Source organism: Melozone crissalis, unplaced genomic scaffold (assembly GCF_028551555.1).
Source record: "Melozone crissalis strain CALT ecotype California unplaced genomic scaffold, PUWL_Pcris_2 ptg000244c_1, whole genome shotgun sequence".
Classification (NCBI taxonomy): Eukaryota; Metazoa; Chordata; class Aves; order Passeriformes; family Passerellidae; genus Melozone; species Melozone crissalis.
This window is the reverse complement of record NW_026536003.1, coordinates 475,983-618,456: the sequence shown is the minus strand read 5'-3', so window position 1 is coordinate 618,456 and position 142,474 is coordinate 475,983. Positions and strand designations below refer to the sequence as shown.

General features: G+C 51.8%; 2 protein-coding genes, 1 long non-coding RNA gene and 1 pseudogene across 3 annotated transcripts; 1 reads left to right on the top strand and 3 right to left on the bottom strand.

Moving 5' to 3' along the window:
- Positions 1 to 31,045: 31,045 nt before the first annotated feature.
- LOC128949488 (zinc finger protein 883-like) lies at positions 31,046 to 130,930 on the top strand (annotated as a pseudogene).
- Positions 52,062 to 64,346, bottom strand: LOC128949502 (uncharacterized). The gene is made up of 3 exons (XR_008484209.1): positions 64,289 to 64,346; positions 52,845 to 52,903; positions 52,062 to 52,123 (listed from the first exon to the last, which is right to left on the bottom strand). It is a non-coding gene; the product is annotated as an uncharacterized LOC128949502 (long non-coding RNA).
- On the bottom strand, positions 98,803 to 100,367 carry LOC128949491 (zinc finger protein OZF-like). The gene has a single exon (XM_054294346.1). It carries the CDS (start codon positions 100,355 to 100,357, stop codon positions 99,194 to 99,196), a length of 1,164 nt encoding a protein of 387 aa, XP_054150321.1. The 5' UTR covers positions 100,358 to 100,367; the 3' UTR covers positions 98,803 to 99,193.
- A 4,588-nt stretch (positions 130,931 to 135,518) lies between the features above and the next one.
- LOC128949496 (class II histocompatibility antigen, B-L beta chain-like) lies at positions 135,519 to 137,675 on the bottom strand (the record flags this gene model as incomplete). Its single annotated transcript, XM_054294350.1, has 4 exons — positions 137,591 to 137,675; positions 136,973 to 137,242; positions 136,225 to 136,509; positions 135,519 to 135,619 (listed from the first exon to the last, which is right to left on the bottom strand). Coding segments are annotated over exons 1-4 (741 nt in total), but the record flags the coding sequence as incomplete, so codon positions are not given.
- Positions 137,676 to 142,474: the final 4,799 nt, after the last annotated feature.

Genomic DNA, 142,474 nt, shown 5'->3' with positions numbered 1-142,474 from the left:
CTCCCCCAGCAGCAGCCACACCCTCGGTGCCCCGTTCCCGCAGCCCTCGCAGCCCTCGCAGCCCGCGGCAGGAGCGGGGATGGAGCCGGGACAGGTCGGGATGGGCAGCGCGGGGCTCTCGGCTGCTCCCAGCCGCTGCGGGCGGGGGGAACCCGGCCCGGGCCAAAGGAGAGGCAAACTGGGCAAACTGGGGGCACATCACAAAGCTAAGGATGCAGCAGAAAATGGAGCTGAAAGACGTAAGTTAATACTAACTCCAAACGAGGAAAAACTGGAAATTACAAAGTTTAGGGAAGCCAAGAAAAAAGAATTAAACAAGATAGGAAGTGAACAAGATACATCAGGGAAATGGAAACTTCCTGATGGGAGACAATTAGCTAACAAAATGTGCTTCTAGGAAAATATTAGAAGACATGCATCAGAAAACCCACTGGGGTACTCAAGTGTTGCGTGATCAGTTTTAAAGAAACTATGGAGGCACTGGGATTTTTGGAGTAGCAAAGCAAGTAACTGAAAGAGGCTTAATTTGCCAAAGGATAAATAAAAAGGTGAAGAGAAAAACAACATTAGGACGTCGTGAGTTAGCCCATCGACAATTTAAAGCATCTAAGCAGAAGTTTAGTTTTGTTAGGTTCCGGATTTATTTGTAAAAAAAACCCCATTTAATCTAGAAGAAAGAGAATGGCATATGTTAGACAGGAGATTTTAGGAGAATAAAAGCCTTTAAAGTATCACAAACAACCGAGACAAGACAAGAAAAGAAAAAGGGGAAATGAAATGGAAGGGAACAAGAGGAAAAATCAGAAAGAGAGTGGGATCCTCTGCAGGTCTTGCCCCCTCCGTTCGCGGCCCAGGCGCCTGTCCCGGGTCCCGGCTCGCTGCCCGCCTCAGCTCCGCCTGCCCCGGTTTCCATCCCAGGTGTGGCCTCACTGCCCAGGGCAGCTCCACCTGCCCCGCCGCTGTCGCTCAATTTGTGTGCCCTGCTCCCACTGCCTGGCCCGCGGCCACTCTGCCGGCCATGCTGGGGAAGATGGGGGTTGCTCTGTCCTGCCGCCTGCTCCGAGGTCACCGCGCCCACCGCACCCAGGGGGGGTCCCAGCCATCCCATCCCCGGCTGCCCTGCCCGTGCCACCTGCGCTGGGCACCGCCGCTGCTGCCGGGCTCTCCCCCCTGCCTTTGCTCTGCCGGCAGCTGCCGGATCAGCCGCCATCAGCCATGTGCGGGCTACCCACGCTCCGGCTCGGGCTCCACGGGAAGATTCCCTATCTGCCGATTCCGGCAGCAGACCCTGCCCACACTCCGACCCAGCCTCGGCGGGATATCCTCCCCTGACCCCGTCCGGCTCTGAGTTACGTCCCCTTGGTAACCACAGCTCCGGCTGTTCAGGGAAACTCTCTCTCTCTACAGGAAGCACCTCACCGAAACACTAGGAGCTCAGTTAAAATGCAGCCCTCTCCAAATTCTTTCCCAAAACACGGGAGAAAGGCTAGAGAAGGTAAAAAAGTGAAAGAGTTAGATGAAGGGATTGCTCTATTTCCGTTCAGAGAGGTTCCCATGGGAGGGATGCGCTGCCCCGCCCCGCGGGAGCCACCAGCGCCCCTGCCGGCCGTGCCCGGAACTGCACCCAAGGGCGAAGCGCCGCAGCCCAAAGGCCGGGACTGGGTCCGGGCTCTGTTTGCTGTCAGTGCCGCAGCTGTTGGTGTTTGTTTGCTTCATTATACACACTAGTAAAGAACTGGTATTCCTATTCCCATATCTTTGCCTGAGAGCCCCTTCATTTCACTACTCTAAAAATTAAGAGGGAGGGGGTTTACATTCTCCTTTCCAAGAGAGGCTTTTTCTGCCTTCCCGAGCAGACACCTCTCTTGTAAAGCAAGACAAGCACCCACAGGCACCGAGGGGGCTGCAGGAGGGGCACAAGAAGGCCCTGCAGCACTTGGGCACAAAGGCACAGCAGGTGAATGCAAGAAGGGAGCAGCAAAAGGCCAAGCTGAAGGCAAAGGCCAGGGCACAGTTCCTACAGCCCCTGAGGGATCAACCCCAGGGCCCAAGGGGGCCCCAGCACCCAGGGCACGGCTCGGCCACAAGCACCTGGCAGAGGCATTGCCCTCCTCGGCAGGGGAGAGCCCACCCAAACAGCCTCTGGCAAGGAACCAGGGCTCCAGCTGCAGGGCACAAGGACACTGCAAGCACAGACAGCAGCACCCTCAGGACCAGCAAGTTCACCCCTTGATGGACATGGATTGGCAGGGCTGTCACAGCTCCCATCACACCAGGGACCCTCCACACTGCAGCCCTTGAGAACATTCAGGGTGGGTCTGCATTGAGAGGAGGCATTTCCTGATGGACACAGGGGCCTCTCAATCCACTCTCAATCTTAGACCTAGGGGGAAAATAGTAAAGGAATATTTAAATTTTTCAGGGAATGAGTGGGAAAGATGAGCAGGTATGATTTCTTCAACCACTATTAGAAGCTGTGGGGGATAGGTCAGAAATAAATGAATTGCTTTTTCTTCCTCCTGTGCTTGTAATTAACTAGGAAGGAATTTGTGAGCTGGGTTTTAATACTGCAAAAGTGATACAGAGGCCAGTTCTGTTCTACCTTTGTGCCAAAATGTGACAAGGCCCATGCTGAAGTGAACCCAGAAGTGTGGGCAGCCCCAGGGAAAGAAGGAAAATTAGATATGGAGCCTCTACAAATTACTTTAAAGCAACCAGAACAAGCAATACCCCGTTCCAAGAGAGGGAAGGAAGGGCTCACAGCCTGGTACTGAGTCCCTGTTAAAGGCAGGGCTTTTGGAGCCAAGGATGTCTCCCTACAACACTCCTATCCTGCCAGTCAACAAACTGGATGGATGGAGAGCAGGAGGAAACACAGAATTTGTAAGTGTTAAAATGAAGATTAACTGAGGCGGCTGGCCTGGGCCTTCCAGACAGGGTAAAATAATTTGAATTAGAGGTGGGTGTTAAACAGGGTCTTGCCTAAGGAATTCTTGTGCTAAAATGTTTAACCCTACATAGGATATCCTATAGTTCAAGTCTGACATCAAGTTAAAGGTCTGACAACCAAAAGAGCCTCTAAATGGATGAGCAGGGCTCGGTTATTACAGTATGAAACTTGTCCAATGGCACAGGAGGATTTAGAACTGAGGACAGGGCAAGGGTTTAACCCAGCCTCCTGTTTGAATAGCCTGGAGAGGGGCTGGAAAGGAACCCAGGACTGCACTCAAGGGACAGAGCTCCAGACCCAGGCTGGGACAGATTGATGATGGGACATTGCCTGACCTGAGGGAGAAAATGTGTTTGTGGATGGCTCTGCAAGGGCAGCAGAAGGGAAAAGAGCTACAAGACAGGCTGTTATTAAGGAAGGGGAATCAGACACAGCGCAGGTCACCGCCCCATGCTCAGCTCAACCCGCCCACCTGTGGGTGCTTGTAAGAGCCTGGCACTGAAATGCCCTGAGCAGGAAGGCTTCAATATCTTCTGCTGACACCATGGCACCTAACAGGGGGGCAAAAGCAATTCTCACTGCTTCAGCAACCACTGGAGCAGATATCAAGGCACATTCTCCCACAGGAAGCTGGGCTGGCACTGAGCCTGCCCTGGCACTTTGCTGCTGCCAACACCCAGCCAGGACATCGGCTCCTGCCTAAGGATTGCCAAGCAGCACCACTGGTGGCCAAGGGGCCCATGCCAAGTGTCCCTGAGGCCACAAACAGCCGCCAGCACAGCTCAACACGGGGGGACCCCTCAGCCTGGCCTCAAGGGCTCTGAAGCCCCGCAGATTTGCACTTCCCGCCCGCAGCAGGAGGATGGGAGGCCGCCCCTGAGCCTGCCCTGAAGGCAACGCAGCAGCAGCCAGGGCTCCACAGCGGGCCAAGCCCCTGCGCCTGCCCACAGATCCTCGCCTGGAATCCTCTGCAATCCTGGCCACCCTCCTCTGCCATCTCCAGCCACTGGGGCCAAGCCTTGCTGCCACTGCTGCAGCTTCAGCGCTGGCTGGGCCTGCACTGCCACAGCTGCTGGGGAACACCACGGCACAATTCCACTCTGGGCCTCACTGACACCCACACTCTGGGCTGCCTGCCACTGCACTGCTGCAAAATGCACCCAGTTTGGTTCTTTTAAACCTTATTTCTCTACTCAGGCTTGGTTTTCTTTGCCTTGGGGAAAGGAATTTTAAGGCTTTTATTTAAAGGGTGTTACACCACTCAATGGAGATGAGTTTAACACCTGAACAGACTGGGAACAGCACAAAAGACACCCACAGAGATAACGACCAGCAACAAAACATCAACATTTCCCAGCAGCAAACAGCAACCAACAGCTACCCCAGACACTGCCCCTGGCAGAGCTGGAGACACCTGGGCTGGAAAAGGCTGAGAAGGAAATCCAGGAGGGTGGAGACCGAATTCACATCAGAGGGGAAGGAATCCGGGTCCAACAGGAAACAAAATACTAAAAACTTACACAACTTGCAAGCAATGAACATAAAAGCAGTGGATTTAAATAGGTTCTACATAAAGTTTAGGAAAAATCGAGTAAAACTCACATGGCATGGAATGATTTTCTCTGCACAGCCAGCCTATTTGTGAAAGAAATTATTTCTGTTGCAGATCCTGGCCGGAACCAAGTAATGCCTTGACTCTCTAAAACTAAAGAGATTATTCCAGAGTTTTTGTTTTCCCTGCAGTTTCAGTGACAAAATTACAACATGAGAAAAATTTTTCATTATATTCCCACTTAATGTTGTCAGGTAGGTTTGGGACAGAAGTGTGAGAATCAAGTTTTGGTCTGGGTTTTTCCATGTTCTCCTTTATGTAGCTTTTGCAAAATTGAAGAGCTTTAACCGTAATATTTTGAACTCGTAAATAGTTAATACTTCTTAAAAAAAAGCAGATTCTGGGGGGCCACATGTGACTCACCAGATGGGTGCCCTGGAATTGAAGCTCCATTCCAGGCAGCCTGCAGAGGAGCTTTAGAAATGCAAATGAACACTGCTGGGCAAAGTGTGGACAATGCACCTGGGTCTCTTGCCTGGGGCAGGAATTGGGCTGATTCCCTCTGCCCCTCACCCCAAGCTCTGCCTGCTGGCACTGATGGAATTTGCACAGCTCAAGGCAGAGCCCAGGGGGAGGATATCTGACCCTGCAACACAAACGGGTGAAGCTGCAAAGGGAAACAGGACATGGAGAACGTTGGGAAAACTTCACTATAAATAAATGGGGGGAATCAGCCCTCTGCCCACTCCAACATGCGCTGTCATTGTCTGTGTTATATAGGGTATATTAGAGCACTGGGGATTTTTTGCTACCAAAAATTCAGGGAAATCAGTTGGGAATCCAAGTATTTAATGATTTAATTAGACAAAAGCAGTCAATTGATGCAGCCCTGGCTGGAGAGAGTGGCCAAAAATGGAAAAAGATGAACGGCCAGCAGAAGAAATCCTACAACACCATGGACCAGCCCCTGGGAACCCGAACCAATTCATATCAGGAGCCACAGAACCCATTTCTCATTTCAATGGCATCATTAGATTACAAGCTGTCCTGGGAATAATAACCAACCAAACAGCTCCAGCTCCTGACCTTCCTGCTGACCAACCCACTGCAATGAGGAACACAACATTTAACCATGGGATGGGATCATATTACGTTTTAGCAGAAAAAAGGGAGTTTGTGGAAAATTAAATGTCTCAAACTGCTGTTGCCAAAGAGCTGACAAAGGAAAAGTGGTGAAACAGATAACAAAGGAAGTAACAAAGCAGCTCATGTTCCAGCTCAAACGTGGAAAGGACAGGAATGGGACACGGTTTTGTGGCTCCCTGGCAGACCATGGGTTAAACGAACGCTGTTTCTCCTCTGATGTGCAACAGCAACTCTCATCTTTTCACCATGCTCCACACCTTGAGAGTGCAGCTCATTCAGCAGCTGAGCGAGGGGCCAGGGACTTGGAGATAAGGAAGCAACGGGCGAAACCACCAGCTTCAATAAATGTAACTAATTAACATGGATTGCTGCTCACAGAAAGTCCCGCTAAATTCCTGAACTTCCAGAAGAACAAAGTCTTTACAGAGCCGTGAATATCAGCTGTTATACAAAAGTGGGGGTGCACATTAACAGGCACTTGCAGTTGGCGGATCGGGAGGTCTGAACCTTCCAAGGACGTCAGCTAGTGGGCAAAGGGAGAGGGAGATGAGGCCGGGAAAATGAGGATACAAAGGAGGCTGCAAACTACAACAAGGGCAGAGAGCGCACGGCAAATGCCCCATGGCCTCTCCCTCTGCTCAGCAATAAAGTCACTTTTACAGGACTCCTCTGTCTCCTCTGCGCACAGAAACCTCCGGCCACGGGAATTTCCCCGCACAGCCCCGGGCACGGGGCAGCCCCCTCTGTCCCAGCCACAGCAACCGGGCCGAGCCAGCGCTGCTCCGGCAGCGGCTCCTGCCGAGGCAGCGGCCGCAAGGAGACCGCGGGCAGCCGCTCCCGCAGCGCCCTCACGCCAGCGGCAACACGGGCCGGACACGGCACAACGGACCCGCCCGAGCCCCCTGCCGCCCCCGAGGCCCGCAGCCAGCCCCGAGCCCCCGCACAACCCAGCGCGGCTCCCACCTGCGCTGCGGCCGCCTCCGAGCTCCGCCGCCGCCTCACCGCTCCGGCCGCTGCCGCCGCTCGCGGGACCGCACACACGCTCCGACAATGACGCCGCTGCCCAGCCACGGCCGCCCTCAGCCCGCCACCGGGGCCCGGCTCCGCCCCGCTCCCACCAATCAGCGCGCCACAACCACGACTGACGGCACCATCGCCCAATCCCAGCCAGGGGCGGGCTCTGCACACGGCACAGCCCCGCCCCGCGCTCTCCGGGCCCCCCGGGCTGCGTGAGGGCAGAGCCGGAGCTGAGGAACAGCCCTGGAACGGGCCCGGGCCCGAGGGGATTGAGCTGAAAACACAAACAAACTTCTCCGCAGCTCCCGCCACGGCTTTCCCCGCACTGCGGCTCCGGTGGCTCTGGCTCAACCGGAAGCCCCGGACCATCACTTCTTCTACCCCTAATTAGGAGCATCAGGGCATCGCTTTGATTTCCCCCAAAAAGGGAAAACCGCCCCAAAGCCCTGTGGATGTATTACTGGACCCTGTGCGGGGTCGCTGCATGGTGAGAGAGACGAGAATCTTGTTTCTTGATCAGAAGGCTGGATTTATTGATATATGATATATAATACATTATTACTATACTAAATAGAATAAAGAGAGAGGTTGCAGATGATAGCTAGCTAAGAATAGAATAGAAAGAATCTAAAACAAAGTTGTGCCCAAGGACTCAGTCCGCTGTCTTGCACTGGTGATTGGCCCTTAATTATAAACATAGAAAATGAGCCAATCAAGAAAACCCCTGTTACATTCCACAGCAGCTGATAACAATTGTCTACATTCATCTTCTGGGGCCCTTTGCTTCCCAGAAGATACAGAAATCTGAAAGAAAGGATTTCTGTGGAAAAATGTCTGCGACATGGATGAGTGGGGGAGGGGAGAGATTTCTGACAGAAAACTCCTAAAACTCAGAGCAGGATAATGAGAAGTAAGTGAAGATCCTTAATTCCAGGTTTTTGCCCACGCCTCTGTTTTGCGGAGAAAAGAAGAAACCTCACAACTTTGTAAAGGCTGTAAAGCCCGGTATGCTTTTATTACGACCGGCGCCGGACGGCGCCGGACGCAAGTCCCCCAAAAAGGCTTGTGTAACTCTGAAGATCTCGGGTCTTCTTTTATCCCCCTTCCAAATGCATATGCATACAGTTTCACAATAAGTTCATACATATTCATTCCGCGTGACATTTAGCACCAGTTCTTCTTTATCAAAGGAATTTCTAAGTCGGGGGCAAATCGACCTTGTGGTCTTTTCTGTTTTTCTTTCTCTGTCTCCTTGCTGTCTCGGCATGCGAGTTTTTCCTTCAGCTTTGGCCTCACAGACTTTTCACCGTTCTTAGACACTTCACCTAATTCAGAATGGATCTTTACTCTGTCTCACCTCCCTCCTCCCAGCTGCACCTCCTACCCCGGCAGTGCCGCAGACAGGGAATGGGGCCGGGCTCAGTTCATGCCCCGGGGCTTCTCCCTCTGCTCAGGGACAGGAGTCGTTCCCCTGCTGCACCCTGGGCTCTCTCCCACCGGAGACTTCTGCAGGAACTTCTCCAAGCTGAGTCCATCCCACGGGGCACAGCCCCCTCCAAGTGCTGCAGCGTGGGTCACTGTGTCCCGGGGTCAGTCCTGCCAGGACAGGCTGCTCCAGCGGGGCCCTCTGGCCGCGGGGTCACAGCCTCCTCTCAGGCATCGCCGTGCTCAGCGTGGCTGCTCCGGGGGCTGCAGGGGGATCTCTGCATCCCCGTAGATCTGCAGGGGGATCTCTGCATCCCCATGGATCTGCAGGGGGATCTCTGCATCCCCTTGGATCTGCTGGGTGATCTCTGTGTCCCCAGGGATCTCTGCATCTGGCACCGCTGTTTTTGGAGGCACCAGGAATAGGCTGAGCTCTGCCTGAAGCTCTTCTCACATTCCCCAAACCCTTCCCAGCACAGGGAGGCTTTTACCTCCTCTCAGCTCCCCAGGCTGCGTTTGCAGCCCCTCCTTGTGAGGGGTCTCTGGGGCTTTTCCTCCCCGGTGGATTCCTGAGCCGTGGAGCCGTTCCAAATGGCCTCTTCCACGAGGTTCTGTGGCAGGGATTTGTTCTCCCTGGTCTCTGTCCACATCTCAGTGCCTGGGGGAGGAAGGACAAGGAGAGGGAGAGACAGGGAGAAGGGAAAAGGAAAAGGCAGAAGGAGAGGAAGGAACAAGAAGGAACAAGGGAGGAAGGAGATGGGAAAGGAACATGGATGGATGAAGGACAGAATAAGGAGAAGAAGGAGGGTGGTCAAGGAGAAGATGGGATTTGCCTCCATGCCAGAGGGAAGGGGAAGGAGATCCCCCCAGTCCATCCCTGGCAGGATGGCGTTGGCAGTGAGGCTGTCCTGCAGCGATGCTGGGCTGGGAGATGGAGCAGCAGAGAGGGGAAAGGGGCAGTGATTCCTCCTGCCCTGCCTGGCTGTCCCAGCCTGGAGCGTCCTGGCGCTGCCGAGGCCCTTGGAGCGTCCGGCACTCCGGAGCCCGAAGCTCACGGCTGCTTTATAAAGCTGACAAAGTCAGCAGGATTGGTCTGGGTATGATCTGCAGCAAACTGGGTTTATTGGTACAGGAACAGGGCACAGAGCTGAGCAGGGCCCAGGGACAGAGACAGGGTGCAAGCTGAGGGCACAGGGGGTTTTTATATGGGCTAGTGAGGGTGGAGCTGAGGGTCAGGGTCCAATGGATATGGGGGAAAATGGGGCAAAGGAGGGGTTAAGGGTCAGGTCAGCTGATATGGGGGAAACAGGGGCAGAGGAATGCAGTAAATTAGGGCCAATGGAGGGACAGAGAGGGAGAACATTCTCGGGACTAACCAGAGATGGGTAATAGGGTTTGAACTGGGGTAATTAGGCCAACGGGCCAATGGGGTAACATAACTTTCCATAAATCAGCATGTGCTTGCAAAGATCTATGGGAGAAGCAAGTTTCTCACCATAACCTTGAAATATGTTCTTCTTATTGGGGACCAGTCCCCCACGGGTGGGAGATTGAGACTCCCATGGGCCTCCACACCAGTGCATCTTCCTTTTCCTCGCAGCCTCCTTCTTCTCCATCCAGACAAAGTTTAGGATTGACAAATCCTGGCTTTGGGGGAGGAACAAGGGGTGAGTGCCTTGGGTTTTGTGAGAAAGGAGCCTCACTCTTTAGAATTTTTGAAAGTTTAATAAGGAATAATAAGGGACAAATCAGTAACAGCGCTGGGTGCCTGGCGATGGCCAGAGGCACACCGGTTAACCACAGCAACTCTTCTTGTCTAATTTTTCCATTGCATTGTTCAAATATATTTTCATAATGGTTATACATATTCAAACATTTCTCTGAACTCGTTTACATGTTCCAGGAATTCTTTAGGTTGGTTTAACTACCACCTCGCCTTTTTAGAGCTCGTGCAGGAATCGTGGATTGCTGTTTTGAGGGTTGTGTGTCACTCCCTCACAAGGGCCCCTGTTCTGTGGTTTCAGCAGGTGACAGTTATTGACAGTGGAAGGGTCAGTGGCAGGGGTCCTCATCACATCCCTTCCTTAAATGTTGTCTGACCATGCAGATGGTTTTAGCTATTTCCACAAGTACTTGAAATGAACATTAGCTATTTCACAAATATCTCTGAATTGTTATTGTCAGTTATTTACAAAAATAAAAGCATTATTTATTATTTCACAACTACAGCTACTTCTGCAAAAGTTAACATTCTAATGCACAACATATGGAAACACTTTAATATTTTGCAAAAGCCAAAACTACAATGTATGTTTTTCACACTGTCCACAAACTAAAATATCATCCATAAATGATGTTCTCAGGATATGAGCTACACAGGGGCCAGGGCATTGGCCACAAAAAGCTGACAAATTATATTATAGCAAAAGCTATAATATAATTAAAAGTGATAATAAAAGCTATAATATAGTTAAAAGTGATTACAAACGGTACTCTATCAAAATCAGTGTGATTAGGAACATTTTGCAGAAGTCAATACATAATAGCAAAAGCCAGCACTACCCAGTTATTTATAACAAACCCAGGGCAGGTTTTTCCCTTGCATGGAGCACTTGGGCCTTCCCCGGGCCCCTTTTGCCCTCGTGCAGAGCTGGTGGCATTTTCCAGCACACCCAGTTTGTAACCAAGAGCCGGGTGCAGCCGAGAAGGCTCCAAGCGCCTCCTTCCAGGCTGACTCTGCAGGTGCCGAGGCTGCTCTGGGCTCGGACAGGGCTCTGCTGGGGCTCAGCTCTGGGCCAGGCTGGGCCCGCTCTCCCCTCACATTGCTCCGGGCAGCTGAGGCACAGCGGGAGAAGGAAGGGATATGGCAAGGGAGTTGAGGTTTAAAAGAGTTTTTATTCAAAAAACTGCCAGAACAAACAGGCTGTCCTAACTACTACAACTAACCACCAGAAGTAACTAGTTGTCCTTACTACTGTAACTGAAAGCTGTCCTCAAGAGCTTCATCTCCTCTGCTGCTCCCTCAGTTGCTTCGCTGCAGTGATCAGAGGGGTCAGGCTGGAGACAGGCTTGGCTGATGATAAAAATGGGTGCTGTCCTAAGGATAAAAAGGGAAGAAATGAACTGTTACTTTCCAGAGTCAAGTTCCTCACAGGCTCTGTTGCAACAGGACAAAGGGAAATGCTTTGAAACTCAGGAGAGGGAAGCAGGCTCAGATAAGGTCTAAGGAAGAGCTTTTTAACCAGGAGAGTGGGGAAACACTGACAGAAGGTACCCAGAGATGTGGGAGGTGCCTCCTCCCTGGAAACATCCAAGCTCAGGTCAGGCAGGGCTCTGGGCTCCCTGAGCTGCTTGAAGATGTCCCTGCTCGCTGTGGGGCACCAGGCCCAGATGAGCTCCAAAGGAGCTGCCAAGCCACAGCAGGCGAGGATTCTGCTTGCTCTGCGTGTGGAACGCAGCCAGACTGGAGACTGTCGGAGGGGGCCCCACAAGAAAACCCCTCCCTGGCGCTGCTGCTTCCCCTGCAGCCCCTGGCCCTCAGCTGCAGCAGCTCCTGGGCAGCCCAGCGCCGCTCCTCGTCCGGCTCCAGGCTGCACTCGAGGCAGTCCCGCAGCAGAGCCGACAGGCGCCGGGGCTCCTGCAGCTGCGGGGTCCCGTTCTGCCGGATCAGAGCGCGAGCCTGCAGGGAAAGCAAACTCAGTGCTCTGCCAGCTCCCTTCACACCCACACGGGCTCACATCCACCCCGGGGCCTCAGCCCCAGCTCCAGGGGCACTTTCCTCCCTGCCACAGATGCTGCTCAGAGCTCATTTTGCTATGCCAGCCAAAAATCCCAAACCCTGGGGCTGCCACAGCCACTGCAACATCCAAATGATCTCGCCTTGAGAGCCAGTTCCATTGGCTGACTCTGTTAGTAGGAACCTCCATCAGAAATAGCACATTTTTGCTTCTCCAAATGTGGACACCAGCTTTACAGGCCATTTTCCAGAGTCAGTGTGGTCTGCCTGTGTTATTTCAGAGGATTCTTATATCAAGTGCATCTCTGCAGTGCCACTGACACTCAAGTAAATGCATTCCTGATGCCCCATCCCAGAAACTGCAAGGCAAGAAACAGGAGGTTTGTGATGCTGAAAGCTCAGGCTTGGTGACACGGAGAAAGCAGCTTGGACTAGGAAAGAAATGTTAGACTATGAGGATGTTAAACAATCATCTTGATGTTCTCAACAAATTTCGCATTGAGAAGAATCATGGTGGAGATCAACTTGCAAAATGTCTTTTAGAAATTCCTGCAGACAGCTTGTTTTTGGGACTGGGAATTGGGGGTGGTTTGGGTTTTTCTTGCAAGGTAACATTAGAGCTACTGCATTCCTTCACATTTTCAGGTCATCCTCACAGCCAGATGAGCTGCAACAACATAAATCCCAAAGAAAATTGTTCCTGGAGACTGAGGAATATTCTCCTGTGTGAAGGCTGGAGTCCTCTGGGAATTCCCTTCCCATGTGCAGAAACCTCCAGTGTGGAGAGTTTAGTTCAAGAAGGGCTTAAAGAAAAAGGCCATGAAGACATACAATTGAGAGAAAAGTAAAAGGAAAAAGTAAAGCAGTTCCTAACAGTTCTCAGCCTTCTGATTTCTATAAACAATTAGACTCTTTTTATCAACAATAAAGTTCTCAGGCTGTCTTCCCATAACAAGCAGAACACCGTCTCTGGGAAAAGCTGGCACCCTGAGAACTGATGAAGAAGTTTTGGGAACACTGGTTCTGTTTTTAATAAACAATTGTAGGTATTCTAAAACAAGAGGAGTGGTTAGAGTTTTCTCTGTTAGCCTATCATGAAATTGGATTACAGAATATGCATGAAGTTCGTTAACACTGCTATTTAAGGTGATTGATTGATCAATAAAATTTGAGTTCAATGCATTAAAGGATGGTCGTTCTCCCCTCATTCTCCAACAAATGGTGACACCCGGACGTCATAACGAACACTTTTGGGGATTGCGAACACCACGGGAGGTGAGGACTTGTCCAGGTTCCGAGAAGCAGCCGCGGAACGGCAATAAGCGTGAATAAACAAAGCGGAGGAAAGCCGCCGAGACGCGCCGTGCCCCAGGCGACCGTATAGACAGGTCCTGGCTGGTACATGCGGTCGACGCCTGAGGAGCTGCAAAGTGCGCACTTATATAGGTATGGAAAGGCAAACCGCATGTGAACTTTTTATTACTTTCTTACAAAAAAGGCAAATTAAGGGAATAAATTGGCAGAAAGAAATAAAAGGACTTTGGACTTACGGCTACGGTAAAGGGGCTTTCCATATCGTTTACGACTTAAGGGGATGGCGTGAATTCGGTGATTTATTGTCAGAGGCTGCTTTAGAGAGTGATAAAACTGCCAAGAAGCTAAGCAAGCCATGGCGAGTGATGTATGGTGCGCTGTGTTATTATCTCTCTGAGTGCAAAACAGCGGCCGTAGCTCGTGGCGCTTGCGGGGCTGTGCTACTCCGAACTCAGCATGGGCGCAGCGGGGAGAGCGGAGCTGCGCCGCGCCGCCCCGGGAGGGGATTGGAGCCGCCGCCGCGGGAGCCGAGCCGCGCCGCCCCGAGAGCGGAGCCGCCGCGGGAGCCACGCCGCGCCGCCCCAGGATCGGAGCCGCCGCCGCAAGAACCGAGCCGCACCGCCCCGGGAGCCGCGCCGGGAGCGACCCAAGAGTGCCGCGGGGGGAGCGACCGCACCACCGCGGGGGGAGCCACGGGTGCAGCGGTGCCTGCAGCGGAGTCAGTCCTGCCAGTGAATAAACAAAGAGCGCAGCGCGGGGGGGAGGTTTCCTCCGCTCCGACACGAGCGCCGCGGGACCGGAGCGCTTTTTGCAGCGGGAGCGTTTCTCCCTCCCCCCACAGCCGGCAAAAGCTACAGTTTAAGACTTAACAGTCGTAATAATTGTGAACTTTTGTCAACAAAAGGGAAAGATCTCTGCTGAAATTGAGAAAGCAGTGATGGTAAACAAGCGAAGTTAAAGGGACTTTGTTCTTCCCGGCACAGACTGTGAAGGACAGATCAGCGTAGTGAATGCGGGAGTCAAATTTCAGCCGAATTGGCTCAGCATCCGTTATGCTGTCTTAAAATCACCAGTATTAACAGAGACTGTAAACATCAGAAGCCCGGATAGCTCAGTCGGTGGAATATCAGACTTTAAAGCTGTGTTTTGAAAAATTTAAAAATGTTAAGATGTGCTAAAGTGATTGTAGAAGTAAGATGTAATGACTGTGTTTTTTGTATTCTTTAAGCTTTGTTTAGATGTGATAGATGTAAAAGCAAGCACTGAATTCAAAAGAATTTTTTCACAAGTATACCTTGAATAAGCTTATGTTTAAGTGTATTTAAGTGTAAAAATGCTGCAGCAAAAACATGAGAAAGGTTATTTTAGCTTAATATTTTAGAATCAGGCCTGTAAGTAAGTTATAGTAAATGCTATATATTATTTCTTTAGTAAGTTTTACCTGTTATTAGGTGGTTTTAGTTGAATTACCTATTAAGTGCTGTTAAATGTTAAATACTATTAAGGTTAAGTACGTTAAGTTTATTTTCGGTTAAGTTCGAGGTCTGCTAAGTTTCAATTATATATAGGTTTAAGTTATGTAGGATTTGAAGCCAGTTAAGTTCCGTTAAGTTTATCTCCTGTTAAGTTTAAGTGTTATTAAGTAAGTTAAGTTAGATTCTGTTAAGTTTGAATTAGATTTAAGTGATTTTACATGTTTTGCAAATAAGTCTGCTATAATTAATCTCGTTAGACTTCCCAGAGGATGAATGAGTATCCGAAATTAACTTTATTTTAATAATTCCGTTTAGTGTATTTATTTTAGGTATAATTTCCTCAAAGCAGCTAATCCTGTAAATTACTTTCATATATTCTAAAATTCTTGGAGCATTAATTTATTGCTGCTTTCTAAGTCTGTATCTTCCAGAATACTGTTTTAAAAGTTATGAGTCTTCAAGTGACATCCTGTCTCCAATTGTAAAGGCTATTAATTCTCTGAGTATGAATCAAATATTATTTCCTACTGCAAGCTGAAAGGTGGAAGCCATACTCATTTGTTAGGAAGATTTGTTAAAGTTTTGCTCCAAGTGTTTCTATTAGATAAAAATAGGTCTTACAATGGTATTTATTGTCTGTGTCACAGAACACACCAGTAAAAAGATAAAAATGGAAAAACCCTAAGCATCTTTTGTTTGCTGGGGTCCTATTTATTTGCAAAAAAGATACTACAGTAAGTCCTACTCCTTACTGGGAAATAGCTTTAGTTTCTCAGATCATGCTTTCACAGAAGTGTGCAAGTTAATTATCTAGTGATCTCTGTTTGTCAGCTTTAAAAATATGAGTCAAGAAAATGACAAATGTTTGCCCTTACTCTAATGAATATACATAGGCATTTTCTAAACCTGCTGACTTGCCTGCCTTTTGGGAAGTCCTAATGGAAGTCTTATTATTATATACTTTCTGAAATACTACCTTTTTCTTTCACAAGATTCTTGTATGCTCTAGAATTACATCTGTGCATTCTTTACTTTGTAAAGAAATCCTTAGACTTAATTATTCAAGATAAGTTGCACCTTATTAGTATGGTCTAACTCTAGTCCTGCTTTCAGTTCAGAATTATTGATGAAAGAGAAAACAAGCAAAGTAATTCTTGGGGCATAAAGTTTAAGCAGGGTCAGTAGAGCATGAGCCTTCATTTTTCAGCAGGATCTAAGCACTGCCTCAGCTTTAGACCTTTATGAATCTCATGAGCAGAAAATCTTGGCTTATTATTGGTGGGAGGTACAGTGTATTTTGAAAAGGGTTAAAGCTCAAAGTGCATCATATATAGCCTCGGTAAGGTGTAGAAAACTGGTGCCTTTAACACAACATTCTGTTGTAGGTCCTATAAGAGGAGATCCCAATCAAGCATTAGATAATTGCATTAGAAGGTTATAAAGGTGTGGTCTTCAGGTATCAGGAACAGTAAGGTTAAAAACTGATAAGAAAAGGAAGGTCAATATAAAAACAGAAAAATGAGGTTCACTTTTGTTATATTGCTTAGTATAGTAGTAGCTGAAAAATTAAAGGTAGCACATTTTAGTCAACCTAGAGATAATGTATGGATAACACTTGCTAGACAGTTTAATCAGTCATCGCTTTGTCTCAGCCTTGGAGGAGTTACAGCTTTGATTACTCTAATTTTCAAAGGATGAGTCAGCATAAACAGACATGGGCTACTCTGGATTCATCTCTAAACCCGGAAATAGTGTCCAAACAACTTTATAACCAGTGTAAAGGCTCTAGTATCATAACACCTAAGAAATTACCCACAGGAATATTTCTAATCTGTGGAGATAGAGCCTGGAATGGAATACCAGCCCAACCGCAGGGTAGACCTTATTATTTAAGCAAATTATCATTATTCCACCCTAACATATCTGTGCTAATGCAACTAAGTCATAAAACTAGCAGGGAAAGGCGCAGCTTACATAACTTAGACTGTAGTCAAATAGGAGATCCGTTGTTTTGGAGTAAATTTAAACAAGTGATGGTTTCAGCTCTCCTACCATGGGGTGCTGCAAGCAAAGCAATGACTTTAGCAAAACAAATAGGGTGCTGGGCTAAGGGTGAATTGAATAAGACATCACAGATATTAGATATGTTAACTGCAGATGTACAAAGTGTTAATCACGCTGTTTTACAAAATAGAGCTGCTATAGATTTTTTACTGCTAGCACAAGGCCATGGGTGTGAAGAGTTTGAAGGGATGTGTTGCATGAACTTATCTGATCATTCTGTATCTATTCATGCTAAGTTAAAAGAGCTACGACTGGGGCTTAACAGCCTTAAGGAAGAAGAAGGATTGGGAATTGATGAATGGCTTAAAACCTTAGGATTGGGTCCATGGTTAAGAAACCTTGTAATATATGCTATAGGGATATTAGGTGTACTTTTATTGCTTTTAAGTATCTTACCTTGCTTCTGCAGTTGTATCCAAAAGATGGTTAGTAGGATGATAGAGAAAACCTGGCAAGCTAACCTCTTTTCTCTCAAAGAAAAAAACGGGGGAAATGTTGGAGAGTTTAGTTCAAGAATGGCTTAAAGAAAAAGGCCATGAGACATACAATTGAGAGAAAAGTAAAAGGGAAAAGTAAAGCAGTTCCTAACAGTTCTCAGCCTTCTGATTTCTATAAACAATTAGACTCTCTTTATAAACAATAAAGTTCTCAGACTGTCTTCCCATAACAAGAAGAACACCATCTCTGGGAAAAGCTGGCATCCTGAGAACAGATGAAGAAGTTTTGGGAACACTGGTTCTGTTTTTAATAAACAATTGTAGGTATTCTAAAACAAGAGGAATGGTTAGAATTTTCTCTCTTAGCCTATCATGAAATTGGATTACAGAATATGCATGAAGTTCATTACCACTGTTATTTAAGGTGATTGATTGATCAATAAAGTGGAGTTCGATGCATTATAGGATGGTCGTTCTCCCCTCATTCTCCAACAAATCCCCACATTCCCAGCCTCACCCCAAGCGAAGATCCCAGGCTCCGGCATTCCGGGATGCTCCACCCTGCACCGGTACTGCTCCCGCTCCTCCAGCAGCGCCTCGATCCTGGCCCAGGTGTGGAAGGTGCCGTCGCTGTTGGGAACGATCCCGCCCCACTCCGTCTCCTGATCCAAGGTTTCACCCCCCTTCATCCAGCTGACTGCGATGGTCTTTTCCAGACACATGGACATCAGGGGGCTCTGGAATGGGATAATGGTGATAGACATCATTGGAATTCCATGGGAGTGGGACTGGGGTGAGTTCTACCTATGGGATTCCCACAGGAACGGCATGAGAGTGAGATCTACCCATGGAATTCTCACTGGAGATGAGATCTATCCATAGAATTCCCACAGGAATTACTGTGTTCCCAAGTCCCCTATCCCCAAATCCCAAATCCCCACAGGAATTCTGCTCCCACCTTTGCGCTCCAGCTCCTTCTGCCCGTATCTGATGTATTTCTGGAGCCATTCGGGGCATTCGTGCTTCAAGTAATTCATCCAATACTCAGCCACGGTCCCATCCTGCTCCCAGCGCCTCCTGATGATCTCACCAACGCTGTCGGCCGCCACAAATCTCCTGGATTCCAGGTCAAAGGAGATTAAATCCCGCCCATCGTAGGCATTCCGGTGGGATCCACGGATGCTCCCATTGGACAGGAGGTCACAACCGGAAACTCGCAACCTCGTGTGGAGACCTGGAGGGATTGTACCCACAGAGACCCATGGAATTGTGTCCCAGCCCCACAGAGCCCCATTCCAGCCCCATGGAGCCCCAGAGTCTGATGGAGACCCACAGAGCCTCATCCCAGCTCCTTGGAGCCCCATGGATGCAAATCCTAACTCCACAGATTCCAACCCCAGCCCACAGGTCCCATTCCAGCTTCACAGATCCCATCCCAGCCCCATGGATCCACATCCCAGCTCCATGGATCACAAGATATCCCATCCCAGCCTAATGGATCCCCATTTCAGCCACTTGGAGCTCTGTGAATCCACATCCGTAACCTATAGATCCGATCCCAGCCCTATGGATGCTCACCCCAGCCCTACAGTTCCCATTTCAACCCTACAGATCCCATCCCAGCCCCATGGATGCACATTCCAGCCCTACAATTCCTATCCTAGCCCCACAGATCCCATCCCAGCCCCATGGGTCCCCATCTCAGCCCTACAGTTTCTATCCCAGCCCCACAGTTCCCATCCCAGCTGCATGGATCCAATCCCAGCCCCACAGATCCCATCCCAGCCCCATGGATCCACATCCCAATCCATGGATCACAAGATATCCAATCCTAGCCTAATGGATCCCCATTTCAACCACTTGAACCCCCTGAATCCACATCCGACACCTATAGATCCCATCCCATCCCCCCAGTCCCATCCCACCCCTCCCACCCCCACAGATCCCCCCACTCACCCCCGCTCTGGTTGTATCACTCCTGCAGTGTCTCCAGGTTCTTGGCATCCATGTGCTGGTTCCTCATACTGTTCCGGGTCTGCCACTCCCAAAATCCTGGCTCGACTCCATCCTTCATCCACTGCGTCAGCGGCTCCAGCCGGCCCTGCTCGCTGTCGTAGCGCACAAAGGGGATCCCATCCATGAACCCCATTTGCATGTACTGGGGGATCCCTGGGCTGGGCTCTGACACCGCCACGTGCAGGTAACGCAGGGAGTGGAGAACTGGGGGGACACGGAGATTTGGGGGGTTGAGGGGATCATGGATCAATGAAAGGGGAACTGGGAGAGCTGGGAAGGGGTTTGGGGATCCTGGGGCCAAGGAAAGGGTGTGCAGGGTGGGAGAGGTGGGATGGACAGGAAAGGGCCTGCAGGGGGTCCTGGTGTCCAGGAATGGGGGCTCAGAAGGGGCAGGGGGTGGTGCAGGGACTGGGAGAGTGGGATGGGGGTTCCAGGGGATCCCTGTGCCCAGGAAAGGGGGTCCAGGGATCCCCAGTCCCAAGGAATGAGGGGTCAAAAGGTGGGAGGACCTGGGAATAGGAGTCTTGGGGATCCTTGATGCAGAGGAAAGGGGAGTTGGGAGCTGAGAAAAGCAGGAATGGGTGTCCAGGGGGTCTCAGGGTCAAGGAAAAGGGGGAACTGGGGAAGGCGGGATGGATGAGAAAGGGGGTGCAGAGGGGGATTGGTACTGGATAAGGGAGTGCAGGGGGGTCCCAGTGCCCAGAAGTGAAAATTCAGGACCCCAAGGAACCCCCCGCCAGCAGGACACACGGGTGAAGAAATGGGGGGACGCAGAGATTGGGGGGTTCTGGGAGCGTCCAAGGGTTGGGAAGCGGAACTGGGAGAGCCGGGAAGGGTCCAAGGTCCAATGAAGGGACTGGGAGAGGCGGGATGGGTGCCCGCCGGTGCCCACCAAAGGGGGTCCAGGGGTCCCCGGTGTTGAGGGCAGTGGGGTCTGGGAGCTGGGAAAGGCATGAATGGGGGTTCAGGGGGTCCCTGGGTCATGGAAAGGGGGATCTGAGGCTGGGAGAGGCGGGCGGATCCCGGGGACGCAGCTCGGGAGACGGAAAAATGAGACGGGGGAAAAGGGGAATTCCAGGGAATTCATCTGGATCCCACTGGATCCTCGCTGAGACCCCCTGGGACCCCTAGAACCCTCTGGGACCCCTGAAACCCCTTCCAGGAAGCGCCGGGAATAGAGAACTGGGAGGACGCAGAGATTCGAGAGATCTGGGGGTGCAAAAGCCGAGGAAAAGGGCGGGTCTGGGGTCTGGGAAGGCCGGGATGGCCGGGAATGGGGGTGCAGGGGGTCCCGGAGCACTGACGGGGGTGCGGGGAGATCCCAGTCCCGGATCAGGGGTGCAGGGGGGTCCTTGCACCTGGGCATGGAGATTCAGGGATGTCTCAGTGCCCAGGAATGGGGGTTCAAGGGGGTTCCCCGTCGTTATTCGGGGTTCAAAGGGATCCTGATCCAAAGGAATGGGAGATGCAGTGGGTCCCTGGGCAGATAAGGGGGTGCAGGGGGATTTCCCCGCCCAGGAATGGAAGTTCAGGTGATTCTTTTCCCAGAATTCGGGGTTCAGGTGGGTCTCAGAAAAAGGAGTTTCACGGGGTTCCGGTGCTGGGGAAGGGGGCACAGAGGGGTCCCCGTGCCCAGAAATGGGTGCTCAAGGGGTGCCCGTGCTCAGGAATGGGGGCTCAGTAGATTCTGATGCCCGAGAATGGGGGTTCAGGAGGGTTTCCCTCCCCAGGAATGGGGTTCAGGGCAGTCCCGGTGCCAGATGAGGGGGTACAGGGGGGTCCCGGTTTGGGGGAGGGGATAGAGGACCCAAAATGGGGCTATGGGGGGTTCCCGCGCCCGGTAATAGAAGTTAAGGAGGGTCCCAGTGCCCGGAAATGGAAGTTCAGGGAGTTCCCGGTTTCGGGGTTCCCACTCACCTTCGGTCGCGCCCCCCGGGTCCCCCAGGAGCCCCCAGAGCAGCCCCAGACCCAGCGCTGGAGCCATGGCGCTGCTCGGCTGCGGCCCCGCCCCAGCCATGGCCAGGCTCCCTGAGCCGCATCCGGCCCTGCCATTAGTCCCGCTTTTTACTGCCCGCCAATGGCAGCTCGATCTGTCAGTGACGTCATCGGTCACCGGGCAGATCCCGGTCTCGCAGGTTGGGACGAGGAAGCGAAAGGGACCGAGGAGGGCGGGGCGGGGACGGGGGAATTGCAGAGAATCCCTCTGGATCCCGCTGCGACCGCCCTGGAGCCCTCTGAGAACCACCTGGGAACCCCTGGCACCCCCTTAAGGAAGCGCCTGGAGGGGAGAACTGGGGGGATCCGGAAATTTGGGACATCTGGGGGTGCAAAGGTGAAGGAAAAGGGCGGGTCTGGGGTCTGGGAAGGGCGGGAGGGCCGGGCAGGGGTGTAGGGGGTCCCAGAACACGTGAAGGGGGTCCAGGAGGGGCCCCAGTCCCGGATAAGGGGGTGCAGCGAGGTCCCCCTGCCCAGGAACGGAGGTTCAGGGGGTCCTTGTGCCCAGGAATGGGGGGTGAGGGCAATGGGGGTTCCAGGGGGTCCCTGTGCCCAGGCAAGGGGGTGCAGGGCCCCCGGTGTTGAGGAAGGTGATGGGTGGGGGCTGGGGAAGGCAGGAGGGGGGGGTCCAGGAAAAGGGGGTGCGGGGGGGCATTGGGGCTGGATAAGGGGGTGCAGGGGCATCCCCGGGCTGGATGAGGGGAAGCAGGGGGATCCCGGTGATGGATAAGGGGGTGCAGGGGGGCCCTGTGCTGGATAAGTGTTTCGTTCTTGTTGTTATTCATATTTCTCAAGTCCCATACTGTAGCAAGCTGTTTTCTCTGCAGCACAGTTCTTCCTGTGTCTTCTCAGGGGCTCCTCCTGGGCTCTCAACCCCATCCCTTTTATCCCAGCTATCTTTACGAGCCACAGCTGCTGCCCAACCAAGGACTTCGCAGCTGTGACTCATTTAGAATAGCTAGGATCCACTTATCTAACACATAGGACTCTCACTACATTTCAGTTGTTGTATTCTTATTGCTGTTAATACATATATTCACAGATAAGATATATCCACAGATAAGGGGGTGCAGGGGGGTCCCTGTGCCTGAGAATGGAGGCTTTGGGAGGGTTCCAGTCCCGGATATGGGGGTGAACAGGGGTCCTGGTGTTGAATAAGGGCATGCAGTGGGGTCCTGGTACCCTGGAATGGGGGTTCAGGGGGAGTCCCTTCCTGGGAATCAGGGTTTGGGGGGGTCCCGGTGCTAGATAAGGGCCTGGCTGGGATCCAGTGCAGGGGGTCCTCGTTCACTGGAATGGGGGACTCAGGGGGATCCTGATCCTGTTCAGGGTGTGAAAAACAAAATTCACTGCTTAGAGTTTTTAAAAGTTTAATAATAATAGTAAGAGTAAGAGTAATAGTAATAGTAATACTAATAGTAATAATAATAATAATAGTAATAATAATAATAATAATAATAATAATAATAATAATAATCCAGAAAAGGACGATATTTCCCTCCCCTCCCATGCGCTGGAGTGCTCTTGGCCAACAGCCAAAGAACACAGGGGTGTACACAGACAATGTTATCTTTATACTGTTACATTGCTGAGATATATGCACATTCATGTGTTTCATGCATTATTCAAAAATTCTTGTGAACTTTCTGATGTTTTGGGAAGTTCTTTCTTTGACTTCTTCACACTCCAGCTTATCTACACAACATCCTGTGTGTCAGGTCAATATATTTTATTTATTTTTGTGTCTCCATCCTGCTGTTTCACATCCTCTGATAAGGATTCAGTATGGCCTCCCTAATTTTAACATGGTATTGTCTAATTGTCCTCTGGTGCTCTGCTTTGTGTCACGGTTATCTTATTACTTGGACAGGCTGGTCAGTGGATGGCCTTACACTGTTTTTAGTTACACAAAAGCCTTTTTCACATCTTATGTTTTGCTAAGTCCTATTGAATCATGATTTTAAAGGGTTAGGATTTTAGCTGAGTGTTAGAACCAATTCATATTGAAGTTAGATACACCAATGTTAGGTTAATGATTATTGGATGCTTAAGCTAAAGCTAATTGTTATATTATGAGCTCATTTGTAGAAGGAAGAGGAGCAAGTGAACCATTATAGGAACATATTGAAACCAGCGGAACAATGCCCAGCACCTGGACTCTGTGTCAATCCATCACGAAGCAGGGGGCCTTGGATTGTGCCAGAGGATCACAGGGACCTGATGAAGACCTTCCTGACTTCATCCCTGGGACCACTGACCCAATTTGGGACCACTGACCCAATTCAAGAGAAGAATTGCGCACGCGTGAAGGACTACTAACCTCATTTTAATACAACGCGGGGATGGGAGGTGCTGGGGTTATGTATATGTATTATTTTGGCAAATAAATAGAAGGCAAAAATCCTTGTGTGGTGCGGTCACGCATTTTGAGAATGATTCCCCCGTGCTGCCCACCGGTATAATAAACATACAACTTTCTAACTTTTGACTAGTTACAGAGTCTTTGTCCATGATCTTCAGTTTTAATGATTCAGTTAGCAAGCCAGCCAGGAGGAGGCTCTGCTGGGCTGTGAGACCAGCTCAGGTCATGGACCCCCTTGGTGCACCCTGTGGAGAAATGGCTACATGACAGAGGTCACGTAGACATTCGCTTGTTAGCCGACCAGGAGCTGGGAAAGTACCGAACACAGCTAGTTGGAGTTTTTGCACCTGCAAGATAGCGTGTCCTTGGGCCTAGCTGGGTATGATAACAAGTGGACAGAGAGACGTGGGAAATAGAGAATGTAGGCCCAAAGGAATGAGGAAGAGTTGATGGTATAGTTTAACCAATAGTTCGCTTGGCTTACAGAATATTCATAAGCTTATTACTTGCTGTATAAGTGTCTGATGCTCTCTTCAATAAACGGAACTTGCTGTTGACTCATATTGAGCCCCGAGTTTTCCCTGCACCTGTGTGTGTGAACTTTCTAGTTTTGGGGAGCAGCATTCGCTGTGACACCTGGTGTTTGAGTATAACCAGTCTTTTGTAAGGCTTTGTGTTCAGTGTTAACCAATCCTTTGCCTGTGGGACCTGGGAGGTGAGGATCAAATGCTGTAACACGGTGCCTTTGTGGTCCCTCTCCTTGTGGAGTTTGCAAAGTTGCAACTTTGGATTCATCTGGTGTAGTGTGAGATTTTGCTGACTATTGTGTAAAAGTTATAATTGTAACAAACTGGTAATTTTTGTTGTGTGTCATCTGTGTTAAACTGTGTATTAAGCTTGAGCCTGAGTCAAAAGGGTTAAGCCACCCTTTTAGAAGGGTTTTAACTTAAACTGGTGTTTGTGGGCTGTCAGAGCTGTAATAGAGACAGCTTGTTATAAGTTGATTCCCAAGACTTGAGGTACAGGGAAGTTGTGTGGGTTTTTTCCCCTGCATTGTGGTAATTTGATTCTTGGGACTGTATAGCTCTGTGAGATTTTAAGATTTTGTTTGCAACAAGTGCAGCATTTTATGTGGAAAAACTAGTGTGGTGATTTATGTGCATTAAACCAAATTAAAAGATTTCCAGGAAATCCCCCCCGCCCCCATTTGTGGTGTTTGTGGGCATATCAGATTTTTTGCTGTAACAGGGAGAGCCTTTCTATTTATTTTATTTGTGGTTAGACAGATTAAAGGAATCCCTTTCCCTTGCCAGTGTGAAAAGTGCATATTATATGTCTCTATGCAGATGTAAAATACTATATGTATTTTGTTGTAGTGATTAATAGGGCAGTATCAACATTTTAACAGTATGGTAAATGCAGTTTTCTAGTTAAGGTAGGAACTATGCATGCGGCATACTTTTTTAAGAAATGAATGAGGTACTTGCACCAGATAGCAGCCACAGGACACCTAAATCTTTCAGAGAAAGAGAATTTACTGCTCTGTTATTAGAAGAAAGGAACTTCTTCCCACCTTGCTCAGCCATGAAGACGCCGCTGAGGATTAGGAGGAAGAAGTTGACACTGACCATACAGAATCCTTTGTTTGAATGGAATTTATGCATCATGTACGAAGTGTATGAATATGCAACAGGCTATTGCTTTAAAGGGTTAATCCTCTGTTAACGCGTGTCCTTTTTCGGGCTTATTTTGCCCAGAAAAGGTACCCCGTCCTCCGTAACTTTCTTCTTATTGTCTCGTATTGTCCTAATCTCAATTGTTCAAATTTTTATTACTCTAATTATATAACTATTTTTATGACAATTTTATTACTATTAAACTTTAAATTATTTTTTTAAAGTGATGGGCGTTTTTCACAATGCAGGCATGGGAGGAAAAGTGGATTTAAGGGTCTTCACTTAGTTCTTATTATTCTGGTCTGCGATTTTGGAGTTTTCTGTCAGAAATCGCTCCCTTCCCCCACTCATCCACAGAGATTTGGGCAGGTTTCCTTTTCTTGCGGTAAATTAAAGCGGTGCACTAATGCGCCTAATTATGGGTAGGAAACCTGAGGGCTTTCCTCGGAGCCGGAGCCACCGGAGCCGCAGTGCCGGGAAAGCCGTGGCGGGAGCTGCGGAGAAGTTTGTGTTTTCAGCTCAATCCCCTCGGGCCCGGGCCCGTTCCAGGGCTGTTCCTCAGCTCCGGCTCTGCCCTCACGCAGCCCGGGGGGCCCTGAGAGCGCGGGGCGGGGCTGTGCCGTGTGCAGAGCCCGCCCCTGGCTGGGATTGGGCGATGGTGCCGTCAGTCGTGGTTGTGGCGCGCTGATTGGTGGGAGCGGGGCGGAGCCGGGCCCCGGTGGCGGGCTGAGGGCGGCCGTGGCTGGGCAGCGGCGCCATTGTCGGAGCGTGTGTGCGGTCCCGCGAGCGGTGGCAGCGACCGGAGTGCGGTGAGGCGGCGGCGGAGCTCGGAGGCGGCCGCAGCGCAGGTGGGAGCCGCGCTGGGTTGTGCGGGGGCTCGGGGCTGGCTGCTGGTCTCGGGGGCGGCAGGGGGCTCGGGCGGGTTCGTTGTGCCGTGTCCGGCCCGTGTTGCCGCTGGCGTGAGGGCGCTGCGGGAGCGGCTGCCCGCGGTCTCCTTGCGGCCGCTGCCTCGGCAGGAGCCGCTGGCGGAGCAGCGCTGGCTCGGCCCGGTTGCTGTGGCTGGGACAGAGGGGGCTGCCCCGTGCCCGGGGCTGTGCGGGGAAATTCCCGTGGCCGGAGGTTTCTGTGCCCAGAGGAGACAGAGGAGTCTTGTAAAAGTGACTTTATTGCTGAGCAGAGGGAGAGGCCGTGGGGCATTTGCCGTGCGCTCTCTGCCGTTGTTGTAGTTCGCAGCCCCTTTTTTATTCTCATTTTCCCGGCCTCATCTCCCTCTCCATTTGCCCACTGGCTGAGGTACTTGGAAGGTTCAGACCTCCCGGTCCGCCAACTGCATGTCCTCGTTAATGTGCAACCCCACTTTTGTAGAACAGCCGATATTCACGGCTCTGTTAAGTCTTTGCTCTTCTGGAAGTTCAGGAATTTAGCAGGTCTTTCTGTGAGCAGCAGTCCATGTTAATTAGTAACATTTATTGAAGCTGGTGATTTCGTCCTTTACTTCCTTATCTGCGAGTCCCTGGCCCCTCGCTCAGCTGCTGAATGAGCTGCACTCTCAAGGTGTGGAGCATGGTAAAAAGATGAGAGTTGCTGTAGCACATCAGAGGAGAAACAGCATTCGTTTAACCCATGGTCTGCCAGGGAGCCACAAAACCGTGTCCCATTCCCATCCTTTCCACGTTTGGACCAATACATGAGCTGCTTTTTTGTTTCCGTTGTTGTTTTGTTTTTCACCACGTTTCCTTTGTCATCTCTTTGCCAACAGCAGTTTGAGACATTTAATTTTCCACAAACCCCTATTTTTCTGCTAACAGATGATCTGATCCCATCCCATGGTTAAGTGTTGTGTTCCTCATTTCAGTGGGTTGATCAGCAGGAAGGTCAGGAGCTGGAGCTGTCTGGTTGGTTATTATTGCGAGCAGACCTTGTAATCTAATGATGCCATTGAAATGAGAAATGGGTTCTGTGGCTCCTGATATGAATTGGTTCGGGTTCCCGGGGGCTGGTCCATGGTGTTGTAGGATTCCTTCTGCCGTTCATCTTTTCCCTGTTTTTGGCCGCTCTCTCCAGCCAGGGCTGCGTCAATTGACTGCTTTTGTCTAATTAAATCATCAAATACTTGGATTCCCAACAGATTTTGCTGAATTTTTGGTAGCAAAAAATCCCCAGTGCTCTAATCCACCCTATATAACACAGACAGTGGCAGCACATGTTGGAGTGGGCAGAGGGATGATTCCCCCCCATTTGTTTATAGTGAAGTTTTCCCAACATTCTCCATGTGCTGTTTCCCTTTGCAGCTTCACCCGTTTGTGTTGCAGGGTCAGATATCCTCCCCCTGGGCTCTGCCTTGAGCTGTGCAAATTCCATCAGTGCAAGCGGGCAGAGCTTGGGGTGAGGGGCAGAGGGAATCAGCCCAATTCCTGCCCCGGGCAAGAGACCCAGGTGCATTGTCCACACTTTGCCCAGCAGCGTTCATTTGCATTTCTAAAGCTCCTCTGGAGGCTGCCTGGAATGGAGCTTCTCTTCCAGGGCAGCCATCGGGTGAGTCACATGGGGCCCCCTCAGAATCTGCTGTTTTTAAAAATAGTATGAGCTATTTACGAGTTAAAAGTGTTACGGTTAAAGCTCTTCAATTTTGCAAAATAGAACATAAAGGTGAACATGGAAAAACGCAGACCAAAACTTGATTCTCACACTTCTGTCCCAAACCTACCTGACAATATAAAGTGGGAATATTATGTAAAATTTTTCTCATGTTGTAGTTTTGTCACTGAAACAATCTCTTTAGTGTTAGAGAGCCAAGGCATTTCTTGGTTCTGGCCAGGATGTGCAACAGAAATAATTTCTTTCACAAATAGCCCGGCGGTGCAGAGAAAATCATTCCATACCATGTGAGTTTTTCTGGATTTTTCCTAAACTTTATGTAGTCTGAACCAATCTAAATGCACTACTTTAATGTTCTTTGCTTCCAAGTTGTGTAAGTTTTCCGTGTTTGGTTTCCTGTTGGACCCGGATTTCTTCCCCTCTGATGTGAATTCGGTCTCCACAATCCTGGATTTCCTTCTCAGCCTTTTCCAGCCCAGGTGTCTCCAGCTCTGCCAGGGGCAGTGTCTGGGGTAGCTGTTGGTTGCTGTTTGCTGCTGGGTAATGTTGATGTTTTGTTGCTGGTCGTTATCTCTGTGGGTGTCTTTTGGGCTATTCCCAGTCTGTTGGGATGTTGAACTCATCTCCATTGAGTGGTGTAACACCCCTTAAAGAAAACCTTTAAAATTCCTTTCCCCAAGGCAAAGACAAATCAAGCCTGAGCAGAGAAATAAGATTTAAAAGGAACAAACTCAGTACATTTTGCAGCAGTGCAATGGCAGGCAGCCCAGAGTGTGGGTGTCAGTGAGCCCCAGAGTGGAATTGTGCCGTGGTGTTCCCCAGCAGCTGTGGCAGTGCAGGCCCAGCCAGCGCTGAAGCTGCAGCAGTGGCAGCAAGGCTTGGCCCCAGTGGCTGGAGATGGCAGAGGAGGGTGGCCGGGATTGCAGAGGATTCCAGGCGAGGATCTGTGGGCAGGCGCAGGGGCTTGGCCCGCTGTGGAGCCCTGGCTGCTGCTGCGTTGCCTTCAGGGCAGGCTCAGGGGCGGCCTCCCATCGTCCTGCTGCAGGCGGGAAGTGCAAATCTGCGGGGCTTCAGAGCCCTTGAGGCCAGGCTGAGGGGTTTCCCCATGTTGAGCTGTGCTGGCGGCTGTTTGTAGCCTCAGGGACACTTGGCATGGGCCCCTTGGCCACCAGTGGTGCTGCTTGGCACTCCTTAGGCAGGAGCCGATGTCCTGGCTGGGTGTTGGCAGCAGCAAAGTGCCAGGGCAGGCTCAGTGCCAGCCCAGCTTGCTGTGGGAGAATGTGCCTTGATATCTGCTCCAGTGGTTGCTGAAGCAGTGAGAATTTCTTTTGCCCCCCTGTTAGGTGCCATGGTGTCAGCAGAAGATATTGAAGCCTTCCTGCTCAGGGCATTTCAGTGCCAGGCTCTCACAAGCAGCCACAGCTGGGCGGGTTGAGCTGAGCATGGGGCGGTGACCTGCGCTGTGTCTGATTCCCCTTCCTTCCCTCCCCTGGAACAGGGTGTTGCTCTTAGACACCACTTGTCCTGGTTGGTTCAGAGTGCTTTGGAGAGGCTCCATATCTAATTTTCCCTCTTTCCCTGGGATTGCCCACACTTCTGGGTTCACTTCAGCATAGGCCTGGCCAGACATTTGACGCAGAGGTACAACAGAACTGGCCTCTGTATGCCTTTTTATAATATTAATTTGTGTTACAAGTTTATTGATTAAATCCCTTCCCAGTGAATCGTGATAACAATTAGGAGCAAATAAAAATTCATGCATTAAAAACTCATCTCCTAGATCTACTAATAGTGATTGAATAGAACCATATATGTTTCCCACTTATCTCCTCACTAATCAAACACATTTTTAGCATTTTCCCCCCTTCGGTCTAAGATTCAGAGTGGATTGAGAGGCCCCTGTGTCCATCAGGAAATGCCTGCTCTCAATGCAGACCCACCCTGAATGTTCTCAAGGGCTGCAGTGTGGAGGGTCCCTGGTGTGATGGGAGCTGTGACAGCCCTGCCAATCCATGTCCATCAAGGGGTGGACTTGCTGGTCCTGAGGGTGCTGCTGTCTGTGCTTGCAGTGTCCTTGTGCCCTGCAGCTGGAGCCCTGGTTCCTTGCCAGAGGCTGTTTGGGTGGGCTCTCCCCTGCCGAGGAGGGCAATGCCTCTGCCAGGTGCTTGTGGCCGAGCCGTGCCCTGGGTGCTGGGGCCCCCTTGGGCCCTGGGGTTGATCCCTCAGGGGCTGTAGGAACTGTGCCCTGGCCTTTGCCTTCAGCTTGGCCTTTTGCTGCTCCCTTCTTGCATTCACCTGCTGTGCCTTTGTGCCCGAGTGCTGCAAGGCCTTCTTGTGCCCCTCCTGCAGCTCCCTCAGTGCCTGTGGGTGCTCATCCTCTGAAAGCTGCTGAGCTTTCTGCAAAATCATTTGTATCTCCAGTAACCCTAACAAAAGCCTTAAAAGATGATCTCCATGCTAAAATGCACAATCCGCCTTTCCCAGGTGTTCCTTGCTCCTCCTCCCTGTGCTCAGGGTGCCCTCCCCAGCCCGTATCCCAGAGCCGCTCCCTGTCCTGCCGCAGTGTCCAAAGGCGCCCCCGGCGGGCAGGGCCGGCAGCTCCGCGGGGCCGGGCAGCGGCCGGGGCGTCCCGCAGCCTCCTGGGGGCCGGGGGCCGCTGCCGGCCCTGCCCGGGGCTGGTGGGGTCAGGCAGCGCCCGGCGCTGAGCCCCGGCTGCCCCACAGCCCCGGCCCGGCCCCGTTCTCCCCACAGGCCCCCAGCCCGTGCTCCCGGTGCCGCAGCTCTGCGCCCGGTGCTGCCGCTGCCCCCCACAGAGAAACCCCCTGAAACCCTGACCTCCTTTCTTTCCTGTCCTGGAAACCGGGGATACAAAAGATCTGGATCAGCTGAAAAGTTTTGAGGCTACGACCCTGCTGATAAACATCCCAATCCTCAGTATTTTTCTCTTCCTCCTCTTTTCCATCATCCTTTTCCTTCCCACATAGATTCCTCCTGCAGCTTCTTGCCTTAACCATATTGCTGCACACTCCCCTTCACCCAATCCCTTTGCAGCACACCAACACCATCCATGCCCTGTTGTCCAAATGCGAGGGGAATTTGGGGAGGTGGGAGTGGGGCGGCGCCAAGGCCGGGCCCCCCCACGCTGTCCCGGCGGGAGCGGCTGCAGTGGGGACCGAGTGCGGGCGGGAGCGGCCGAGAGCCCAGCGCTGCCCCAGCCCGACCTGCCCCAGCTCCATTCCTGCCCCTGCCCCTGCCGTGGGATGCTGTGGGTTTGGGGGGGAAGAGGGAGCCGGCAGTGGGTGCTGGGCCTGGGGCAGGAGGAGAAGGGAAGGAGAAGCAGAATTGAGGAACAAAAGGGTCAAACGATGCATGAGGGAGGAGAAGGTGGGATTGTGCAGGAGAAGGAGGAAGAGGAGTGGGAGAAAGAGCAAGGACGCTGGATGTGGAGGAGGAGCAGAAACAGGAGGCACCACAAGGTTCCACTTCTCCCTGTATCTGCAGCTTCCCTGCCAGCCCCAGTAGCATTCCCCCCCTACCATGCAGCAGGTGACCAGGGATTGGGATCCACGATTTTCCCGGGGGTGAATCTTGGTGTTTCTGAGCTTTATTGGGCTAATTGTTGGTGCTTTGTTTTTTTGTGGGGGCTGAATCTTTATATTTGGAAGGTGCTTTTGTTGAATCTTGATGTTTGGGAAGTTTTTGATCTGTGTGTTGATGTTGGGAGGACTTTTGTGCTGAATCTTGGTGTTTTGGAGGTTCTTAGAGACACAAGATGCCCAATGACTTAATGAGATGAACTTGGGAAAGGAGGAGCTCCCAGTCCAAGACACTCTCATTTTGTTCTTTTCCCCAAACCAGGATTTTTCATTCCTAGGGCGTGTGTGAATGGAGCAGGAGGAAAAGCCCTGGAGATTCCGCACGAGGAGGGGCAGCAAACCCAGCCCAGGGAGCTGTGGGGAGGAAAGAGCCCCCCTGAGCAAGGAAGGCGGCCGGAGATCCAGCCAGAGCTCAGAGCTGGTGGAGAAGCCCCATGGCAGAGAGAAGCCCCACAAGTGCTTGGAATGTGGGAAGGGTTTTAGTCAGAGCTTGCACCTGATCCAGCACCAGGTGATCCACACTGGGGAACGGCCCTACAAGTGTGAGGAGTGTGGGAAGAGCTTCAGCTGGAGCTCCAGCCTGACGCGGCACCAGAGGATCCACACTGGGGAAAAGCCCTTTGAGTGCAGGGAATGTGGGATGAGCTTCAGCCAGAAGGGGCACCTGATGCAACACCACAGGATCCACACAGGAGGGAAGCCCTATGAGTGTGTGGAATGTGGGAAGAGCTTCAGCCAGAGCTCTGGCCTGAGGAGACATGAGAGGATCCACACTGGGGAAAAGCCCTATGAGTGTGGGGAGTGTGGGAAGAGCTTCAGCATCAAGTGCCAGCTGACGGAACACCAGAAGATCCACACTGGGGAAAAGCCCTACAAGTGTGGGGAATGTGGGAGGAGCTTCAGAGGAAGCTCGGCCCTGATTCGGCACCGGATGATCCACACGGGGGAACGGCCCTACACCTGCTTGGAATGTGGGAAGAGCTATGGGTGGCACACTGACCTGAGAAAACACCAGCGCATCCACAGCGGGGAGAAGCCCTACAAGTGTCCCCAGTGTGGGAAGAGGTTTCACAGGAGCTGCGATCTCCTCGTACATGAGCGGATTCACACCGATGAGAGGCCCTTCCGCTGCCCCGACTGTGGGAAGGGCTTCAAGCTAAACTCCCACCTCACCCTGCACCGGCGCATCCACACGGGGGAGAGGCCCTACGAGTGTGGGGAGTGTGGGATGAGCTTCTCACAGAGCTCAATCTTGACCAAACACCAACGGAGGCGCCACTAAGGGAAGCCCTGTGAGTGCCCCAAGTGTGGGAAGAGCTTTGTGTGCTGCTCCAGCTCCATCCCCCATGGGAGGATCCACGTTGGATGATCCCCAGTGACCCCTGTTGGGCAGAGCCCTGGTGATCTGTGGTCCTGGTGATCCAAGTTGGAAGGCATCTGGGTTGGGGGCTCCAAATCTTCCTGGTTCCCTGAGGCTACCTAGATAAGCCCAGCGGCAGGAACATCCATCAGGACGCAGACCTATAATGGGAATTCCATGGGGAGAGCAGATTTGTCGACTTTCAACCCCATAAAATCTTTTGCATTCAGTTCTATCTTCCTGGGACATCAAGGAGTATTGAATGGTCTTGGAGGTATATTCTGGGTTGACTATTTGGTGCTTGTATCCCCAGTCTGTTCTGTTAATGCTGAAAAAGAAGTTTTGCACCTTCAAGACTTGCCCTGAGAGTGAAGGGGGAGAGAAGAAGCACAGAGTTTGTTTTCAGACACTGCACTCACTCCACATTCCTGCTCCTGCACTGTGTTGTCTGCGGATGGACAGACAGCGGGACAGAGCTCTCCTTTGCTTTTAGTTAGTTTTAGCTAGCTGAACCAAACAAGTTCTCTGGACTGTGGGGTTTTTCCCCTTTCTTTGGACCTGTTTAAACCTGCTCTGGCCTGAACACCAGAAGAGCACGGGCAGCTCACACCTGTGGCCCACTGGGCTGGGCCTGGCCTGCGACATTTCCAGCATCGGAGGGATTGATAAGAGACTGAGTGAGCTGAGCCTACAGACCATGGAGGGAATTTGTGAGTTTGTCTCTCTTTTAGAGCGGCAAGAGGTTTTATTGTTTCATATTATTTAGGTTTTATTGTTTAATAAACAGTTTTTTCCACTTTTCTCCAAGGAGGTGTTTTATTTTTCCTGAACCAGTTGGGGGAAGGGCCGATTGAATCTGCTGTCTTAAAGGAACCCCTTTGGGAGTTCTCTCCCAAATTTGCCCTGAACCAGGACAAGGTCTTTTCCAACTTCAGAGATTCCACAATTTTGATTTCCTATTGCCCAAGGGTGTCTTCTGTAGCCAAATGGTGAAAAACTGGGGAAAAGACCAAGATTTTGGAGACAGTGGGATAGAAACTCCACCAGAAAAGGTTCTTCCCTTCTACCCAAGCACATGGATCCTCAGCTGGTATGGACAAGGAAATCCTTTTCTTTTGGCCATGATTTTGTTTTAATTTCTCTTTATCCCTTTAAAATATCCCATATTGAGGTAAAAATAGACATTGAACTAGGACTTGGGTGTGGTCAGGGTAGGACGCATGGACACATGGAGAGAGACTTGGGGACACATGGATGTTAACAGGGATGGGGCCATTTGTGGGGACATGGGAGGACACGGGCACGGATGGAGATGTGGGGGACAATGACAGGGATGGAAACATGGTGGGGAGACAGCCATGGGTGAGGACATGGTGGGACATGGGCAGTGACATGTGGGGACATGGCCATGGCTGGTGCCATGGGGGGAACTTGCAGGGGATGTGGGGGATGCTGGGTTTGAGGGGGCTGAGGGTTCCTGGGAGGGACTTGGGGCTTGCTGAGGCCTTTGGGGACCCCAGGCTGAGCAGCTCCAGCTGTGCTGGGAGACCCTGGGGGAGGTTCTGGGGCAGCTGCTCAAGGACCCCCTGACCTGGAGCCCCAGCCAGGCATTGGGCTCCTGGAAGGGGATGAACGTCCTTGTCCCCAGGAGGGAAATCCCAGCACCCCCAGGGTGTCAGGGGCAGCTGAGGGGCCACAGCAGGGAGCAGAGAGCCGGACAGAGCTGTCACACTTATAAGCTACACCCCAAAAGTCCCAAAACTGAGGGATTCCTCCCAGGAAAAAGCAGCCAGGAGCTGCTAGAATTGAGAGAAAGGGGAGATGTGACCCTGCAAACTGAGCAGGAGGGGCCTGCATCCCTCAAAACCAAGCCCAGGGGTGAGGGCTGGGGCTGGGGGCACAATGGGGAAGGGGTGGAAGAGCAGGGGAAAAGAGGATTCAGAGTGCGAGAGGGATGGCACCCCCAAATTGAGTTGGGAGGGGTCTTTGGGTTGGAGGAATGATGGGTATGGGGAGGGAAAGGTGCGGATGGAACAGAAAAAGAGCAGTTCCATGGGGATCCCATTGTGTCCCCATCATTCGATTCCTGGAGTGATTCCCTGGGGCTCTGGGGGGAATGGATCCGCACTGGGTGGGTCCCCAAGCCCCCTGCCCATCCCTGGGGGGCTCATGGGGGGTTCCCTCCACCCAAATGCTGGTGATGCTGCAGCCATGGGGGAGAGGTGGGATCTGGAGTGGATCTGGAAGGGGGAGTAATAGGAAGAGGAGGGAGAGGAGGAGGAGGATGGGGAAAAGGAGGAGCAGGAACAGGAGGAGGAAGAGGAGTCGTCACAGCAGAACCACGCTTTTCCCGCCTGCCCGCTGAGTCTGCAGCCCCCCTGGCCCTGGCAGCATCCATCCCCCAGATCCCACAGGTGAGCAGGGAGGGGGAACTGACCCCAAATCCACTGGGGGGGCCTCTGAGAGGATTTGTTTGCAGGGTAGGGAATGTTTGGATCTTGCAGGTCCCCAAGGGTGAGACGCAGATGCCCCTTTGGAGACTTGTGGAGGGTTCCTGTGGCAAACTGTCTGTACTGGCTGGGGAGGTGGTACCAGTTTGGGGGGAGACATTGGCATCAGAATGGGGAGAGCAGCAAAGGCCAATCCCAGACCTGAGGGATCCCAGCAGCCTGGAGGGGTGGGAGAAGCTGGAGATGAGCAGGGTCTGGGCCTGCCTGACTGTGGACAGGGCTGTTACTTCTGGAGCTATACTTGGGCAGCAGGACCAAGGGCTCACCCACTGTTTTTCCCCCAAGCCAGGATTTGTCAATCCCAAACTTTGTCTGGATGGAGCTGGAGGAGGCTGCAAGGAAAAGTAAAATGACCTGGGACACTGAGGCAGGTGAGGAGGAAGTCACTGCCCCTTTCCCCCTCTCCTCTGCTCCATGTCTCAGCCCAGCATTGCCCCTGGCTGCAGGACAATCCCACTGCTGACACCATCCTGCCAGGGATGAATTGGTGGGATCCCTTCCCTCTAGCACCGAGGCAAATCCCATCCTCTCCTTGTCCACAACTCCTTCCTCTTCTTATTCTGTCCTTCCTTCCTCATTCCTTCCTCTCCTTTTCTTTCCTTACCCCAGGCACTGAGCTGCAGATGGAGACCAGGGAGGACAAATCCCTGTGGTATTCACATTTCTTTGAATAGAGACATAATTCTCTCTCACAGGATTTTTCCTGGGAAGCTGTGGAAAGGCTGAGAAAGCTCAGAAAGGAAGAAAACAATTCTTATCTCACTTGCTGCACCTGTTGTTTGGCACATGTGGAATGTGTTATTGTTTACTGAGAGTGATTTGTTAATTGGACTGTGGTGATGGTTGTTAGGACTGATTGACCACTTAGGTCAAAGCTGGGTCGTGACTGTCTGGAAAGGGTCAGAGGTTTTTTTTTTGTGTGTAATTTAGTATAGATTTAGTATAGCAATAGTGTAATGTAGTATAATATAGTACAGAATAAAGCATCTGTTCAGCCTTTAAAATCATGGAGTCAGAGCACATATTTCCTTGGATGGGTGAGACAAAGTAGAAATTTAACAGGATAGAAATGCATTTTTGGATTTAGGTGAAAAGTGCTGTTCTGAGCCTGTAACTTGTTTATCTGTGCTTAAGATTCCCTGTTCTCACAAGAGAGGAAAAAAATCAAAGAAAAAATCTTGTGCTCGCAGAATGGCCTTGACCAAGAGAAGGAATTCAAACTCCCAAGATAAGCGGAGGCCCCTTTGTCAGGGCCAAAGGCTGAGGCTGACCAGAGAGCTCTCTGCGCAAAGGGCAAGGACTGATGAAAACTAATTGCAGCTTGTAATGTGAAATCAGTAAAATGAATATGAATGAGACAATATGCATATGTATAAGCAAGGGGGAATTCTCAGGGGTGTGCATGTCCTTTAGGGAGAACAACGATTCCCACATGTGTCCAGTTCTAAACATACCGGCTTTACAACTTTTTACAAAGTTGTGCAGTTTCCCCTTTTTTTTCCACTAATCATTTTGGTGAGCCAGCCATGGAATTGTCTGTCCTCACAGGGGCAGAAGGGAGGACGGACTCCTGGGCGCTCCCTGGGATTTTCCTGGAGGAGCTCTGCTCCATCTGGGCTTGCCTTCTGCAGATACAGACAATGACCTGCTGCTGTGCGGATACATGGTATGTCTGTCAAGGGGCCGGGGGGAGATAGGGCTGCTGATAAGTCACTCAGAGACGTCTGAGTGCACAGCCTCGGCCCTGTGCTTGCAGGCAGCCATCGACCAAGAGCACGGTCAGTGGCAGAGGTTCCCGGTTGATAGCGCAACTGGGAACGGGTTCATTGTTCAATGGAGCGGCCGCTAGCGACTCTGGGGTGAGCCGAGTGAACGCGAACTTTGTGTGCTTGTGGTGTCCAGATATTGTATGGCTAATGCGTTGTGTGGTTAATGTTAGCGTGTTTGTAATTGTGTGAGTGTGTGGTGTATAAAACAGACCGAGCGAGTGAGTGAGTGAGTGTACCCATGGTGTGTGGGGGCAGTTCTACCCATGTCTGAAGCAGCCAGGTGAGGCCGGGAGCGCCGGCTGGGGCAGGCTGTGAGGGCAGGGAACACCCCGTGGAGTCGTGGAACAAGTGGAGAAATGTGGGTGAGGACATTTAGTCATTTATTGTGTTTAAAGGTGGTGATGTGTGATTTGTGTAGATTGTGTGCATTTTACCCGTGGCTAGATGAACTCAGGGGATTCTTCTGCCCCCGCAGTTTGGACTTGGTCCCTGGAATTTTACTGTGTGCAGTTATTTTGATTGTGTCCAGAGTGTGTGAGGACCAGAAGACGCTGATAAGCTGATGTGGGTAGATGCTGAAATGTTGTATGTTGGGTTGTGTCAAGGAAAGTGGGCACTCTTAAGAGATACCCCTTTCCCAGTGAGTTTGTGTGGTTCCTCCCCCACATTGTGGTAATTTGATTCTGGGTATTGTAGGCTTGTGTTTGTGGAGATTTTAGGATTTTGTTTGCAACAAGTGTAGCATTTTACGTGGAAAAACTGCAGTATGGTGATTTATGTTTAACTGTGATAAAACAAATTAAAGGAATTCGAGGAATTCCCCTCTCACAGCAACCTAAGCCCTGACTCTTGTGAATTTGAGATGCAGGGTGTGTGTGTCTGTGTCTGTGTTTGTGTTTGTGGGCATATCAGAGTTTTTGCTGTAAGAGGCACAGCTTTTTGCAAGGCAGCAAAGTGAGTGTCAGTAGAAACAATGCTAGAATTAGATTGTGCGGGAAGAGAACTGGGAAAGAATGAGATCTTGTAAAGCAGAGTTTAGGTGGAAGAGACCAAGACAGGCACTTTATAATTTATGTTATTCTAAGGAAACCAAGGCTACTCAGAGAGCTCTAAGGAATTTAGTAGCAACCGGTCACGAGAAGCAAAGAAGTAACAGGATGTCTGAATTATTAGAAAAGAGAGTTTCAAGTAATTTAAGAAACCCAGCAGAAATAATTAAAGCTGAGTGCGTTCAGCTTATTTTATACCCCAAGACTTTGAATTAAGGCAAAAGGCTGGGATGGGGTAGAAAGATGGGAGCTAAGAAAATGGAATTTTTAGTAGACACAGGGGCAGCAAACTCAGTGTTAAATAAAGCCTCGATGCCTGTAACAGATGTTATGGTAAGGGGGCAACTGGCCAATCTGAAAAATCATATTTTGCAAACCATCAAAATAGTCATAGTTTATTGTATATGCCCAACTCTCCAAAGGCCCTGTTGAGTAGGGACTTGTTGGAGCAGCTGGAAGCAAAGATCACATTTAAAGATGGAGAGATTATTTTAGAGGTAAGGGATGAAGAATATGGACATATATTGAGCTTAATTTTAACAATTAGTGAAACTGAAATTGAAAATAAGGATGAAATTAACAAGAAAAGAATGGATCCAATGTTTCCTGGGGTATGGGCCTCTAACATAGCAGGGAGGGCAGAGAATGCACCTTCCCTTAACCAAGTTAAGGAAAACAACGGGCTAGGGTCAGGCAGTACAACTTGTGGCAAACCCATACACCCTACTAACATGTTTGGCACCTCAGCTACCCTAGTTTACTGTTTTAGATCTGAAAGAGGCCTTCTTTTGCCTCCCTATCCATAAAGCCAACCAGAAAATTTTTGCATTCAAATGAGAAAACCCTAAAAGCAGGCGCAACACCCAGCTCACATAGATTGTATTGCCTCAAGGCCTTCAGGGCTTCAAAATTCCCCTGCTCTGTTTGGAGAAGAATTTACAAAAGACCTAGAGCCCCAGGAAGCTCCACAAGAAGAAGGAAGGCTATTACAGTACGTGGATAATCTCTTGATATCCACTCAGACAAGGGAAGCATGTGTGGCCTGGACCATGAGCCTTTTTAATTTCCTAGGGCTCCAAGGATACAGAGTATCAAAGAAAAAAAAAAAAAGAAAAAGGCAGAGGCAGTGAAACAGAAAATAATCTACCTGGGGTATGAGGTCAACGCTGGGCAAAGGACTCTGTAGTCACTAACCTTGTGAACCCAGCTTCTTTTCTCAGTGGGATCAAGGAGAAGCAGCACACCACGATTGCCTGGAGACCATTGAAGCTACTTACTCCAGATGCCCGGACTTGAAGGACACTCCTTTGGATGGTGCAGAGACCTGGTTCACTGATGGGAGTAGCCACATTGCCAGTGGAAAGCGACGTGCTGGATATGCAGTCACTACCTGCAGAGAGGTAACAGAATCTGGACCCTTACCAACAGGCACCTCTGCACAGAAGACCAAAATAATTGCACTGATTCTTTTTCCTTTTGGCTTGGAAATGACAAAAGGAAAGAAAATAAACATCTATACAGACTCGAGGTATGTATTTGGAGTTGTGCATGCACATGGAGCCACCTGGAGAGAGGGGGGACTGCTGACCTCACAGAACATCAAACATGCACAAGAGATGATCAGGATAGTCGGGCTGCTGGAAGCAGTTCAGCTGCCTGAAAAGGCAGCAATTATGCATATTAAGGCACACCAGAGAGTGAACTCAGAATTGGAAGAAGGAAATGAGCTGGCGGATAGAGAGGCAAAGGAAGCAGCAAAAGGTGATGTAACTATTGAAGGAGCTCTGATTCCAGGTGGACAAATTTCCCTTGAAGGCAAGCCAGAATACAATAAGAAAGATAGAAAACTAATCAGAGATCAAAAAGGGACATACAACCAAGAAGGGTGGGCTATCATTGAAGGGAAGCTGGTGATCCCTTCCCATTTCATGTAGTCACTAGTAAGGTAGGAGCACCAGAAAACACACCGGGGAATGGATGCCCTGAACACCTACTTGAAAGAATCGTTGCCTGGAATTTATATGCCACTATTATTCAAGTGACAGTGTGATCTTTGCCTCCAGACTAACCCCAAAAATACTCCCAGACCAAAACTTGGTCAGACTGGGAGGGGCCATGGGCCTGGATAGCAGTGGCAAATTGACTTTTCCATCAGAAGGCAGAGGCTGTTGTCCCTTCCTGGAATGATTTTTGCTTGGAAGTGATTATCTGCAGCACAAACCCACCATCCACTATTGACTTTCACAGGACAATGCCATTCTTACAGAGATGCTGTCAAGTTGCCCTGTGTGCTTCTGGCTGTTTTTCTTGCTCTCTGGATGCAAACATCAGCCCAGCGTCTGATGGCCAATGCTGCGGGTGCTGCCCGTCTGGCTGTGGCCAGCAGCTCGTGCCCAAACACAAGCGGGTGCCTTCTGGGCAAGGGGATGGACTGGCACGAGCAGCCATTTTCCCTGGTGAACCTGGGAGGAACCTGGGCAAGTGCAGAAGATTGGGATGACCCTGGCATGAGAGAACGTGTGGTGTGTCTCTGATGATGCTGCCAGCACTGCGAAGGAACAGCCAAGACAAGCACTGGAAGCAGACACATCCTGCCAGTTTCTGCTTGTGAGAGTCTGTCCGAATTTTCTGTCATCTGCCTCATGATCGTCATTGGGGGACCACTGAAGAGAAGACCCCCCCTGTCTTAAATCTCTGGCTCCAAGGGAGAAAGTCATGTACCTGAGACCTGAGAGCGTTGCTAAGCCATTGTTTTCACAGCTGTTGTTTGCTGTGTGCTACGCTGAGCCCAATGAGAAGAAGGGGGCACCGTGCCCTTTTTGCAACAACAGCCTTGGGAGCTGTCCCACCTCTCGGCCTGGCTGGACTTCTCCTGAGTTTCAGGTGGTCCCCCCACAGAAGACCCTCACCTGTTTCACAACCACCGTGACAGACAGACTGAGATGTAAGGAGCCTCTCCATCAAGGACTGAGACATGGAACCCCCATGTGAAAAGGCCCCTCTGCTCCTTCCAAGGACTGGGACTGAAACCCCCAGCCCGGGGCAGGTGTGTGGGGGAGGCAAGCTGACCAAAGCGAGATGTTTGCCTGCAGGATGTGACCGCTGGACCAAGAAGACAATGGCTCTCGTTTACTGCTGAGAGCATGGACTACCTGTTACATCTATTCCTTATTGTATCTGTTCCCCCCCCCCCCCCCCCCCCCGTCACAATTTCCAATAGAGTTATCATAATAAAAACCTCTGAGTTAGCGAGAGACTTCAAGATCTCCCCCACGTAACAGGCGGATCCTCGACTGGACTGGACCAAAGGACTTTGTCTCTACGTTTGGTAGCTCTATCCCCTCTCTCTTTCTCTCTCTCTCTTTTGTCTCTCTCTTCCCCCATCTTTTTCTCTCCCTTAATCCCTCTATCGCATTTTGCTGTGCTCATTCAATAAGGGTGCATTTGTTTCGATTATCATTGCAAACCCCCTTGTACCGTGTCAGTTCTTTTTGCACCCTGAGATCAAATCCACAAACCATCACGAAACCCATCCGTGAGGATGGATCGTGACACCCCCCGAGGACCCCTCCCCAAATTCCCCCCCAGCACCCCCAGACCCTGCTAAAACCCCCTCAAGTTCCCCCAGATCCTCCCCAAATCCCCCCCAAACCTCCTCAAGACCCCTCCCCAAATTCCCCTCACGACCCCTCCAGGACCCCTCACCTGTCCCTGCGCCTCCTCAGCAGCTCCCGGAGCCCCCCGTCCTCTCCCAGCGCCTCCCCCGCTCTCTCCAGCGCCTCCCGCACGACCCGCCCGAGCCCGGGGCGGCTCCCGGGGGTCCCTGAGGGGGTCCCGGGGGGCGGGGGGGGGAGGGGGCGCCTGCTCCATGCCCGGCCCCGGGGTCAGGGGGCGCCACTTTGGGCTCGGTTCTGATTGGCTGGAGCGGCGCGGGGAGGGCGGGAGTTGCTGCGGGGAGACGCCCGGTGATTGGTTGACTTCGTAGAGGGCACAGCGATTGACAGAAGAGGGGCGGGGGAGGCGGGCTTTGCCGAGGGGAGATGCCCAATGACTGGTTAGAGTGACAAAAGAGAGGCAGGCGCTGCTGAGCGCAGATCACCGGTGATTGGTTGGTTCAGCTCGAGAGAGGCAGGAGTAGCTGATGGGACACCTGCGGTGACTGGTTGGATCGGGCGCACGGAGAGGCCGGTGTTCCTGAGGGGAGACCCGCGGTGATTGGATGGTTTGGAGCAGGGCGCGCCGCTATTGGCTGGGAAAAGTCCGGGATTTTTAAGGGAACTTTCCTGGTTTTTTGGGGAAAAACTCTCGGATTTTTAACGGAGAAATTCTCATGTTTTGCAGGAGAAACATTCCTGGATTTTTTGACCCCACATGAGCCCAAATATCCCCAAAACACTCGAAATAAACCCCAAATAACCCCCAAAACCCCCAAACAATACATAACAGTCCCCCAAATAACCCCAAACAAACCCAAATAACCCCAAAAATCAAAAAAACACCCCAAATTAAACCCAAAAATCACATGATTTCAAGCACAGCTAAAAAAACCCCATATGCACTAACACTAACCGCAAGAACGCAAATAAACAAATAAGCTCAAAAAAACCCAAATAAGCCTAAACAAACCCAAATACTTCCAAATAAACCAAAATAATTCCAAATAACCACAAAAAAAACCAGAAATAAACCAAGTAAAACCCAAGATAAACCCAAAATAGTCCATAAATAACCCCAAACAAACCTTAAATACACCCAAGTAAACCCCAAGTAAACTCAGTTCTTCCCGTTCCCCCCCAAAACAGATCCCGACCAATCACAACGCGCAGCACTGACGACGACCCTCTTGCTGGGCGCAAACCCAGAGCACTGGCCCCGCCCAGCAATTTTCAGCCAATCAGCACCCGGCCCCACTCTGACTCATCACTTGCCGGGCGCACACCAAGGCCTCTCACTGCGGTAAATATTCAGAGACCGTGCGGGGTAATTTCCAGCCAATCAGAGTGTGTCTCGCTGATGACTCATCAGTTGCCAGGAGCGGAATTTGGGGAGGGAGGGGAAGGTGACCATGGGGATGGGCTGGAACCCCAAATTAATCCAAAACGGGGTCGGGACCCCAAAACGGAGCAGGAGGGGCCTGGAGCCCCCAAAACCAAACACGGGGGAGGGGATTGGGGGAATGATCGGAAAGGGGAGGGAGAGCGGGGAAAAGAGGGTCGGGACCCCAAAATTGAGATGGGAGGGGGATGGGACCCCAAAATTGAGCTGGGAGAGGAATGGGATGTCCCAAATTGAGCTGGGAGGGAGATGGGACCCCCAAACAGGATGAAGCCAATTTTGTTCCTGGAATATGTAAAGTACTTTATGGATATGCAAAAAGTCTAGGAATATGCAACAGGCGGATGTCATGGGAGACAAGGACCGTCGAGCACAGGTTGTTATGGCCAGCAAGACTCCCCAGTTATTTTCGGGGGCAACCCTTAATTCATCTGGTTTTAATTACATCACCCTGTTGCATATTCATTGACCCTCATGCATGTCAAAAAACTAATTTACATATTTCAGGAATTATTTTACATGGCCCAGCCTTGGCGGTGTCTCCTCATTTCAGGAGCCTCCACTGAAATGGAAAATGTAAACCCCCTCCCCTTGATTAGTAGTAGTAATAGAAATAGTAATAATAATTATAATTTAAAAATAATAATTAATTTTGAAATTAAGGGGCTCTCGGGCAAAGATATGGGAGTAGAAATAACAGTTCTTTATTAGGAAAAATTAAAAATACAAATACAGTAGTACAAACAAAAAACAACACTGACAGAGTCAGAATCCTCTGGGAATCCAGTGAAAAAGGTTGATTCTCTCAGAATCCAATGGAAAAAGGGCTGATCCTTTGTGAATCTAGTGGGAAAAGATTTACCCTCTGGAAATCCAGGGGAAAAAAGCTGAAATTATGGGAATCCAGTGGGAAAACATCTGATCCTCTGGGAATCCAGCGGGAAAAGCTGAAATTTTGGGAATTCAGTGGGAAAAGGGCTGATCCTTTGGGAATCCATTTCTTACCACCCAAAGACAGGGCACAGGAAGGGCCATGGAGTTTTTACAGGGTATCCCAAGGGTGGAGTTGTGGTTGGGGTCAGGGGAGGAGTTCTTAGCAACACAAGAAGGGTGAGATCAAATTCCTGCCTCTTAGCAACAGCAGAACTCCACACAGAAAACGTCCCCAAATCCTAAATTCCCTCTAAAACAACTGAGAAATTATGGAACTTCAGATATATTCAATCAATTTCCTTCATTTAACCCAGTTTTGGATGTTTTTAAAGGATGAAGGTGAAGCAGAGGAAAATTAAGGCCAAACCAAAAGGCGAAGCAGCCAGGTGTGTTCCCAACATGGATCACAGGGAATGTGAGTGACCAGGGCTGTGCCCAAAGTGCCTCCTCCAGTGGGGGATGGAGCTGGAGCAGCGCACGAAGCTCTGCCCGCACTCGGGGCACTCACAGGGCTTCCCTTAGTGGTGCCTCCGTTGGTGTCGAGTCAAGTGAGAGCTGCTGGAGAAGCTCTTCCCACACTGGGGACACTCGTAGGGCCTCTCCCCAGTGTGGATGCGCCGGTGGGTGACGAGGGTGGAGTTGTACTTGAATCCCTTCCCACAGTCGGGGCATTGGAAGGGCCTCTCCTCTGTGTGAATCCGATAGTGCCGGATGAGTCTGGAGCTGGTCGGAAACCTCTTCCTGCATTTATCACACTCGTAGGGCCTCTCCCCAGTGTGGGTCCTCCTCTGGTGACTGATCAGGCTGGAGCTCTCTCTGAAGCACATCCCACACTCAGAACACTTGTACGGCCTCTCCCCAGTGTGGATCCTCTGGTGCACAATCAGGCTGGAGCTCTGGCTGAAGCTCTTCCCACACTCCTCACACTCGTAGGGCCGTTCCCCAGTGTGGATCCTCTGGTGCACAATCAGGTTGGAGTTCCACCTGAAGCTCTTCCCACACTCCACACACGTGTGGGGCTTCTCCCCATCATGGAGCTGCTCATGGAGCACCAGCTCCGAGCTCTGGCTCCATCTCCGGCCGCCTTCCCGGCCCAGGCTGGCTCTTTTGTGGTAGAAAGGGACAGGCGCTGCGGAAGATCTCGAGATGTAATGGAAAGGCAGGACCCTCAGTTCCCCTTAGATAAGACCATCTGCTCCCCGTAGATAAGAAATTAACATAGGAATGTAGCCTCCCTTAACCGAATACCAGTAACTTTCCATTCCTTACCCAGTACTTTTCCATTCCTTACTGGCCACAGGTAAGGAGGACAAACCCCCTTTTGACGTAGAGACCCCTTAGACTATAAAAACCCAAGAGATGAGATAATAAAGGCCTTTTGACCGTCCATCACATTGATGTCTGCGTGTGTCATTGGCCCGAGCGGCCCAGGAGAGTTGGGCCGCCGTGCTGAGCCTTAGAACCAGGTCGCCTTGCCTTGTATCAGAAGGCAACATAGTGGTGCCGAAACCCGGGAGCCCACCTGCGCCCGGGGAACGGGGATTCTCCTGGAAGAGGACAGCGGCTGCTGGCAGCAGGTCTGACCACAGCGGGAGGGACGCCTCCGGACCAGCGTGGACCATGGAATCCACAGCGAAGGTCGTAAGTCAGGCTCATGAGCAATGGGGAATTAAAGGTGAGCTCAGGAACTCTAATCTTGCTATTGCAAGGCTCCTAGAGCTGGGGACGATCGGACGTCCGGTAAATATATTATATTCGGAAGCGCGGGAGAAGTGCACTGCCGCCTCAGCAGAGGACTCTAAGTCCGCAGGCAGTGGTAAAAACCTCAGAGCGTGGGGGAAAGTAGAAGAGGCCCCACGCGAGACGTTAGAAGAACAGGAGACGCGGAAAGCCGCGCGTACAGGTTTATTAGCTACACCAAAGCTGGGGGTGGGGGCTGCGACACAAATCGCCTCTGAGAGCGATCGGATTGACGGCGGGAACATGCGGGGGCCGGGCGCGTTCCACCCCTTCCCGAGCCCAAGCCCAGACCCCCCGGAGCCCCCAGGAGACCCCCCGGAGCCCCCAGGAGACCCCCCGACCTTCCCACGGAGCCCGCCGGATCCTAGCCCCCCTGCGGAACCATCCGAAAAAACCGCGGTTTCTCTATCCGTCCCTTCCCCGCCGGTCGCCGATCCAGCACAGGAGGCAGAGCAGCGCGCGCGATGCCTCTGGCAGGGACCCACGGAGAAGGCGCGGAACGCGGCCGGATTCTCGGACCCTGCCGGGATCGGTAAAAACTCGCCCCCGCCATGTGCGTTTAAAAATGGCGCCGAACCACATGGTGAGGGCGGAAAGGAGGAGGAGAGGGGCTGAAGCGCGGTCAGCTCGCTTAACAACGCATGCGCGGGCGAGCGGGGAGGGGGGTCGCTCCCCGCGGTAGAGTGCAAGACCAACCAGAGCGCTCTATTCAAATTAGGTCCTTCTAGGGCAAGGACCTCCCCCGGCAGAAGGCGGGGGGAGCCCAGGGGGAGGGAGCGGCACTACCCCCAAAGGGAGGAGCGGGGTCGGAGCCGCACAAAACGGCACGGAGCGCCGGAAATGTACCAGCAGTCAGCTTCCGGCTCAGAGTCAAGTAACAGCTGCTCAGACAGCTCGGAAGAGCCGACCGAGCCCGGCTGGGACTCGGAAACCGAGAGAGTAGAATTAATGCGGTTTCAAGCGAAACCGAATAAAGCTTCAAACAATATCGGGAAACAATCGCAACACAAACTCACCGATGGGGGAAAAATAAAAGCAGCCTGTGGGGACCGGGCACCGGCAGCCTCCATGCACCCTTTCCCGGTGGGGGTTGCCGGAGCGCGGGGGAACCAACAAAGGGCATATACCCCAGTTAACCCAAAAGAAGCCAAAGGGATTTCAGAAATAGGGATCAACTCAGCTGTAGTGCCCACTCCTGAGGACGACCTTTCTAGCAATAACAGTCTGCTCACTTTTGATATTACGCAAATAAGCCGCATGCTTTTTGACGGGGCGGGGCGGATTGCATTTAAGCAGGAGTGGCAAGACGACCGCGTTAGCCCAGGCTTCTGGGGAAGGGCAGCAACTCAGCGAGCTGTCCCCAGCCGGCACAGCTTTCCCTGGCAGCACCCTCACTCCAAGCACGCCCCAGAGGGACCTGTAGGAGATGTGGGAAGACGCCTCGCTAGGGACTGTAGATCCTGGCCCCGGGGAAACAGGAGAGGGAGGGGGCGCGCAGGTCACACTCAGCCTCCTTCCGCTGCAAATGCGAGACGGCCCAACCTTCGCTTCCAATGGAGAGTGCTTCCGCAAGGCCTGGTCGACAGCCCGACCATATGCCAAATCACCGTGGACAAAGCACTGATGCCAGTCCGACACTCCTATCCCACCGCGACCATCATCCAGTACATGGACGACATCCTGGTCGCAGCACCATCGACAAGCCAAGTAGATCACCTGGTGACCACAATCACGGAAACCCTTCAGGCCAACGGCTTCGAGATCGCGAGCGCAAAGATCAAGAGAGGACCCTGTGTGACCTTCCTGGGAGTGGGCATCACAAGCTCCTACGTGACACCCCCCGAGATGAAGATCAACCGAGACGTCAAGACGCTCCACGACGTGCAACGCCTAGTGGGATTGCTGCAGTGGCTTCGCAACATCGTCCTGATTCCTCCCGAGGTCATGGACCCTCTGTACGACCTCCTGAAAGGAAAGAACCCCTGGGATCCCAAGGAGCTGACACCGCAAGCAACGAGCTCCCTCGACTTCATCGAAAACCAGATGGCCACTGGCACGCTTGCCAGGTGGAACCCAGCCATGCCACTGGACCTGTACGTCCACTTTACACCGAAGGGGGGAGTGGGAGCACTGGCCCAAGGACTTGCAGAAAAGGCCCGACCGATCCAATGGGTGGTCCTCGGAAGACCCGCTCGTGCATTTTCCCCAGGAATCGAATGCATCGCCAGCCTCATCATGAAGGGTAGGAGACTCGCCTTGAAACACCTAGGGACCGAGCCGACAAGCATCCACCTTCCGTTTCGCAAGCAGCCGACCAAGGGGTCAGCCACAATATCGGAGTACCTGGCCCTTGCTCTCTCCGGCTTCGGAGGAGAAATCACCTACGCCTCCAGACCACCCTGGACTGAGCTGCTGACCGTAGTCGACATGGACATGCCACCGAGGGTCAAGGACAGACCGCAGCCAGGACCAACGGTCTTCACAGACGCTTCGTCCACGACTTCAACCGCAGCAGCAGTGTGGCAGGCAGGAGAGCAATGGCACTGTGTCAAAGCGTGTGACCCCACACTGTCAGTGCAACAGCTGGAGGCAGCAGCAGTGGTTTTGGCGTGCGGACTCTTCCAAGACGAACACCTCAACATCGTAACGGACTCCATATTCGTGGCAAGGCTTTGCCTAGCTATGGCAGGACCAGGAATGCCAACATCAGCAGCAGCCCTAATGCTGGAAGAAGCACTTGCCTCGCGACAGAGCACCGTGTCAGTCATCCACATCAACAGCCATGACCCAGTCAAAGGTTACTTCCAGATCGCCAACGACAAAGCGGACGCCGCAGCAAAAGGCGTTTGGACCTTGCAAAGAGCTCGTCAACTGCACGAGTCGCTCCACATCGGAGTCAAAGCACTGGCGAAGAGATGCGGAATCTCGACGGCGGACGCCAAACATGTGGTAGCCACTTGCCCTCATTGCCAGAAGTCACCCCTTTGGACCTACGGAGTCAACCCGAGAGGTCTCAAGCCCTCAGAAATCTGGCAGTCGGACTTCACCTGGTGCGAAATATTGAAGCCCCGAGAGTGGCTTGCAGTGACAGTAGACACTTATAGCAGAGCGATCGTAGCCACGCAGCACCCCAAAACCAACTCCAAAACCACAATTCAGCACTGGCTGACAGCCATGGCTTGGCTTGGTATCCCCAGGCAGATCAAAACGGACAACGGCTCCAACTTCAAATCCAAACAAGTGCAGGAATTCGCCTCGAAATGGGGCATCACGCTAGTGCATGGCATCCCACATAACAGTACCGGGCAGGCCATAGTAGAGAGAGCAAACCAAACCCTGAAAACCAAGATAGAAGTGTTGGCAAAAGCAGAGGGCTTTGCCAATGCCATTCCCCCAGGAGATCAGGCACGTATACTGACAACCGCCTTGCTGGCACTGAATCAATTCCCTAGGGGAGATGAAACAAACAGTCCCGTCCAAAAACACTGGGCCACTCGAACGCTAGAAGAGGGCCCACAGGTGGTAATCAGAAACGAGCTAGGCGAGTGGGAACGGGGTTGGAGGCTGATGCTCACGGGGCGAGGGTATGCAGCAGTCAAAAAGGACGGCAAAATCAGGTGGTGTCCACTTAAGTCGATTAAACCAGACCTTCATAGCGAGCAGAATGAGACTGACGAGAATTGTGAGTATCTGTTTACAGGACCTGCTCGTGGGACGTCCTCGTGACGCGTACTTTCCGGTTCCAGACGAAAGTGACAGACCACCAAGCCGCCAGACAGCACCCGAGAGACCCGCACGGGGGAGACCCAAGCACCAAGGGTGTTTCTGTGTGATTTTGCTGTGGGGGCTCGTCGTCGGAGGGCAAGCCAGCCCAGACCACTACCCCCATCAGCCCTTCAGGTGGGTCGCGCAACACCTGAGTAGGGGCAAAACACTCAGAGAAATCACCACACCGAACACCCCATCCTTCGTGCTCCGCATCACCGACCTGTTTCCGGGACGGCCAAGGGTAAACCCCTATTCCCCACACGTCGCACACTCGTACCTATCCTACTGGTGCCCAGCTTCAAACCCTGGGAAAAGCTACTGCAATAGCCCAGGGTGGGGATATTGTGGGCACTGGGGCTGCGAAACCATAGTTACAGATGCCAGACCATCGGGGCCTGGGTGGGATCCACAAGAGCCAGACAAATTCTTGCAGTTCACCTGGGCACCCATCGGTTGCAAATTACCCCTCTTCTTTCACAGGAACTTCCATCGAAACCAACATAAAGCCCCTAGAATTCGGGCGTGCACTGAGTACAACATGACGGTCTTGCAGCCAGATCACCCTAGCTGGGCCACAGGCAGAACGTGGACAGTGGTCCTTCAAGGGCCAGAAGAGAGGGCAAACGTGCAAATTATCAGGCTCCAACCGTCAGCACCCCGAGCGGTCGGACCCAACAAAGCGATTAAAAGCGTGCCGAAAGGGAGAAACGTAACCTACCCCAAAACCTTACCCACAGGGGTCAGCGAAGTCCCGAACGGTCAAGCGGAAACCTTTCAGATGAGCCGCTTAACTGAGTCGGACTCAGACCCAATCCTTCGTATGTTAGAAGCTACTTTTGTATCCCTGAACGAATCTAACCCTAACCTAACCGAGTCCTGCTGGCTTTGTTACGATGTCAAACCCCCCTTTTACGAAGGAGTCGCCTTAAACACTCCCTTCAGTTATTCCTTAGCCGACGCCCCTCACCAGTGCAGATGGGACACCCCTCGCAAAGGAATCACCCTGAGTCAAGTCACAGGCAAAGGCAGATGCTTTGGCAATTCAACCCTAGCTAAGCGGGGAGGTAACCACTGCGCCAAAATGGTCAAGCCTAACAGGAGAAACAATAAGTGGGCAATCCCAGCCGCGTCTGGGATGTGGGTTTGCCAGCGATCCGGAGTGAGCCCTTGTGTGTTCCTTCACAAATTCAATGACTCTAACGACTTCTGTGTCCAAGTTCTGATTGTTCCTAGGGTCTTGTACCACTCAGACGAAGAAATGTACCATCTCCTCGAGGGACCCAGCCGGATCCACAAAAGAGAGATACTGACAGGTATAACTATCGCAATGCTGCTCGGCCTGGGAGCAGCCGGAACGGCCACGGGTGTCTCAGCCCTAGCGACCCAACACCAAGGACTGTCCCAGCTGCAGGCAACGATTGACGAGGACCTGCAAAGGATCGAGAAATCCATCTCCTTTCTAGAGAAGTCAGTCTCCTCACTCTCAGAAGTGGTCTTGCAGAACAGGCGAGGCCTGGACCTCCTGTTCATGCAGCAAGGGGGCCTGTGTGCCGCCTTGAAGGTTTCTATGCAGACCACACGGGAGTAGTGAGAGACTCCATGGCAGAACTCCGGAACCGACTGGCTCAGAGACAGAAAGACAGGGAGGCCCAACAGGGCTGGTACGAGTCCTGGTTCAATCAATCACCTTGGCTAACCACTCTGATTTCTGTCCTGATAGGTCCATTGGCGATGCTGTTGCTAACAGTCACCTTCGGACCATGCCTGCTGAACAAGCTGGTCTCGTTCGTTCAGAACCGCCTGGAACGGGCCAACATCCTGTTCTTAGGCCGACGACAATTGCTGTGAATTCAACCAGGGAATTCAACCAGGGTACACTGCCAGTCACAAGATTTTCCGAACTTGTCTGGCAAAAGCTTACTCAGGTCTCCCAAGACCCCTTTCCCTTGTCGAACTACAACCTTATACCTCACTCCAGTACATGACTACCTCATTCATTTGTGAAAAGGGGGGGGGAGATGTGGTAGAAAGGGACAGGCGCTGCGGAAGATCTCGAGATGTAATGGAAAGGCAGGACCCTCAGTTCCCCTTAGATAAGACCATCTGCTCCCCGTAGATAAGAAATTAACATAGGAATGTAGCCTCCCTTAACCGAATACCAGTAACTTTCCATTCCTTACCCAGTACTTTTCCATTCCTTACTGACCACAGGTAAGGAGGACAAACCCCCTTTTGACGTAGAGACCCCTTAGACTATAAAAACCCAAGAGATGAGATAATAAAGGCCTTTTGACCGTCCATCACATTGATGTCTGCGTGTGTCATTGGCCCGAGCGGCCCAGGAGAGTTGGGCCGCCGTGCTGAGCCTTAGAACCAGGTCGCCTTGCCTTGTATCAGAAGGCAACACTCTTTCCCCCTCAGATCCCCGCCGGCTGCGTTTGCAGCCCCTCCTCGTGTGGCATCTCCGGGGCTTTTCCTCCCCGTTGGCTTCCTGCGCCGTGGAGCCGCTCAAAACGGCCTCTTCCACCAGGTTCTGCCGCGGGCATTTGTCCTCCCTGCTCTCCATGCTCAGCTCCTGCTCTGGGGGAGGAAGGACAAGGACAGGATGGGATTTGCCTCCATGCCACAGGCAAGGGCAAGGAGATCCCCCCAGCGCTGAGCTGCAGCCGGGGCCGTGCTGGGCTGGGAGATGGAGCAGCACAGAGGGGAAAGGGGCACTCATCGCCAGCTCGGGGCTGTGCGCAAATCACAAACAGGACTGGACTGCTGGGAATGCGTCCTGAGCTGTGTGATTTTCCAACATCTGTATCATTACTTGGTTATGACAATGGCAAAATGTCAGCAGCTCATATCACAGGTAGCAGAAAAAGAACTTCACGTTAAAATTTACTTTAAAAAGTTTCTGACCAATCACACAAAGCAAAAGCATATTGACCATAGTTCTATCCAAGCAATATAAGCACATTGACGGTTAAAACAATGCTTGCTTATTTCAAATACAATACCTGCTTGTAACCCTAAAACACAATGCACAGAGCTCCATTATTAATCTTGGAACTTCCCAATATCTTGCTAGATACACTTTTCAGCAGGTTAGGGAGTTATTCTAGATAAGCGTTAATGCACACAGACCATTGTTCTATTTCTCCTTAATTTCTACTTCTTATATAATTATTCTGCTGACCAATCTATTGGCTGCTGCAAAGCTCAAATCACTTCTAATGTCTCTGAGGCTTGTCTTTTGCAGCTTTCCCAAAACCATCTGATTTTAAGAATCCAGAGACACTGACTTCCTCCTCACCTTCGTCAGTGTCCCAGGCCTCTTCCTCGCAGCCTCCAAGAAGTTGGCAAAGGGAAATCCTGGTTTGGGGAAAAAAAGGGATGAGAATGTTGAGTTTGAAGTTCCCTCTGCCCGAGTCCATCTCTACAAGTCACTGGCCATCTAGGTGATGCCGAATTTTGCCCCAAAAGCCGAGAATAACTGCCTAAGAGACTCAATTTAAGTCAGCATAGACAGGAGGTATTTTATTACGACGCGTCGGAGAAATCACAAAAGGGATTTCTGAGTATCTTGTAACAAAAGCAAGCCTTTTATAGAGTTTTGAATATAAAGTTACATCATATCACATGCATAATCATGTTTTTGCATGCATATTCATAAGAGGCGTGGTGTGGGCGGAGACATCTCTTTTGAGGATCATTTTGGTGGTCGTTCCGGTTGCCTTCATCGTGGGCAGGGGTCACCTGATGAGTCTTCCTCCTTAAACTTTTGAACTCCTGTCCTAATATGGCCAATTCCCGGTGTACTTGGCTTGGTCCCATGGCTTGGCAAGGCTCTTAGGGTCAGTTTGACATTGTTGGCTCTGAACATGCTTAGCCCATCAATTCCCCTATGCCTATCTCTCTTTCCTGTCATTGTGTTCCATGCCTTAGCCGATTTATTGCTCTATATGTTTCCTAAGTGCTATGCTTTCTTCGAATGTTTCTCATTCCATGTTTTAACTCATTATTTCTTGAAGGCTATCCGTTTTGGGGCTTCATTTCCCCCCTTTTCTTATAACTTACGAATTCTTTCGTCAAGTCCTGATCCTATAGGGCGCTGATACGCTCGTACCATAGCCCAAACCATTTGGGTCCTTTTCATAATAATTCTTAGTCTCCACCACATATAAATATTTGTGAGGGTTAGTAGTAACAGAGCTACAATTACTATTAGCATTGGGTGCACCAGGTAGTTGAAGACCTGTGTAGCTGTTGGGGAGTATCCTGTAAAGATATCCCACCAATGATGCTGGCCTACTTGTTCTACTTTGGTCAGGACATTTTTATTTTCTCTGAATCATGTTCTACCTGCCATACCATTCGTTTAGTCGTTTGATTCACCTTTTGCACCAATTCCTTAACTTTAGGATGTGCGAGCATTGTTTTAAGAATTTTAACGTCCATCCCTATTTGTAATTTGGGAATCTCTTGATATAGGTTAAAATCTGCGTTAATTAGCTGTTGAGTAGTTATTGGGACAGTATAATGAAAATCACAACCTACTATTTTGGTAAAGTTGCATACACAAAAGTTAGTATCGTTAGTCTCTTCCTGGCAACTATCTATAGTGACGTTGTCACAAGCTGTCCTCACGCAAGCACACCCATTCCCTATATAGTAAACTTGTGATTGTGTTCTATTATGTGGAAGCATTTCAAAGGTACATAGACTATTCTCGGCATCTAAGCATAAATCTTCTGCTTCTACCACAGCGTTTTCGCAAACATAGCCTAATTGTCCTCTGGGTATACATGCTTCTGTGCTAATCGATTGCCACTTCTTTTTGGTATAGTCATAACTGGCCCAGACATTATGGTCTATTGGCCTGACAATGACATCCTGATGTATTGTCCCTAGAGTGAGGACAGGAAAGATAGCTCTTTCTTCTGCCGCACTAATGGTGAGGACATAGGCTTCAATGTGTTCTTGTTGGGGCTCATAAGTGAAATTTACTAATTGCCACCAGGCTTGATGATCCTTCTCAAATTGTGTAGTATGATTGTCCTTTAATATTGTTTCCCTTATTTCTTGAGGTAATATACCTGACGTTCCTTCTCTCATTATTCCTGCCGCTACGGATTGTAGCCATTGTTGCGTCTGAGAGCATTGAATAGCGAGTGCAATGTCTTTGCTGAGTTCCCCTGTATAATCAGCGAGCTTCACAAAATCCTCTGCAGTATGGTTTGCTACCATGGTTAGTAGTTTTACTACTAGCGATTGTGTTTCTGCTAATGTAAGCATGGATGAACTGAGGGGCATCTTAAGCTTTCCCAGGTTCGTCGTGACGGTACTTAATTTGTTCACTAATACCTCCTGATCTATCGTGTTTAATATACCGAATCCGGTGCCAACCCACCCACTCAGATCTCTTTGTGCCCTTCTGTGATGAGACCTTGTTGCTAGCCATGCATTCCATCCCTTGAGGCTTTGCTGTATAAATGGTCGACAATCCTTCTGCAAATACGTAACATCGGCATGAATGTTCATCCGCACCTTTTTCAGAGAATAAGTGGGGTCTAACAATAATTTTAGTTCATTAGATTTTCTTATCACCTGAGGTCCTATAAAGGTCAGGTTATGCACTATTTTACATTCCACCGGTGGAGTGGTTTCTTGGGGTAAGTCTAGATCTGGATACAATGGGATCATGTCTCCCGATAATGCCACCTCATATTGGACAGCACGCCTAGGGAAGCCAAAACCCCGCTCCAGCGTTTTCAACTCCCTTTCACATGTGAACATCACCGACTGGTCTAATCTAAATGCCAGCTCACACTGTGCTCTCCCTTCCTCAGGACCACTACATACTACGATCTTTCCCGCAGGAGAGAGAAGAGGGTGGGGGTCAAAGGTTATGTTTCGAGGATGTGGTTCCCCAAGCGAATCTTCTGTATAGATTACCGAGTTTTGGGGTTGTGATCCGGGTGGATCTTCCCGGAAGTCACTCCACTGGCATGAGATTGGGCTCTTTTGCTGGGTCCAGACAGTGGGCTGGTCCATCTTCACTGGACTAAAAGTTAATTAGGTTATGTTCAGAGGCTGGCATCAAGGGTTTAATTGTTAATACTAGCCGCCTTGTTTCTCCTTCTACCGGGTCAAGCTCTCGACACCCAATTTGGATTTGGTCTCCCTTGTATGCTACCATGGAGGACTGATCCCATACTTTACTCGCGTATGGCTGATTGTTATGCAGAGCATAAACTTCGAAATAGGGTCCCCTCATTCCCAACTCCAGGTGGATACACTGGTGTGCATAAGACCATGGGTCTATTGGGGCAGAGTCTTGGGGAAAGGCTATACTTATCAAGAGTCCAATGATCAGAGTTGTAAAGGTTTGAGGTGGAGTCAGGGCCATGATGTCTACTCTTCTTGTTTGTTCTCCGGAGCTCTCTTGACCCGTGAGTAATGGATCCACGTAGGTCGCTCCTTGATCCGAACCGTGGTGAAGGTAGTCAGCAGCACTTGGAAAGGTCCCTCCCACTTCTCTTGTAGGGGTTTTCCTAAAAGATTCTTAACATACACCCAATCACCGGGATTAAACGGATGCAATTTGCAATCAGGTTGTTTAGGTTGGTGCTCCATCATTACAGTAGCATTTTTATCAAACTGTTTCCCCACCGTAATTACATAATCGTAAATGTACTGATTACCAATTTGGTCTATGGCGTCCCCATTTACAACTTGCATAGCATAAGGTCTACCATACAAGATTTCAAATGGGCTTAACCTTTCTTTTGATCTTGGTTTGACTCTCAGCCTCAGCAGAGCAATAGGCAAAGCTTGATACCACTGCAAATTAGTCTCCTGGCATATTTTGGCAATTTGCTGTTTGATAAGATGATTCATCTTTTCCACTTGCCCACTGGCCTGTGGACGGTAAGGTGTGTGTAATTGCCATTTAATTTGTAATGCTTTGCTTACTGCTCTCACTACTTTTGCACAGAAATGTGTACCCCTATCCGAAGAAATGCTCTTCGGTACTCCAAACCGTGGAATAATTTCATTCAACAATACTTTAGTTACTTCTCTTTCCTTATTTGTCCTGCAAGGGAATGCTTCAGGCCACCCAGAAAATGTATCAGTTAATACCAACAAATACCGAAACCCCCCTTTTCTTGGGAGTTCAGAAAAATCAATTTGCCATACTTCACCTGGAAATCTACCTCGATTTATTGCTCCCTGGTGTATCTTAGTCCCTGTATTCGGGTTGTTTTTCAAGCATCGCTCACACTGGGATGTGACATGTTTTATGGCGGTAAATAATTTCGGTCCTGCTATCCTAGCTTGCAGGTACTGATAGAGCGGATCCAAGCCCCAGTGGGCTTTCTCATGTTCTTCTTTTATAAACTGCCACATCACGTTTCCTGGTATTACTAACTGCCCTGTTTCCAGTTGACCCCAACCATTCTCTAATATTTTGCCCTTATTTCTTTGAATCCATTTATGATCTGATTCCTGGTAATTTGGCTGGATGTTGGTATCCAGCTCTCCTGGTATTAGGGCCGTTACTTTCACTTCCCTAGCCCTTGTGGCAGCCAATTTAGCTTCTGTATCTGCCTTCCTGTTCCCTATTTCTGGAATAGTATTACCTTTCAGGTGTCTCTTACAATGTATTATGGCCACTTGTGCTGGGAGTTGGACCGCCTTTAGCAATCGCAGAACCTCCTCTGCATGCTTGTTTTCCCTTGTGTAGTCAACAGTCCTCTTTCTTTCCAGATGGCTCCATGAGCATGTACAACGGAAAAGGCATATTTAGAGTCTGTCCATATATTAATTTGCATGTTCTCCGCCAATTCCAGGGCTCGAGTCAGAGCTATCAGTTCTGCCTTTTGGGCTGAAGTCCCTGCAGGCAAAGGGTTTGACATCCGAAAACCAGTTGTCTGCATCTTCGAACGGCTCCTCTTTGAGGTCCGGGCGACTGGAGTAGACGGCTTCAATTGTTTCCAGGCAGTCGTGTTCGATGGGTTCTGCTGGGGCTCTCCCTTCTAGAAATGAAGCTGGGTTCACAATGTTAGCTATCTGAATAGTTACGTCATCTGATTCAGCCAGGATGGCCTGGTATTTTAGGAATCTGGAGGGCGACAACCAATGATTGCCTTTCTGTTCCAGCACAGCCGACACAGCGTGAGATACTAGCACAGTCACTTTCTGACCCAACGTGAGCTTCCTGGCCTCTTCTATGTTAATTATCACTGCGGCTACTGCCCTCAGACAGCCTGGCCATCCTTTACTTACTTCATCTAGCTGCTTGGAGAAGTAGGCTACGGCTCTCTTATGTGGTCCCAACTGCTGTGCTAGGACCCCTAGGGTCATCCCTTGTCGCTCACGGGAGAACAGCCAGAATGGTTTTGATACATCTGGGAGACCTAAGGCTGGTGCTCTCATTAGCTCCAACTTTAACTTCTTGAAGGCCCCTTCTGCTTCGGGAGTCCAAACTAGGACATTCTTGGTTTCCTTCAACAAATCATACAGTGGTTTAGCGAGTATCCCGTACTGGTAGATCCATAGCCGACACCAACCTGTCATCCCTAGAAAGGCGCGTAGATCTTTCACCGTCTCTGGTTTAGGCATCTGGCAGATGGCTTCTTTCCTAGCTGCTCCCAGGGATCGCTGTCCTCTGGAGACTTCGTATCCTAGGTACACCACTTCCTTTTGCACCAGCTGTGCTTTCTGTTGAGAGACTCGATATCCACTTAAACCCAGGAAATTTAGCAAGGAAATAGTCCATTCAATGCATTCTTCCTCTGTCACTGTTGCTATTAGGAGGTCGTCTACGTACTGCAGAAGGGTGCCATCTCCCAGTGGCCTTTCCCACTGTTCTAATTCTTTGGCTAACTGGTTCCCAAAAATCGTGGGGGAATTGCTCCATCCTTGGGGCAATATCGTCCAGGTAAGTTGAGTCTTTCTTCCTCTATCTACAGATTCCCACTCAAAAGCAAAAATCTTTTGACTCTCGGGGGCTAGGGGAAGGCAGAAGAATGCGTCTTTCAAATCTAATACGATGAACCAGGCCAAATTATCCTTTAGTCTAGTTAGAAGCGTGTATGGGTTAGCAACTACCAGATGTAATGTCTTGGTTATTTCGTTTAGTACTCTCAGATCCTAAACTAGCCTATAAGCCCCATTAGGTTTCTTTACTGGCAAGATTGGCATATTAAAATCCGATTCGCATTCTACCAATAACCCTAGTTCTAAAAACCTTTTGATTATGGGCTCAATCCCTTTCCTGTCTTCTATCCTCAGAGGGTATTGTTTTCTTTTCACTGGTTTTGCCCCAACTTTAAGTTCAACAACAATCGGTGTTGCTTGTTTTGATCTTCCCGGTATATCAGTAGCCCAGACTAATGGGTACGTCTCGCTCAGAATTCGCTCGGAATTGTGATTCTCAGGTTTGGGTTCCACACAACTGATTGTTAGGCTTAAAGCTGTAATCAGTTGTTCCTCATTTACTTGAAATTCCAATTTGTCTTTGTTGAACTTTATTATGGCTCCTTATCGAAACACTAGGAGCTCAGTTAAAAGGCAGCCCTCTCCAAATTCTTTCTCAAAACACGGGAGAAAGGCTAGAGAAAGTAAAAAGTAAAAAGTGAAAGAGTTAGATGAAGGGATTGCTCTATTTCCGTTCACAGAGGTTCCCATGGGAGGGATGCGCTGCCCCGCCCCGCGGGAGCCACCAGTGCCCCTGCCGGCCGTGCCCGGAACTGCACCCAAGGGCAAAGCGCCGCAGCCCAAAGGCCGGGACTGGGTCCGGGCTCTGTTTGCTGTCAGTGCCGCAGCTGTTGGTGTTTGTTTGCTTCATTATACACACTAGTAAAGAACTGGTATTCCTATTCCCATATCTTTGCCTGAGAGCCCCTTCATTTCACTAGTCTAAAAATTAAGAGGGAGGGGGTTTACATTCTCCATTCCAAGAGAGGCTATTTCTGCCTTCCTGAGCAGACACCTCTCTTGTAAAGCAAGACAAGCACCCAGAGGCACTGAGGGGGGCTGCAGGAGGGGCACAAGAAGGCCCTGCAGCACTTGGGCACAAAGGCACAGCAGGTGAGGGCAAGAAGGGAGCAGCAAAAGGCCAAGCTGAAGGCAAAGGCCAGGGCACAGCTCCTACAGCCCCTGAGGGATCAAGCCCAGGGCCCAAGGGGGCCCCAGCACCCAGGGCACGGCTCGGCCACAAGCACCTGGCAGAGGCATTGCCCTCCTCACCAGGGGAGAGCCCACCCAAACAGCCCCTGGCAAGGAACCAGGGCTCCAGCTGCAGGGCACAAGGACACTGCAAGCACAGACAACAGCACCCTCAGGACCAGCAAGTCCACCCCTTGATGGACATGGATTGGCAGGGCTGTCACAGCTCCCATCACACCAGGGACCCTCCACACTGCAGCCCTTGAGAACATTCAGGGTGGGTCTGCATTGAGAGCAGGCATTTCCTGATGGACACAGGGGCCTCTCAATCCACTCTGAATCCTAGACCTAGGGAGAAAATAGTAAAGGAATGTTTTAATTTTTAAGGGAATGAGTGGGAAAGATAAGCAGGTATGATTTCTTCAACCACTATTAGAAGCTGTGGGGGATAGGTCTAAAATAAATGATTTGCTTTTTCTTCCTCCTGTGAATGTAATTAACTAGGAAGGAATTGGAGAGCTGGATTTTAATACTGCAAAAGGGATACAGAGGCCAGTTCTGTTCTACCTTTTGCCAAAATCTGACAAGGCCCATGCTGAAGTGAACCTGAAGTGTGGGCAGCCCCAGGGAAAGAGGGAAAATTAGATATGGAGCCTCTACAAATTACTTTAAAGCAACCAGGACAAGCAATACCCTGTTCCAAGAGAGGGAAGGAAGGACTCACAGCCTGGTACTGTGTCCCTGTTAAAGGCAGGGCTTTTGGAGCCAGGGGTGTCTCCCTACAACACTCCTATCCTGCCAGTCAACAAACTGGATGGATGGAGAGCAGGAGGAAACACAGAATTTGCAAGTGTTAAAATGAAGATTAACTGAGGCGGCTGGCCTGGGCCTTCCAGACAGGGAAAGAGAATTTGAATTACAGGTGGATGTTAAACAGGGTCTTGCCTAAGGAATTCTTGTGCTAAAATGTTTAACCCTACATAGGATATCCTATAGTTCAAGTCTGGCATCAAGGTAAAGGTCTGACAACCAAAAGAGCCTCTACATGGATGAGCAGGGCTCGGTTATTACAGTATGAAACTTGTTCAATGGCACAAGAGGATTTAGAACTGAGGACAGGGCAAGGGTTCAACCCAGCCTCCTGTTTGAACAGCCTGGAGAGGGGCTGGCAAGGAACCCAGGACTGCACTCAAGGGACAGAGCTCCAGACCCAGGCTGGGACAGATTGATGATGGGACATTCCCTGGCCTGAGGGACAAAATGTGTTTGTGGATGGCTCTGCAGGGGCAGCAGAAGGGAAAAGAGCTACAAGACAGGCTGTTATTAAGGAAGGGGAATCAGACACAGCGCAGGTCACCGCCCCATGCTCAGCTCAACCCGCCCAGCTGTGGGTGCCTGTGAGAGCCTGGCACTGAAATGCCCTGAGCAGGAAGGCTTCAATATCTTCTGCTGACACCATGGCACCTAACAGGGGGGCAAAAGCAATTCTCACTGCTTCAGCAACCACTGGAGCAGATATCAAGGCACATTCTCCCACAGCAAGCTGGGCTGGCACACAGCCTGCCCCGGCACTTTGCTGCTGCCAACACCCAGCCAGGACATCGGCTCCTGCCCAAGGAGTGCAAAGCAGCACCACTGGTGGCCAAGGGGCCCATGCCAAGTGTCCCTGAGGCCAGAAACAGCCTCCAGCACAGCTCAACACGGGGGGACACCTCAGCCTGGCCTCAAGGGCTCTGAAGCCCCGCAGATTTGCACTTCCCGCCCGCAGCAGGAGGATGGGAGGCCGCCCCTGAGCCTGCCCTGAAGGCAACGCAGCAGCAGCCAGGGCTCCACAGCGGGCCAAGCCCCTGCGCCTGCCCACAGATCCTCGCCTGGAATCCTCTGCAATCCTGGCCACCCTCCTCTGCCATCTCCAGCCCCTGGGGCCAAGCCTTGCTGCCACTGCTGCAGCTTCAGCGCTGGCTGGGCCTGCACTGCCACAGCTGCTGGGGAACACCACGGCACAATTCCACTCTGGGGCTCACTGACACCCACACTCTGGGCTGCCTGCCACTGCACTGCTGCAAAATGTACCGAGTTTGGTTCTTTTAAATCTTATTTCTCTGCTCAGGCTTGGTTTGTCTTTGCCTTGGGGAAAGGAATTTTAAAGGTTTTATTTAAGGGGTGTTACACCACTCAATGGAGATGAGTTCAACATCCCAACACACTGGGAATAGCCCAAAAGACAAGCACAGAGATAACGACCAGCAACAAAACATCAACATTTCCCAGCAGCAAACAGCAACCAACAGCTACCCCAGGCACTGCCCCCGGCAGAGCTGGAGACACCTGGGCTGGAAAAGGCTGAGAAGGAAATCCAGGAGGGTGGAGACCAAATTGACACATCAGAGGGGAAGGAATCCAGGTCCAACAGGAAACCAAATGCTAAAAACTTACACAACTTGGAATAAATGAACATTAAAGCAGTGGATTTAAATCGGTTCTACATAAAGTTTAGGAAAAATCGAGTAAAACTCACATGGCATGGAATGATTTTCTCTGCACAGCCGGGCTATTTGTGAAAGAAATTATTTCTGTTGCACATCCTGGCCAGAACCAAGGAATGCCTTGACTCTCTAAAACTAAAGAGATTCTTGCAGAGTTTTTGTTTTCCCTGCAGTTTCAGTGACAAAATTACAATATGAGAAAAATTTTCATAACATTCCCACTTTATATGGTCAGGTAGGTTTGGGACAGAAGTGTAAGCATCAAGTTTTGGTCTGGGTGTTTCCATGTTTGCCTTTATGCTGCATTTTGCAAAACTGAACAGCTTTAAAAGTAACACTTTACACTTATAAATAGTTAATATGTTTTTTTTAAAAAAGCAGATTCTGGGGGGGCCACATGTGACTCACCAGATGGCTGCCCTGGAAGAGAAGCTCCATTCCAGGCAGCCTCCAGAGCAGCTTTAGAAATGCAAATGAACACTGCTGGGCAAAGTGTGGACAATGCACCTGGGTCTCTTGCCTGGGGCAGGAATTGGGCTGATTCCCTCTGCCCCTCACCCCAAGCTCTGCCTGCTGGCACTGATGGAATTTGCACAGCTCAAGGCAGAGCCCAGGGGGAGGATATCTGACCCTGCAACACAAAGGGGTGAAACTGCAAAGGGAAACAGCACATGGAGAATGTTGGGAAAACTTCACTATAAATAAATGGGGGGAATCATCCCTCTGCCCACACCAACATGTGCTGTCACTGTCTCTGTTTATAGGGTATATTAGAGCACCCAGGATTTTTTGCTACCAAATATTCAGGCAAATCAGTTGGGAATCCAAGGTTTTGATGATTTAATTAGACAAAAGCAGTCAATTGATGCAGCCATGGCTGGAGAGAGCAGCCAAAAATGGGGAAAAGATGAATGGGCAGCAGAACAAATCCTACAACACCATGGACCAGCCCCTGGGAACCCGAACCAATTCATATCAGGAGCCACAGAACCCATTTCTCATTTCAATGGCATCATTAGATTACAAGCTCTGCTCAGAATAATAACCAACCAGACAGCTCCAGCTCCTGACCTTCCTGCCGACCAATCCACTGAAATGAGGAACACAACACTTCACCATGGGATGGGATCAGATCATCTGTTAGCAGAAAAAGGAGGAGTTTGTGGAAAATTAAATTACTCAAACTGCTGTTGGCAAATAGATGACAAAGGAAAAGTGGTGGGGAAAAAAAAAAAACCGGAAACAAGAAAGCAGCTCATGTACTGGTCCAAATGTGGAAAGGATGGGAATGAGCTACGATTTTGGGGCTCCCTGGCAGACCATGGGTTAAACGAATGCTGTTTCTCCTCTGATGTGCTACAGCAACTCTCATCTTTTTACCATGCTCCACACCTTGAGAGTGCAGCTCATTCAGCAGCTGAGCGAGGGGCCAGGGACTCGTAGATAAGGAAATAACGGGCGAAACGGCGAAACCATCAGCTTCAATAAATGTTACTAATTAACATGGATTGCTGCTCACAGAAAGTCCCGCTAAATTCCTGAACTTCGAGAAGAACAATAATTTAACAGAGGCATGAATATCAACTGTTGTACGAAAGTAGGGATGCACATTAAGGACGACAAGCAGTTGGGAAGTCTGAACCTTCCAAGTACCTCAGCCAGTGGGCAAAGGGAGAGGGAGACACAGCCGGGAAAATGAGGATAAAAAGGAGGCTGCGAACTATAACAATGGCAGAGAGCGCACGGCAAATGCCCCACGGCCTCTCCCTCTGCTCAGCAATAAAGTCACTTTTACATGACTCCTCTGTCTCCTCTGCGCACAGAAACCTCCGGCCACGGGAATTTCCCCGCACAGCCCCGGGCACGGGGCAGCCCCCTCTGTCCCAGCCACAGCAACCGGGCCGAGCCAGCGCTGCTCCGGCAGCGGCTCCTGCCGAGGCAGCGGCCGCAAGGAGACCGCGGGCAGCCGCTCCCGCAGCGCCCTCACGCCAGCGGCAACACGGGCCGGACACGGCACAACGAACCCGCCCGAGCCCCCTGCCGCCCCCGAGGCCCGCAGCCAGCCCCGAGCCCCCGCACAACCCAGCGCGGCTCCCACCTGCGCTGCGGCCGCCTCCGAGCTCCGCCGCCGCCTCACCGCGCTCCGGCCGCTGCCGCCGCTCGCGGGCCCGCACACACGCTCCGACAATGGCGCCGCTGCCCAGCCACGGCCGCCCTCAGCCCGCCACCGGGGCCCTGCTCCGCCCCGCTCCCACCAATCAGCGCGCCACAAACACGACTGACGGCACCATCGCCCAATCCCAGCCAGGGGCGGGCTCTGCACACGGCACAGCCCCGCCCCGCGCTCTCAGGGCCCCCCGGGCTGCGTGAGGGCAGAGCTGGAGCTGAGGAGCAGCCCTGGAACGGGCCCGGGCCCGAGGGGGATTGAGCTGAAAACACAAACAAACTTCTCCGCACCTCCCGCCACGGCTTTCCCGGCACTGTCGCTTCGGTGTCTCTGGCTCAGCGGGAAGCCCTGGAGCCTGACTTCTCCTACCCCTAATTAGGAGCATCAGGGCATCGCTTTGATTTCCCCCAAAAAGGGAAAACCGCCCCAAAGCCCTGTGGATGAGTGGGGGAGGGGAGAGATTTTTGACAGAGACCTCCAAAATCTCAGAGCAGGATAATGAGAAGTAAGTGAAGACCCTTAAATGCAGCTTTCCCCTACGCCTCCCTCCTTCCAGCTGTGCCTCCTACCCCGGCGGTGCCGGAGACAGGGAATGGGGCCGGGCTCAGTTCATGCCCCGGGGCTTCTCCCTCTGCTCAGGGACAGGAGTCGTTCCCCTGCTGCACCCTGGGCTCTGTCCCACCGGAGACTTCTCCAGGAACTTCTCCAAGCTGAGTCCATCCCACGGGGCACAGCCCCCTCCAAGTGCTGCAGCGTGGGTCACTGTGCCCCGGGGTCAGTCCTGCCAGGACAGGCTGCTCCAGCGGGGCCCTCTGGCCGCGGGGTCACAGCCTCCTCTCAGGCATCGCCGTGCTCAGCGTGGCTGCTGCGGGGGGATCTCTGCATCCCCGTGGATCTGCAGGGGGATCTCTTCATCCCCGTGGATCTGCAAGGGGATCTCCGCAGCCCCATGGATCTGCAGGGGGATCTCTGCATCCCCGTGGATCTGCAGGGGGATCTCTGCATCCCCGTGGATCTGCAAGGGGATCTCCGCAGCCCCACGGATCTGCAGGGGGATCTCCGCAGCCCCATGGATCTGCAGGGGGATCTCTGCATCCCCATGGATCTCTGCATCTGGCACCGCCGTTTTTGGAGGCACCAGGAATAGGCTGAGCTCTGCCTGAAGCTCTTCTCACATTCCCCACACCCTTCCTAGCACAGGGAGGCTTTTACCTCCTCACAGCTCCCCGGGCTAGTTTTGCAGCCTGTTGCCTTCTCAAGGCGTGGCGACCTGGTTCTTATTCTGGCACGGTGGCGCAAAGCCCAGGGTCACTCGGTCCATATGCTCCTGACACCAATGTGGTGGACAGCAAATGGCATTTATTGCTGGGTTACACGGGTTTTTATGGCTTGGGCAGTCAGTGTCATTTCCTTCTGCTCACGTCCGGCTGGGTGCGCCCAGGCACGGAGCAAAGGTCTGACTGCCGGGTGGGGGGTGTCCTGACTGACCGTACAGCCCGAATTCTTCCGCACGCTTGTCCCTGACTCTCCACAGCAGCCCCTCCTCGTGTGGGATCTCTGGGCCTTTTCCTCCCCATTGCATTCCTGAGCCGTGGAGCCGTTCCAAATGGCCTCTTCCATGAGATTCTGTGGCAGGGATTTTTTTCTCCCTGGTCTCTGTCTGCAGCACAGTGCCTGGTGGAGAAAGGACAGGAGAAGAAGAAACAGGGAGAAGGGAAAAGGAAAAGGCAGGAGGAGAGGAAGGAACAAGAGGGAACAAGGGAGGAAGGAGATGGGAAAGGAACATGGATGGACAGAATGAGGAGAGGAAGGAGGGCGGACAAGGAGAAGATGGGATTTGCCTCTGTGAAAAATGCCAATCACTTGTTTTTAAAATTTTTAAAGTTTAATAGTAATAAAATGGTTATAAAAATAGTAACGCAATTAGAATAGTAACAATTTGGACAAATTGAATTTAGACAATATGAGACAATAAAAAGAAAGAGTTACTGATGTCCGGGTACCTTTTGTGGCCAGCAGGAGCCCGAAAAAAACCCCCCGTTAACAAAGGATTAGCCCTTAAGAACAATAGCCTGTTGCATATTCATACACTTCATACATGATGCATAAATCCCATTCAAATACAGGATTCTGTCTGGTCAGTGTCAACTTCTTCCTTCTAATCCTAACAGCGCCTCCAAGGCGGGAAGAAGTTCATTTCTTCTGATAAGAAGGCAAAAAATTCCCTTTCTCTGAAAGATCTAGGTGTCCTGTGGCTGCTATCTCACTGCAAGCCCTTTCTGTTAAACAAAGCATCTTACATAGCATAGTTTCTATTTTTATAACCTAAAACTATATTTAACACATTACTTAAGAAAATTAATACAGCATTATTTTCTAACACAACACTTACAATATTCATTTTAATATTTGTGAAAAACCAATCATAAAATACATGCATTTTTCACAATCCCCACTCTTATTCTTTGTAAATAATTTGGCTTGAGGAATATTTTTTTCTACTTGTATCTTCTGGACTATGCTGGTGAAATAAAACAGGGGATTACACAAGTAAGAAATATAAAAACAGTCGTAACACAAAATGAAAGATCTTAATTTCTTCTAATACATTACCCCACCAGCTGGATTTTAACATTGTTTTCTAATTTTTGGATTGGTTCCTGGGTTATTATATGCATATGTATTTTTCTTTTTGATTTCTTTTGCTTTTGCTAGAATGACTTTTCTGTGGTCATCAATTTTCAACGATCTGATATATTGAACTTTCAACAAACACCCCCTTCTTTGACTAATAAATAGTCTAAAGCCAACCTATTCTAATACCCTACAGTTTTCGTTTGGCTTAGCTAGCTTAATATTAACTCTAATGCCTAGGTGGTAGCCGTATTTGCTATCATTTCTATAACTGCTTGGAGTCTTGTAATACAATTCAACAGATAATTTGGAGTCAATACAGAGTTAGATGGCTGTGCTGGTTTTACCTTTTCGTTTATTATTTGTTTTTTTACATAATCTTGAACCATATCTTCAAGATTAAATTTAAAACAAATCCATCTCTCTCCTTTTGGACATTCAGTTCTAAATCTATTGCCACTTTTTCTTAAGTTTCTTGTAATCTAATAATTTACTCTATTTTGCCTACAGGTTTTTAATTTGGATGGGTTATAACAGTGGCTGTTGACATGGGTGTGTGTAATAAAAGAGGAACTTTGGTTTCTTTCCATGTGATGCTTTCTGTAGCATTTTTGACACAATCTTGCTGATATCCCAAAAGGGAAAAGACAACAAATGAGTGCTGGAAACAGGAATAACAGAGGTCCAGTATGGCTTATACTCCCACCTCCCATGCCTGTGAGGTTGCAACCCACAGCAGGTTTATTTGATCTTCTCGGTGGCAAAATACAGAGGCCAATCTGGTCTTGCCCTCTATTTTCTTGTCACCTTCTCTTAACTAATTTCTAGGCAAATTGTTTTTGATACTCTTTAACTGTGGTCTCTTACTGTTCCTCAGGTATCTCTCATTCAACAGGCACTAATAATTCCCATCCACAAAACCAAGTTATTACTTTAACACTCTTTTTGCAACAAGAGCATAAATTTTGTGAATTACAATACTAATTACTCTCACAATTTAAGCATTTACTTATAACCCAGATAGTGTGTCCAGTATTGGAATGAATCAAATAAAGTTTACTAATGGAAATGGCAATTCCCCTTCTCCCCTGTTCAATTCTCAGGCTAAGGTCAGAATACAAAAGCAGTCTTGATCTTTCTATCTGAAGTTTTCCTCTCCCAAGGAGATGTTTCATTCAGGCAGTGCTCGAAACCAGTGATATAAGCATTATCTTATTTCTTAATTCAGTGTTATTCTTTGTACATTTCTTGGATCATTTGGGTTTTCCCAAACTATTACCACTCAGTCCCCATTGGAAAGTCACTTCGGTATCACCCAGTTTAAATGTGATAGTCCATTCCTCAGGTTTCTTCACAAGTCTGTTGATTCTGCTGGCATGAATTCACCCTCTGCAACAATGATTCTGATTGTTGCTTCAGTAGTACCTGGAAAGGACTTCTTAATAGCATAGTAAAAAAAGAAAGATAAAAAAATACTGCATTAACTTTTACTATTTGCTTTTTTTCCAAACTTTCTAGGTTAAGCTAAAAGCTTTCTCCACAGCAGCCTCTTCTTCTATCCAGCTGCACTAATAGCTGCAGAGGCAAATTCTTGTTTCTGTGAGTTACAGTTAGTTAAATAAGAAAAGCTAGACCAATTTTAACACGAGATGTATCACATCTATTGCTTTTTACTTTTTGGGCAGCATTTAATTGTTTTAGCCTTACAAACCCATTCTTCAGGAAAAAAACTGTTATGAACAAAAATTCAGTTAATATTTTTTTTGTGAGAAAATTACAAAAAGGCAGCCAGAGCACTGTAGCTGCCAAAGTTCTTCGTGTTTTGTTATTGTAATCACGGGTCGTTGAGGCTAATCGCTCCTTTTGTATTGGCAGAGCCTTGCCCGAGGCTAAGTTTTACCTTTCTCAGAATAGGGAAGATACCTGAGAAGGTGGGGGGGGGCGGGGTTATGCAACGTGACTCTCAAGACCAGAATGCTTTGTGGGACCCCCGACTCCAAACTCACAGAGAAACCCCAAAAACAACGAGCCACCTAAGAGTTGAGAGACTGGAGTGATGTCTGGACGTGAGGAGCCGAATGCTGAGCCTGCAGAGACGCGGAACACCTTCGGAGCCTCTCGCCCTGACCATGAGAGACGACCCCGGCGGTGAGACCAGGCCGACTGAGTGGGAGGGGCACCATCTGACGGGGATCAGCAGGCCCTAAAGGCTCCCACGAGGACCGGATCCCCCAGCTTTGCCCCTTGTGGACAGAGCTGCGCATATCCTCCTCCTCTGAGTCGCCTTGGGAGAGACGACGGATGCTGCAGACCCGTCGAGCCGCCCAATCCTGAGCTGATCACTTTTAATAAAGGCATTAAAAAGGAGAAGTCTCCTGGCCCTGTTTATTTCAGCTGGGGCGCTCGTCCGGGATAGCCACGCCGCAAGAGGACTCGGGACTGGCCATCTTGGATCTTCAGAGGACAGCTGGCTACTAGGACCAGAGAGATCGGCTGAGGACAGCGACGCAGAGGAGCACCGGAGCAACGGACTGGTGAGAAACCCGGTGGCGGGAGTGGGAGACATGCGCATGTGTGTGTAAGACATGGGCCGGCAGCCGGACCTTCAAAGTGAGAGGGACCCCTCAGTACCGCGTTTCCTGACTCCCTGCGAAGGGGCAGGCCGGAAACAGGGGGAAGCGAGTGGACTTAGTGTGAGTGAAGTCGTCTCCCAAGGGGGAATAAAGGGCCCCCCCCCTTCGGGCGTGTGAAGGGAATTTGTGTTTGAGTGGCACACACCCAAAGTAAGTCCTGACAGAGGAAGGTCAGGCACTTTTGTAAGTCTCGAGAAGGATTTGAGTAAGATTAAGATTTGTCAGTCCCGAGAAGGATTCGGGTAAGATTTGTCAGTCCCGAGAAGGATTCGGGTGTTTCACAAGCCCTGCAGGCAAAGTAAGTCCTGACAAAGGGAGTCAGGCACAAACCCCAGCGAAGGAGGCTGTGGTTTGCTTTTAAGTCCTGATACGGTGAAGCCTAAAAATTGGCGGGTTAGGCAAAGTAAAAATCAGGCAGTTGTTTTTCCTGACTGAGGGAGTCAGGCATGACCCAGACTCTTTGGCCGAGGTTTCATGTGTTCAAGTCCCGATAGATGTAAGACCTGACGTTGGGAAGTTGGGCAATCAAGAGATTGGGCAGTTGTTTCAGTATAAAGTCCTGAGCATCAGGCAGAAATTTAAAGCTCAGTGGAGGAGGCTGAAGCTCCTCAAACAAGGTTTTTTTGAAATTACCGGTCAGTAGAGGCACCTTTGGGACTTTTTTTTATTGAGACCTGAAAAATGGGAGGTTGTAATAGTAAAAAGACCGGCAAGAAACTGAGTATATACATCCCAATAGTCCCTTAGGAGAACTGTTAGTAAAATGGGATTCTATAGAGGCCACGGAGGGATTAGATAAAGAGAAAATGATCCATTATTGTATGGAAGTGTAGCCTGTGGTAGATAGGGACAGGCGCTGCGGAAGATCTCGCGATGTCACGGAAAGGCAGGACCCTCAGTTCCCCCTAGATAAGACCATCTGCTCCCCGTAGATAAGAAATTAACATAGGAATGTAGCCTCCCTTAACCGAATACCAGTAACTTTCCATTCCTTACCCAGTACTTTTCCATTCCTTACTAACCATGGGTAAGAGGGACAAACCCCCTTTTGACGTAGAGACCCCTTAGACTATAAAAACCCAAGAGATGAGATAATAAAGGCCTTTTGACCGTCCATCACATTGATGTCTGCGTGTGTCATTGGCCCGAGCGGCCCAGGAGAGTTGGGCCGCCGTGCTGATCCTTAGAACCAGGTCGCCTGCCTTGCATCAGAAGGCAACATAGTGGGGCCGAAACCCGGGAGCCCACCTGCGCCCGGGGTTCGGGGATTCTCCTGGAAGAGGACAGCGGCTGTGGCAGCAGGTCTGACCACAGCGGGAGGGACGCCTCCGGACCAGCGTGGACCATGGAATCCACAGCGAAGGTCGTAAGTCAGGCTCATGAGCAATGGGGAATTAAAGGTGAGCTCAGGAACTCTAATCTTGCTATTGCAAGGCTCCTAGAGCTGGGGACGATCGGACGTCCGGTAAATATATTATATTCGGAAGCGCGGGAGAAGTGCACTGCCGCCTTAGCAGAGGACTCTAAGTCCGCAGGCAGTGGTAAAAACCTCAAAGCGTGGGGGAAAGTAGAAGAGGCCCCACGCGAGACGTTAGAAGAACAGGAGACGCAGGAAGCCGCGCGTACAGGTTTATTAGCTACACCAAAGCTGGGGGTGGGGACCGCGACACAAACCGCCTCTGAGAGCGATCGGATTGACGGCAGGAACATGCGGGGGCCGGGCACGTTCCACCCCTTCCCGAGCCCGAGCCCAGATCCCCCGGAGCCCCCAGGAGACCCCCCGGAGCCCCCAGTGGACCCCCCGACCCTCCCGCGGAGCCCGCCGGGTCCTAGCCCCCCCGCGGAACCATCCGAACAAACCGTGGTTTCTCTATCCGTCCCTTCCCCGCCGGTCGCCGATCCAACAGAGGAGGCAGAGCAGCGCGCGCGATGCCTCTGGCAGGGACCGGCGGAGAAGGCGCGGAACGCGGCCGGATTCTCGGACCCCGCCGGGGTCAGTAAAAACTCGCCCCCGCCGTGTGCGTTTAAAAATGGTGCCGAACCACATGGCGAGGGGGAAAGGGAGGAGGCGGGGGGCGGAAGCGCGGTCAGCCTGCTTAACAACGCATGCGTGGGCGAGCGGGGAGGGGGGGCGGTCCCCACGGTAGAGTGCAAGACCAGCCAGAGCGCTCTATTCAAATTAGGTCCTTATAGGGCAAGGACCTCCCCCAGCAGGAGGCGGGAGGACCCCAGGGGGAGGGAGCGGCACCACCCCCAAAGGGAGGAGCAGGGTCAGAGCCGCACAAAATGGCACGGAGCGCTGGAAGTGTCCCGGCAGTCAGCTTCCGGCTCAGAGTCAAGTAACAGCTGCTCAGACAGCTCGGAAGAGCCGACCGAGCCCGGCTGGGACTCGGAAGCCAAGAGAGCAGAATTGATGCAGTTTCAAGCGAAACCGAATAAAGCTTCAAACAATATTGGGAAACAATCGCAACACAAATTCACCGATGGGAGAAAAACAAAAGCAGCCCGTGGGGACCGGGCACTGGCAGCCTCCATGCACCCTTTCCCGGTGGGGGTTGCCGGAGCGCGGGGGAACCAACAAAGGGCATATACCCCAGCTAACCCAAAAGAAGTCAAAGGGATTTCAGAAATAGGGATCAACTCAGCTGTAGTGCCCACTCCTGAGGACGACCTTTCTAGCAATAACGATCTGCTCACTTTTGATATTACGCAAATAAGCTGCATGCTTTTTGACGGGGCGGGGCGGATTGCATTTAAGCAGGAGTGGCAAGACGACCGCGTTAGCCCAGGCTTCTGGGGAAGAACAGCAACTCAGCGAACTGTCCCCAGGCGGCACAGCTTTCCCTGGCAGCACCCTCACTCCAAGCACGCCCGAGAGGGATCTGTAGGAGCTGCGGGAAGACGCCTCGCTAGGGACTGTAGATCCTGGCCCCGGGGAAACGGGAGAGGGAGGGGGCGCGCGGGCCACACTCAGCCTCCTCCCGCTGCAAATGCGAGACGGCCCAGCTACAGCAACCCCCAGTGGGGCAGGGACCCTCATACCCTATGCCCCCACAGGGAGCAGTCAATTTCGCAGAATTCTCCACCCCTGTTAGGAAGGGATGTTCTCTCCTTGCTAGGATTTCGGATCACAAATTTATCCTGAGGGCCACTGCCGTACACCCTCCGCTGCCAATCAAATTGACTTGGAAATCATCAGACCCTGTATGGGTTGAGCAGTGGCCCCTGACAGAGCCTCGAATGGCAGCCTTGCTAGAACTGGTCGATCGAGAACTGCAAAAGAGTCACATAGAACCCTCCACCAGCCCATGGAACACCCCTGTATTCGTGATCCCCAAAAGGTCCGGACAAGGCTATCGTCTCGTCCACGATCTGAGAGAAGTGAACAAGACGATCAAACCCATGGGTCCAGTCCAGACACTGCTACCCACGAATTCAGCCATCCTCGCAGGGCAGCCGTGCGCAGTACTGGACATCAAGGACTGCTTCTTTTCAATACCCTTGCACCCTGAGGACCGAGAGCGATTCGCCTTTTCCGTGGCATTTCGGAACGGCGAGCGGCCCAACCTTCGCTTCCAATGGAGAGTGCTTCCGCAAGGCCTGGTCGACAGCCCGACCATATGCCAAATCACCGTGGACAAAGCACTGATGCCAGTCTGACACTACTATCCCACCGCGACCATCATCCAGTACATGGACGACATCCTGGTCGCAGCACCATCGACAAGCCAAGTGGATCACCTGGTGACCACAGTCACGGAAACCCTTCAAGCCAACGGCTTCGAGATTGCGAGCGCAAAGATCAAGAGAGGACCCTGCGTGACCTTCCTGGGAGTGGGCATCACAAGCTCCTACGTGACACCCCCCGAGATGAAGATCAACCGAGACATCGAGACGCTCCACGACGTGCAACGCCTGGTGGGATCGCTGCAGTGGCTTCGCAACATCGTCCAGATTCCTCCCGAGGTCATGGACCCTCTGTACGACCTCCTGAAAGGAAAGCACCCCTGGGAACCCAAGGAGCTGACACCGCAAGCAACGAGCTCCCTCGACTTCATCGAAAACCAGATGGCCACTGGCACGCTTGCCAGGTGGAACCCAGCCATGCCACTGGACCTGTACGTCCACTTTACACCGAAGGGGGGAGTGGGAGCACTGGCCCAAGGACCTGCAGAAAAGGCCCGACCGATCCAATGGATGGTCCTCGGAAGACCCACTCGTGCATTTTCCCCAGGAATCGAATGCATCGCCAGCCTCATCATGAAGGGCAGGAGACTCGCCCTGAAATACCTAGGGACAGAGCCAACAAGCATCCACCTTCCGTTTCGCAAGCAGCCGACCAAGGGGTCAGCTACAATATCAGAGTACCTGGCCCTTGCTCTCTCCGGCTTCGGAGGAGAAATCACCTACTCCTCCAAGCCACCCTAGACTCAGCTGCTGACCGTAGTCGACATGGACATGCCACCGAAGGTCAAGGACAGACCGCAGCCGGGACCAACGGTCTTCACAGACGCTTCGTCCACGACGTCAACCGCAGCAGTAGTGTGGCAGGCAGGAGAGCAATGGCATTGCGTCAAAGGGAGGGACCCCACACTGTCAGTGCAACAGCTGGAGGCAGCAGCAGTGGTTTTGGCGTGCGGACTCTTCCAAGACAAACACCTCAACATCGTAACGGACTCCATATTTGTGGCAAAGCTGTGCCTAGCCATGGCAGGACCAGGAATGTCAACATCAGCAGCAGCCCTAATGCTGGAAGGAGCGCTCTCCTCGCGACAGGGCACCGTGTCAGTTATCCACATCAACAGCCATGACCCAGTCAAAGGTTACTTCCAGATCGGCAACGACAAAGCGGACGCCGCAGCAAAAGGCGTTTGGACCTTGCAAAGAGCTCGTCAACTGCACGAGTCGCTCCACATCGGAGTCAAAGCACTGGCGAAGAGATGCGGAATCTCGACGGCGGACGCCAAACATGTGGTAGCCACTTGCCCTCATTGCCAGAAGTCACCCCTTTGGTCCTACGGAGTCAACCCGAGAGGTCTCAAGCCCTCAGAAATCTGGCAGTCGGACTTCACCTGGTGCGAAATATTGAAGCCCCGAGAGTGGCTTGCAGTGACAGTAGACACTTATAGCGGAGCGATCGTAGCCACGCAGCACCCCAAAACCAACTCCAAAACCACAATTCAGCACTGGCTGACAGCCATGGCCTGGCTTGGTATCCCCAAGCAGATCAAAACGGACAACGGCTCCAACTTCAAATCCAAACAAGTGCAGGAATTCGCCTCGAAATGGGGTATCACGCTAGTGCATGGCATCCCACATAACAGTACCGGGCAGGCCATAGTAGAGAGAGCAAACCAGACCCTGAAAACCAAGATAGAAGTGTTGGCAAAAGCAGAGGGCTTTGCCAATGCCATTCCCCCAGGAGATCAGGCACATATACTCGCAACCGCTTTGCTGGCACTGAATCAATTCCCTAGGGGAGATGAAACAAACAGTCCCGTCCAAAAACACTGGGCCACTCGAACGCTAGAAGAGGGCCCACAGGTGGTAATCAGAAACGAGCTAGGCGAGTGGGAACGGGGTTGGAGGCTGATGCTCACGGGGCGAGGGTACGCAGCTGTCAAAAAGGACGGCAAAATCAGGTGGTGTCCACTTAAGTCGATTAAACCGGACCTTCATAGCGAGCAGAATGAGACTGACGAGAATTGCGAGTATTTGTTTACAGGACCTGCTCGTGGGACGCCCTCGTGACGCGTACTTCCCGGTTCCAGACGAAAGTGACAGACCACCAAGCCGGCAGACAGCACCCGAGAGACCCGCACGGGGCAGACCCAAGCACCAAGGGTGTTTCTGTGTGATTTTGCTGTGGGGGCTCGTCGTCGGAGGGCAAGCCAGCCCAGACCACTATCCCCATCAGCCCTTCAGGTGGGTCATGCGACACCTGAGTAGGGGCAAAACACTCAGAGAAATCACCACACCGAACACCCCATCCTTCGTGCTCCGCGTCACCGACCTGTTTCCGGGACGGCCAAGGGTAAACCCCTATGCCTCACACGTCGCACACTCGTACCTATCCTACTGGTGCCCAGCTTCAAACCCTGGGAAAAGCTACTGCAATAGCCCAGGGTGGGGATATTGTGGGCACTGGGGCTGCGAAACCATAGTTACAGATGCCAGACCATCGGGGCCTGGGTGGGATCCACAAGAGCCAGACAAATTCTTGCAGTTCACCTGGGCACCCATCGGTTGCAAATTACCCCTCTTCTTTCACGGGAACTTCCATCGAAACCAACATAAAGTCCCCAGAATTCGGGCGTGCACTGAGTACAACATGACGGTCTTGCAGCCAGATCACCCTAGCTGGGCCACAGGCAGAACGTGGACAGTGGTCCTTCAAGGACCAGAAGAGAGGGCAAACGTGCAAATTATCAGGCTCCAACCGTCAGCACCCCGAGCGGTCGGACCCAACAAAGCGATTAAAAGCGTGCCGAAAGGGAGAAACATAACCTACCCCAAAACCTTACCCACAGGGGTCAGCAAGGTCCCGACCGGTCAAGCGGAAACATTTCAGATGAGCCGCTTAACCAAGTCAGACTCAGACCCAATCCTTCGTATGTTAGAAGCTACCTTTGTATCCCTGAACGAATCTAACCCTAACCTAACCGAATCCTGCTGGCTTTGTTACGATGTCAAACCCCCCTTTTACGAAGGAGTCGCTCTAAACACTCCCTTCAGTTATTCCTCAGCCGACGCCCCTCACCAGTGCAGATGGGACACCCCTCGCAAAGGAATCACCCTGAGTCAAGTCACAGGCAAAGGCAGATGCTTTGGCAATTCAACCCTAGCTAAGCGGGGAGGTAACCTCTGCGCCAAAATGGTCAAGCCTAACAGGAGAAACAATAAGTGGGCAATCCCAGCCGCATCTGGGATGTGGGTTTGCCAGCGATCCGGAGTGAGTCCTTGTGTGTCCCTTCCCAAATTCAATGACTCTAACGACTTCTGTGTCCAAGTTCTGATTGTTCCTAGGGTCTTGTACCACTCAGACGAAGAAACGTACCATCTTCTTGAGGGACCCAGCCGGATCCACAAAAGAGAGATACTGACAGGTATAACTATCGCAATGCTGCTCGGCCTGGGAGCAGCCGGAACGGCCACGGGTGTCTCAGCCCTAGCGACCCAGCACCAAGGACTGTCACAGCTGCAGGCAACGATTGACGAGGACCTGCAAAGGATCGAGAAATCCATCTCCTTTCTAGAGAAGTCGGTCTCCTCACTCTCAGAAGTGGTCTTGCAGAACAGGCGAGGCCTGGACCTCCTGTTCATGCAGCAAGGGGGCCTGTGTGCCGCCTTGAAAGAGGAGTGCTGTTTCTATGCAGACCACACGGGAGTAGTGAGAGACTCCATGGCAGAACTCCGGAACCGACTGGCTCAGAGACAGAAAGACAGGGAGGCCCAACAGGGCTGGTACGAGTCCTGGTTCAATCAATCACCTTGGCTAACCACTCTGATTTCTGTCCTGATAGGTCCATTGGCGATGCTGTTGCTAACAGTCACCTTCGGACCATGCCTGCTGAACAAGCTGGTCTTGTCCGTTCAGAGCCGCCTGGAACGGACCAACATCCTGTTCTTAGGCCGACGACAATTGCTGTGAATTCAACCAGGGAATTCAACCAGGGAACTCTGCCAGTCACAAGATTTCTGAACTTGTCTGGCAAAAACATACTCAGGGTTCCCAAGACCCCTTTCCCTTGTCAAGTTACAACCTTATACCTCACTTCAGTACATGACTACCTCATTCATTTGTGAAAAGGGGGGGGGAGATGTGGTAGATAGGGACAGGCGCTGCGGAAGATCTCGCGATGTCACGGAAAGGCAGGACCCTCAGTTCCCCCTAGATAAGACCATCTGCTCCCCGTAGATAAGAAATTAACATAGGAATGTAGCCTCCCTTAACCGAATACCAGTAACTTTCCATTCCTTACCCAGTACTTTTCCATTCCTTACTGGCCACAGGTAAGGAGGACAAACCCCCTTTTGACGTAGAGACCCCTTAGACTATAAAAACCCAAGAGATGAGATAATAAAGGCCTTTTGACCGTCCATCACATTGATGTCTGCGTGTGTCATTGGCCCGAGCGGCCCAGGAGAGTTGGGCCGCCGTGCTGATCCTTAGAACCAGGTCGCCTGCCCTGCATCAGAAGGCAACAGTAGCCAGAATTAGAGCTGCAAGGAGGATGGCCTTGGTGTGGGACAAAGGATAAGTGGATGTGCCAACTATTAAATAATTATCTGACAGCTCGAGGAGATACTGATCCTGAGCAATTACTGTATGTAGCTTGCTGGGTAAAGAGTGCTGTTGAGGATGAAGGGGTGCGAAGTTGTAAGGTACAGAGGAAGAAAGAGGGGAATGAAGGAGGGGATGATAGAACTAGTAAAAGATGGGACCCCCTGGATTATTTGCCTCCTTCTGCCCCTCCACTTTATAATCCTCTTCTTCAAGCACCTCAAATGGCAGGTCCGGTTCCTCCCCCGGCTGCCATCCCACTACCACCTGCTCAAACTCCTCCTTCTACCTCTTCAGCTTCCGCTATGATAAACCCAGTATCTCCTCCAACCACTCCCTCACCGCCCCCTTCAGCTCCTCCAGATCCTTCTGCATCACCACAAGCACCTACTCCACCTGCTGCATTCTCCACCCCTTCTCCAGCTCCGCTTAATATTCACTCAGGCTCTTCTCCCCCTCCTATTGCTGTCCCTATGCCCCCTCCTAGTTGGGGCACAAATGCCTCCTCGCCCGATAAACAGCTATCAGCAAATACACCTGCTGATGGGCAGAAAGTTCAGGGTAACCCAGATATCCCTCAAAGTAGTAGTTTGGCATCTGAAGATGGGCCATACTGTAGCACCAGATCCAAGACCTCCAAGGCAGAGAGACTCTTTCCCCTCAGAGAGGTTCCTATAGGAGGAGTAGCAGGAGGTGTTGGCTTTGTGAATGCTCCCCTAACTGCTTCTGAGGTGAGAGGATTCAAGAAAGAGTTGGGGCATTTAGCTGAGGACCCAGTGGGCATAGCCAACCAGGTGGATCAATTTCTAGGTCCAAATATCTACACTTGGGGGGAGATGAATTCCATCCTGAGTATATTATTTTCCCCAGAAGAGGTCCAGATGATAAGGGCGGCTGGCATAAGAATATGGGAGAAAGATAACAGTCCAGGACCCCAGGTGCCAACAGGTGAACAGAAATTGCCACTAACGGAGCCCAGCTGGAACCCTAACCAGGAGGAGGGGAGGAAGGCCATGAGGGAATATAGGTCTTTGATAATACGGGGGATCAAAGAGTCAGTTCCCAAAGGAACTAACACCCAATTGGCATTTGAGGGTGCACAAGAGAAGGATGAAGTTCCTGCTGCCTGGCTTAACTGCCTAAAGCGGAACTTCCAGTTGTACTCTAGAATAGATCCAGACATCCCAGAAGGTCAAATGCTGCTAAAAGTCCAATTTGTTACCAAATCTTGGCCTGATATAAGGAGAAAACTGGAAAAGATGGAAGATTGGCAAGAGAAGGACATAAATGAATTATTAAAAGAGGCATTGAAGGTGTATTTAAGGAGGGAGGAAGAAAAAGCAAAGGCCAAGGCTAAGATCATGGTTGCTGTAGCCAGAGAAAGTGCAGGGGGGGCGGGTCCACCACCAGGAGGAGGCAAGGATAGGCCGGTACTGTCAGGTGCACGAGGGATGGAGACACCTCAAGGCCCTTTGAGAGAGCGACATTGCTATTACTGTGGAGAGGCAGGACACGTCAGGAGGTTTTTTAGAAAGCTCAGTCTCGATGCTGCAATAGCCAGGGAACAAGATAATTTAGGGAAGATCCTTAGAGGTGACGATTAGAGGGTCAGGGGCTTTACACTATAGGGGACCCGAGGCAACATCTAGAAGAGCCCTTGGTAAACTTTGAAGTGGGCCCCCTAAATGAAGAATTTGAATTTTTGAGTAGATACGGGAGCAGATAAGTCCTGTCTCAACAAAGTACTAAGAAGTATAGTATAGAATAGTGAAAAACATCTGAAGTTAGACAAAAACAGCTAGGTAGAAAGGATATCCAATAGCACCAAAACTGGCCAGTAAAACTAAACTTGTAATAAGTGATGTGAAAGTAAAAGGTACCTTATTGTTGTCTTGTGTGTGTGAGAGTGAGTCACAAGCAAAGTCAGCCTCAACTTCCCGGGCAGGTGGGAAGGGGGCAGTGGAAGTGTGTGTGTGTGTGACCTGCAATACCAGACTAGTACTCCTCAGGTGTGTGAGGGAGCTGTAGCTGTAAGAGCGTGAGTGACACGCAGGCAGCCTCACAGGTGAATGTGCACCAGAGGCAACCAGAGTCAGGGCCCTTCCAGGGGGCCCAGGGATACTGAGACCTGTGGGCCAACCCCAGGGTGAAGGGGGGCTACAGGGACCCGTGATTTTCTAGCAATAAGGATCCAGTTTGTGTCTTGAGGGTGTGAAGAAATGTGTGAGAGTGAATATAGACAAATGTAGATGGTGCATTATAAGTTTTACCACATTTCCTTAGAGGGAAGTGCATTGTGTAGAAGAATGGTGTAAGAAAAAAAAAACCAAAAATTTAAGTGCAAGGGGTTGAAAGAAATATTTAGGCTCTAAGTGAAAGTAAGAAACAGAAGCAAGAGATAAATAAGATCTTGAAAAATAGAACAGAAAACCAGTGAATTAAATACACAGAAAAAATAGGAGAATAAAAGTACTTTGGGAGTTAAGTTAGCTAACAGAAATACAACTCCTTGCAAAATACAGAGTATGTAGAAGTTGATGAGAGAAACATTCAAGCTATGGAAAAAGAGAAGTTAAGCAATAACATGAGACAGAGAAACTGAGTTTTGATAAAATCATTAAATAGCAGACCATTAATGCCTGTGTTTGAAAGCCCGTTTCAGGTATTCTTCATTACTAATTCGACTGTGCAGACCAAAAGAAAAAGGTTGGACTCACATCACTCTCACCCCCTGGCATTGGACCAGGATTCAGCACCAGTTTTTTTCTCTCTGGCATTCTGGCATTGGACTGGACTGCACCCCATTTTCCTTCTGGCATTGGGCCAGACTCCCAGTTTTTCCCTCTGGCATTGGGCCAGGGTCCACACCACTCTCACCTCCAGGCACTGGATAAGGATTCATCCACATCACAAGTTAATTCACCTGAGTATACTGTGGTAAAAGGACCAAAGGATTTAAAGTTGACTCTCAGAAGGAAGAGTCAAAAAGACTGAACTGTGTGGAAAAAATTGGTATCAAGAGTTCTAATATTGCTTAAAATGTTTCAAAACTGTTCTGTGTAAACTATGTTGGTAAAAAGTTTAAGACTGTAAATAAGTAATTCTGGTTAAGTTCCCCAATTTATTTCTAAAGACTCCAGGTTAATCCTCTACAGAACACTCCCCTGGGAGGGGAAACCAAAATTGGTAGGGAGCAGACCAAGAGGGGTTTAACCAGAGAAGCGGGTAGAAGGGACTCTAAAGAGCTTGGAAGCTTTTCCTCAGTAAAATTCCCCAAGAGGCAAGGCCGGGTGGGCAGGCTGTGCAAGATGACCCATACCGGACTCTTGGGAAGGGTAGTACTGATGGCTCTGATTGCTGGTGGTGCTCAGGGGAGCCCAGCTGAGGGGCACAGTGAATGCTACCAATTCCTCTATGAGGAAGAAGTGAGCTCCTTGTCGAGAGTCCACATCAGTTCTAACCCTGATTGTGTTAACCCCTCCCAATCGGTCCTTTATCAGAAAAATAAGAGAGTGTATTGGAGAGCATACAATACTGCCACTTCTAGGCAGCCACTCCTAGGAGAGTGCCCTATAGGGGAAGCCTGGTTGTGCTTTGAATGTGATGCTGCTGAAACAAGCTCAGCAGATCTAGTAAAAAGCAAAGAAATGGTGAAAATGGTAAGAAAAATTGTTTGCTACAAGTATTTATATGAGTGTACTAGAAAAGAGGTGAACCCCTTTTGGAACACATTCCAGGGGAACTCTAAACCCTTAGGTTTGATCTCGTCTGGCAGCTGCATTGCTGGAGTGATAAAACCACTTTTCTTATTACCCAAAGAAACTGGATCAAGTTTGGGAGTTCCTATATATAATGATTTGGGAGAAAATAAACAGAACCGGGAAAGTGAAATAGAAATTGAGAAATCCAAAATTGTAAAAGCCAAATTCGGATCCCAATATCTATGTTAAATAAAGTAATCCGGCTCCAGGCAGTATTAAGAATAAAGAATTTAATTATTAAGAACATTTCAAACGAAATAAAAAGATTAGCATGTGTAAATAATGAAGATCAAACTCCTACACTTGATCCCAGTGGGTGGGAGAACCTAGAGATTTTCAAAAAGGATGTATGGGAAAAGGTAGTTTTTCTCACTGTGTGTGTACTTGGAGGATTGCTTTTTTTACTATGCTTATTTATGTGTTTTAGTAGAACAGTATTTGCCGTGCAGACCAACCTGAAGAAACCAAGGAAAGTAACAAGGTTAAGTAACCAGGATTACCAAAGTGCACAAGAGATTTATAGTAGATTCAAAACAAATTGTGAGTTGATGCGAGCTTAGAATTTAAGCTCGATCAAAGAAAAAGAGGGGGGACTGTTATGAACAAAATTCGGTTAATATTTTTTTGAGGAAAAAAGTTACAAAGAAAGGCAGCCAGATCACTGTAGCTGCTGAAGCTCTTCGTGTTTTGTTATTGTAATCGCGGGTCGTTGTCGTTAATGGTTGTTTTTGTATTAGTAAAAGCCCTGGCTGGGGCGAGTTAATGGCCTTCTGATAACAGTGAAGGGTGGGAACCTTCCCGAATCGTGAGGAGAAGACACCTGAAGGGGAGGGGATTATGCAAAGTGACTCCAAGACCACAATGCAGCATGGGTCCCCCACTGTACAGAGAAGACCCCTAAAACGACGAGCCAATTAAGAATTGAGAGACTGGAGTGATGTCTGGACGTGAGGAGCCAGATGCCGAGCCTGCAGAGACGCGGAACACCTTCAGACCCCCTCGCCCTGACCATGAGAGACTACCCCGGCGGTGAGACCAGGCCGACGGAATGGGGGGGATAACATCTGGCAGGGATCAGCAGGCCCTACAGGCTCCCACGAGGATCTGATCCCCAGCTCTGCCCCTTGTGGACAAAGCTGTGCATGTCCTCCTCCTCTGCCTCGCCTTGGGAAAGGTGACGGGATCTGCAGACTCGTCGAGCCGCCCAATCCTGAGCTGATCACTTTTAATAAAGGCATTAAAAAGGAGAAGAAGTCTCCTGGCCCTGTTTATTTCATCTGCTGTGAGTTCTGTTCCTTTTTTGCCTTCGCTTTCAGGCTGCGCAGCCCCATAGACGGGATAGCATTGCATTTTAGGCTTTAGCTTTTGCGGCGTGTTTCGCTGTGTTTTGGAATTTGCGCCGGCAGAGGAGTGGGGGGCACTCTCCCTGCCCTTCCCCCCGGCTCAGTAGCGCAGCGTGCTCGGCTCTCTCTGCGGGGGGGAGCTCTCTCGGTGCGGGGGACTCTGCCCTCTCTCTGTGTGGGGGAGGGGGGCTCTTTACACGTGGCCGAGGGGTCTCTCTCTCGGCGTGAGGCAGGGGGTGCTCTGTACACGCGGCGCGGGCCGGCCCTGGTTTCGGCTTGCCACGTGGTGTGATGGAGGTTGCTCTCTCAGCTCTGGGGGGGGGGCTGCATTCTTGGGCGGGGGAGGCTTTCTCTGTTCCTCGGCTCGGCAGGGCGTGTCCTGCTGCTGCTGCCCGGCAATTTTAAAAGCAGTATATACAGCTGCATTGTAAAGCTTTTGTCTGCTTGTTAACGCTTTCCTGTCTGTGTTTTTTTTTAGAAATCGGTAGCTGATTTTGGCTTTATTTTTGGTCAGGTGGGATTTTGTACTTTGCCTTTTACACCTAACATGGGCTCGAATCTCAGCATTGTACAAAAAGGAGTGTATTATCATATTGTTAGTATTTCAGTCAGTGGTAATGTGAAGTCCTCTAAAGGTAAATTGAAACAGTTTATAAGATGGCTTTTTGTACACTTCCCACAAGTCTCCCCTAAAGAAATACACAATATTCAATTTTGGGATAAAGTAGGGAATGAATTGATAACATTAGGACAATCTGGGAACACATCTTCAGCTTAATTTGTGTTCTGGAGTTTACAAATTCGAACAGCCTTGCTCAAACAAAGGGAATTGGAGAAAAAGCCAAATGTCAAGCCATGTACCTCTGCGCTTCCTGTCTCTCCCTCTCCTAGCTCTAAAACCCCTAAACCTCTTACCCCAAAACTTGGTATTTTAAAGAGAGCACACTCATTGGGAAGTCGACTCCCAGAGTTTGTTAAAATGCCTGCGAAGCCCTGTCCACAAGGCCCTGGCCAGGCTGCGTGGAACCTTTCCCAAAATCCTGTGTCCCCTCCCCTGAAACCCAGAGCACGTGTCAGCTTTCCAGAGAGCAGTGATGCCCAAAATGGCCCCCAGTCCCTAGGGGGTCCACAAGATGGAGGATGCCACGTGGCATCATCCCAAACCTGGTCTTCTTCTTCTCAAAATCCACTTAAGCATTCCAAAATTCAATCCCCATCCCCCTCCCCTCCTGTTCCTCATGATACCTTCCCCCCTCCCCCTCCCTTTCCTGCAGTACCCTCAGCTCCACCCCTCTACTCCTCCCAGGGGGCGTTTGCTGACATGATGTCGCCAGGCGTCCCCGCCCCCTGCCTACCCCCTGACCCCGCCCACTGTTCCCACAGTGTCCCCACCCCTTGCCAGCCCCCTGTCTCCGCCCCCTGTGCCCATTGCGTTCCCCCCCCCCCCCCCCCCGGGTTCCCACGGTGGGGACACACCCACTGCCTGTCCCCAAACCTGTATCTGTTATCCCAATGCTTCCAATTCAAGGGATACAGAGCAGGGAACAGCAGACACAATAGATGGTCCCATGTTGTCATTGGCTCCTGTTAAGTTTCAGCCTGCAGCACAAGGGGGGCAGCCCCAACTGCTAATTGGAGTTCTTTCGGACAACAATTGATTAAAGAGATCTGTAAATCTCATAAAGAATATGGTCCACACAGTCCATATTTCTGTGGCCTTTTAAATTCTGAACTGAGTAGGACTGTAGTAGTCCTACATGATTTAAAACAGCTTTTTTTGTGTCTCATGACCTCCATGGAATTCAAATTATGGGAATTAGCATGGAAACAAATGCTAAAAGATGCTCTCCCAGGGTTGCATGCTGATCCAAACACAGCAAAGGACAACAGTGGTAACCCTATCACCATTGAGCACCTCTCTGGCGAGGGCCAATGGTCTTTACCCTCAATCCACGCTATGGCAATTCCTGCAGAAACACTCGAGAAAGTAAAAGAAGCAGCTGAAAAAGCATTCTTTTCCCTCCAACCTGAGGGGCCTTTCGAGCCCTATAGTAAAATTAAACAGCTACCATCAGAGCCTTTTTTGAAATTTGTAGGAAGGTTAACTATAGCCATTGAAACACAAGTTAAAAAAGAGAATGCTAGGGAAGCAATTTTTGAGGAAATGGCATTTACGAATGCAAATGAACAGTGTCGAGCGGCAATCCTGAGCCTTCCTATAGAACCTGCCCCTACATTAAAAGTTATGCTTCTAGTCTGTAACAGGAAAGTGCCTCTGATGAGTGTGGCTGAAGACACCAGACCAAGGCTGCTGCCAAGACCACCTCAGCGTGTCGCTGTTGCCAGCCCTGTGCCTTTCCCCTCAGCACAGCAGTACCCTGGGCAGCAGTGGAGACCAGCAATGGTTGAGCCCACAAAGCCATGGCTGCTTTGTAACAGCCTAGGGCACTGGAGTAACCAGTGCCCCCTGAAAAGGCAATTTGATGAATTTAGAAATGGCAGGGGAGGAGAACTACAAGCACTCCCAGGGGGTCAACAGCAACCAAAAAACTGAATGGGGAGCGCCTGCCTGCGACGCGTGCAGACACAAAAAGAGCAGACCAAGGGAATAAGGGTAGCAAAGCAAACCAAGCGTACGATAATATTAATATTTGTGTAAGTGAAGCAGGTGCTTCAAAGACCACATCTGCTGGTCCACTGTTGAAAGCTAAACAAAATAACCTTTGTTATGATTTAGGTGAACCTATGTTAACCACATCTTCTGTCAATGAGCCTTACAGGTTGCAGCTGACAGAATCACTCCACCTGAAAGACACTGACTGGCATTTTGTCTCTGTCAATCCTGAACAGAAGGGTACGTGGAACCGAATTCGTTGTAAGTACATCGTCATTGGGGACACCAAACACACACCACAAGAGATCGAAATTGCTCCAGGAATGACAATATCAGATCCTGAGCAATTAGTTCTCGGCCTGCACTGTTTCCACCCACCCCTGTTTCTTCCCAAGGGACAAATTGTTGCACAAGCTATCCCTGTGCCGTCTTTGCCTGAAAGTACTGAAAAACAATGGCCCACAGTCGCCTGGGTCCAAGTTATTGGGAAAGACAAACCCAAATTATGGTGTAATGTCAGTGGGGGTGGGGAGTCAAAATGCATTGAGGTGCTTGTTGACACAGGTGCAGACTGCACAGTGATCCCAGTACAAGACTGGCCAGCACATTGGCCTTTGCAAAATGTTGCCAGTCACCTTCGAGGTGTAGGAGGTCTGCAATTGGCAAGACAATCCAAAAGCATCATTCAAATTGAGGGACCAAACAGACAATTGGCAAGTATCCGTCCATTTGTGTTAGATTATTCGGAACCTTTGTTAGGGAGAGATGTAATGGCCCAGTGGGGTGTCACAATTGATATTCCAGACTCTCCACAGCATTTTTGTACAGCGGTCATTGAACAACAGCGCTCCACCCAAAAACTGAAGTGGAAAACAGACACACCAGTTCAGGTGAAACAGTGGCTGCTCAGTAAACAAAAAATAAAGGTGCTTGAGGAACTAGCGGAAGAGCAACTAAAAAAGGGCCACATTGTGGAGACCATGTCCCCATGGAACTCTCCAGTCTTTGTCATCCAAAAAGCTGACAAAAAGAGATGGCGACTCCTTCACGACCTGCGAAAAATTAATAATGTAATTGAAGATATGGGCTCTCCCCAACCTGGTGTGCCATCCCCAAAAATGCTTCCCCAAGATTGGAAATTAGCTGTTATTGATATTAAAGATTGTTTTATCCAAATTCCCCACTGCACCCTGATGATGCACCATGTTTTGCATTCTCGGTCCCTTCCATCAACATGGAAGCCCCTATGAAAAGGTACCATTGGACCGTTCTTCCTCAGGGATTAAAAGTCTTGCCAGCTATCTGCCAGTGGTATGTCTCTTCCCTGCTTTCCACAGTGCGTGCAGCCGCAGACAAGGCCATCATCTATCATTACATGGATGATATCCTCGTGTGTGCCCCCAATGATGATTTACTCACACATGCTCTTGACCTAACGATCGATGCATTGATTGTTGCAGGGTTTGATCTCCAGGAAAAGAAAATTCAAAAGATGCCACCTTGGAAGTATTTGGGCTTGGAAATTGGAAAGAGGACCATTGTTCCTCAAAAACTAGAAATCAATCCAAGGATCAAGACCCTTGCGGATGTCCACAAGTTGTGTGGGTCTTTGAATTGGGTAAGGCCGTGGCTCGGTCTGACTAACGAAGACCTGGCCCCTCTTTTCAATTTATTGAAAGGGGGAGAGGACCCAGGTGCTCCTAGGTCTGTTACCCCAGAGGCACGGAAAGCTCTAGAAAAGGTTCAGATTGCAATGTCCACAAGACATACCAACCGATCTCAGCCTGACCTGCCATTCAAATTTATCATCCTAGGTAAGTTGCCACACCTCCATGGAATCATTTTCCAGTGGGAGGAAAAACAAACACCTAAGGCAAAGGACACACCAAAAAAGGACCAGGACCAGAGGGACCCTCTCTTGATCATAGAATGGGTTTTCCTCAGTCACAAATGATCTAAGAGACTGACAAAGCCTCAGGAGCTGGTAGCGGAACTGATCCGGAAAGCAAGGACCCTGATCAGGGAGTTAGCAGGATGTGATTTTAAGTGCATTTACATTCCAATTGAGTTAAAATCGGGTCAAAATACTATGAAAATACTGGAACAATTGTTTCAAGAAAATGAAGTGTTGCAGTTTGCTCTAGATTCCTACTCAGGACAAATTTCGCTAGCACTGCCCGCTCACAAATTGTTCGAACAAGATGTTCAATTCACTCTGAAATTGAGAAGTGCTCTATGTAGGAGACCTTTAAAAAAGGCCCTGACTGTCTTTGCAGATGCGTCTGGGAGGTTCCACAAGTCCGTTATGACTCGGAAGAATCCTCAAACCCAGCAGTGGGAGACAGACATTGCTGAGGTGGAAGGTTCACCTCAGGTTGCTGAATTGGCTGCGGTTGTTAGGGCTTTTGAAAGGTTCTCAGAACCATTCAATCTGATTACAGACTCTGCATACGTGGCAGGAGTAGTATCCAGGGCAGATCAAGCAATACTGCAAGAGGTGTCTGACATCACACTTTTCGAATTGCTCTCAAAACTGGTAAAGTTAGTCACTCACCGAGAGCAACCATTTTATGTGATGCATGTCAGGTCACACACTGACTTGCCAGGGTTTATCGCTGAAGGCAACAGAAGGGCAGATGCTCTCGCTGCGCCTGCAGTGATGGCCACTCTCCCAAATGTTTCTGAACAGGCAAAAATCAGCCACCAGCTTTTCCACCAAAATGCACCTGGCCTGGTTCGTCAGTTTAACATCACTCGAGAACAGGCCAAAGCGATTGTGGGCACATGCCCAAATTGCCAACAATATGCACTCCCTACAGTGAGTACGGGAGCAAACCCAAGGGGACTGAACAGTTGTGAACTGTGGCAAACACATGTTACACACATACAGTCTTTTGGACAGCAGAAATATGTTCACGTTAGTGTAGATACCTTTTCTGGAGCGGTCTATGCTTCTGTCCACACAGGAGAATCATCTATCGATGCCATTAAGCACCTCTTACAGGCTTTTTCTTTCATGGGCATCCCCAAGGAGCTGAAAACTGATAATGGGCCTGTTTATAAATCCAAGGAATTCGGGAGCTTCCCGCAGCAATGGGGAGTAGAGCACAAAACTGGCATCCCCTACTCCCCTACAGGTCAAGCCATTGTAGAAAGAACTCACCGTGATATTAAAAGAGTCCTGGACCAGCAACAACAGGTTCTGAAGGTAGAACCTCCCCACACCCGGTTATCCAGGGCGCTATTCACAATCAATTTTCTGAATTGTTCTTTTGACAGCCTGAACCCACCCATCCTACGCCACTTTGGGGGGAGCAGTCATAGGTTGATGAAAGAAAAACCCCTGGTTTTAGTAAAGGACCCTGAGACTTGGGAAATGGTGGGACCTTACAAATTGGTTACTTGGGGACGTGGATACGCCTGTGTGTCCACCCCCTCTGGTTTATGGTGGGTTCCTTCCAAATGGGTAAAGCCCTAGGTTCCCAAAATCTCAGAGAAATCTACAGAAGCACCCCAGGTTGCTCATGCTGCCTGGAGAAGGAAACGCCGCATGCGTTCTCTGGAGGAAATTCCATTTAAGCCTCCTATCTGGAATACTTTGTAATATATGTTTGTTTCAAGTTCTTGTACCAGTTTAGATCCCACTGTTCGTGTGTAGCCTCGAGATGCCATGAGACCGAGCCTGCTTCTCTCTCCTACTCGTGATCATCCCACCTGTGATCTCCTGCGTAGTCCCTCAGTCCAAACCACGTATGGACTACCTTGGCAAAAGCTCTCAGACATCAACAGAGAAACTGACAACTGGCTGAATGGACTGTTCAAAGGCTGGGGACTCTCGGGCTGGTTGGGATCTATTCTGAAAACTGTGTTTTAGTACTGTTTATTTTAGTTATAGTTATTGTAGTTGCTAGCATTGTTTTTGGACTAATCAAACGCATGGTCCTCAAGTTAATTTCAAGCTCATCTCCCCCCCCTGAGGTCTATGACCTGGAAGCCTCAGTGGAAAACACTGACCCTCCTGTAGAGGAAGAACTGATTTACCAACCATGGTTTGGCAAGCATTCTGCACCACAAACCCAGTCCTTTTTAAACAAAACTAGGGGGAGATGTTGCGGTGTGCTGTAATGTCCTGTTTTAGACTTCCGGGTCCCTTCCCAGGTGTGCCTATACTTCTCTCCCTTCCCCCTCGCCCCCTTGCTGAGTGAGTCCTGTCAATCAGGCTGAACATTCCAGCAAGGCGTCGTGTGGTTGGTCAAGTTCAAAAGATGCCCCTATACCCAGAGGTCATTGGCCTGTCTAGGTGTCATCCTCCCCTGACACCCTGCCTGTCTCACCTGGTTGGTAGCTGACCTGCCCCTTCCCTCCCCCTCCCCCAGGAGCTTAAAAAGGTAATCAGACCATGCGGTCGCTATTCTGTTGGAGCTGTTACTACGATTCAGACCTCTGTAACCATGGAATAAACCTCTGGATATAAACCCTCCAGCAGAATCCATCTCCTTTTCTTCCTCACCATTAGCCTGAAGCCTTCCTCCTGAGGTAAACAGAGTTCCTACCAAGCCTGGACTTGTTCAGCTGCCCAGCTGCAATCTCCAGCAAGCTAAAGGTATCTCTGGGGTGATACACCACAGTTGCCGCCTTTGGCCCAGCAGCAAGGGTCAGACTGGCCCAGGCACAATCTACCTGGTAATATTGGGATTCTTATTCCAATAACGGTACAAGGGGCTTTGCAATGATAATCGAAACAAATGCACCTTTATTGAATGACCACAGCAAAATGCGATAGAGGGATTAAGGTAGAGAAAAAGATAGAGGAAGAGAGAGACTAAAGAGAGAGAGAGAGAGAAAGAGAGAGGGAATAGAGCTACCAAATGTAGAGACGAAGTCCTTTGGTCCAGTCCAGTCGAGGATCCGCCTGTTGAGTCGGGGAGATCTCGAAGTCTCTTGCTAACTCAGAGGTTTTTATTATGATAACTCTATTGGAAATTGCAAGGAAGGGGAAACAGATACAATAAGGACTAGATGTAACAGGTAGTCCATGCTCTCAGCAGTAAACGAGAGCCATTGTCTTCTTGGTCCAGCGGTCACAACCTGCAGGCAAACATCTCGCTTTGGTCAGCTTGCCTCCCCCACACACCTGCCCCGGGCTGGGGGTTTCAGTCCCAGTCCTTGGAAGGAGCAGAGGGGCCTTTTCACGTGGGGGTTCCATGTCTCAGTCCTTGATGGAGAGGCTCCTTCCATCTCAGTCTGTCTGTCACGGTGGTTGTAAAACAGGTGAGGGTCTTCTGTGGGGGGACCACCTGAAACTCAGGAGAAGTCTAGCCAGGCCGAGAGGTGGGACAGCTCCCAAGGCTGTTGTCGCAAAAAGGGCACGGTGCCCCGTTCTTCTCATTGGGCTCAGTGTAGGCTACAGCAAACAACAGCTGTGAAAACAATGGCTTAGCAACGCTCTCAGGTCTCAGGCACATGACTTTCTCCCTTGGAGCCAGAGATTTAAGACAGGGGGGTCTTCTCCTCAGTGGTCCCCCAATGACGATCATGAGGCAGATGAGGGAAAATTCAGACAGACTCTCACAAGCAGAAAGTGGCAGGATGTGTCTGCTTCCAGTGCTTGTCTTGGCTGTTCCTTCGCAGTGCTGGCAGCATCATCAGAGACACACCACAGGTTCTCTCATGCCAGGGTCATCCCAATCTTCTGCACTTGCCCAGGTGCCTCCCAGGTTCACCAGGGAAAATGGCTGCTCGTGCCAGTCCATCCCCTTGCCCAGAAGGCACCCGCTTGTGTTTGGGCACGAGCTGCTGGCCACAGCCAGATGGGCAGCACCCGCAGCATTGGCCATCAGATGCTGGGCTGATGTTTGCATCCAGAGAGAAAGAAAAACAGCCAGAAGCACAGAAGGCAACTTGACAGTATCTCTGTAAGAATGGCATTGTCCTGTGAAAGTCAATAGTGGATGGTGGGTTTGTGCTGCAGATAATCACTTCCAAGTAAAAATCATTCCAGGAAGGGACAACAGCTTCTGCCTTCTGATGGATAAGTCAATTTGCCACTGCTGTCCAGGCCCATGGCCCCTCCCAGTCTGACCAAGTTTTGGTCTGGGAGTATTTTTGGGGTTAGTCTGGAGGCAAAGATCACACTGTCACTTGAATAATAGTGGCATATAAATTCCAGGCAACGATTCTTTCAATCAAGTAGGTGTTCAGGGCATCCATTCCCCGGTGTGTTTTCTGGTGCTCCTCCCTTACTAGTGACTACAAGATATGGGAAGGGATCACCAGCTTCCCTTCAATGATAGCCCACCCTTCTTGGTTGTATGTCCCTTTTTGATCTTTGATTAGTTTTCTATCTTTCTTATTGTATTCTGGCTTACCTTCAAGGGAAATTTGTCCACCTGGAATCAGAGCTCCTTCAGTAGTTACCTCACCTTTTGCTGCTTCCTTTGCCTCTCTATCCGCCAGCTCATTTCCTTCTTCCAATTCTGAGTTCACTCTCTGGTGTGCCTTAATATGCATAATTGCTGCCTTTTCAGGCAGCTGAACTGCTTCCAGCAGTTCAATTATCCCGATCATCTCTTGTGCATGTTTGATGTTCTTTCCTTGTGAGGTCAGCAGTCCCCTCTCTCTCCAGGTGGCTCCATGTGCATGCACAACTCCAAATGCATACCATGGCTCTCTATAGATTTTATTCTCTTTCCTCCTGCCATTTCTAAGGCAAAAGGAAAGAGAATCAGTGCAATTATTTTGGTCTTCTGTGCAGAGGTGCCTGTTGGTAAGGGTCCAGATTCTGTTACCTCTCTGCAGGTAGTGACTGCATATCCAGCTCGTCGCTTTCCACTGGCAACGTGGCTACTCCCATCAGTGAACCAGGTCTCTGCACCATCCAAAGGAGTGTCCTTCAAGTCCGGGCATCTGGAGTAAGTAGCTTCAATGGCCTCCAGGCAATCGTGGTGTGCTGCTTCTCCTTGATCCCACTGAGAAAAGAAGCTGGGTTCACAAGGTTAGTGACTACAGAGTCCTTTGCCCAGCATTGACCTCATACCCAAGGTAGATTATTTTCTGTTTCACTGCCTCTGCCTTTTTCTTTTTTTTTTTCTTTGATACTCTGTATCCTTGGAGCCCTAGGAAATTCAAAAGGCTCATGGTCCAGGCCACACATGCTTCCCTTGTCTGAGTGGATATCAAGAGATGATCCACGTACTGTAATAGCCTTCCTTCTTCTTGTGGAGCTTCCTGGGGCTCTAGGTCCTTTGCAAGTTGTTCTCCAAACAGAGTAGGGAATTTTGAAGCCCTGAAGGCCTTGAGGCAACACAATCTATGTGAGCTGGGTTTTGCGCCTGCTTTTAGGGTTTTCTCATTTGAATGCAAAAATTTTCTGGTTGGCTTCATGGATAGGGAGGCAAAAGAAGGCCTCTTTCAGATCTAAAACAGTAAACTAGGGTAGCTCAGGTGCCAAACATGTTAGTAGGGTGTATGGGTTTGCCACAAGGTATACTGCCTGACTGTAGCTTGTTGTTTTCCTTAACTTGACTAAGGAAAGGTGCATTCTCTGCCCTCCCTGCTATGTTAGAGGCCCATACCCCAGGAAACATTGGATCCATTCTTTTCTTGTTAATTTCATCCTTATTTTCAATTTCAGTTTCACTAATTGTTAAAATTAAGCTCAATATATCTCCATATTCTTGATCCTTTACCTCTAAAATAATCTCTCCATCTTTAAATGTGATCTTTGCTTCCAGCTGCTCCAACAAGTCCCTACTCAACAGGGCCTTTGGAGAGTTGGGCACATACAAAAAAACTATGACTATTTTGATGGTTTGCAAAATATGATTTTTCAGATTGGTCAGTTGCCCCCTTACCATAACATAATCATCTGTTACAGGCATCGAGGCTTTATTTAACACTAATTTTGCTGCCCCCGTGTCCACGAAAAATTCCATTTTCTTAGGTCCCATCTTTCTACCCTATCCCAACTCTTTGCCTTAATTCAAAGTCTTGGGGTATAAGATACGCTGAACGCACTCAGCTATAATTATTTCTGCTGGGTTTCTTAAATTACATGAAACTCTCTTTTCTAATAATTCAAACATCCTGTTACTTCTTTGCTTCTCGTGACCAATTGCTACTAAACTCCTTAGAGCTCTCTGAGTAGCCTTGGTTTCCTCAGAAAAACATAAAGTGCCTGTCTTGGTCTCTTCCACATAAACTCTGCTTTACAAAATCTCACTCTTTCCCAGTTCTCTTCCCGCACAATCTAATTCAAGCATTGTTTCTACTGACACTCACTTTGCTGCCTTGCAAAAAGCTGTGCCTCTTACAGCAAAAACTCTGATATGCCCACAAACACAAACACAGACACAGACACACACGCCCTGCATCTCAAATTCACGAGAGTCAGGGCTTAGGTTGCTGTGGGAGGGGAATTCCTCGAATTCCTTTAATTTGTTTTATCACAGTTAAACATAAATCACCATACTGCAGTTTTTCCATGTAAAATGCTACACTTGTTGTAAACAAAATCCTAAAATGTCCACAAACACAAGCCTACAATACTAAGAATCAAATTACCACAATGTGGGGAAAGAACCACACAAACTCACTGGGAAAGGGGTATCTCTTAAAAATGCCCACTTTCCTTGACACAACCCAACATACAACACTTCAGCATCTACCCACATCAGCTTATCCAGCTTCTTCTGGTCCTCACACACTCTGGACACAATCAAAATAACAGCACACAGTAAAATTCCAGGGACCAAGTCCAAACTGCGGGGGCAGAAGAATCCCCTGAGTTCATCTAGCCACGGGTAAAATGCGCACAATCTACACAAATCACACATCACCACTTTTAAACACAATCAATGACTAAATGTCCTCACCCACATTTCTCCACTTGTTCCACTACTTCACGGGGTGTTCCTGCCCTCACAGCCTGCCCCAGCCGGTGCTCCCGGCCTCACCTGGCTGCTTCAGACATGGGTAGAACTGTCCCCGCACGCCGTGGGTACACTCACTCACTCCCTCGATCGCTTTTATACACCACACACTCACACGATTACAAACACGCTAACATTAACCACACAATGCATTAGCCATACAATGTCTGGACACCACAAGCACACAAAGTTCGGGTTCACTCGGCTCACCCCAGAGTCGCTAGCGGCCGCTCTATTGAACAATGAACCCGTTCCCAGTCGCGCTATCAACCGGGAACCTCTGCTGCTGACTGTGCTCCTGGTTGATGGCTGCCTGCAAGCACAGGGCCGAGGCTGTGCACTCAGACGTCTCTGAGTGACTTATCAGCAGCCCTATCTCCCCCGGGCCCCTTGACAGACATACCGTGTATCTGCACAGTGCAGGTCATTGTCTGTGTCTGCAGGAGGCAAGCCGAGATGGAGCAGAGCTCCTCCAGGAAAATCCCAGGGAGCGCCCAGGAGTCCGTCCTCCCTTCCACCCCTGCAGGGACAGACAATCGCTTGGCTGGCTCGCCAAAATGATTAGTGGAAAAAAAAGGGGAAACTGCACAACTTTGTAAAAAGTCGTAAAGCCGGTATGTTTAGCGCTGGACACATGTGGGAATTGTTCTCCCTAAAGGACACGAGCACCCCTAGGAATTCCCCCTTGCTTATACATATGCATATAGTCTCATTCATATTCATTTTACTGATTTCACATTACAAGCTGCAATTAGTTTTTATCAGTCCTTGCCCTTTGCGCAGGGAGCTCTCTGGTCAGCCTCAGCCTCAGCCTTTGGCCCTGACAAAGGGGCCTCCGCTTATCTTGGGAGTTTGAATTCCTTCTCTTTGTCGAGGCCATTCTGTGAGCACAAGATTTTTTCTTTGTTTTATTTCCTCTCTTGTGAGAACAGGGAGTCTTAAGCACAGATAAACAAGTTACAGGCTCAGAACAGCACTTTTCACCTCAATCCAAAAATGCATTTCTATCCTGTTAAAATTCTACTTTGTCTCACCCATCCAAGGAATTATGTGCTCTGACTCCATGATTTTAAAGGCTGAACAGATGCTTTATTCTATGCTATATTATACTACATTACAATATTGCTATACTAAATCTATACTAAATTACATACTAAAGAAAAACCTCTGACCCTTTGCAGACAGTCACGACCCAGCTTTGACCTAATTGGTCAATCAGTCCAAACAACCATCACCACAGTCCAATTAACAAATCACTCTCGGTAAACAATCTCCATAACACATTCCACATGTGCCAAACAACAGGAGCAGCAAGATAAGAATTGTTTTCTTCCTTTCTGAGCTTTCTCAGCCTTTCCACAGCTTCCCAGGAAAAATCCTGTGAGAGAGAATTATGTCTCTATTCAAAGAAATGTGAATACCACAGGGATTTGTTCTCCCTGGTCTCCATCTGCTGCTCAGTGCCTGGGGTAAGGAAAGAAAAGGAGAGGAAGGATTGAGGAAGAAGGACAGAAAGAGAAGAGGAAGGAGCTGTGGACAAGGAGAGGATGGGATTTGCCTCTGTGCTAGAGGGAAGGGGAAGGGATCCTACCAATTCATCCCTGGCAGGATGGTGTCAGCAGTGGGGCTGTCCTGCAGCCAGGGGCAATGCTGGGCTGAGACACAGAGCAGAGGAGAGGGGGAAAGGGGCAGTGACTTCTTCCTCACCTGCCTCAGTGTCCCAGGCCATCTTCCTTTTCCTTGCAGCCTCCTCCAGCTCCATCCAGACAAAATTTGGGATTGACAAATCCTGGCTTGGGGGAAAAACAATGGGTGAGCCCTTGGTCCTGCTGCCCAAGTACAGCTCCAGAAGTAACAGCCCTGCTCACAGTCGGATGGGCCCAGACCCTGCTCATCTCCAGCCTCCCCCACCCCTCCAGGCTGCCAGAATTGGCCTTTGCTGCTCTCCCCATTCTGATGCCAATGTCCCCACACAGCTGGTACCACCTCCCCAGCCAGTTTGCCACAGGAACCCTCCACAAGTCCCCAAAGGGGCATCTGCGTCTCACCCTTGGGGACCTGCAAGATCCAAACATCCCCTCCCCAGAAACAAACCCTTCCAGAGATCCCCCGATGGATTTGGGGTCAGTTCCCCCTCTCTGCTCACCTGTGGGATCTGGGGGATGGATGCTGCCAGGGCCAGGGGAGCTGCAGACTCAGCGGGCAGGTGGGAAAAGCGTGGTTCTGCTGGGGCTCCTCCTCTTGCTCCTCCTGTTCCTGCTCCTCCTTTCCTCCATCCTCCATCCTCCTCCTCTCCCTCCTCTTCCTATTGCTCTTCCTTCCCTGCCCATTCCAGATCCCACCTCTCCCCCATGGCTGCAGCATCACCAGCATTTGGGTGGAGGGAACCCCCCATGAGCCCCCCAGGGATGGGCAGGGGGCTTGGGGACCCACCCAGTGCGGATCCATTCCCCCCAGAGCCCCAGGGAATCACTCCAGGAATCGAATGATGGGGACACAATGGGATCCCCATGGAACTGCTCTTTTTCTGTTCCATCCGCACCTTTCCCTCCCCATACCCATCATTCCTCCAACCCAAAGACCCCTCCCAACTCAATTTGGGGGTGCCATCCCTCTCGCACTCTGAATCCTCTTTTCCCCTGCTCTTCCACCCCTTCCCCATTGTGCCCCCAGCCCCAGCCCTCACCCCTGGGCTTGGTTTTGAGGGATGCAGGCCCCTCCTGCTCAGTTTGCAGGGTCACATCTCCCCTTTCTCTCAATTCTAGCAGCTCCTGGCTGCTTTTTCCTGGGAGGAATCCCTCAGTTTTGGGACTTTTGGGGTGTAGCTTATAAGTGTGACAGCTCTGTCCGGCTCTCTGCTCCCTGCTGTGGCCCCTCAGCTGCCCCTGACACCCTGGGGGTGCTGGGATTTCCCTCCTGGGGACAAGGACGTTCATCCCCTTCCAGGAGCCCAATGCCTGGCTGGGGCTCCAGGTCAGGGGGTCCTTGAGCAGCTGCCCCAGAACCTCCCCCAGGGTCTCCCAGCACAGCTGGAGCTGCTCAGCCTGGGGTCCCCAAAGGCCTCAGCAAGCCCCAAGTCCCTCCCAGGAACCCTCAGCCCCCTCAAACCCAGCATCCCCCACATCCCCTGCAAGTTCCCCCCATGGCACCAGCCATGGCCATGTCCCCACATGTCACTGCCCATGTCCCACCATGTCCTCACCCATGGCTGTCTCCCCACCATGTTTCCATCCCTGTCATTGTCCCCCACATCTCCATCCATGCCCGTGTCCCCCCATGTCCCCACAAATGGCCCCATCCCTGTTAATATCCATGTGTCCCCAAGTCACTCTCCATTTGACCATGTGTCCTACCCTGACCACACCCAAGTCTTAGTTCAATGTCTATTTTTACCTCAATATTGGATATTTTAAAGGGATAAAGAGAAATTAAAACAAAATTGAGGCAAAAAAAAAGGGATTTCCTTGTCCATACCAGCTGAGGATCCACAGCTTAGGTGGAAGGGAAGAACCTTTTTGGGTGGAATTTCTATCCCGCTGTCTCTAAAATCTTGGCCTTTTCCCCAGTTTTTCACCATTTGGCTGCAGAAGACACCCTTGGGCAACAGGAAATCAAAATTGTGGAATCTCTGAAGTTGGAAAAGACCTTGTCCTGGTTCAGGGCAAATTTGGGAGAGAACTCCCAAAGGAGTTCCTCTGGACAGCAGATTCAATCGGCCCCTCCCCCAACTGGTTCAGGAAAAATGAAATACCTCCTTGGAGAAAAGTGGAAAAAACTGTTTATTAAACAATAAAACCTAAATAATATGAAACAATAAAACCTTTTGTTGCTCTAAAAGAGAGAAAAACTCACAAAGTCCCTCTGTGGGCTGTAGCTCAGCTCACTCAGTCTCTTATCAATCCCTCTGGTGCTGGAAATGTCGCAGGCCAGGCCCAGCCCGGTGGGCCACAGGTGTGAGCTGCCCGTGCTCTTCTGGTGTTCAGGCCAGAGCAGGTTTAAACAGGTCCAAAGAAAAGGGAAAAAACCCCACAGTTCAGGGAACTTTGGTTCAGTTAGCTAAACCTAACTAAAAGGAAAGGAGAGCTCTGTCCCGCTGTCTGCCCATCCGCAGACAACACAGTGCAGGAGCAGGAATGTGGAGTGAGTGCAGTGTCTGAAAACAAACTCTGTGCTTCTTCTCTCCCCCTTCACTCTCAGGGCAAGTCTTGAAGGTGCAAAACTTATTATTCAGCACAAACAGAACAGACTGGGGACACAAGCATCTTATAGTCGACACAGAATATACCTCAGGGACCATTCAGTACTCCCTGATGTCACCAGAAGACAGGACTGAATGCAAAAGATTTTATGGGGTTGAAATTTGACAAATCTCTTCTCCCCAAGGAATTCCCATTGTAGGTCTGCGTCCCGATGGATGTTCCTGCTACTGGGTTTATCTAGGTGCCCACAGGGAACCAGGAAGATGTGGAGTCCCCCAGCCAGATGCCTTCCAACTTGGATCACCAGGACCACAGATCACCAGGGCTCTGCCCAACAGGGGTCACTGGGGATCATCCAACGTGGATCCTCCCATGGGGGATGGAGCTGGAGCAGCACACAAAGCTCTTCCCACACTTGGGGCACTCACAGGGCTTCCCTTAGTGGCGCCTCCGTTGGTGTTTGGTCAAGATTGAGCTCGATGAGAAGCTCATCCCACACTCCCCACACTCGTAGGGCCTCTCCCCCGTGTGGATGCGCCGGTGCAGGGTGAGGTGGGAGTTTTGCTTGAAGCCCTTCCCACAGTCGGGGCAGCGGAAGGGCCTCTCATCGGTGTGACTCTGCTCATGTACGAGGAGATCGCAGCTCCTGTGAAACCTCTTCCCACACTGGGGACACTTGTAGGGCTTCTCCCCAGAGTGAACACGCTGCTGGTGTTTTCTCAGGTCAGTGTGCCACCCAAAGCTCTTCCCACATTCCAAGCAGGTGTAGGGCCGTTCCCCCGTGTGGATCACCCGGTGCCGAATCAGGGCCGAGCTTTCTCTGAAGCTCCTCCCACATTCCCCACACTTGTAGGGCTTTTCCCCAGTGTGGATCTTCTGGTGTTCCGTCAGCTGGCACTTGATGCTGAAGCTCTTCCCACACTCCCCACACTCATAGGGCTTTTCCCCAGTGTGGATCCTCTCGTGTTTCCTCAGGCCAGAGCTGTATCTAAAGCTCTTCCCACATTCCACACACTCATAGGGCTTTGCCCCAGTGTGGATCCTCTGGTGTTGAATCAGGCTCCCCTTCTGGCTGAAGCTCATCCCACATTCCCCACACTCATAAGGGCGGTCTCCAGTGTGGATCATCTGGTGTTGCATCAGGTGGCCCCTCTGGCTGAAGCTCTTCCCACATTCCCCGCACTCAAAGGGCTTTTCCCCAGTGTGGATCCTCTGGTGTCGGATCAGGACAGAGTTGTGGCTGAGGCTCTTCCCACACTCCTCACACTCAAAGCGCCTCTCCCCAGTGTGGATCCTCTGGTGCTGCCTCAGGCTGGAGCTCCAGCTGAAACTCTTCCCACATTCCTCACATTCATAGGGCCGGTCCCCAGTGTGGATCACCTGGTGCTCGATCAGGTCTAAGCTCCGACTAAAACCCTTCCCACATTCCAAGCACTTGTGGGGCTTCTCTCTGCCATGGGGCTTCTCTACCAGCTCTGAGCTCTGGCTGGATCTCCGGCCGCCTTCCTTGCTCAGGGGGGCTCTTTCCTCCCCACAGCTCCCTGGGCTGGGTTTGCTGCCCCTCCTCGTGCGGAATCTCCAGGGCTTTTCCTCCTCCTCCATCCACACACGTCCTAGGAATGAAAAATCCTGGTATGGGGAAAAAACAAAATGAGAGTGTCTTGGACTGGGAGCTCCTCCTTGCCCAAGTTCATCTCATTAAGTCATTGGGCATCTTGTGTCTCTAAGAACCTCCAAAACACCAAGAGTCAGCACAAAATCCTCCAAACATCAACACACTGATCAAAAACTTCCGAAACATCAAGATTCAACAAAGCCCCCTCCAAAACATAAAGATTCAGCCCCCACAAAAAAACAAAGCACCAACAATTAGGCCAATAAAGCTCAGAAACACCAAGATTCACCCCCGGGAAAATCGTGGATCCCAATCCCTGGTCACCTGCTGCATGTGGAGGGGGGGCAACGCTCCTGGGGCTCGGGTTGGAGGCTGCAGATAGAGGGAGAGTGGAACTTTGTGCTACTTCCTCTTCTGTTCCTCCTCCTGTGTCCCTACTCTTGCTCACACTCCTCTTCCTCCTGCTATTCCTCCTTCTCCTGCACAATCTCACCTTCTCCTCCCACATGCATCATTTGACCCTTTTGTTCCTCAACCCTGCTTCTCCCTCCCTTCCCCTCCTGCCCCAGGCCCAGCACCCACTGCCGGCTCTCTCTTCCCCCCAAACCCACAGCATCCCACGGCAGGGGCAGGGATGGAGCTGGGGCAGGTCGGGCTGGGGCAGCGCTGGGCTCTCGGCCGCTCCCGCCCGCACTCGGTCCCCACTGCAGCCGCTCCCGCCAGGACAGCGCGGGGGGGCCCGGCCTTGGCGCCGCCCCACTCCCACCTCCCCAAATTCCCCTCGCATTTGGACAATAGGGCATGGATGGTGTTGGTGTGCTGCAAAGGGATTGCGTGAAGGGGAGGGTGCAGCAATATGGTTAAGGCAAGAAGCTGCAGGAGGAATCTATGTGGGAAGGAAAAGGATGATGGAAAAGAGGAGGAAGAGAAAAATACTGAGGATTGGGATGTTTATCAGCAGAGTCTTAGCCTCAAAACTTGTCAGCTAATTCAGATCATTTGTATCCCCGGTGTCCAGGACAGGAAAGAAAGGAGGTCAGGGTTTCAGGGGGTTTCTCTGTGGGGGGCAGCGGCAGCACCGGGCGCAGAGCTGTGGCACCGGGAGCACGGGCTGGGGGCCTGTGGGGAGAACGGGGCCGGGCCGGGGCTGTGGGGCAGCCGGGGCTCAGCGCCGGGCGCTGCCTGACCCCACCAGCCCCGGGCAGGGCCGGCAGCGGCCCCCGGCCCCCAGGAGGCTGCGGGACGCCCCGGCCGCTGCCCGGCCCCGCGGAGCTGCCGGCCCTGCCCGCCGGGGGCGCCTTTGGACACTGCGGCAGGACAGGGAGCGGCTCTGGGCTACGGGCTGGGGAGGGCACCCTGAGCACAGGGAGGAGGAGCAAGGAACACCTGGGAAATGTGGAATGTACATTTTAGCAAGGAAATAATCTTTTAAGGCTTTTGTTAGGGTTACTGGAGATACAAATGATTTTGCAGAAAGCTCAGCAGCTGTCAGAGGATGAGCACCCACAGGCACTGAGGGGGGCTGCAGGAGGGGCACAAGAAGGCCCTGCAGCACTTGGGCACAAAGGCACAGCAGGTGAGTGCAAGAAGGGAGCAGCAAAAGGCCAAGCTGAAGGCAAAGGCCAGGGCACAGCTCCTACAGCCCCTGAGGGATCAACCCCAGGGCCCAAGGGGGCCCCAGCACCCAGGGCACGGCTCGGCCACAAGCACCTGGCAGAGGCATTGCCCTCCTCGGCAGGGGAGAGCCCACCCAAACAGCCCCTGGCAAGGAACCAGGGCTCCAGCTGCAGGGCACAAGGACACTGCAAGCACAGACAGCAGCACCCTCAGGACCAGCAAGTCCACCCCTTGATGGACATGGACTGGCAGGGCTGTCACAGCTCCCATCACACCAGGGACCCTCCACACTGCAGCCCTTGAGAACATTCAGGGTGGGTCCGCAATGAGAGGAGGCATTTTTTGATGGACACAGGGGCCTCTCAATCCACTCTGAATCTTAGATCTAAGGTGGGAAAATGCTAAAAATGTCTTTGATTATTCATGGGATTAGTGGGAAAGATGTGTGGTTTTATTCAACCACTATTAGCAGATGTGGGTGATGGGATTGAAATGCATGAATTTTTATTCATTATTGTTATTATGGTTTACTGGGAAGGGATTTGATTGCTAAACTCAGAACGCAAATTAATTCTATAAAAGGTGATACAGAAGCCAGTACTGTTGTACCTTTGTGTCAAATGTCTGGCGAGGCCTATGCTGAGGTGAACCCAGAAGTTCTGGCAGCCCCAGGGAAAGAGGGAAAATTAGATATGGAGCCTCTCCAAAGCACTCTGAACCAACCAGGACAAGTGGTGTCTAAAAGCAACACCCTGTTCCAGGGGAGGGAAGGAAGGGCAATCAGACACAGTGCAGGTCACCGCCCCATGCTCAGCTCAACCCGCGCAGCTGTGGGTGCTTGTGAGAGCCTGGCACTGAAATGCCCTGAGCAGGAAGGCTTCAACATCTTCTGCTGACACCATGGCACCTAACAGGGGGGCAAAAGCAATTCTCACTGCTTCAGCAACCACTGGAGCAGATATCAAGGCACATTCTCCCACAGGAAGCTGGGCTGGCACACAGCCTGCCCTGGCACTTTGCTGCTGCCAACACCCAGCCAGGACATCGGCTCCTGCCTAAGGAGTGCCAAGCAGCACCACTGGTGGCCAAGGGGCCCATGCCAAGTGTCCCTGAGGCCAGAAACAGCCGCCAGCACAGCTCTACACGGGGGGACCCCTCAGCCTGGCCTCAAGGGCTCTGAAGCCCCGCAGATTTGCACTTCCCGCCCGCAGCAGGAGGATGGGAGGCCGCCCCTGAGCCTGCCCTGAAGGCAACGCAGCAGCAGCCAGGGCTCCACAGCGGGCCAGGCCCCTGCGCCTGCCCACAGATCCTCGCCTGGAATCCTCTGCAATCCTGGCCACCCTCCTCTGCCATCTCCAGCCCCTGGGGCCAAGCCTTGCTGCCACTGCTGCAGCTTCAGCGCTGGCTGGGCCTGCACTGCCACAGCTGCTGGGGAACACCACGGCACAATTCCACTCCGGGGCTCACTGACACCCACACTCTGGGCTGCCTGCCATTGCACTGCTGCAAAATGTACCGAGTTTGGTTCTTTTAAACCTTATTTCTCTGCTCAGGCTTGGTTTGTCTTTGCCTTTGGGAAAGGAATTTTAAAGGTTTTATTTAAGGGCTGCTACACCACTCAATGGAGATGAGTTCAACATCCCAACACACTGGGAATAGCCCAAAAGACACCCACAGAGATAACGACCAGCAACAAAACATCAACATTGCCCAGCAGCAAACAGCAACCAACAGCTACCCCAGACACTGCCCCCGGCAGAGCTGGAGACACCTGGGCTGGAAAAGGCTGAGAAGGAAATCCAGGAGTGTGGAGACCGAATTCACACATCAGAGGGGAAGAAATCCGGGTCCAACAGGAAACCAAATACTAAAAACTTACACAACTTAGAAGCAATGAACATTAAAGCAGTGGATTTCTATGGGTTTTGGATGGTATGAAGTTTAGGAAAAATCTAGTAAAACTCACGTATCATTGCACAATTTTCTCTGCACAGCTGGGCTATTTGTGAAAGAAATTATTTCTGTTGCACATCCTGGGCAGAATCAAGTAATGCCTTGACTCTCTAACACTGAAAATGTTGCAGAGTTTTGGCTCTTCCCACTGTTTTGGTGACGAGATTACAACATTATAGTGTTTTTTTCTTAATAATCCTTCTTTTAGTCCGTAAGGTTTGGGTCAGGGGGGTCAGAACAAATTTTTCTTCTTAGGAGAAGTAGAGGGTTTTTGGGTATGTGTGTGTTTTTCTCTTAGTGATGGCACAATTTTGGTCGGGTTTCTCGATGTTCACACTTAGGATGCATTTTGAAAAACTAGAAAAGATTTAAATGTGACGCTGTAACTCATCAACAGTTAACAGAATACTGCTTAAAAAAGGAAAAAAAAAAAAGGCATCAAAAAAAAGCAAGGGAAGGGGGGTGGGAAAGGAACGGGGGAGTCACCAGATTACTGCCCTGGAAGAGAAGCTTTGGTTCTAGTCAGCCTGCAGAGGAGCTTTAGAAATGCAAATGAACACTGCTGGGCAAAGTGTGGACAATGCACCTGGGTCTATTGCCTGGGGCAGGAATTGGGCTGATTCCCTCTGCCCCTCACCCCAAGCTCTGCCTGCTGGCACTGATGGAATTTGCACAGCTCAAGGCAGAGCCCAGGGGGAGGATATCTGACCCTGCAACACAAACGGGTGAAGCTGCAAAGGGAAACAGCAAATGGAGAACGTTGGGAAAACTTCACTATAAACAAATGGGGGGAATCATTTCTCTGCCCACTCCAACATGTGCTGTCACTGTCTGTGTTATGTAGGGTATATTGGAGCACTGGGCATTTTTTCCTACCAAAAATTCAGGGAAATCAGTTGGGAATCCAAGTATTTGATGATTTAATTAGAGAAAAGCAGTCAATTGATGCAGCCCTGGCTGGAGAGAGCGGCCAAAATTGGGGAAAAGATGAACGGCCAGCAGAACAAATCCTACAACACCATGGACCAGCCCCTGGGAACCTGAACCAATTCATATCAGGAGCCACAGAACCCATTTCTCATTTCAATGGCATCATTAGATTACAAGCTGTCCCCGCAATAATAACCAACCAGACAGCTCCAGCTCCTGACCTTCCTGCTGGGCAATCCACTGAAATGAGGAACACAACACTTCACCATGGGATGGGATCAGATCATCTGTTAGCAGAAAAAGGAGGAGTTTGTGGAAAATTAAATGACACAAACTGCTGTTGGCAAAAAGATGAAAAAGGAAAAGTGGTGAAACAGATAACAAAGGAAATAAGAAAGCAGCGCATGTACGGATTCAAATGCGGAAAGAATGGGAATGGGACACGGTTTTGAGGCTCCCTGGCAGACCATGGGTTAAACGAATGCTGTTTCTCCTCGGATGTGCTACAACAACTCTCATCTTTTTGCCATGCTCCACACCTTGAGAGTGCAGCTCATTCAGGGGCCAGGGACTCGTAGATAAGGACGCAACGGGCGAAACCACCAGCTTCAATAAATGTTACTAATTAACATGGATTGCTGCTCACAGAAAGTCCCGCTGAATTCCTGAACTTCCAGAAGAACAAAGACTTAACAGAGCCGTGAATATCGGCTGTTCTACAAAAGTGGAGGTGCTCATTAACGAGGACATGCAGTTGCCGGATCGGGAGGTCTGAACCTTCCAAGTACCTCAGCCAGGGGGCAAAGGGAGAGGGAGACGAAGTCGGGAAAATGAGGATAAAAAGGAGGCTGCGAACTACAACAATGGCAGAGAGCGCACGGCAAATGCCCCACGGCCTCTCCCTCTGCTCAGCAATAAAGTCACTTTTACAGGACTCCTCTGTCTCCTCTGCGCACAGAAACCTCCGGCCACGGGAATTCCCCGCACAGCCCCGGGCACGGGGCAGCCCCCTCTGTCCCAGCCACAGCAACCGGGCCGCGCCAGCGCTGCTCCGGCAGCGGCTCCTGCCGAGGCAGCGGCCGCAAGGAGACCGCGGGCAGCCGCTCCCGCAGCGCCCTCACGCCAGCGGCAACACGGGCCGGACACGGCACAACGAACCCGCCCGAGCCCCCTGCCGCCCCCGAGGCCCGCAGCCAGCCCCGAGACCCCGCACAACCCAGCGCGGCTCCCACCCGCGCTGCGGCCGCCTCCGAGCTCCGCCGCCGCCTCACCGCGCTCCGGCCGCTGCCGCCGCGCACGGCACCGCACACACGCTCCGACAATGGCGCCGCTGCCCAGCCACGGCCGCCCTCAGCCCGCCACCGGGGCCCGGCTCCGCCCCGCTCCCACCAATCAGCGCGCCACAACCACGACTGACGCCACCATCGCCCAGTCCCAGCCAGGGGCGGGCTCTGCATACGGCACAGCCCCGCCCCGCGCTCTCAGGGCCCCCCGGGCTGCGTGAGGGCAGAGCCGGAGCTGAGGAACAGCCCTGGAACGGGCCCGGGCCCGAGGGGGATTGAGCTGAAAACACAAACAAACTTCTCCGCACCTCCCGCCACGGCTTTCCCGGCACTGCAGCTCTGGTGTCTCCGGCTCAGCGGGAAGCCCTGCAGCCTCACTTCTCCTATACTAGTTAGGAGCATCAGGGCATCGCGAAAACCGCCCTAAAGCCCTGTAGATGAATGGAGGAGGGGAGAGATTTCTGACAGAAAACTCCAAAAAGTCAGAGCAGGATAATGAGAAATAAGTCAAGACCCTTAAATGCAGCTTTCCCCCACGCCTCCCTCCTTCCAGCTGCGCCTTCTGCCCCGGCAGTGCCGCAGACAGGGAATGGGGCCGGGCTCAGTTCATGCCCCGGGGCTTCTCCCTCTGCTCAGGGACAGGAGTCGTTCCCCTGCTGCACCCTGGGCTCTCTCCCACCGGAGACTTCTCCAGGAACTTCTCCAAGCTGAGTCCATCCCACGGGGCACAGCCCCCTCCAAGTGCTGCAGCGTGGGTCACTGTGCCCCAGTTTCTCAGTGCTAATCTTAGGGCACTGTCTCTCGGGATATTATCACTACAGCACTCACAGCCGAATATACACACGGAATTTTAACAGCTCTGAGTAGAAATTAAAAGAACCAGCGAGAGAGAGAAAGAGCGAGATTCCGATCGCGGCGCTCCGGAGCGGCGCTGCGGGAACGATCCCTGCGCCAGCACCGCCGGCCCCAGGCCAAGCCCAGCCCCGCAATCCAACCCCGCTGCTCACAGCGCCCGCCCTCCCCGGCCCGGGGCACAGCGAGCCCCGCACCCGCTGCGCTCCCGAGCACAAAGCGCCCCTTCCCACCGCGCTCACCCGATAAACACAGCGCCCCTGCAGCCGCTCACGCCTCTCTCGCTCCTCCCGAGCTTCTCGGCCTCCCGCACCCTCTGCCCCGCACCTGGGCCCCGCCAGTGCCGCGGGCTGGGGGCAGCAGCTGCACCTTCCTCTGCCTCTGCTCCAGCCCTGCCCAGGTGCCTCGGCTCCCTTCGTGCTCGCCACAAACTGAGGTTTCACAAGGCTGACCTAGAACAGAGGCCAGACACGGTTACACAATAAAGCAGGCATTTGTTAGAAGGCCTCCATGGATACACCTTGGGCAGAACAAGAGCCCAGCCAGGGCTATGCCCAAGATGGACCAAAATGGCCACAAAATGGACGGCCGGTCACGAGGTCTGTCACTTTATAAGTTCTGCTCCATTTGCATATTGGAGTTGATTGTCCAGTTATGTCTTTAGATTATTAAGTCCCATCCTTCTTGTTTTTCTCTTCAGTGCCCGTTGTTTATGCTCTTGGGCCTGAGGTTTGGATTATTTGTCCTTGGGTTCCCAGCTAGAACAGGAATTGTTTTGTCTCCCTGATCTATGAACAGAGCTCAGCATCCCTTAATATGAAGCCCAGACCCACAGAGTAAAGCAGCACAGAATCTGAAAAACAGAAAAGCCAAACCCTGAGGCATCAAATCCATGAGAGCCCCTCACACTCAGCAGACCCTCCCCATGGCACTCCCCGCCCCCCCATTGATTGGAGCCCCCCAAAATGGCCCCAGGCCCTCCCCCCTCAGCCGTTCTGAGCCTCTGGCTCGTGTTCTCACCTGGGAACCCCAAATCTTTGGGAATTCTCAACTGGGAAGCCCCAAATCCCTGGAAACCTTCCCTGGGACCCCCAAAAGCTCCCCTGGAACCTCCAAACCTCACCTGGGACCCCCCCCAAAACCCTTCCAGCTGCCTCCAAAACCCCCCAGGAGCTCCCAAACTCCACCTGGGATCACCCAAAATCCCCAAAACACTGGTGAGAGTGGGACAGAACTGATGGCACTGGGTTGGTGACACTGGACTGGAACTGGGGACACCAGGTTGGTGGCACTGGAATGATGACACCAGCCCTGAGGATACTGGGGTAGTGACAGTGGGATAGAACTGGTGGCACTGGGGTGGAATTGGTGGCACTGGGCTGATGGCACTGGGACACGAACTCTGGGCTGGAACTGGGGACAGTGGGAGGGAACTGGTGGCACAGGGACAGGGATACTGGGACAGGACTGGGGACACTGGGAGGGAACACTGAGGTGGGGACATTAGGAAGGGACTGGTGACACTGGGCTGTGGCACTGGGATGGAACTGGTGACACCGGGACAGGGACACTGGTATAGGATGGGGGGCACTTGGATGAGACTGGAGACACTGGGCTGAAACTGGTGGTACTGGGCTGGTGACATTGGTACGGGGACAATGGGGTGGTGGCACTGGGACAGGACTGGGGACACTGGGCTGGAACTGGGTTGGTGGCATTGGGCTGTTGGCACTTGGGTGGTGACAGTTGGACAGAACTGGTGGCATTGGAATTGAACTGGGGACACTGGGGTGGTGACAGTGGGGCAGCCCTGGGGACACTGGACTGGTGGCACTGGGAACTGGCGACACTGGGACAGGATTGGTGGCAGTGGCACAGGGACACTGGCATTGAACTGGTGGCACTGGATGGGTGGCACTGTGGCGTCCCCAGTGCCACCTGCCACCTGTGTGGTGTTCCCGTGTCCCCGCAGTGTCCCTGGTGTGGCTGAGGACGGTCACCTGCTGCTGGCCCTGCCCGCAGTGGCCGTGTCCTGCGAGGTGGCCTGGCGGGATTTGGGAACATCCTGGCGTCACCTCGCCACCAGCGGGACATTGGGGACCCCGCCCTGGCACCGCAGGCGGGCGAGAGGGGCGGTGACGTCACCACTTCCTGCTTTTCTCCTCCGGCCGCGCCGCGTTCCCGTGTGTGCCCAACTGTCCCCCGGGCGTGTTCGCCCCTCGGAGTGTCCCGCAGTGTCCCCGCAGTGTCCCCGCAGTGTCCCCAGCGGCCATGGAGCCCCAAGAGGTGCGACAGTCCCGGCGAGGGGTGAGGGGGTATTGGAATAAGAATCCCAATATTACCAGGTATATTGTGCCTGGGCCTGTCTGACCCTTGCTGCTGGGCCAAAGGCAGCAACTGTGGTGTATCACCCCAGAGATACCTTTGGCTTGCTGGAGATTGCAGCTGGGCACTGAACAAGTCCAGGCTTGTTAGGAACTCTGTTTACCTCAGGAGGAAGGCTTCGGGCGAATGGTGAGGAGGAAAAGGAGATGGATTCTGCTGGAGGATTTATATCCAGAGGTTTATTCCATGGTTACAGAGGTCTGAACGTGAGCAACAGCTCCAACAGAATAGCGACCGCATGGTCTGATTACCTTTTTAAGCTCCTGGGGGAGGGGGAGGGAAGGGGCAGGTCAGCTACCAACCAGGTGAGACAGGCAGGGTGTCAGGGGAGGATGACACCTAGACAGGCCAATGACCTCTGGGCATAGGGGCATCTTTTGAACCTGACCAACCACACGATGACCTTCCTGGAATGTTAAGCCTGATTGACAGGACTCACTCAGCATGGAGGCGAGGGGGAAGGGAGAGAGGTATTGGCACACTTGGGGAAGGGACTGGGAAGTCTAAAACAGGACATTACAGCACACCGCAACAAGGGGGGACGGGACGGGGGTGACAGAGGGGTGGAGGGGACCGAGGGTGGCTGGGGGAGGGGGGAAATGGGGCATGGCAGGGGGTGGCAGAGGGGACGAGGGGGGGACAAAGGGAACGAAGGGGACAGCAGAGCCCTCCAGGGAGGGGACAAAGGGGACCCCGGGAGGGCACAGGGGCCACCGCAGGAGCCCACAAGTGCCACCAGGTCCCTGACACCTCCCCTGTCCCCTCCCCAGCTGCTGGAGGCGCTGGTGGTCATGGTGGCTACCCTGGCCGAGGTGGCGGCCGCTGTGACCGGGTCACACAGGGACGTGCGGCAGCGCGTGTCCCCAGAGTCCCTGAACGCCGTCCTGAGGAGATTCAGCTGGCACCTCCATAGGACCCTGGGCCATGGCGGTGTCCCCTCCCTGGGCCAGGCCCTGGCCGCCCTTGGGGCCAGCCCAGAGGCCACCGGGGCCCACGTGAGAGCCACAGGCAGTGCCTGGTGGGAGTCGGTGGCCGCGCAAACAGAGAGCTGGGAACGGCTGAGCAGGGAGGCTGCTGAGCTCCGTGACGCCTGCGAGGACACGGCCAATGCCGAGCCCACCATTGAGGCCACCACCCGGGCCGGGGACCCGTGGGACGAGGCCACCCGCAGGGGGACAGCTGGGGACAACCTGGTGGCCATGGCCCAGCAGCAGATGGTGGCCCTGGACAGGCAGGAGGTGGCCTTGTTGGGGGCTGCGCACGAGGCCCAGGAGGCTGTGGCCACCAGTGAGGGCATGGGAGAGACTGTGGTGGCCACCAGCCAGGCGAGGGTGGCCACCAGGAGGGGACATTGGCCAGAGGTGGCCCTGAGGCTGCTGCAGCACTTGGTGGCCACGTGTGACAGAGCCAGGTTGTTCCTCTCGGAGCTGAGCACCGGCTCGGGGCCATCGAGGCCACCCTGGAGGGGACAGAGGAGGTGTACCCCTATATCCCCAAGGCCTTGGCGGCCAAAGTGGCCAAGTTTGAGCAGCTGTGGAGGGCCAGCACGCACCTGTTCATGTGTCACCTGCTGGGGACACTGGGGGACATCCACAATCTCTTCTTGAGTCCCTATGGTGACCCAGGTGATCCCAGTGGCCCCGGCAGCTGCACGGTGGCCGAGCAGTGCCAAGAGCCATTGAGGACATCCCGAGGCTGCTGCAGGGACAGTGATGTCACAGCTGTGATGTCATCGGGGCAGTGACATCATCAGGGACATGGCTGCTGTCACCTGTGCCCTCCCTGCTTGGGATTGGAGACAAATTTGGGGAATTTTCTGGGAATTTTCATCGAAGTTGTCCCAAATCCTGATGGGAATTCCTGGGGTGACGTCACTGGGGACACTCAAGGGCAGAGAGGGACACTCTGGGGACACTCAGGGACAGGGGTCAATGAGTCCCCTCAAGAACTTCCAGCTTTGCGTCGTGCCTGCAGCCCAGCGGGGTCATAAATGACAATTTAATACTTGCCTTTTGCGTTTTTGTATTGCCTTTTGCGCATTGTTATTGATCACCAACAATTTGATATGGTATTTGATACTGATATTGATTATCGGTGATTCCTTGTAGCTGCTGGTTGTTGCAATATAATCTATCAGTTCATGTGTGCACCGTACAGCCTCTAAATTAATTAATTAACTAAATAATTAATAATATCCTCAATATAAATCAGACCAGGCTGATCTGAACTCTGTGTCAGACACATCACTGACCCTACTGAGGGACGAGTGGTCGATAAATTCATCCCAATGTTCCTTGAGGGGAGCATAGCCAGGGAGCTGCTTCAAGGCGCTGTCACTGAGATATTTCCCCTTGAAAATCCTGGGTGGGGTGGAAAACTGGGGACACTGGGCTGGTGGCACTGGGATGGAACCGGTGGCACTGGGGTGGTGGCACTGGGATGGAACTGGGGACATGGGGACAGGGCTGGTGGCAGTGGCACAGGGACACTGGGATTGAACTGGTGCCACTGGGATTGAACAGGTGGCACTGGATGGGTGGCACTGCTGTGTCCCTGATGCCACCTGTGCGGTGTCCCCGTGTCCCCACAGTGTCCCTGGAGTGGCTGAGGACGGTCACCTGCTGCTGGCCCTGCCCGCGGTGGCCGTGTCCTGCCAGGTGGCCCAGCGAGTGAGGGGACATCGCGGTGTCACCCGGCCACCAGCAGGGCCGCCAGCGGGCCGTGGCCATGCGGGGGCGGGGCCTGGTGTTGTGACGTCACCTCGCCCCGCCCCTTTCCGGCGGGCGCCATTCCTTGGACATCGGCTCTGGCTCTGCGGGGAGATCGAACCGGCACCGAGAGATCAAAGGAACGATGGGAAGGGTTCCCCTGAGCGATGGATGCAAAACGAGCTTTGCCTTCGCAAACAATCGGGGCTTGGGGGGTTAATTAATTAATTAATGCTGGCATCAGCGACCCAGTGCCAGCCCAGTGTCCCCAGTCCTGTCCCAGTGCCACCAGCCCAGGGCTCCCAGTGCCAGCCCAGTGCCACCGCCCCATTGTCCCCATACCAATGTCACCATCCCAGTGTCCCCTTCCTGTCCCAGCGTCCCTGTCCCAGTGCTCCCATTTCTGTCCCAGTGTCCCCAGTTCCACCCCAGTAGCAAAACAGCAAAAAATAAGAATTTATGAACTCTTCTCTCGTCACCAGAGAGTGAAAACACGACACGATTTAACTGCAAGGAGAAATAAAATAAATTGGTTTAATGCACAAGATAGCGTGGAGGCAAGTCAAGGGTTAAAACCAAACAAAAGAACATCTGAACTCACAAGAATGTTTGAAAATAATTTATATAGAATATAGAAAAATATATGCATAATTTTATATAAAAAGGAGCAAATTTTTAGTTAATATATTAATAATACATAAGTATAATATAAATAGTTAGTATAAAATACATTAATGTAAAATATTTTTATAAAATATATAATATTTCTATTGTATTACTCTCTCTATATAATACTAATATATATTTTGATTAACATTATATTATGAATATTCATGAACCCTAATGAATATGCATGAAAACCTCTTTGATGTAACAGGACGTAAAGAACATGGCTTAATTAACGGTGAGCTTTTGGCAATTAGCATCAGAATTTTAACCTTTAATGAACTTTTATAAATATTTCAATTCTGACCCGTGTTTCTCACAGGGGGTCCCGGCTGATAATGGGGGAGGGGGGGACAGGACTGAGCCCCAAGAGACCCCCCCAGTGCTGGGGACCCCCCTGTGTCCCCCCAGCACTCGGAGCCCCCCGGTCCCACTCCCGGCTCCCCCCAGTCCCGGTGCTGCTCCCGGGGGTCCCGCGGCTCTGGGGGCTCAAAGGGGAGGGGGCAGAACCCCCGTGATGGGGGGGGGGCACAAAGGGGGGTCCCGGCCCGGTGCTCGGGGGGGTTGGTACACGAGGGGGGGTCCGGTCCCTGTCCCGGTGCTCGGTGAGGGGGGATCAGGGCACGAGGAGGGTCCAGTCCCGGTGCTGGTGCACAGGGGGTGCTCAGTGATTCGGGGGAGTCTCCAGCGGCCCCAGTGCACAAGGGGGGGTCTCGGTGATTTGGGGGGGTTTCTGGTGGTCCCAGTGCCTGAGGGGGGGTCCCAATGAACGATGACAGCACTGATTGATGGGGGGGTCTCCGGTGGTCCCGGTGCACCAGGGGAGGGTCCCGGTTCCTCGGGGGGGGGTCCGGTGGTGCCGGTGCACGAGGAGAGGGAGGGAAACTCGAGGGTCCTGATGCCTGAAGGGGGGTCCTGAGGGGGGCGTCCCGGTGCATGAGGATGGTGAAATTCGGGGGTCCCGGTGCTCAGGGGGGTCCCAGTGGGTGCTCAAGGATGGCGTGTGACACAGAGAGAGATCCCAGTGACACCAGGGACCCCCACACAGCGACTGAGCCAGTCCTGGTGACACTCGGGGGGCTCTTGGTGGCAACTGAGGAACCGGTGGCACTCCAGAGGCTCGTGGTGACATAAGGAGCTGGTGGCACTTGAGGTGCTCTTGGTGACCCGAGAAGCTGGTGGCACTTGAGGAACTGGTGGCACTCGAGGGGCTCTTGGTGACACACAGCTCTGTGGCACTCAAGGAGCTGGTGGCACTCGACTGTCCACAAGTCTGTCCAGTGACATCACTGCACCAATGACATCACAGTGGTGACGTCACTGTTCCGGCAGCAGCCTTGGGATGTCCTTGATGGTTTTTTGGCACTGCTCAGCCACTGCACGGCTGCCGGGGCCACTGGGGCCACCGTGGCCACTATAGGGACTCAAGAGGAGGTCGTGGATGTCCCCAAGTGTCCCCAAAAGCTGAGGCTTGAACAGGCGGGCGCTGGCCTCCCGCACCTGCTCAAACTTGGCCACTTTCGCCACCAAGTGCTCAGGGACATTGGGGGATGCCTCCTTTGTCCCCTCCAGGGCAGGCTCAATGTCCCTGAGCTGGCACCCCATGTAACTGATAAACTCAGTGGCTTTGGGGACAGGGGAGGTGTCAGGGACCTAGTGGCACTTACGGCCTCCTGCGATGACCCCTGTGCACTCCCGGACTCCCCTTTGTCCCCTCCCTGGAGGGCTCTGCTGTCCTCTCTGTCACCCCCCGACCCCTCTGCCACCCCGCACTGTCGCTCGCGTGTGCTCCCCATTCCCCACTGCCCCCTCCCCCACCGTCGCACCTCTTGGGGCTCCGTGCTCACTGGGGACACCTTGGGGACGCTCCGCTGCGGAAGGAGCCCCGGCACCAGCTCCGGTCCCGGCCCAGAACAGGCCCCGGGGCCGGCGCCGGGAAAAGGCGGAGCCCCCTCAGGAGGGGCCGGAAAAGGGGTTGGGCGAGGTGACGTCACCGCCCGCCCTTTCCAGTACCGCCCCTGTCCATGGAAAGCGCCTGGATTTGGCTGTTTTGGTTGAATCCCAGGGGATTTAGGCTCAGTAGAAGGGGATTTAGGCTCCATCCCCAGGGGATTTAGGCTCCATCCCACCATTTCTAGGCGGATTCATTCCGCCGTTCCCGGCTGGATTTACGAGGGAACGCGGAGCGCTCTGAGGCGCCCACAGAGTTGCCCTCAACAAACAGGGCCGCGGTGCTTCTCTCGCGAGACCTCTGCCGTGAAGCCCCAGAGGCGGCGCGGACCAATCAGAAGCCGCAACGGCCAGAAGCACTGGCAGAAGTTCCCGTTGCATTGGCGTCGACAGCTGCTTCCGGCGAATCCGCGGTGCATTGTGGGCATTGTGGTCCCCGTGGGGCCCAGCGGCGGCGGAGCGGGGCTGAGGCCGCGGGGGGGGAGGGGGCGGGGCGGGAATTTGGGGGCGCCGAGGGAGCCCCGGGACCCCCCCCGGCAGCGCGGGATGGGCGACAGCGACCGCGGTCAGCACCGGGAGCGGGGAGAGGGGGAGGGGCGATGAGGGGGGGTTTGGAGGGGTTATGAAAGGATTGGGAGGGACTGAGGGAGAACTGGGAGTCCTGAGGGGATTTGGGGTGTTCTGAGGGCGTTTGGGGAGATCGAGAGGGAGAACTGGGGGTCGTGAGGGGATGTGGGGGGTTCTGAGGGGATTTGAGGGGTTGTGAGGGGATGTGAGGGGGTAAGAGGGAGAACTGGGGATCCTGAGGGTATTTGGGGGGTCCTGAGGGGGTTTGGGGGGATGTGAGGGGGCTTAGGGGTTGTGAGGGGGTTTGGGACGTGGTGAGGGGATGTGGAGGGTCCTGGGGGAGAATTAGGTGTCCTGAGGGGGTTTGTGGGGTTCTCAGGAGATGTGGGGGTGTCTTGAGGGGATATAGAGAACTCATGAGGAAATCTGGGGGGATTCTGAGGAGATTTTCGAGGGTCCTAAGGAGGATATGGGAGCCCTGTGGGGGACCTGGGGTACTGAGGGTAGTTTGGAAGTTGTGAGGGCATTTGGGGGCATTCTGAGTGGGTTTGGGAGGATTTGGGGAGTTTCCGACTCGATTTGGGGCATCCTGAGGGAATTTTGGAGATCCCCGAGTGGATTTTGTGGGTCCCTGACAGGATTAGGGGTGATTTGGGGTTATTTTGGGGCCCCTGACTGGATTTGGAGGCATTTGGGGAATTTTGGGATCCCTGGCTGAATTTTGGGGTATTTTCAGATAATTTGGGGTCCCTGACTGGATTCTGGGAGGATTTGGGGTAATTTAGGAGTCCCTGAGGGGACTTTGGGGTATTTTCAGGTGTTTTTGAGGTAAGTTTGGCTATCTGACCAGATTTTGGGGTCCTTGTCCTGATTTTGGAATATTTTGGAATACCTGACTGCATTTTGGGGTTCCTCACCAGATTTTGGCCATTTTGGGGTAATTTCATGGTCCCTGACCAGAGTTTGGGGATTTTTTTGGGTTATTTTGGAGTAATTTTGTGATCTCTCACTAGAGTTTGGGGATTTTTTGGAGTATTTTTGTAGGAAAACAGGGGTAGGATGGTTGGGATGGAGAGAGACAAGAGATCTCTGAAACCAGGTCATGGAACTTGGGGTTTATTGCAAAGGGCCTGGGTGCAGGGCCCTGCTTGGAGCTGCCAGGCACAGCTGGAGCAGGCCCGAGAGAGGGAGAAGAGTGGTGTTATATTTGCCCAATTATCCCATCATCAACAAAACCAAACAATAGTAAAGGTAGCAGCAAGTTTCATTGAATAGGTTAGAATATATAAAATCGGATAAAATTGAAATATTGACAATGTAATTTGGTTAAAATAAGGGATAATTTGGTTCCAATAACAGCGCATAAGCAAAAAAAAAAAAAACAAACAGCGAGGGGAACGGAGTGCAGGGCCCTTGGACCCCTGCACCCTCACATGCGAGCTTGCCAAGCGAAAATTCCCCCTTTGTCATGTGTCAATGCCATCTCCTCCCATTTTCGATTCATCACACTTCTACCTCCGCCCTCGTCACCACCTTTACCGTGCATGCTCCACCGCTCGGTTTAGTGGTCACACCCGTCTTTGGGGGTCGTCACTGATGAAGGCCTCTCCTCTTCCTCGATGTCCTTTCATTCACCCTTGGGTTACACATGTGCACCAAGCCAGTATAATGTAAGCCAAAACTAACATAATATTATATTTAAGCTTCAAAGCAATAAATCTCTTATAGCAGGCATTTTCTTGAGATCCAACCAGATTTTCTTTCTTTCTGGTAATTTTTAGTAACTGTTGTCTCTTGCTTTTTCCTGCCTTGAACATCTGCAGGAGAGGGGAGGGGGAATGGAAACCCTCCTCTCCCTTTCTTGCCATCACACCTTTTAACTGTTTTATTATTTCCAAATATTAATTACTGTATCAATATTGATTGCTGTTTCAATTCTGTACGAATCATACCTATTCAGCACACTTCTCATTATCCTGCTCTGACTTTTTGGAGTTTTCTGTCAGAAATCTCTCCCCTCCCCAACTCATCCACAGGGCTTTGGGGCGGTTTTCCCTTTTTGGGGGAAATCAAAGCGATGCCCTGATTCTCCTAATTAGGGGTAGGAGAAGTGAGGCTCCAGGGCTTCCCGCTGAGCCGGAGCCACCGGAGCCGCAGTGCCGGGAAAGCCGTGGCGGGAGGTGCGGAGAGTTTGTTTGTGTTTTCAGCTCAATCCCCTCGGGCCCGGGCCCGTTCCAGGGCTGTTCCTCAGCTCCGGCTCTGCCCTCACGCAGCCCGGGGGGCCCTGAGAGCGCGGGGCGGGGCTGTGCCGTGTGCAGAGCCCGCCCCTGGCTGGGACTGGGCGATGGTGCCGTCAGTCATGGTTGTTGCGCGCTGATTGGTGGGAGCGGGGCGGAGCAGGGCCCCGGTGGCGGGCTGAGGGCGGCCGTGGCTGGGCAGCGGCGCCATTGTCGGAGCGTGTGTGCGGTCCCGCGAGCGGTGGCAGCGACCGGAGTGCGGTGAGGCGGCGGCGGAGCTCGGAGGCGGCCGCAGCGCGGGTGGGAGCCGCGCTGGGTTGTGCGGGGGCTCGGGGCTGGCTGCGGGCCTCGGGGGCGGCAGGGGGCTCGGGCGGGTTCGTTGTGCCGTGTCCGGCCCGTGTTGCCGCTGGCGTGAGGGCGCTGCGGGAGCGGCTGCCCGCGGTCTCCTTGCGGCCGCTGCCTCGGCAGGAGCTGCTGGCGGAGCAGCGCTGGCTCGGCCCGGTTGCTGTGGCTGGGACAGAGGGGGCTGCCCCGTGCCCGGGGCTGTGCGGGGAAATTGCCGTGGCCGGAGGTTTCTGTGCTCAGAGGAGACAGAGGAGTCCTGTAAAAGTGACTTTATTGCTGAGCAGAGGGAGAGGCCGTGGGGCATTTGCCGTGCGCTCTCTGCCATTGTTGTAGTTCGCAGCCTCCTTTTTATCCTCATTTTCCCGGCCTCATCTCCCTCTCCCTTTGCCCACTGGTTGAGGTGCTTGGAAGGTTCAGATCTCCCCATCTGCCAACTGCATGTCCTCGTTAATGTGCACCCCCACTTTTGTATAACAGCCGATATTCACGGCTCTGTTAAGTCTTTGTTCTTCCCGAAGTTCAGGAATTTAGCGGGACTTTCTCTGAGCAGCAGTCCATGTTAATTAGTAACATTTATTGAAGTTGGAGGTTTCGCCCTTTACTTCCTTATCTGAGAGTCCCTGGCCCCTCACTCAGCTGCTGAATTAGCTGCACTCTCTAGATGTGGAGCATGGTGAAAAGATGAGAGTTGCTGCAGCACATCAGAGGAGAAACAGCATTCGTTTAACCCATGGTCTGCCAGGGAGCCACGAAACCGTGTCCCCTTCCCATCCTTTCCACGTTTGGGCCAATACATGAGCTGCTTTTTTATTTCAATTTTTGATTTTTTTTTTCACCACTTTTCCTTTGTCATCTATTTGCCAACAGCAGTTTGAGTCATTTAATTTTCCACAAACTCCTCTTTTTTATGCTAAAAGGTAATCTGATCCCATCCCATGGTGAAGTGTTGTGTTCCTCATTTCAGTGGATTGGTCGGCAGGAAGGTCAGGAGCTGGAGCTGTCTGGTTGGTTATTCCGAGGACAGCTTGTAATCTAATGATGCCATTGAAATGAGAAATGGGTTCTGTGGCTCCTGATATGAATTGGTTCGGGTTCCCAGGGGCTGGTCCATGGTGTTGTAGGATTTGTTCTGCTGGCCGTTCATCTTTTCCCCAATTTTGGCCGCTCTCTCCAGCCAGGGCTGCATCAATTGACTGCTTTTCTCTAATTAAATCATCAAATACTTGGATTCCCAACTGATTTCGCTGAAGTTTTGGTAGCAAAAAACCCCCAGTGCTCTAAATTCGAGTGGGCAGAGGGCTGATTCCCCCCAATTTTTTTATAGTGAAGTTTTCCCAACATTCTCCATTTGCTGTTTCCCTTTGCAGCTTCACCCGTTTGTGTTGCAGGGTCAGATATCCTCCCCCTGGGCTCTGCCTTGAGCTGTGCAAATTCCATCAGTGCAAGCAGGCAGAGCTTGGGGTGAGGGGCAGAGGGAATCAGCCCAATTCCTGCCCCGGGCAAGAGACCCAGGTGCATTGTCCACACTTTGCCCAGCAGTGTTCATTTGCATTTCTAAAGCTCCTCTGCAGGCTGCCTGGAATGAAGCTTCTCTTCCTGCTGCTGGGCAATGTTGATGTTTTGTTGCTGGTCGTTATCTCTGTGGGTGTCTTTTGTGCTGTTCCCAGTCTGTTCAGGTGTTAAACTCATCTCCATTGAGCACTGTAACATCCCGTTAAAAAAAACCTTTTAAATTCAATTCCCAAAGGCAAAGACAAACCAAGCCTGAGCAGTGAAAGAAGGTTTAAAAGCACCAAACTCGGTACATTTTGCAGCAGTGCAATGGCAGGCAGCCCAGAGTGTGGGTGTCCGTGAGCCCCAGAGTGGAATTGTGCCGTGGTGTTCCCCAGCAGCTGTGGCAGTGCAGGCCCAGCCAGCGCTGAAGCTGCAGCAGTGGCAGCAAGGCTTGGCCCCAGTGGCTGGAGATGGCAGAGGAGGGTGGCCAGGATTGCAGAGGATTCCAGCCAAGGATCTGTGGGCAGGCACAGGGGCTTGGCCCGCTGTGGAGCCCTGGCTGCTGCTGCGTTGCCTTCAGGGCAGGCTCAGGGGCGGCCTCCCATCCTCCTGCTGCAGGCGGGAAGTGCAAATCTGCGGGGCTTCAGAGCCCTTGAGGCCAGGCTGAGGGGTCCCCCCGTGTTGAGCTGTGCTGGCGGCTGTTTGTGGCCTCAGGGACACTTGGCATGGGCCCCTTGGCCACCAGTGGTGCTGCTTGGCAATCCTTAGGCAGGAGCCGATGTCCTGGCTGGGTGTTGGCAGCAGCAAAGTGCCAGGGCAGGCTGTGTGCCAGCCCAGCTTCCTGTGGGAGAATGTGCCTTGATATCTGCTGCAGTGGTTGCTGAAGCAGTGAGAATTGCCTTTGCCCCCCTGTTAGGTGCCATGGTGTCAGCAGAAGATATTGAAGCCTTCCTGCTCAGGGCATTTCAGTGCCAGGCTCTCACAAGCACCCACAGCTGGGCGGGTTGAGCTGAGCATGGGGCGGTGACCTGCGCTGTGTCTGATTGCCCTTCCTTAATAACAGCCTGTCTTGTAGCTCTTTTCCCTTCTGCCGCCCTTGCAGAGCCATCCACAAACACATTTTCTCCCTTAGGCCAGGCAATGTCCCATCAATCTGTCCCAGCCTGGGTCTGGAGCTCTGTCCCTTGAGTGCAGTCCTGGGTTCCTTGCCAGCCCCTCTCCAGGCTGTTCAAACAGGAGGCTGGGTTAAACCCTTGCCCTGTCCTCACTTCTAAATCCTCCTGTGCCATTGAACAAGTTTCATACTGTAATAACCGAGCCCTGCTCATCCATTTAGAGGCTCTTTTGGTTGTCAGATCTTTAACTTGATGCCAGACTTGAACTGTAGGATATCCTATATAGAGTTAAATATTTTAGCACAAGAATTCCTTTGGCAAGACCCTCTTTAATATCCACCTATAATTCAAATTCTTTTTCCCTGTCTGGAAGGCCCAGGCCAGCTGCCTCAGTTTATCTTCATTTTAACACTTGCAAATTCTGTGTTTCCTCCTGCTCTCCATCCATCCAGTTTGTTGACTGGCAGGATAGGAGTGTTGTAGGGAGACACCCCTGGCTCCAAAAGCCCTGCCTTTAACAGGGACTCAATCCCAGGCTGTGAGCCCTTCTTTCCCTCTCTTGGAACAGGGTATTGCTTGTCCTGGTTGCTTTAAAGTAATTTGTAGGGGCTCCATATCTAATTTTCCCTCTTTCCCTGGGTCTGCCCACACTTCTGGGTTCACTTGAGCATAGGCCTTGCCTGACATTTGGCACAAAGGTACAACAGAACTGGCCTCTGTATGACTTTTTATAATATTAATTTGCATTACGAGTTTAGAGATCAAATGCTTTCCCAGTAAATCATGATAACAATTAGGAGCAAATACAACTTCATGCATTTCAGACCCATCTCCCACTTCTGCTAACAGTGGTTGAATAAAACCACGCATCCTTCCCACTTATCCCCTGAATAATCAGAGACATTTTTGGCATTTCCCCCCCATTAGGTCTAAGATTCAGAGTGGATTGAGAGGCCCCTGTGTCCATCAGGAAATGCCTCCCCTCAATGCAGACCCACCCTGAATGTTCTCAAGGGCTCCAGTGTGGAGGGTCCCTGGTGTGATGGGAGCTGTGACAGCCCTGCCAGTCCATGTCCATCAAGGGGTGGACTTGCTGGTCCTGAGGGTGCTGCTGTCTGTGCTTGCAGTGTCCTTGTGCCCTGCAGCTGGAGCCCTGGTTCCTTGCCAGGGGCTGTTTGGGTGGGCTCTCCCCTGCCGAGGAGGGCAATGCCTCTGCCAGGTGCTTGTGGCCGAGCCGTGCCCTGGGTGCTGGGGCCCCCTTGGGCCCTGGGGTTGATCCCTCAGGGGCTGTAGGAACTGTGCCCTGGCCTTTGCCTTCAGCTTGGCCTTTTGCTGCTCCCTTCTTGCACTCACCTGCTGTGCCTTTGTGCCCAAGTGCTGCAGGGCCTTCTTGTGCCCCTCCTGCAGCCCCCCTCAGTGCCTGTGGGTGCTTGTGTTGCTTTACAAGAGAGGTGTCTGCTCGGGAAGGCAGAAAAAACCTCTCTTGGAATGGAGAATGCCAACCCCCTCCCTCTTAATTTTTAGACTAGTGAAATGAAGGGGTTCTCAGGCAAAGATATGGGAGTAGGAATACCAGTTCTTTACTAGTGTGTATAATAAAGCAAACAAACACCAACAGCTGCGGCACTGACAGCAAACAGAGCCCGGACCCAGTCCCGGCCTTTGGGCTGCGGCGCTTTGCCCTTGGGTGCAGTTCCGGGCACGGCCGGCAGGGGCGCTGGTGGCTCCCTTGGGGCGGGGCAGCGCATCCCTCCCATGGGAACCTCTGTGAACGGAAATAGAGCAATCCCTTCATCTCACTCTTTCACTTTTTTACCTTCTCTAGCCTTTCTCTCATGTTTTGAGAAAGAATTTGGAGAGGGCTGCCTTTTAACTGAGCTCCTAGTGTTTCGATAAGGTGCTTCCTCTAGAGAGAGAGAGTTTCCCTGAACAGCCGGAGCTGTGGTTACCAAGGGGACGTAACTCAGAGCAGGACGGGGTCAGGGGAGGATATCCCGCCGAGGCTCGGTGGGAGTGTGGGCAGGGTCTGCAGCCGGAATCGGCAGAGGGGGATCTTCCCGTGGAGCCCGAGGCGGAGCGTGGGCAGCCCCCACATGGCTGATGGCGGCTGATCCGGCAGCTGCCGGCAGAGCAAAGGCAGGGGGGAGAGCCCGGCAGCAGCGGCGGTGCCCAGCGCAGGTGGCACGGGCAGTGCAGCCGGGGATGGGATGGCTGGGACCCCCCCTGGGTGCGGTGGGCGCGGTGACCTCGGAGCAGGCGGCAGGACAGAGCAACCCCCATCTTCCCCAGCATGGGCGGCAGAGCGGCTGCGGGCCAGGCAGTGGGAGCAGGGCACAGAAATTGAGCGACAGCGCCGGGGCAGGTGGAGCTGCCCTGGGCAGTGAGGCCGCACCTGGGATGGAAACCGGGGCAGGCGGAGCTGAGGCGGGCAGCGAGCCGGGACCCGGGACAGGCGCCTGGGCCGCGAACGGAGGGGGCAAGACCTGCAGAGGATCCCACTCTCTTTCTGATTTTTCCTCTTCTTCCCTTCCCTTCCCTTTCATTCCCCTTTTTCTTTTCTTGTTTTCTCTCGGGGCATTCTGATACTTCAAATTTTTTTATTCTCCTGAAATCTCCTGTCTAACATATGGCATATTCTCTTTCTTCTATATTAAATGGGTTTTTTTTTACAAATAAACCCACAACCTAACAAATCTAAACTTCTGCTTGGATACTTTGAAATGGCCAACGAGCTGACTCAGGACCTCTTAATGTTGTTTTTCTCATCACCTTTTTATTTATCCTTTGGCAAATTATGGATACGTCCTAAATCCATAAATCCCAGTGCACGTATCGTTCCTTAAAAAATGATCACACAAAGCTTGAGTACCCCAGTGCGTTTTCTGATGCATGTCTTCTATTTTTTTCCTAGAAGTAAAGTAATTTATTAAGTAATTGTCTTCCATCGAGAAGTTTCCATTTTCCTGATTTATCTTGTTCACTTCCTGTCTTGTTTAAGTCTTTTTTCTTGACTTTCCTAAACTTTGGAATTTCCAGTTTTTCCTCGTTTGGAGTTAATATTAACATAACTGTTTCAGCTCCATTTTCTGCTGCATCCTTAGCTTTGTGATCTGCCAAATTATTTCCTCATCTTTCTGGGGTCTTTCCCTTTTGGAGTTCCCTAATATGTACTATAGCTATCTCTTTTAGTTGATTGTAATGCCTCTAAAATAAGCTCCTCATGTACTAGTCCTTTTCTTCTTGAATTAAGTAATCTTCTTCCTTTCCAAATTTTTTACAGATATGTACTACTCTAAAGGCATACCTTGAATCAGTATATATAGTTCCTTTATTTTGTGTTAAATATTCTAGTGCTCTTTTTAAATTATATAATTCACAAGTTTGAGTTTACTAGTTTAACAGTAATTTCCCTTTTTCCATAGTTTGCGTGTTTTTCCCATCAACTACTACATACCCTGTATTTTCTCCTTTTGCAAGGAGTTGTATCTCTGTTAGCTAACATAACTCCCAAAGGAATTTTTTTTTTCATTTTTTTTTCCCCTGTGTCCAACTTACAGGTTTTCTGTCTCATTTTTCAAGATCTTATCTTTTCATCGTCTTCCTCTGTTTTTCACATTCACTAACAACCTAAATACCACTTTTCTTTCAAATACACTCATGAAAATAAAAAATCTTTTTCTCACACTACTTTCAATACAATACACCTCCCTCCAAGGAGATATAGTGAAGCTTAAAATACAGAATCTACATTACCCATACTTTCATTCATCTACATTCACTCACTTTTATTTCTCACTCACTTCCACACATTCTTTCCCACCCTCAGGACACAGAGTGGATCCCTGTTGACAGAGAATCGCGGGTCCCTGTGGCCCCCCCTCGCCTTGGGGTGGCCTCTGGGTCTCAGTATCTCCAGGCCTCCTGGGAGGGCCCTGACTCTGCTGCCTCCGGTGCCGTTCACCTGTGAGGCTGATTTGTGTGTCACTCACACTCTTTAGCCAGGGCCCCCTCACACGCCCTGGGGACAATGGCCCCTTTGCAGGTCACCTGTACCTTATGCCACAGCCCCCACACCCAGGAGAACAATGGCTTATTTGTGGGTCAAACACTCCTCTTTCCACAGCCCCCCTTCCCACCCGCCCGGGAAGCTCAGGCTGATTTTGTGTGTGACTCACTCTCACACACAACAAGACAACAGTAAGGTACCTTTTACTTTCACATCACCTATTAAAACTTTAGGTGTTTCTGGCCAGTCCTGGTGCTCTTGGATATCCCTCAACCCAGCTGTGTTGTGCAACCCCAGATGCTCTTGGGTGTCAGAGTGTCGGGGGATGGAACGGTCGGGACGGACGGAGTCGAGAGATCTCTGCAGCCAGGTCGTGGAATTGTGGTTTATTGCAAAGGGCCTGGGTGCAGGGCCCTGCTGGGAGCTGCCAGACACAGCTCGGAGCAGGCCCAAGAGAAGAGAGGGTGAGAGAGTAAAAGCGTAAGAGAGCGAGGTTCCCGTTACAATACAATAAATTTTCTGTGTTGAATATTCTATTGCTCACTAACCAATCTAGTACAAAATAGAAATCCTAGAGCGTTTACATACAGCCTATAAGAATCATTACATTACCATACTGTGTTACATTTTAAACCCTTAAAACTCCTTTTTGGACCCCTTCTGCTGAGCTAGTAGAGTCTGCTCTGACCCTTGGACCTGTCTGCAAGCAGAGGGTATTGTTTCATCAAAAGGGGATTACCTTCAGCCAGCCATACCATTGTTTTCCAGTTGTTCAGAAACTAAGATATCTCAATGCTTGCTTTCATTTCAATCTCGCTTATAGTTTCTATATTGTCAAAATCTTTTGCCAGACAATCATATTTATAAGGCTTTCCTGTCTCATCTTCCCTAACACTTTGGCATTTTTTTATCCCTCAGCCCAGCTGTGTGCTCCAATCCCAGATGCTCTTGAGGATATCTTCACTCTGGCAGAATTTTGCTCAACCCTGAATGCTCTTGGAATGTTAGTCCCTCCACCCAGCAGGTTTTAATTCTGGATGCTCTTGGGCTCTCTTATCCCTCAATCCAGCAGGTTTTTAGGAGCCCCTTTTGTCCCATTTCCCAGTGGATTGGGCTCAAAAACTCCTCTGCTCCCTCCCTCCGAGGGGTCCAGCCCCTCTCTGGGACCCAGTCCCAGTTACCCCGGGGGATTCTCTCACTCCTGTTAACATTCACTTCGTCTCTCTCCTGGCCACTTACCGCGGGAAGTCGGAAACGCAGCGTGGGAGACTCCAGCACTCACTTGGCAGGTCTGGGACAACCAGCCCTCCTCTCATTCACACACATTCATCCCCCTGTACCTGCCCCCCTGAGAAATACTTACCAATCCCTTTTCCTTCCCGGGTTCTTCGTGCACATTACTACTCTTAGGGGGCCAATTACCGCGGTTGTAGGGAGCCTTTTTCCCTTCTCTTTGTTTTATTGTCTCCTTTTGTCCGCCATAACCTGCGTCTGTCGGCCACCCCAGGGGAGACAGAGCGAGGCTGCCAACGGGGCAGGGCGCGCCTTCCCCACTCTGACTCTCCTAAAGCACCGGCAGCGAGGTGTTAGTAACCATCCTCTGCTACCAAATTGTGAAAAATGCCAATCACTTGCTTTTAAAATTTGCAAAGTTTAATGGTAATAAAATGGTTATAAAAAATAGTAATAATATTAGAGTAATAACAATTTGGAGAAATCGAATTAGGACAATATGAGACAATAAATACAAAGTTACGGACGTCTGGGTACCTTTTTCTGGGCAGCACAAGCCTGAAAAAGGACACCGGTTAACACAGGATTAACCATTAAAAACAATAGCCTGTTGCATATTCATACACTTCATACATGATGCATAAATTCCATTCAAACACAGGATTCTGTCTGGTCATTGTCAGCTTCTTCCTCTGAAACCTAACAGCAGCTTCAAGGCAGGAAGAAGTTATTTCTTCTGACAAGAGACCAATAAATTCTTTTTCCTTGAAAGATTTAGGTGTCCTGTGGCTGCTATCTCGCTGCAAGTCCTTTCTTTAAAAAAGTCTCATACCAAGCATAGTTTCTATTTTAACATTTTTTTAATAACCTACAACTATATTTAACCCACTACTTAAGAGAATTAATACAGCGTTACTTTCTAACACAAGACATATAATATTCATTTTAATATTTGTGGAAATCCAATCACAGAATATGCACTTTTCAAAAGTATATTCCCACTTACTTCCAGTCTCTCCCAGTTTGGTCCCAGCTGTCTCCAGCATGGTTCCAGTTCTTCCTCAATCAACTCAGTGAGTCCCAGTATGATGCCATTTGCTCCCAGTTGTTCCCAGTCAGGCCCAGTATGGGGGATGATGTGCAGGGAGTGCTCACTGTGACACTCAGTTCCTCCCAGTATTAGTCCAGTCAGTCCCAGTATGATCCAAATTTGGCCCCACTGTGCTCCCAGTCTCTGCCAGAATGTACCAGTTTTGCTCTGCATGGTTCCAGTTCCTCTCTTTCACCCTCACTTTCCTTCCAGTCACTCCCAGTATCTCCCAGGGTAGCCCAGTTCCCTCCACCATCTTTCCAGTTCCTTCCAGTATGATCCCATTTGCTCCCAAGCACTCCCAGTCAGCCTCAGTGTAGTGGCACTCACTGCCAGTATGATCCTAGCCATCCTCAGCACCATCCCAGTTCATCCCAGTATATCCCATTTACCCCTAACATGGTCTCAATTCCCCCCCCAGGCTCCTACTCACTCCCAGTTTCATCTCAGCATGATCCCAGTATGATGGCAGCATGGAGTCAGTACAAACTCAGTACAATCCCAGTATGATGCCAATAGGATGTCAATAGAAAACCAGTAAAGTCCCAGTCACTCCCAGTATGATCCCAGAATGATTCCAGTGTCCATCAGTGGGATCACAGTCTGCCCTGGCATGGCAATATGATCCCAGAATAATGTCAGTACAAACCCAGTACAGTCCCATCATGATCCCAGTACGATCCTAGTATGATGTCAGTACAAACCCAGTACAGTCCCAGTATGATCCCAGTATGATATCTGTACAAACCCAGTACAGTCCCAGTCACTCCCAGTACAATCCCAGTATGATATCTGTACAAACCCAGTACAGTCCCAGTCACTCCCAGTACGATCCCAGTCCAGCCCAGTCCCTGGCAGTGCTGCCACTGCTGGGATCCCCCAGCCCTGTGTGCGTTCCCCCCTGGCGGATGTGCCGAGAGGAGCCCCAAGGGCTGGCAGTGGCCAGGCAGGGTCCCCAGCAAGGCCCAGTTTGGATGTGCAGCCCCCAGTTTGCCCAGTTTGCCTCTCCTTTGGGCCAGGCCGGGTTCCCCCCGCCCGCAGCGGCTGGAGCAGCCGAGAGCCCCGCGCTGCCCATCCCGACCTGTCCCGGCTCCATCCCCGCTCCTGCCGCGGGCTGCGAGGGCTGCGGGAACGGGGCACCGAGGGTGTGGCTGCTGCTGGGGGAGGAGGAGGAGGGAGGGAAGGGCAGGGATGGAGGGGGAGGAGGAGGTGGGGTTAGGGAGGAGGAGCAGGGGGAGGGATGGAAGAGAAGGGATGAAGGCCGAGAGAGAGCAGCAATGGAAGAGGCGAAGGAGGTGGGAATAAGACAGAGGGGGAGGAAGATTGCAGGGGATGGAAGGGGAGGAGTGGGAGGAAGAGGAAGAGGAGGGACAAAGGCAGATCGAGGCTGAGCTGAGGGAACCACGCAGTTGATCCCTGCCTGAATTCGCAGCCCCCACCTGTGGGATCATCGCCCCTTCATTGCGCCTGTGAGCGGGGAGGGGGAGCTCGGCCCGGATATCTTGGGGGGTCCCTGGGTTGGGGTTTTTGGGGGATGTTTGGAGAATGAAGAATTCCAAGGCTGAGCGGAAAAGGCCCCTTGGGGGACATCGTGGGGTGGCGGTGGCGGCTGCCGGCAGAGGCAGCCTGGAGGAGCAGAGCCCTGTGTCCCCCAGGAGCCCAAAGTGGGGAGCCCAGAGAGCGCGGAGCAGCGCCATTGGCGGGAGCCTCAAGAGCCTGGAGAGTGGCAGGGGGGACTCCTTGGAGCCGCTGCAGCCCAGAGCAGAGAATGAGGGGAGAAGGGAGCCCGGGAGCCCAAACAGCCCCGGCATCCCGAAATGGGGAGAGGGAAGTGAGGGGAGCTTTTGGCATTGGTGGGACTGCCAGCAGCCTGGGCAGGTCGGGCACCGACGAGAAGGGGGACCCCCAATCCAAGTGTGACCCCAGCAGGTGGGACAGGGGGAACCCCCGAACACCAGAGGGGAGGGACCAGGGATGGGGAACCCCTGGGAGGCTTTTTCCGGGCTGAATAGTGGTGTTTGGGAGGTGTTTCTGGAGCCCAGAGTGCCAGTGACTTGTAGAGATGGACTTGGGCAGAGGCACTTTCAAACTCACCGTGCTCATCCCTTGTTTTCCCCAAACCAGGATTTCCCATTGCCAACTCCTGGGAGGCTGCGAGGAAGAGGAAGATGCCCCAGGACAATGAGGCAGGTGAGGAGGAAGTCAATGTCTCTGGAATGCTTAAAATCAGATGGGTTTGGGAAAGCTGCGAAAGACAAACCTCAGAGACAGTAGAACTGATTTGAGCTTTGCATCAGCCAATAGATTGGTCAGCAGAAAAATTATATAAGAAGTAGAAAGTAAGGAGAAATAGAACAATGGTCTGTGCATTAACACTTATCTGGAATAACTCCCTAACCTGCGGAAAAGCGTATCTAGCAAGATATTAGGAAGTTTCAAGCTTAATAATGGAGCTCTGTGTATTGTTTTTTAAGGTTTACAAGCAGGTATTGTATTTGAAATAAGCAAGCGTTGTTTTAACCCTCAATGAGCTTATAGTGTTTGGATGGAAGTACTGTCAATATGCTTTTGCTTTGTGTGATTGGTGAAAAACCTTTTAAAGTAAGTTTTAACATGAAGTCCTTTGTCTGCTACCTGTGATGTGAGCTACTGCCATCTTCCCATTGTCATAAGCAAGTAATGAGACAGATGGTTGGAAAATCACACAGCTCAGGACGCATTCCCAGCAGTCCAGTCCTGTTTGTGATTTGTGCACAGCCCTGAGCTGGCGATGAGTGCCCCTTTCCCCTCTGTGCTGCTCCATCTCCCAGCCCAGCACGGCCCCGGCTGCAGCTCAGCCCTGGGGGGATCTCCTTGCCCTTGCCTGTGACACGGAGGCAAATCCCATCCTGTCCTTGTCCTTCCTCCCCCAGAGCAGGAGCTGAGCATGGAGAGCAGGGAGGACAAATGCCCGCGGCAGAACCTGGTGGCAGAGGCCGTTTTGAGCGGCTCCACGGCGCAGGAAGCCAACGGGGAGGAAAAGCCCCGGAGATGCCGCACGAGGAGGGGCTGCAAACGCAGCCGGTGGGGATCTGAGGGGGAAAGAGCCAGCCTGGGCCGGGAAGGCGGCCGGAGACGGAGGCAGAGCTCAGAGCTGGTGCTCCATGAGCAGCTCCATGATGGGGAGAAGCCCCACACGTGCGAGGAGTGTGGGAAGAGCTTCAGGCAGAGCTCCCACCTGATCAGGCACCAGAGGATCCACACTGGGGAGAAGCCCTATGAGTGTGGGGAGTGTGGGAAGAGCTTCACAGACAGCTCCAGCCTGATTGTGCACCAGAGGATCCACACTGGAGAAAGGCCGTACAAGTGTTCCCAGTGTGGGATGTGCTTCAGCCGGAGCTCCAACCTGATCAGCCACCAGAGGACCCACACTGGGGAGAGGCCCTACGAGTGTTCCAAGTGTGGGAAGAGGTTTAAGACCAGCTCCCATCTCCTCCAGCACTATCGGATTCACAGAGAGGAGAGGCCCTTCCAATGCCCCGACTGCGGGAAGGGATTCAAGGACAACTCCACCCTTGTCAAGCACCGGCGCATCCACACAGGGGAGAGGCCCTACGAGTGTGATAAATGCAGGAAGAGGTTTCCGACCAGCTCCAATCTCCTCCAGCACTATCGGAGTCACAGAGAGGAGAGGCCCTTCCAATGCCCCGACTGCTGGAAGGGATTCAAGCAGAACTCCACCCTCTTCAAGCACCGGCGCATCCACACTGGGGAGAGGCCCTACGAGTGTGATAAATGCAGGAAGAGGTTTAAGACCAGCTCCCATCTCCTCCAGCACTATCGGATTCACACAGAGGAGAGGCCCTTCCGCTGCCCCGACTGCGGGAAGGGATTCAAGTACAACTCCACCCTCGTCACTCACCGGCGCATCCACACTGGGGAGAGGCCCTACGAGTGTCCCCAGTGTGGGAAGAGCTTCTCACAGAGCTCTCACTTGACCCAACACCAACGGAGGCACCAGTAGGGGAAGCCCTGCGAGTGCCCCGAGTGCGGGCAGAGCTTTGTGCACTGCTCCAGCTCCATCCCCCACTGGAGGAGGCACTTTGGGCACAGCCCTGGTCACTCACATTCCCTGTGATCCATGTTGGGAACACACCTGGCTGCTTCGCCTTTTGGTTTGACCTCTGCTTCACCTTCATCCTTTAAGAACACCAAAACTGGGTTAAATGAAGGAAATTCATCGAATATATCATACCTTGCATAATTTCTCGGTTGTTTTAGGGGGAATTTAGGATTTGGGGATGCGTTCTGTGTGGAGTGCTGCTGTTGCTAAGGGGCAGGAATTTGATCTCACCCTTCTTGTGTTGCTAAGAACTCCTCCCCTGACCCCAACCCCAACTCCACCCTTGGCATACTCTATTAAAACTCCATGGCCCTTCCTGTGCCCTGTCTTTGGGGGTTACGAAATGGATTCCCAAGGGATCAGCCCTATTCCTACTGGATTCCAAAGGATCAGCCTCATTCTCCACTGGATTCCTAGAGGACAAAGCTTTTCCCAGTGGATTCCCAGGGATCAGCCCTTTCCCCACTGGATTCTTAGAGGATTAGCCTTTTTCTGACCAGATTCCAAAAATTTCAGCTTTTCCCACTGGATTCCCTGAGGATAAATATTTGCCCACTGGATTCCCACAGGATCAGCCTTTTTTACTGGATTCCCAGATGATTCTGACTGTGTCACTGTTTTTTTTTGTTTGTACTACTGCATTTGTATTTTTAATTTTTCCTAATAAAGAACTGTTATTTCTACTCCCGTATCTTTGCCTGAGAACCCCTTAATTTCAAAATTAATTAATGTCATCATCATCAAAGGGAGGGGTTTTACATTTTCTATTTCAGTGGAGACTCCTGAAATAGGGAGACACCCCCAAGGCTGGGCCATGTAAAATGGTTCCGGAAATATGTAGATTAGTTTATGGATATGCATGAGGGTCTATGAATATGCAACAGGCTGATGTTGTTAAACCAGATTAATTAAGGGGTGTCCCTGAAAATAACTGGGGGGTCTTGGTGGCCATAACAAACTTTGCTTTACGGTCCTTTTCTCCCATTACATCAGCCTGTTGCATATTAATAGGCTTTTCGCGTATCCATAAACTACTTTACATATTCCAGGAACAAAATTGGCTTAACCCTGTTTGGGGGTCCCATCCCCCTCCCAGCTCAATTTTTGGGTCCCACCCCCCTCTTTTCCCCGCTCTCCCTCCCCTTTCCGATCGTTCCCCCAGTCCCCTCCCCCGTGTTTGGTTTTGGGGGCTCCAAGCCCCTCCTGCTCTGTTTTAGGGTCCCGACCCCATTTTGGATTAATTTGGGGTCCCCAGCCCATCCCCAGGGTCACCTTCCCCCCCTCCCCAAATTCCGCCCCTGGCAACTGATGAGTCATCAGCGAGACACGCTCTGATTGGCTGGAAATTACACCCTTTCCCCCCCACCCCCGCGATCTCTGAGTATTTACCGCAGCGAGAGGGTTTTGTGTGTGGTCTGTGCCTGGCAAGTGATGAGTCAGAGTCGGGCCGGGCGCTGATTGGCTGAAAATCGCTGAGCAGGGCCAGTGCTCTGAGTTTGTGCCCAGCAAGTGGATCGTCATCAGTGCCGCGCGTTCTGATTGGTCGGGATCTGTTTATGGGTGGGGACCGGAAGAACTGGGGTTTCTTGGGGTTTCTTTGGGTTAATTTAGAGTTTGTTTGGGGTTTATTTGGGGCTATTTATGGACTAATTGAGCTTCATCTTGGGTTTTACTTGATTTATTTCTGTTTATTTGGTGTTATTTGGAATTATTTGAGTTTATTTGGAAGTATTTTGGTTTGTTTGGGTTTATTTGGGGTTATTTGGAATTATTTGGGGTTCTTGGGAGTTACATTGGTGTACATGGGGTTTTTTTAGGTGTACTGGAAATCATTTGGGAGTCTTTGAGTTTAATTTGTTGTTTGTTTTTTTTTTTTTTTTTTTTGGGGGGGGGTTATGTGGATTTTTTGGGGGTCATTTGGGGCATTTTCAGGTATTTGGGGTTTTTTTGGGTGTTCTTTGGGGTTTATTTCGAGTGTTTTGGAGTATTTAGGTTATTTGGGGTCATGTGGGGTCAAAAAACCCGGGAATGTTTCTCCTGTAAAAAAACGGGAATTTTTCGTGAAAAATCTGAGAGTTTTTCCCCAAAAAACCGGGAAAGTCCTTTAAAAAATCCCAGACTTTTCCCATTCAATAGCAGCGCGCCCCACCACAAACCATCCAATCACCACTCTTCATGTCCCAAACTAACGAATCATGGCGCACCCCACCCCAAACCAACCAATCACCGCGGGTATTCCCTCAGGAACAGAGGTCTTCCCGTGCGCGGATCCAACCAATCACCGCATGCCTCCCCACCGCCCGCCTCTCGCGCGCCGAATCAACCAATCACCGCAGGTCTCCCCTCAGCTACTCCCGCCTCTCTCGAGCTGAACCAACCAATCACCGCGCACCTCCCCTCGGCAAAGCCCGCCTCCCTCGCCCCTCTCCTGTCAATCACCGCGCCCTCTATCAAACCAACCACTCACCGGGCGTCTCCCTTCAGCAACTCCCGCCCTCCCCGCGCCTCCTCAACCAATCGGAGCCGAGCCCAAAGCAGCGCTCCCTGACCACGGGGCCGGGCATGGAGCGGGCGCCCCCTATTCCCCCCCCCCCCGCCCCGGGACCCCCTCAGGGACCCCCGGGAGCCGCCCCGGGCTCGGGCGGGTCCTGCGGGAGGCGCTGGAGAGAGCGGGGGAGGCGCTGGGAGAGGACGGGGGGCTCCGGGAGCTGCTGAGGAGGCGCAGGGACAGGTGAGGGGTCCTGGAGGGGTCGTGAGGGGAATTTGGGGAGGGGTCTTGAGGAGGTTTGGGGGGGATTTGGGGAGGGTCTGGGGGGAAATTGAGGGGGTTTTAGCAGGGTCTGGGGGTGCTGGGGGGGATTTGGGGAGGGGTCCTCGGGGGGTGTCACGATCGGTCCTCACGGATCGGTTTCGTGATGGTTCGTGGATTTGATCTCAGGGTGCAAAAAGAACCGACATGGTACAAGGGGGTTTGCAATGATAATCAAAACAAATGCACCTTTATTGAATGACCACAGCAAAATGCGATAGAGGGATTAAGGGAGAGAAAAGATAAAGGAAGAGAGAGGGAATAGGGCTGCCAAACATAGAGACAAAGTCCTTTGGTCCAGTCCAGTCGAGGATCCGCCTGCTGCATCGGTGACATCTCGAAGTCTCTTGCTAACTCAGAGGTTTTTATTATGATAACTCTATTGGAAATTGCGAGGAGGGATACAGATACAATAAGGAATAGATGTAACAGGTAGTCCATGCTCTCAGCAGTAAACGAGAGCCATTGTCTTCTTGGTCCAGCGGTCACAACCTGCAGGCAAACATCTCGCTTTGGTCAGCTTGCCTCCCCCACACACCTGCCCCGGGCTGGGGGTTTCAGTCCCAGTCCTTGGAAGGAGCAGAGGGGCCTTTTCACATGGGGGTTCCATGTCTCAGTCCTTGATGGAGAGGCTCCTTCCATCTCAGTCTGTCTGTCACGGTGGTTGTAAAACAGGTGAGGGTCTTCTGTGGGGGGACCACCTGAAACTCAGGAGAAGTCCAGCCAGGCCAAGAGGTGGGACAGCTTCCAAGGCTGTTGTTGCACAAAGGGCACGGTGCCCCTTCTTCTTCTCCTTGGGCTCAGTGTAGCACACAGCAAACAACAGCTGTGAGAACAATGGCTTAGCAACGCTCTCAGATCTAGGGTGTTGTTGGCATGTGACTTTCTCCTTTGGAGCCAGAGATTTAAGACAGGGGTGGTCTTTTCTTAGTGGTCCCCAAATGACGATCCTGAGGCAGACGAGGGAAAATTCAGGACCGACTCTTACACCAATATAAAATTATTTTTTAAATTATATAAATTTAAGTTGTATGGTCTTTTAATAAATTAAAATAACATTTTATTAAAATTAAAAAGTATTAGTTATTTTAAATAATTAGATATTCTTAACAAGGGTTGAGCTCTCCCTCCGTGCTCAGTGCAGGATGTGGGGAGGGGGCGATGCTGATGGTGCCGGGGGGGCTGCAGCTCTGGGGGCGTGGAAAAACGACGAGGTTCTGGTGCTGCTGCTCTTCTTCCTCCTCTTCTTCTTCTTTCCAGTTTCTCCTTCCCCCACCTGCTCCTCATTTCTTATCCTGCCTCCTTGTCCTCCTCTCTCTGGCCTTTCTCCTGATCCTTCCTCTTCCACTTCCTCTTCTTCCTCTTTCTCTTCCTCTTCCTCTTCCTCCTCCTCCTCCACATCCTCTTCCCGCTCCCCCCGGGCCCAGCCCCCACCCTTTGTCCCTCTCCCTCGTTCCAGATCCCTCCCCATCGCCCCCCCCCCCAAACCCCTCCCCATCGCCCCCCAATAAACGGCCCCGGGCCCAACTGGGAAGCTTTACTGGGAGCACTGGGAGCAGGCACTGGGCGGGGACAGAGCGCCAGCGGGGCTGGGGGGGACACGGGACCCCCCAGAATCAGCGGAGCGGGGACGGAGCGGGGGGTCCCGGCCGGGCCCGAGCCCACGGGGAGGGGCTGCGGCCGCCGCCGGCTCAGGAGCTCTGTGGGCACAGAAAAGGGGGTGACACCGGGCTGGGGGCCCCGGCGGGAGCGCACACGCTCCGCCACGGCGGGGACGCCACCCCCGGCACCCGCCCGGACCTTCTTGCGCAGGGAGAAGCCGAGCCCCAGCGCCAGGAAGACCAAGCCCAAGACGAAGCCCCCGATGCCCGTCAGCATCTTGCTGCTGGCGGCGTCCGGCTGCGTCTCTGGGGGGTCCGCAGGGCTCAGCAGCCCCAAAACCTCTCAGCGACACCCCGAGCCCCTCCCAGCGCCCTCCCTGTGGCCCCCAGCCCAGCCAGGACCCCCTGAAACCTCCCTCCGATCCCTTTTTGTCCTGGCCAGGAGCCACCAAAGCCCCTCCCGTCCCTCTCAGCATCCCACAGCCCCCTCCTAGGTGCCCCCCAGCGCCCCAGGACCCCCAAAGCCTCTCGCAGTCCCTTGGCAGCCCCAGCAGGACTCAGCCAGAGCCCTCCCAGGCTGTGCCCAGCACAACCGAGCTCATGGCGAGCCCCGCTTTGCCATCGCCGATCTCCTTCCAGCCCCTCGGGGCTCACTGCGATCCCTCCCAGTCACACCCAGCGCCCCCAAACTCCCTCCCAGTCACACCCAGCACCCCCAAACTCCCTCCCAGTGCCCACCAGGATCCCCCCAACCCCATCCCACCCTCCCCAGCATCCCCCAAACCCCTTCCCAGCCCTTGCCCAGCCCCCAGCCCCTCTCCCACTTCCAGCCCGGCTCTCTCCAGCTCCCTCCCAGTGGCTCCCAGCACAGCCCAGTGGCTCTGCCAGTGCCCCCATGGGCTTCCCCGTACCCCAGTGCCGCCTCAGGGGCTGCTCCAGGCTGACGTGCTCCACCTGGCAGCTGTAGCTGAGCCCGCGCCGTGGCAGCGTTTCCAGCAGCACCAGCAGCTGGTAGGTCCAGTCCCCGTTGGGGAGCACGTCGGTGGCCACCACGTGCTCCGAGAGCTCCTGCTGGCCCTGGAACCACCTGACCTGGATGGCAGCAGGGTAGAAATCCATCACGGAGCAGAGCAGGCGGCCGGGGCCGGGCTGGGAGCTCGAGGGGGGAACCAGCGAGATGGACACGCTGGGGGGCACTGGGAGAGAGGGTGGAGGTCTGGAAGTGAAGTGGGACTGAACTGGGAAAAGAATGGAAATGGACTGGGAGGGACTGGGGAGGAATTGGAGACGGGCTGGGAGGGACCCCTGTGGCGCTGGGATGAACTGGGAATGAACTGCGCGGCACTGGGAAGCCGAGTCCAGCGCGGTGCACTCGGCACTGCAGGTCTGCCTGGCAACAGATGAGTCATCAAAGGATCGCGTTCTGATTAGACGAGAAGCGTCAGTTTTCCGCGTGGCTGAAGTGGACTCGCGGGGGGGCGCTGAGAGGGAGTGGGATGGACTGGGGGAGCCATGGTGGTCAGCGGCAGGGACAGGAGGCCCCGGGGGTGTTCACAAGGAGGGCTGAGGGCTCTGGGCTGATTCCCAGCGAGGTTTTGAGGGGCTCCAGGGTCATTGGCCGGGCAGGGCCGGAGGGGACACGCTCTGCCCCGCGCTCACCTCGGCGCTCGGCGCTGAACGGGCGAACCCCCTCGTAGTTGTACGGACAGACCATGTCCACCACAGACCGTGCGTACGCCAGTGTGGCCAGGTTGCTGTTCCAGTCACTGGCCCACCCTTCCCCATAGGGGGTGAACCCCACGTAGTGCCCCACGTCGCTGTCGAACATCACGAACTGCTCCCGATTGTAGATGTACCTCTGCACGAACGTCATCTTCTGCGTGCTGTTAATGAAGTGACACTCTGACACTGCCCAGAGCTGGAACACGCCTGTGAGAGCAGGACACAGCGCAGGGGGTGCCCACCCAGCACCCCCCAGCAGCACCCCCAGCGCTCCAGGGCCCACCCCGGATCCCCACTCCGCCCCTCCTGTGCCCCACGGCCGCCACGGGATCCTCCTGCCCGCGCTGCCGCTTCCTCTGCCACCTTTCCCCCTTTTCCCCTTCCACATCCTCTCCCCTCCCACCTCCGGCTGCTCCCCAAATCACTTTTGGGGTCCCATTTCCCCGTTTTGCCAAAAACCCCCAATCTCCAGCACCCTCCCGCCCAATTTTGGGGGCCCCCCTCCCCTTTTCCCCCTTCTCCCCTCTGTCCCAGCGCCTCCCGCCCCCCGCTCACCCGAGAGCTCCGCGCCCGCAGCCGGGGGGGCTCCCAGCACCACCAGTGCCACCAGCAGGGCCCCAGCTGCCGCCCCTCGCCCCATGGCCGGGGCCGGGCAGGGAGCAGCAGCCCCAAAAGCAGCCGCGCTGCGCTGGGAGCGCCAGTCCGGAGCAGGGCGGGCTCGGCAGCGCCGCGGCTCCTGCCAAGTGGCTCCTGCAATCTGCCGTCAGGACCTTCGCCAGATGAGTTTTGTGTGAAAGGAACAATGGTGGCGTTGGTGTTTGGGTGCCTGTGGTACTGAGTGCCCGGCCGTCTGCTGGGGTTCTGAAATCCAGGTCACCCCTGTCCTGTCCCTCACTTCCCCCACTGCCCACCGGTGACTCCCTGCAGCAGCACGTGGGATCCTGAACGCGGCTCTGGGAGACACACAGACATTGCTGAGGGGCAAAGATGGGGGGGCTGGACAGGTAGAGAGCTGACCCTGAGGGTTGGGGTGCAAAGGACACGGGGTACCAGGGAGGGTTAGGGTACACGTGCCACCCTCATGGTGGGACAGCCCCAGAGCCCTCCCAGCAGGTGCAGGCAGTTACCCCGATTGGAAGGCAGAGATGAGGTTTGGAGGCCACAGAGTTACAGGTAGGAGTTGAACAGCCTTTTAGGGGTTTTATTATGTTTTTTTTTCAGGATTTTTAAAGGATATTTTAGTGGGCTTTTTGCAGGAGTTTTTTAGGAATTCTCTGGCAATGTTTAGGAACCTTTAGAGCTTTTTCAGGACTTTTAAAAGAAATTTTATGGCGTTTTAAGGGCTGTCTTACTATTAATTGGAATTGTTAGGGGTGTTTTCGGATATTTTGGGGTTTATTTTTAGGACTACTTGAAAGGTTTTAGGGCTTTTTGAGGAGTATTGAGGGTATATGGAGAACTTTTTTAGGACTAGGGGATTTCTAGGGTTTTTGGGGAAATTTTTTCAGGCTTTTTTAGGGTCTTATCAGGGCATTTTCAAGATTTTAGGGGTATTCTCAGAGCTCTTTAAAAAATCTCTAAGTAGTCCCAAAAGGTTCTTTGGGGATTTTTAGGGGTGTTTTCAGGGCTTTTTAAAAGCAGGATGTTTTTAGTGTATTCTGAGGCTATTTCTATGTTTTTGAGGGGTGTTTAGGACACTTTGAAAACTATGCCTTTTTTAGGGAATTGAGAGGGTTTTTTTAGGGTCCTTTCAGGGCATGACAGAGGCTGAGGGGCAGCTTGAGGGGTATGGTGGGGCTTGAGGGTGGCAGAGGCTGGGAGCTGAGGGAGGAGCAGGGAGAGGGGACAGTGGGTGACACACAGAGATGCTGAGGGTGGCAGGGGCAGCTGGAGGGTGACACTGAGAAGCTGGGGGCTGAGGGGCAAAGGAGAGGGATGAAGGGTGACACACAGGAGCTGAGGGGCAGCTGAGAGGGGCCTTGAGGGGCATAGAGGGGGGTTGAGGGTGACAGACAGAGCCTGAGGGGTCAAGGGAGAAGGCTTGAGGGCTGCACAGTGCACTGAAGATCAGGGCTACAGGGAACAGCTTAGGAGGCAAGTTAGGGTACAGATGCACCAGCCCTCAGCCCAGCCCTCACCTCAGCCTAAGCAGCCCCCCTAACAACAGCACAGCCTTTTCCCCCAACAGCAGCACAACACAGCAACCCTGACAGCGAGACCAGAGCGGAACCCACCTGGTGGGACAGGACAGCAACCCTCACACCAGGACAGCGACAGAACTCTCAGAGGACAAGATCCACGGCAAAAAGGTAGGCAAGGCATCTGAGGGTTAGAGAGATAGGTGGGGTGTCACAGACGTCTTTTCATAAAAATCCTTTCTTTAGGATTTTGCTCCCTTCTGAGAAGCTGTGGCCTCATCAACAAAGTGTAAACAATGGTTATCTGCTGCTCTGGAATGCAACAGGTGCATCCGTGATTGGTCTCCTGTGGATGTCTGGATTTACTGACCATTCCTGGCAGAGCTGCTCTCGCTTTCTGCCGGGGCACAGACCTTTGTTATTCATTCTTTTCTATTCTTAGCTTAGCTAGCCTTCTGAAAACTTTTCCTTCTATTCTTTGTAGTATAGTAATAATGTAATATATATCATAAAATAATAAATCAAGCCTTCTGAACATGAGGTCAACATTCTCGTCTCTCTTTACACCCTGAAGACCCATGTGACCACTGTGACAATTGGTGAACCCCGAGTGAGTGAGGAGGACAAAACCATCAATTGGTGACCACTCGTCTGAAGAGCAAATTACTTGAAGAGACCCCCAGAGGAACAATTGCTGCACTGGGTAAACCCTGAATGTGTGGCATTGATGGTTGCTTCACAAGTGACCACAGAAGTGGATTCTAGCCAGGAGCTGAAGAACTGAAGGTCCTGATTTGGAGTTCACAGCAAGGCTGACCACAAAGAGAACCTTCTGAAAAGCCTCCAGGAAGATCTTCGGAAAGCACAGTAGCGCGATGGAGCTGGCCAGAGTGTGCTGGACTCTTTCAAAAGGTACTGTTGGCTTTTCCCTTCCTGAAAATGCGGCCCTTTGTAGTTTGTGGCTGCTGATGTGGAGGGCTTCCCCCATAGAGGAGGAGGTTCGGTTCTCCCCTTCAGAGGAGAACCTTATTGCCCTCTGGCAAAAATGGGGTGAAGAGGATGGACTTTGCCTTTTGGAGACAGATTTCTATGAGTTTTTTCGATGGGCAAAGATTTTTGGGTTCTTTATGAATGTGCTCTGTGCCCTTGATGCTTTCGTATGGGAGTGCATGGACTCCATTTTCCAATTCGTTTTGGACCGTGGGTTGGATACCCCCAGATTTATCCAGCATTTAGGATGTTCTTTCCAGTTTTGAACCGGAGAGCAGCTGTTTTTCCCTGGATTGCCAACTGCCACGGGCTTGTCCCATTTCCTCTGACTCCAGCGGGAGAAGATCCTTTGGAAGGGGATGATCTGTTGCTTCCCAGCCCCCCTGCATCCCGGCAGTGGGGGGGAAGTTTCGCCAGGAGCCGAAGTTTTTTTTACTGCGTCTTCGGAGCGTGCTCAGATGCAGCCATCCCTTCCCCCCCTTCTCTCTCTCCGGGGGGATAGGAGTGGGCTGCACCGCCCCTTACAGCCCTGCAGGCCCCGCCCTGGCCGGCCTCCTGGGCCCTGCCCCGCTCAGAGATGGGGGCAGCACCGGTCTCCGAGGTCCCGCCTGCCAGGCCTGCAGGGCCTCCTCCCCGACCCGCCCCGCGGCCGCCGCCCCGGGTGTCCTGCCCGTGGCTTCACCGGCTTCCCCGCCTGCGCCTGAGAGCTCAGAAACACCGCTCCCTGCGGCTGTGTCGCTGTTGGTAGGAGACGCCCTCGGCGACAACGGCGACTCGGCACCGCCCCCCCGGCTGTCCTGCTGCGTCCGCCAGCGCCCTCTCCGGCCCCGCCGCCTCAAACCGAGCCAGTGCCTGTTCAGGATGATGCTGGAGACGGCGTCGAACCCACGGAACCCTCGGGGCAGCCCGCAGCAGCTCCTGCACCCAGCGTGGCTTCCCCCCCGAGTTTTTCGGGCTGTCCCGGGGCTGCCCCTGCGGGGGAAGCTGGGACAGGGGAAGAGGGCACCGGCCTCCCTTTCCGTGGAGGAGGCATGGCCTGACAGCTGGCTGTGGGTGCAGCCCGTCTGCCTGCGTTCAAAATCAGTATTCTTGGCGGGTTGGGGGGTGTTTGGTCAGTTGCTTTCCTTGGGGGGTGCAAATCTCTCTGCCGCCCCTCTCGCGCCCCAGCGGCGAGGGGCAGGTGGGTGCCGGGAGTTCTGCCTTTGGTCCCCAGCCCAGAGGGGGTGGTGCCGTGAGGCAGATGGGAGACACACCTGTTGCATTTGCATTGCAGAGGGCACAGCGGGAAGCGATCATGGCTTGTTTGCTGTGGAGAAAAAACATTCCTAGACACGAGATGAGGGTTCTTGGGGCTTCTTCTATTTCCCTGCTGCTGGCATGCCTTGGTGATTTTGGGGAAAAGAAGCGTTTGGTCACCATTCCATTGGCAGTGTGGGGCCAGGCTGTGGGAAGGCAGAGCCCGCCTGCCATGTTGGGCCTGGGCTGTTGGGCTCGGGTCCCTGGGCCAGGGCCACCTCCCGGCCTCCTGATGGGTTTGGTGGTTTTGCTTCTCCCTATCAGTCCTGGCCCGCCTTTCTGTGGGCCAGATCTGGGGTTCCTGATCCCTCCACATGGGCCAGGGCCCCCCAGGGACTTTCTTTGGCTGCTCTGCTGCTGCTGCTGCTCTTTTTGAACACCAAAAAAAAAAAAAAAAAAAAAAAAAAAAAAAAAAAAAAAGTTGAAATAGCTGGCAGCAGCACTGAAGCATTGAAGGACCAAAAATTAGCTTCAGCCCAAAGTTATTCAATAAAGGGCTGTGGCAGGACATTCCAGAAGTTGTCTCAAATTGTTTCAAATTGTTTGATGACTGTCAATGGCCTTTGATAACTATTGATGGACTTTTCTGCAGCAAGCCTGTTTCAGGACCAACAGGGACTTTCAGAGATGGCAAAGAGGAACATCTTCAGTCCATGGACTTTTTCCTGAAACTCAGCTGTTTGGGCTTGAACTTTCTTTGCATTGTTTTTGCATTTTCTTATATTGTAAAATTGTTTTGGTGATTTGATAGAATTGTATGTTCTACAGGTGAAGAAATTCCCTGTTCATTCCACACCAGCACCTGAGTGAAGTTTTGATTGGCAACCACAAATATTTGATTGACAACCACAATATTTTTCTCTGCACAGCAGAGAAAATTACAAACACTTTTTCTTTTTAATAAACTAAATGAAAAAGCTGACATGTCACAGACATCTTTTCATTAAAATCCTTTAGTTAGGATTTTTCCTGCTGAAGCTGAGAAGTTTCAGCAACAAATGTAAACAATGGTTAT

Bases quoted from the DNA above. Each gene is read 5' to 3' on its own strand.
- LOC128949491 (XM_054294346.1), bottom strand. From the start codon at position 100,357: ATGGAGGAGGAGGAAAAGCCCTGGAGATTCCGCACGAGGAGGGGCAGC.